The 103,171-nt window shown below is 44.3% G+C and overlaps 4 protein-coding genes and 2 long non-coding RNA genes across 16 annotated transcripts in view; 2 read left to right on the top strand and 4 right to left on the bottom strand.

Annotated features, from left to right (window-relative positions):
- Positions 1 to 1,884: 1,884 nt before the first annotated feature.
- On the top strand, positions 1,885 to 14,978 carry ZMPSTE24 (zinc metallopeptidase STE24). Of its 2 annotated transcripts, none has more exons than XM_086863605.1 (10): positions 1,885 to 2,027; positions 3,212 to 3,358; positions 4,707 to 4,793; positions 5,402 to 5,518; positions 5,833 to 5,985; positions 7,931 to 8,072; positions 10,446 to 10,606; positions 11,978 to 12,082; positions 12,779 to 12,922; positions 13,207 to 14,978. In XM_086863605.1, exons 1-10 carry the CDS (start codon positions 1,911 to 1,913, stop codon positions 13,429 to 13,431), a joined length of 1,398 nt encoding a protein of 465 aa, XP_086719731.1. In that variant the 5' UTR covers positions 1,885 to 1,910; the 3' UTR covers positions 13,432 to 14,978. The 2 variants fall into 2 exon arrangements, with proteins under 2 accessions (XP_086719731.1, XP_023796774.1); XM_023941006.2 differs by having other exon boundaries at positions 1,885 to 2,687.
- Positions 5,563 to 9,792, bottom strand: LOC111939023 (uncharacterized). Its single transcript, XR_002869151.2, has 2 exons — positions 9,715 to 9,792; positions 5,563 to 6,056 (listed from the first exon to the last, which is right to left on the bottom strand). It is a non-coding gene; the product is annotated as an uncharacterized LOC111939023 (long non-coding RNA).
- A 392-nt stretch (positions 14,979 to 15,370) lies between the features above and the next one.
- On the top strand, positions 15,371 to 43,443 carry KDM1A (lysine demethylase 1A). 6 transcript variants are annotated; one of them, XM_086863601.1, is made up of 20 exons: positions 15,371 to 15,573; positions 19,761 to 19,926; positions 24,687 to 24,746; positions 28,514 to 28,647; positions 30,353 to 30,431; positions 31,342 to 31,434; positions 32,165 to 32,271; positions 33,118 to 33,199; positions 34,410 to 34,504; positions 35,342 to 35,484; positions 35,960 to 36,050; positions 36,645 to 36,779; positions 37,019 to 37,092; positions 37,744 to 37,855; positions 38,239 to 38,371; positions 39,103 to 39,290; positions 39,705 to 39,819; positions 40,958 to 41,085; positions 41,455 to 41,601; positions 42,610 to 43,443. In XM_086863601.1, exons 2-20 carry the CDS (start codon positions 19,776 to 19,778, stop codon positions 42,793 to 42,795), a joined length of 2,253 nt encoding a protein of 750 aa, XP_086719727.1. In that variant the 5' UTR covers positions 15,371 to 15,573; positions 19,761 to 19,775; the 3' UTR covers positions 42,796 to 43,443. The 6 variants fall into 6 exon arrangements, with proteins under 6 accessions (XP_086719727.1, XP_086719729.1, XP_086719725.1 ...); XM_086863599.1 differs by lacking the exon at positions 15,371 to 15,573 and adding an exon at positions 16,856 to 17,155; XM_086863602.1 differs by lacking the exon at positions 15,371 to 15,573 and adding an exon at positions 17,236 to 17,767.
- A 2,386-nt stretch (positions 43,444 to 45,829) lies between these two features.
- On the bottom strand, positions 45,830 to 78,111 carry LUZP1 (leucine zipper protein 1). 5 transcript variants are annotated; one of them, XM_086863598.1, is made up of 5 exons: positions 77,926 to 78,066; positions 77,177 to 77,235; positions 54,366 to 57,626; positions 51,187 to 51,351; positions 45,830 to 49,762 (listed from the first exon to the last, which is right to left on the bottom strand). In XM_086863598.1, exons 3-5 carry the CDS (start codon positions 57,516 to 57,518, stop codon positions 49,727 to 49,729), a joined length of 3,354 nt encoding a protein of 1,117 aa, XP_086719724.1. In that variant the 5' UTR covers positions 57,519 to 57,626; positions 77,177 to 77,235; positions 77,926 to 78,066; the 3' UTR covers positions 45,830 to 49,726. The 5 variants fall into 5 exon arrangements, with proteins under 5 accessions (XP_086719724.1, XP_086719723.1, XP_086719722.1 ...); XM_086863597.1 differs by having other exon boundaries at positions 77,038 to 77,235; positions 77,926 to 78,049; XM_086863596.1 differs by lacking the exon at positions 77,177 to 77,235 and having other exon boundaries at positions 77,926 to 78,111.
- Positions 78,112 to 83,959: 5,848 nt separating this feature from the next.
- Positions 83,960 to 85,274, bottom strand: HTR1D (5-hydroxytryptamine receptor 1D). The gene has a single exon (XM_086863606.1). It carries the CDS (start codon positions 85,190 to 85,192, stop codon positions 84,056 to 84,058), a length of 1,137 nt encoding a protein of 378 aa, XP_086719732.1. The 5' UTR covers positions 85,193 to 85,274; the 3' UTR covers positions 83,960 to 84,055.
- An 11,654-nt stretch (positions 85,275 to 96,928) lies between these two features.
- The window catches only part of LOC111939038 (uncharacterized), a 6,479-nt gene continuing 236 nt past the window's right edge, over positions 96,929 to 103,171 (bottom strand). Inside the window, exons 1-2 of the long non-coding RNA XR_015279341.1 lie at positions 100,823 to 103,171; positions 96,929 to 99,790 (exon numbers count right to left, since the gene is read on the bottom strand). The exon at positions 100,823 to 103,171 is cut by the window's right edge and continues 236 nt beyond it. This is a non-coding gene — a long non-coding RNA (uncharacterized LOC111939038). The remainder of the gene's footprint in view (positions 99,791 to 100,822) is intronic.

Here is a 103,171-nt window from a genome sequence, read left to right as displayed (position 1 = left end):
ATGAAATAAATAGAGTGCATCAATCTTCTCACAAAGTTTTAAAAATTGAAGTTATGTCAAAAGGTTAAACATTTCAACATCATCAGACAGCGGTCAGTGTGTTCCAAAATAATTTCTCTCTCTAAAATAACAAAGTATCTCTTTTAGTAATGTGGGCTCATAGGGTGTTCATACTTCAGTCGAAAGATACCAGTACAGCACTGGTCAGCTTCTTCCTTGTTACAAGCTGTATCTTGCCAATTTCAGACTGTCAGTGTTTCAGTCTTTGAACTCCATCACCTCCAAAATGCACTACTGTCTCAATGAGGTAATAGGTGTCACACCATCAAAACTGTACAGCTTGAATCTACATCTTTATCCCATTTGGGCTTTTTTATCTGATCTAATTGCCTGGCACAGATGGGTATCAGAGAAGGAGGCCACAAAAAGGTAAAGGTTTGAAGAGTTTTTACTATCTATTTCTGTTTTCATGCCATGAGGTAGAGCATCATTTTCCCTCCCAAGTGCTACCAAAATTTGTCTTACAATGATGTAACATTTCCAGCTTCTTGCTTTCAAGCATACAGGAGAAACATTTTGTTCTGCAGTAGAGGAACACCATTGCACTGACTTTCCAAAAAAATTTATTCTGAATGTGAAGAGTAGATACTTCAGAAAACACATTTCATAGGGAATGTTGCTTCCATTTTTAAAATTGTTGTCTTCGAGTGTGTGGATTTTATAGGACAAAAACATATTTATTGGTTGTGCATGCCTAAACTCTCCAAGCCTGTGGGCTGCCCTGCCATGTTCCGTGGGTAATAAAAACCTGTAAATACCTTTACAATGACAGACCTTCCAGACTGACTTCTCTTTCCAGCAGAGCTCACAGCAGAGCCAACAGCACTTCCTCATCTACCCTGTTCTTCTGCAGGGATATATTACATTACAGAAAACGCTGAGTTTCAATATATTTGACAGGTCATTCTTCTATATATAATAGGTAACTGATAATGAGAACATTAAGTTTGCGTTATTTTATTAAAAATTAATTACTAAAAATCCACAGACACGTTCTGTTACACTTTATGCTGGTCGAAATTAGATAAGTGACTGATACTAAAATGCCACATCTAGAAGTGGCTAAACGTTAACAGGCCTCTTACTGCATCTTTGTCAGTTGGGCAGTCCCTGTGCTCTGCATGGCTTGCTTGTCCCCAGCTGCCGGGCGAGCTCTGGATTCCAGCAGCGCCGTGCTGTCCTCGCGGAGCATTACACACACCAAATCTGACGTGCGCGTTTCAGCTTTAAATAAATCAGTAAGTACTGCAGTAGTCAGTGTTAATTTCTGTACTTCTCTTAGTGTTTCTGTAAAAGGTTTTGGACAAGTACTAACGAGGCTTTATATGCATTATTGTGCGCAGTCTGAGTAATTTATACTGAAGAAAAATAATCCAAACGTCTTCCCAGATCCTCGCTATGCTGCCACACACACGTGCTTGACCGGGGTGGCCGAGCCGTGCCGGGCGGAGCCGTGCCGGGCAGAGCTGAGCCAGAGCCCGCCGCTGCCGCCGTACTTCATCATCTCACGGAGCCCACCTCCCCTCACGGAGCCCGCTGCCGCCCCTGCCCCTCAGGGCTGCTCCTCACGGAGCCCACCGCCCCTTACGGAGCACGCCGCCGCCGTCCCTCAACGGAGCCCGCCGCTGCCGCCGTCCCTCACGGAGCCGGCTGCCCCTCACGGAGCCCACCGCCCCTCACGGAGCCCACCGCCCCTCACGGAGCCCACCGCCCCTCACGGAGCCCGCCGCCGCCGCCGCCCCTCAGGGCCGCCCCTCACGGAGCCCGCCGCCGCCGCCCCTCACTGCCGCCCCGCCCTCGGTTCCTCCGGCCGCCAGGCGGCGCCGCAGCGTGCGGCGGGTGGAGCGGCTATGGCGCTGTCCGGCGACCTGTGGGCAGAGCTGCCGGCTGAGCGCCGCATCTTCTGCTCCGTCCTGCTCTTCTCGTGGGCCGTCTACCTCTGGGAGGCTTTTCTGGCGCACCGGCAGGTTGGTGAGGCTCTGGCGGGGACGGTGGCTGGCGGGAACGGTCGCTGGCGGGACGGGGCTGTGCCCGGCCCGGCCCGGCCCGGCCTCCTGTGGAGGGTGTCCGGGACCAGGTCCGGAGCTGTGGCCGGGGCTGGAGCCGAAGCCGAGCGATGGGGGGCCTATCCCCTGCCTGTGGAGGGCTCGGCCCTGTCCCGGGGCGCGGCCTCAGGATGATGGGAACGCTCCCAGTGCGGCTTGGGTGAGCGCGGTGGGGTCACCGGCGGCTCCGCACCTCAGCAGCTCGGTCCTCCTCCCCGGGACAGCTGAGAGAGAGCGGAATGAGCAAAAATGAGGAAACGCGTGAGTTGAAATAACGTCAGTTTAACCGGTGAAGGAAAGAGGAAGGAAGCGCTACAAGCGCTGCATAGGCCGTCATTCAGCACCTCCCCGAGCAGGCGATGCCTGGGCAGCCTCCGAGCGATGGCCACCCTGGAAGGCACATCCCAGCCCTCGCTTCTTATTGCAGAATACGACACAGAGGACGGAGTGTCCCTTTGGTCAGGTCCCGGCTGTCGCCTGCCAGCCGCATCTGCACACACAGCCAGGTGTTTGAGCCCTGCGATCGGGGACCGTGCAGCCTGATGCCTGATGAGGGGAGAATGTGTTTTGAAATGACAAAGGGTAGGAGCTTTTCCTCAGACAACGGATAAGTATACTGAAACAAGACAGCTGAGGAAAAAGGCTTTTAGTCTTAAAAAATTTTCAAGGGGCAAGTTCTTTACTGAAAATGAACGAACACCTCGTTTGTGCAGTCACTCTGTAGGTCTGCATTCTGGTGAAGTCACATGGTTTGCACGGGAGGATCTGGTGTTTTCATTCAAAATCAGCTTAGACGTTAACTGTGGTGCAGTAACATCCTGAGGAAAAATCAGCTTGTGTGATCTGTATTTGAACTACTCAAAATAAGTTATTAAGCCAGCAATTCAGTTCCTGGTTACATCATAATAATTATGCTGCAGTTTTATATTTAGAACTTGATAGAAAACTGGAATTTAGGAATATTTGTTCCTTTGTGTGTTGTTTTTCCTTTATTTTTTAACTTTCTGTGTTGGCCCATGGGATCATTTTATGTGTTACTCTTAAATCTTACTTATCTGCTTTAAAATATTAGGTCTAGACTTTAAGTTTTGTCTTCAATTTTTCAGAGGCGGGTATATAGAACAACAACACATGTACCACAGGAACTGGGACAGATCATGGACTCAGAAACATTTGAAAAATCTCGTCTCTATCAGCTGGACAAAAGTACTTTCAGCTTTTGGTCAGGCCTCTATTCAGAGGTTGAGGGCACTGTGAGTACCTTTCATATGATATTTTTCATGTACTCAAACTGTGAAGTGCTTTGGTTCTTAGTGATCACATGCAGCTGAACCATTGGCATTCTGGTGTCTTACAGCAAACACTGAAATTTCCATTCTGTTTTTGTTTGTAGCTGTATTTGCTATACAAAAACAAGTAATTATTCAGAAAGCATGTAATTTCTTTCAGCAGTGCTGAGTCATGCTGCACAACTACAATGTTAGCTTACATTTTAATTATATTCTATAATAGTTTCCATTGAAAAATAATTAAGCAATATGAGAGTTATTTTAAATTGTTAAAATACAGACTTTTCCCTGTGTTTGGAGGAATGCGACTACTTTAGTTTTTGGATAAAATTTAAGTAGAATGTAAAAAGAGCAGCCTGTGAGAACAGAGCGTACCAGTGGGTACTTCTGAAGTATAAGAAGAATTACACTGGGCAAGTAGCATTTACATAGATGAAGAAACAGAACTGTTAGAACAAAATATTTATGTGTGTGATTTACAGTCTTAGGAGAAGAGAAACCTCTTCTAACTCACTTCTGAAATGCATTGCTCATCAGTAGCACAAAAAGGAATCCTGAACTGCTTGGCATTGCAAAGTAAAAAAACTGATTTATACATATAGTGATGCATCAGTTGCTAAGAAAGCAAATATGAGATATTTACAAGTTGAGCTGTATGAGAAATGCCAGGCCTGGCTGTGAGCTGTCGTGAACACTTGCTTCAATAGCTCTAGCTTGGCATTTCTTTGGTGGTGGTGTACCCCAAATGTTCACTCCTTGTTCCTTGGCAGCCAGTATGGCAGGAGATGCTGGGAGCAAACACAAGGAGGAGACCATGAAGCTTTCTTCAAAATATCTGTAGCAACTCCAGTACTGAAAGTGGAACTGGGTTTTTCTCTGGGCAGGGAATGCAGGTGAACTTCTGCTCTAGGAGAGGAGGGCAGCTCCTCTGCAAGACATATGGATATATGTATATTTATATATATACACACACAACCACAGGGCACACGGGCTTTAAGGTCTTCTGAAGATACACTTTATGTCTGAGCCAATACAGCTGCAAAGTCTACAGAAAATAGGCTTGGAAATAAGCTAGTATTTCACAGGAAAAAAAAATCAATTATCTGCTCTCTACTTCTTTAAAGTAAAAATTAATTATTGCCAGATATTCCAGGCTTGTTTTATCACTGTCAAAATCAGAGGGGTGGCAGAAAGCTAATTATAAAACTTGCCTTATTCATCCTTAACAGGTTCCTATCATGCTGAAATTTTAGTAGACTAAGATGACAGTGTGTTTCATACTGCCTCTGTGGTATGTGGTTTTGTTTTTAAGATGATTCTCCTCTGTGGAGGAATTCCTTTTCTGTGGAAATTGTCTGGTCAGATCTCTGGCCGTGCTGGGTTTGGACCAGAATATGAGGTAAGTAGGCTTTAAATTTCTTTGAAAGTATTTTGTCCCTACTGCAATAATAATTTTTATTTTTAAATTGGTATTTAGTTAAAAGTTAGATTTAGCTAAGCTGTAACACAGTAAAAATAACACATAATTCCTGGTGCACACAATGACTGTGTGATTCTGAGAACTGGTAACAGTGAATTAGCTTGCTTTTAAATTAGCTTACTAATTAAAACAGCCTTATATGTTGAAAGCAAAGTCTGGTATCTGATTGAGTCAAATAAGGTGGTGGGCTGGGGTTTTGGGAGCTCTTTATTTGAGTGTTTCCTTTTTACTAATCCTAGAATTGATCTACCTGCACACTGAAAGGGTAAGAAATTTGAGTCTACTGCTTATGTTACCTTTGTGCTGTAGATGAGGCATGTATCCAGATTTGTGTTCCAAATCCTTAGTAAGCTATTATAGTGAGCAATAATTAGTCATCATGTACAAGCTAATTCTGTGAATTTATATAGCATCATAATCTTCTAACCGGTTTCAGTTAAACCACTGACCTAAAAGCCATTTTTAACACCCAGAATATTTGTTAGTATGGATCAGTAAATATCAGGTGGTTTTGTTTTGCTTTTTAGATTGTTCAGTCATTGGTATTTCTGCTGCTTGCAACACTCTTCAGTGCAGTGACTGGTCTCCCATGGAGTTTATATAATACATTTGTCATAGAAGAGAAACATGGCTTCAATCAACAGGTAATGCAGAGAGCACTTGTACTGACCAAATTGGTTCAGATTGGTTAGACAGACTGGTCCTTTAATGAATGTGCAACACAAAATAATGGTTTGGGTCAGGCTTTACTAAGGAAGAGTGCATCTGCATGGGCTTGAGTCTGTGTGGTTGTAAGGAGCTACTAGGGGAGCTCCTCTTTGAATGACTCTGATTTTCTTATGACACTGGCATTGCTGTTTTGCCATTTGTCTTAACTGAAGGGATCAGTTCACTAACCAGAGTGGCATGTAATATTTACATTGATATATCACTGATATAATTTTTCCTTTCTTTGCAGACGCTGGGTTTTTTTTTTAAGGATGCTATCAAGAAGTTTGTCGTGACTCAGTGTATTCTGTTGCCAGTGACATCCCTTCTGCTTTACATTATTAAAATAGGGGGAGACTACTTTTTTATCTATGCCTGGCTCTTCACATTAGTTGTTTCCTTGGTGAGTATGAAAGGATGTTTGGGTTTCTTCAGACTCCAGCTTCCTGGCATGGCTCAGCATGCTGAACATGGCTGAAAGGAAATGAAGAAAAATCTAAATCTCCTAGGAATTTTAATGTCTACAAACTTTAACAGAGTGTCTTGCTCTCAATGTACTTGTTCAGGAATAATAGCTCATATTAGTTGTCTATATTATTGTCATCTATATCTAATCTAGTTAGTAATGGAGTGTCTTCAGCAATTGAAAGATAAGCACTGATAAAGCTTTAGAATAGGTACTGGAAATACTGTGTGGTGATTTGTTTTCCTTTCTCATAAGTATAGAGGTGAGAACCAGAACATGTGCAGCTGAAGCCATGTTCCTCTCTCTCGCTCTCCTATCACAAACTAGTTTTTTATTTTCGCTCTGCCTGCACCTTCCTGCTGAGCTGTCCACATAGATTTTGTCCTGAGGTGCTACAGATACTTTAGAACTAGATATAACAGGGGTTGGTCTATCTTTTATACAACAAAAGCTAGAAAATAAAACATATTGGCAGAGCTGCAAACTTCTGTATTGAAAGAACACTTAGCACTCCTGGCTCACTCTTCTCCTCTGGGCCCTCTCCACCCCTGAGGGTTAAGTGCATGTTTAGACAATTGGTGTGTTGCCACCTCATTGCAATTTTATAGAATTTCAGGCCTTATTGTGTTTTAACAGCCTTTGAAATGCAGAATCATCCTATGACATATTACATTTACCCTTTAGAGCCTAGTTTAGGGAAAAATTCCAGTTCCATACCTCTGTAATCAGAGTTAGAGTTGCATCCTCCTACTAGTCTGTTATGCCTGCTGATATCAAGGCATTACACAAAGATCTGAGATAAAACCTTAAAATTAGTCCCCACATGCTATATGGTCTGAAACACTGTTATGGACTGAAAAGCTGATTTCTACTTTATGAAATACCCTCCTACACCTTCTGCAAAATATCTGCAGAGGTTTAAGCCCCTAAAAATTGCAGTAACAAAAATAACTCATTTTTAGTGGTGTTTTATATTAATGCCCTCGCTTGCTGTGAATTTGCAAAAGTCAATTTTTCTGATTTTCATTTTCACTGAACTTTTTCAACAGTGCACACACTGTCAAAACTCCACATATTTTTTTTCAGTGAAATAAAACGTATCAAGATCATTTTGAAGTTAATGTTGATGTCTATTTGCCTCTCACATCCTGTTCCTTTTTTGCTAACCAGAATTTAAACTTTTAAAATAAATAAATAAAAATAATTTTGTGGTGATCCAGAGTGTGAGGAAAGGAAGTTCAGTTTTCCTTTCCATCACTTTATTCTAGTTCTGGCTTTCTCAGCTGGGCTGCAGCTGATGCCAGTTTGAAAAGATGCAGGTGCACTGTAGTGATGGTTTTAGGTCAAGGCTGTTAGTCATTGTAGAGCCAGAGGCATCAGGCAGACAACTGCCTCAGCCCTGCAGTCAGCTGGGACATGGAAAGAAAAGAGGGGACATGAAATTTCTTGCCTCTTTTTAAACAGTTGTTTTGCAAGTTAGTAGGAATTGATCCCACTTCTTCTATCTCCTGGTTCCTTCATGTCTGCAGCTGAGTATGAAACACTTCAGAGCTTTCCAGGATTGGTGTAGTGCGTGGAAGTGACAACTTGGCAATGATGAGCTCCCAGCTGCCCAGAGGCCTTGTCCTCTGCACTGTTCACACCAGTTCTGCTCAAGGTGTTGATGTAGGCTGTGTAGGTGGTTTGTACACAGTATGCTGAACTGTGGACTGGCCACCAGACAAAGCAGCCCATAGAGAGCCTGGCTCTAGATCCCACTTCATACAGGAAGCTTTCCCAAGTGTTTTTTCTGAAATTGTGCCCTCTTTTGGAACTTTTTGTTCCACCTTTAGTAGTAAACACATTTGCATGCCCTGTTCTTAATATCTGCATGTGTTTGCAGGTGCTTGTTACAATCTATGCAGACTATATTGCACCTTTGTTTGATAAATTCATTCCGCTTCCGGAGGGAGAGCTCAAGCAGCAAATTGAAACAATGGCAAAGAGCATTGACTTCCCATTGACTAAGGTGTATGTTGTTGAAGGTGAGGTTTTGTTATTTTTTTAAATGAAAAGGCTTTGTCATTTTAAATTTGTGGGGTTTTAGCATTGATTGTGGATGCTGTAGTAGGGCAGTTGCTTGCATTACTCAGATACTGCAATACTAGCCAAGGTCTGTAGCATTTTCCTGGTCTTTTTCCTGAAGCTCAATTCACAGCCTGAACTCATCCTCTGGTTGGAAGCATTTTCCTGGGTCTATGGAGTATGGAAATACACAGCTCAGTCAGGAGTGGAAGCACAAAAGAATTCAAGATTACAGTTTTAGAACTGTGAAACAAAGGCAATAGCTTTTTAATTTTTCTAGTTTCAGTTTAGCCGTGTCTCAAAGTCCTTGGTAAAACAATTGAAAAAGTATTGAAAATTAAAAATACCTACTTCTTGAGATGTTCACAAAGATGGTTTCTTATACTGTATCTGGATGGTCTCACACCTTCTACTTGAGACTAATTTTTTTCACTTTCTGATACTGACTTTCTCATCTTTTTTTCTCAGGTCATGGAATATGACATGGAGCATGTCAGCTGCCATGTAACTTCAATTCCATGTTCATGGAGTACTTTACTGTTTGACATTTCCGCTATTACTTATTTTGCTCCTGTCTGAACTTGATTTCAGGGGCTTTCCCAAGTTTTTTTTGGTTTGTGCACCACCTGTGATGCTCAGAGGTGTTTTTATTTACTTTGTGAAAGCAGTATGAGATTGCATAAAGACCTAAAATGATAGAAGTTTGCTGTTGGAGAGGGTGGTGAAGGCTTTATCTAGCCTAGAACCTGTGACTCAAAGCTTTGGACTGGTCAAATCCTGCCAGAGTTGTCCCTCAGTGCTGCTCAGAACCACTGACACACTTGGGACACATGAAACTCTTCTCTTTTCAAGCCAAGCTAAAGCTTTTCAAGCTTGAGAGTCAGTGCAGAGGTTTGTGCTGCAGTTTCCCCAAATGCATCGCTGGCTGTGTCCCAGCTTTTAACAATGGGAAAAGTACCATGAACCAGTTGTTGGTCCTGCAGCCCCTGTGCAGTGTCCTGCACTGACCTCAGCATGTCTGCTTAAGTGGCAGGGGACTTCAGTGGAGGCTGCCAAACTTCCAAATACTGCCCCTCCTCACCCCCTCCCCACTTTAATTTTTTTTTTTTTTTTTTGTAGAATTCTTAAGAATATTAAGCCAGCACCATTCCCTTTTGACACAGGTGATTGACTGTGGGAACATCTTTTTACTGGTGTTTTTCTGCATTCTCTTTTGGCTCTTCCCACTCTAGAACTAACTTCTTAGTAAAATGTGCCACCAAGTCCTTTGCCTTCAAAGTTCATTCTGCAAGAGGCAGATTACAAAGGTTTTTTCTACACCAACATTTAGTGAAGGATGAAGGTTTTTATTGCATACAGATGAAAGGAAACCTTACTATCCTGTTGCTATTCAGATTTCTTCACTGGGAAGGGACCAGATGCTGAGACGTCATACTCTGACCAGTGTTTTCCTCTGTTAATCTGTTGTGGTTTGATGCTGAAGGTCACAATGACCATCTACAGGTTGACTTCCAGTGGAGCACTGGATATTTGTGTCCTAAGAGGTTTATGCAGTTCATACATTTATACTGAGTGTTTTAGGGCAGGTGCCTTCCAACTTACCCTTTGCTGCAAAAAACCCAGGGGATTCCTCTTCTGCTCTCATAGAGACAGCTTTCAATCCTGATGTTGCAACAGCTTCTGTCCATAAGAAAAAATAAGCTTTTTAATCTTATTTAAATTATTATTAATAATCTTATTATTAACTGAAATTCTCCACATTTCATGGAAAGAGATGAGTTTCTTGGGCCTAGGTTTATTGACAGCAGAAACAATCCATGACTGACCTGATCTAGATAAAGGTAGCTGTACAAAATGGCCTATTGCAAACAAAAATAGTATTGAGGAACTATGTTATCTGTAATTTAACTCTTCTTATCTGTTTCTAAAGTCTTCATATTTATCTGTTTCTGTTCATTTTTGCTGGCACATTTGAAAGAATTCTACATAACTTGGCACAGGTTCTTTGCCTGGAGCAGTGTCAGTGTAGAATGCTCTTTCCACTCTAAATCTGAAATTGCAATAGAATTTGATTTTCTTCTTGGACATTAGATGTTTACAACTACTCTTATGGTTTTAGTGCTTTTAGTGATTACATGCTACATTTCTCTATGGGAGTCATCATTGCTTAGATTTTAGAATATGCCTCAGCTTCCAAACAGATCTGCTTGAGTTTGGCTACTGTTCATTTGGGGACTCTGAGAATTCCTCTGTAAGAATCTGGTCTGTGTTTGTGGGTGCATGGGATTATTCAGATTTAAATTATTATTCAGTCTTTAAATTTTCCCCATCAGGTTCTAAGCGTTCCTCCCATAGCAATGCTTATTTCTATGGATTCTTCAAGAATAAGCGGATAGTACTCTTCGACACACTCCTGGAAGACTATTCTGCTTTGAACAAAGAACCAGCAGAAGGAGAAGATGGTGAGAATGAAGAAACAAAGTCTAAAACCAAAGTGAGTTTTTCCTTCATTGTGTTGTTTATATTAATTTCTTGGTGAGATATTCCCTTGTGTTTTCTAATGTATTTTAAAGGTCCTGAGTAAGTTGCTAAAACCCAAACCCTAATGATTTCAACACCAAAGTATGCCTGGTTTGCTAATTGGAATTTCTGGGGCTGTGTGAGTTGTGCAGATAGCACCACAGACTGTAAAAACCCACAGGGCATTTAGCAAAACATTAGTTCCCTGCATGTAAAAACTAGATCTTCCCTATAATTCTTTGAATAAGGGACCTGTTCAGGATTTTAGCTCATCAACTTTTGGGACTGCCATAACAATGCTTCCCTTTGAAGGAAATACTTTTAATTCTCAGTGTGTCATTTGCATGCCTTTTACTGCATGCAGTTTTTGGTGTGGGAGGCACAGATAGAGTGCACATGTGCATCCTCCCATGCCCTGGTCAAGAACAGGATGGTGGCCTGGCACTGGCCTCTCCTTTGAAGTGCAGCTGCATATCATGAGTCTGCTGGAACAGCTGTTGTGGCCTCAGAAGAGTATGACAATGACTAAAGCTAATAGAATACTTTCTGAATAACCTGAAGGAGTTATTCTGAGAAAAAAAAATGGCCTTGTGCAGCCTATAAGGTTAGGCCAATGTCTAGATTGTTGTTCAGTCCAGCTTCTGTTCCTTGACACCACAGTAGTGGTGCCCAGGGTTTTGTTTGGAAAATATAACAAGTGGGTGGTGAGAGGAGAGGATGTTGAGCTCACCTGATCTAGTCATAATGAGAGTCTGTATTCCATTTCAACAGGTTCTTCAGCCTTTGTGTTTGCTTCTGACTTGCTAATGGATCTTTGAAGGTGCAGATGTCCTTCCTAATTATAGCTTTAAGGCTATATAGGGCTTTTTGAAGAGGACAGTTCTTTTTAAAAGGAGCAGTACTGCCTTGGGAGGAAGGCTATATGTTAAGTGTTGAAGGAAAGTAGAAACAGGGCTTTGCTTTGAATTCTCCTCTGAAAGTCTGCAGCTCTGAATACCTGTTTCCAGTGTAATGCTTTCCTTGAGTAAAGAAACAGGATGAGAAGGGATAGGAGAGTGTTTGGAAGGCAAATCTTCCAGAGTCCTTTCAGGTTTGCATCAGTCTGCATACACAGAAATAAGAGAACACCACCTTATAGTAGAAATCTTAACCTTGAAAGATTATATTCCTGTAAGTATCTTTGTGAAAAAAGCTCAGCAAGAAGTTATATGTGTGTGTTTCTGGTATTAGAGGGAATGGCCTGATCTAGGGACACTTAAGTGATCAAGGAAAAAGCAAATGAGTAAAATTTATTTGGTTCTGTTCAGACATACCTGACAATATTTCTGCTTTGTTGTTCCCTCAGAATAAGAAACAAGGATGTAAAAATGAAGAAGTTCTGGCTGTACTTGGTCATGAATTGGGTCACTGGAAACTAGGTCATACTGTCAAAAATATAATCATCAGCCAGGTAAGTTATTTTAAACTGGTTTTTTTCCCTGGAGCATCTGTAATTACAGCTGTTTCCAAATGCCCTCTTCCAGATTTGTTAGTGTACATTCACCTGATACACTGTGTGACAGAGAGTTGGTCTGGATCACAGCCATCCTTCTTTTCTGTTGCTCCTGTTTCAATAACAAACAATATTCTGGAACCTTCCATTTTACTCTAAAAAGACCAAACAACCACTTGGATAGCTAATCACCCTCTCTAGAAAACTTGCTATGGCATGGTCCTGCCTCTTGGCTCTGAAAAGCCAGGCAGGCACAATGCTTGTACACAACCCTGCACAGCTTAGATGGAAGCATGGATTGTTTCCAGGAACAGAAGCACAACACAGCACAGACACATTTTGTTTAGCTTTAAACTTTTCATAACCTATGCTTAATTCCAAGGAGATGGGTTCTATCCCATACTCTCTCCTCACTTCTTGCCTTTTCATCTCCCTTCATTACTTGTTTTTTGCTCACTGACAGAAAATAATTGTTCTTCTACTGTTGCATTTTCAGAAAGTGGGTAAAGACCGACTGTTTGTTCCTCTCTGTATATTAGTTCAAAAGTAATCTATTTGTTTTTTTTTTACAGTGGCATCCATGTGCAAATTTATAATGTGATGTTATGTAATGACTTACCCTAATCAAGAATGGTTTTTTTTTCTTTTCTCCAGATGAATTCCTTCCTTTGCTTCTTCTTGTTTGCTGTGCTAATTGGTCAAAAAGAACTCTTTGCTGCATTTGGTTTCTATGACACCCAGCCTACCCTGATAGGCTTGATGATTATTTTCCAGTTCATTTTTTCACCTTACAATGAGGTAAATTGTTTTCAAGACATAGACACTGAAGTATCATCCTATTTAAATAATAATTCTGTTTTGTCAGGGGAAGTTTGAAGGGGCTGTATTGATAATCAGGCTTAGTGCTGCATGTTGGGTAGCACTCCCAGTTTCTGGTGTGGCTTGGATAAAGCTTAGTGAGATCAGTCTGCAGCCACAGTGATGTGTGGGATGTGGGAAGCTAGATGTGGTATTTACTGGCACTGAAGGAATCTGCAGAGAGCTGAATTTTAAAATAATTTTTAATGCATTTCTCTCCACAGGTTCTCTCATTTTGTTTGACCGTATTAAGCCGACGATTTGAGTTTCAAGCAGATGCATTTGCCAAGGAACTTGGGAAGGCTAAAGACCTATATTCTGCTTTGATCAAGCTAAACAAAGATAATTTAGGATTCCCTGTTTCTGACTGGATCTTTTCAATGTGGCATTACTCCCACCCACCCCTTTTAGAAAGACTTCAGGCCTTGAAAGATGCAAAGCAAGAGTGACAGCAGTGATTGCTGGTTCAGAGACCGTGCTTCCATCTCAGAAGCAAAGTTCAGAGCTGCTTTTTAATTTTTTTTAAATGGATAATGCAAATTAAGTGCGCTGTTAACAGCACCACAGATCTGAGTATCCTGAAACAGGTATTAAATTATAAATGACTTATTTTTAACAAAAACAAAACTGTGGAACATAATTTAGAACAAGTACTGGGTGAAGACCTTCCCCCACACCCGCCACACTGACTTTTATTTCCATATCATAGTATAGACTTTTAAAGGGAGGAAAACAAGTGTAGACTTCAAAGCACCTTTTTCTTCAGTTTGTGTATGCCTTGAACATTGCTTTTGATCCTTTTTCTATTCTCAGCACTCTGTGAACCTTCCCAGTCTCACCCTCTTCACAGTGAAGAGGCTTTGGGTGACTTGATTTCCTGTATAATGATACTTGTGCTTGCCAGTGTGTTTTAAAAAGCTGAATGCAGCTGTAGGCTTTTCTCCTGCATTGTCTGTCATAATGATAAATGCTACTTAATAAAACCTTCTTTCTCTGAAGTGTGGGAAGAAGGATGAATTATAGCTGAGGAAATTTACCACGTCTTCCTTGAAAATGAGCACTAGGTGGTGTTTAGTAGCATCGTAGTGGGATTAGGCTGCTCCTATTGCCCACAGTGCTGCTGGGGTATGGAAGGATGTTACAGAGAATCAGAACAGGACCCACACGTTTGAGAAAATTGCTAATTGTCTCTTGTTCTCTCTTTTTCCACATCTTAGTTCCTCCATTTCTGTTGTACTTTGCCTAGATTTTGTGTGTATATGGAAGTGTCCAGTTGCTCAGCTAGTGTATCAGAGCCACACTTTGATTCTGAGGGGGCTTATCCTCCATTCCATTGAGGGTTTTTCATTAATTTGATTCCAGCTGAAATAGTAGTGTTGGCATATTTATTCTTCATCATTGTTCTTATATATAAAAATTCTTAGATATTAAAAGCCCAGGAAACAGTTTGCCCATATCAGTTATTGAAGAACAAAGTGGGTAAACATGGAAGTGGCTTCAGCATTATCTCAGACTTTTCTGATGAAAAATAGGATTCTATTTACTTTTGTTGAAGTAAAAATAAAAGTAAAATATAAGTTTGCATGTGCATACAAATGTTTTAACCAGCCTGAATATACATCCTCCATATATGAATCAGATTTTCTGTCTGCAGTAAATTAAAAAGTTCTGCTCAGCTCTGTACAAAGAGAGAAGTCATCAAACCAAATTGTCATTGTTTCACATGCTGGAATACTCTCATATATTTTATTGTTGGCTTACATTTGTTTTTCTGATCATAGGGGAAAAATGCCTTATAAGATGATGGGCACAATGATGTCTTGGGTGAAACAAGATGTTGCTGAAAGCCCTTTGTATGCCTTATTCTAATTGTGTTTATACCCCAACAAATATGAAGCTAAACTACAGATACGGATTTAGGAGACAGTTTTACAGATCTGGAGAGCCTATATTTGTCATGTTAACTGTATTTAATAAAAGGCCCTCAAAAATAAAAGCATTAACTTGAATCTATCAATTCAGAAGAATAAATGTGTAAAGTTTTGAATGAGATGTTGGCTTGTGTAAAGCTATGGAAAACATGTTAAGTGTGCTTTGAGAAAATAATTTGTTTCATCCATTAGGTAAAACTTGTATGCAAAAATGAATTTTCTGGCTATTTCAGGAGTTTGGGTAAATGCAAACAAAAGGAGATTAAAGTGTGAAGATGAAGGAAATGCCAGTTCCTATGGAAGCATGAAATATTTAAAATACCTGGCTCACAGGTGAAGGTAGTGTTTTTATAGCAATTGCCTCTTACACCCTTTTCTCCCCCATCGGTGCTTAGTCATCTCTGCAGTTCTTCTAGCTGGATGTCACAATATAACTACCGAACAAGGTTTCAGAGTTGGTTCCATTCTGCTCCAGTTGCTTCTCAGTACTGCAATTGTCAGTGTGTGCTGCTCAGCTTCTACCTGCCCACATTTCTACTGGCCAGCTGGAGTGCATCAGCTACATCTTGCAGAGCTTCTATAGCCTCAAAATGCTTCCTGTCTCCCTGAGAATGGTCAAAATTACACCAAAATCTTCCTGTGCAACTTCTGCCTTCCCAGGTACCTGAATACTCCCACAGTGTCTATACAGCCATGTGGCCAGCACCTGTTTCATGACAAAGCCACCATCCCTTCCAGGAAATGACCAGTTTTAAGGAAAGAAGCAAGAAAATTAGTGAGCATGCATTTAGTTGTCTGTTACCTTTCGCAAATACTCTTCAGGTACTCAAGGGACCCTAGAGCAGAACATCTCTGGCATCTGTGGGACTGCTGGACATTCACCAGCAGAGTCCTGTGCAAAGGCTGGAGCTTTGCCTTCCTGTTTCCTGCCTTAGCAGCTTTTTCTGCTGGTCTAAGTAGAAACCTTAGAGAAGATATGCTGAGGAAAAGTGCCAGATCTTGAAAGGTGACAGAAGGACTAAAACTGAATCCTTTGTGAACATGAAGCTTGATGTGTCTTGGTAACGTGTGCTGGCAGCCCAGTAACACAAGTGCCCGGGGCTGATCCTCCAGCTCTGGTATCCCCAATACAAGAAAGGCCTGTTGGAATTAGTCCAAAGGAGGCCACAGAGATGCTGGAGCCCCTCTGCTCTGGAGACAGGCTGGAAGAGCTGAGGGTGGTCACCTGGAGAAGGCTCCAGGGAGACCTTAGAGCCCCTTCCAGGACCTAAAGGAGCTCCAAGAGAGCTGAGAGGGACTTTGGACAATAGCCCTGAGTAACAGACAGGACAGGGAGGGATGGCTTTAAGCAGAAGAAAGGTAGATTTAGGTCAGATATTATGAAGAAATTCTTTACTGAAGAACAATTGGCACAGGTTGCCCAGAGAAGCTGTGGCTGCCCATCCCTGAAAGTGTCCGGGTTGGACAGGGCTTGAAGCAACCTGGTATAGTGGAAGGTATCCTTGCCCATGTTTTAGGATGGGCTTTAAGGTCCCTTGCAATCCAAACCATTCCGTGATGAAACAGGCATAAACGTCTCCCATTCAAAGCGTTCCAAGGGCCTCCATTTCTTCACACAGGGCTGTTGGAGCCGCAGGGCTCCTTACTGCTGCCAGCAGGTCCTGCTGCTGTGCACGTGGCTCAGGTGTGCAGGCTGGGGAGCGGTGGGATCGCTGTGTGTGCGGGCGGGTTTGCGATGGCCGGGAGCGCCGTGCGAGGCCGGGGCCTGCCCGGGGCCCGCCCGGGGAGCGGCGGCGGCGGCTCCGCGGGCCGGGCGCGGGTGCGAGGAGAGCCGCGAGCTGCAGGGGGCGCTGCGGCGCAGGACCGGCCCCGGGGCCGCCAGGGTGCGCGCGCGGCGGCCCGGATGTGACGTGCGCTGGGGCCGCAGCCCCGGCGGCTCCTTTGTGCGGCGGGGGCGATGCTGGCGGGCGGCAAGAAGGGCGCGGAGGCGGCGGCGGGCGGCGAGGCCGGGCCAGAGGCGCCGGTGCCCCCGCCCGCCGCCGCCGGGGCCCTGGGCTCCTCTTCGGATAGCGGCGGGGCTTCGGAACGCACGCCCCGCAAGAAGGAGCCGCCGCGGGCCTCGCCTCCGGGCGGTGTGTCCGAGCCTTCGGCCGTCGGGGCCGCCCCTGCGCCCGGCGCCGAAACCACCGGCATCGCCGAGACCCCCGAGGGCCGCAGGACCAGCCGCCGCAAGCGAGCCAAAGTAGGTGTGGGGCGGTCCGGTTGTGGGCCCCGATGGCGCCTCGTGCGTGACGCGCTAGCGCCGGCAGGCCCCGCTCGGCCGGCCCTCCCTCAGGGCGTCCCGGCCCCGGCCCCGCTCGGCCGGCCCTCCCTCAGGGCGTCCCGGCCCCGCTCGGCCGGCCCTTCCTCCCGAAGGGGGTGGGTATCCCGGGACAGAGTGCTCCGGTGTCGCGAGTGCAGAGGACAAACGCGGGCGCGCAGGAGGCCCCGTTGGTTTAAGATTAAGATCTAGATCCCCTGTTGTTCTAGCTCACCTTCGTGGGCTCTCGGAGGACTCGTGCCCTGTCACAAAGGAGAGCTTTCTGCAGCTATTTAGGGACTTCGTTTGCGGTTCCTGACCGGATACTGAGCATTAAAAACACCCCAAATCCATGGCAGTGCATTGGAGCGCTCGTGAGCTTGCAATTTATCAGCAAATCCTTCTGTTACTCTGGTATATGGATGCAGCCTCTCGAGGCTCATTTACATGGGATGATGCTGGTTTTGCAGGGTTGTGAAGGTGATCACACTCAGTCCACTGTTCCTCACCTTCCCTCCATTGGTATTGGGAGAGTTCAGTCAAGGCTGCGGAAGGGTGAGATTTGGCAATGAAACCTAACTGTAAAATAATTTGTGTCTCTAGTATGTAAATTTTGTCTGTTTTTCTGAATATACGAGAACATTGTGATTTTTTTTGTTCTGAAGATATTGAAGATCTTGAGTGTGCTTGGGATTGGGGTGTTTGACATGGAAGCTGAAATTACTTCTTGGAACTGTTTTATCCTGTTGCATTGAATGGGGCTCTTCAGAGCCATTGTGTGATCTGATAGCTGGACTGGTCCTTTGCACATAGGAGCTGTTAGGTAGATCAGTCCAGTGCATCTTTTAAATCAAAATAAGGGAGGTGTAGACTGGACATAAGGAAGGCATATTTTACAGTGAGGATGTTGAGGCCCTGGCACGTGTTGCTCAGAGAAGCTGTGGCTGCTTTATCACTGGAAGTGTTTATGAGCACGCTGGACAGGGCTTGGAGCACCCTGGTCTAGTGAAAGGTGTCCCTTCTAGTCCAAACCATTCTGTGATCTTCAGAGGCAGCATTCCTTCTTTATAATGGTCTGTTAACTAGTTTGAATTAGTGCTCTATGTGGGTTGTGTATTGGTGGTGTTTCTTTGCATTGACAATACCCATCTGTTAAAAGCTGTTTGTCTCTTGCTGCATCATCTGTCCCCTTGAGCACTCAGGCCAGCATGAGGCCACCTTCCCATGAACGTCTGTGGTGTGAGCTTAGTTTGGGAGGGTATCTAGGTTAAAAATAAATCTAGGGAAAAGCTTAGGGTTTTTTATTGAACTTGATCTTCAAAAGTTGTGGAAGCTCAACGGGAATGGGAGACTTCAAAGGGCCTTTGGACAGAAATTAAATTTTGTGTGGCTTCAAATACCCGTGGTAATGCATGGATGTGCTGAGTGGTCACTGTTACTTGCTTCAGAGTGGGAGCTCACAGGAGGTCCTGGAGGTGCAACAGTGTGTAAAACTAAATATGCTGGACATTGTGGAATGTAAATATTTAAAAGATAGCAGATCATGGAATATGTTAGTATCTTAAAGAATCCGGGGTTTCCTGTACACACACTTCCCAAAGCTACTTTTAATTGTACCCATTATTGCTCTTTTTTGGACTGAACTTGTACTATGAAAGATTTTTTTCTTCTGGTGAGAAATCCAGAATTGTTTTTGTCATTTCCTGATGGAAGCTGACCTGTTGAATGTTGGAGGATCACTAGTTGCTTTCTTTTTATTTTTCACATGGCTGCATATTGAGAGATGCTTTTTCCTTTCCAATCAGTAGGGAAATTTAATAGCAGCATACAGAACTTTTTTCCTTTGTATTAAAACTTAGTTGACTAAGCAGTATGAGGTGCAGCCCTTCCAGGCTAGTTCTTGGGATTCCCATTTTCCTTCAAGTTGGAGTGAGTCTTTTTGGCTGATAATTTTATTTATTTTTACTGGAGAACAGTAACAGAACAAGACATACATAGCAATACAGACTGGGGGGATGAGGGGAAAGGATGTTTCTTGTGTTGAGCCACTAGTGTGACCATTCTAGAAAGGAAGCAGCTGTGAGCCTCTGTACCAGGACAAGATTCCCAGTAAGCAGGAGACCAGGTGGGGAGGGCACAGGTGGGATTTCTGCAGGAAATCTTGTGTTCACTTCTGGTCATCTGTGCTTAGAAGATGAAATTCAAGTTCAAACACATGGAGTGGTCACAGGGGCTGCTTTTTATCCCTTCGCAGAGCTGTGAAGGAAGGGCAAGGAAACCAGAGAGGTTAAATGATAATATAACACATATAAACTGAGTAGAAAGCTCCTACTATAGAAAGACTTTTTTTTTAGGAGGAGGCAGAAACATTTGGAACTTGTTGAGCTTTGTTGCATTTTATAACATGGTATCTGCAATAAGAATCTGCATAAAGTAACTCAAGCCTTTTCTTTCAACTGTAAGCAATTTTGTTACTTGGAACATTAATGTTAGTAGCCTGACTTACAGGCATCTTCAGTGTGTTTATGTTCTGTTATGCTTTTCACAGGTCGAGTATAGAGAGATGGACGAGAGTCTTGCAAACCTGTCAGAAGATGAGTATTACTCTGAAGAAGAGAGAAATGCTAAAGCTGAGAAAGAGAAAAAACTACCCCCACCACCTCCACCAGCTCCTGCAGAAGAAGAGAATGAAAGTGAGCCAGAGGAGCCGTCTGGTGAGTAGAGAGAGACCTTCTCTGAAACTGTTTACCTGATTTGTTAACAGAAATTAGCTAGGGCCGGGTGTGGCATCATGAATCCCATGTCTGGTTTCAATCTGGTTTTGAATAATTGTTCTACAGTGTTTTTATTTGCTGGCCCCATATGTGGAAGGAGGGGAGAAATGCAGAACAGCCTGATAAAGATAGGAATATACATTAATGTAATTTCAAATGAAGCCAAACCTCTTGTGCTAGATTCTCATGATTCTTACTGAGTTGTCTTTGAAAGCTTATTGACCAGAACAGCCTCTCTGGCTCTCCGCTGCCACACCTGCTCGCGTTCCAACACTCGCTTATTCCTCAGAGAGAAAAGAGGTTGGGTTTATGGGGGGTTTGTTATGCAGAGCAGATTTAAACTACTGTGATTCCTGTGGCTTTAAACTATGACTCTAATCTTAAGTTCTGGTTGGATACTGTTTGCTTAAATTTCAGTGCTTTCCTAATTAGCTTACAGCTTCACTTTACACTGAGAAGTTTTTTGGTCAGTCTTGTTCAGGAGGCAGCTTTTGAAATTTGTGGTATTAGCAGTACCATTGTGTTTACAGCTGCCAGCATTAGTCAGGTCTGCTGGTGAGGTATCACTCAGCTGCCTGGAGGGTCATGCTTTTGCAAAGTTCAGAGTCAAGAAATTTCATGAGATAATGTGTATATTAGTTGGTGTTAGACAGGAGCTGAAATCTGGTAGTTAAGTGTTTGCAGGTTCATCACTGATGTCACTGTTAGTCCTCAATTGTCTTAATTTTCTTTTTGTCTGACAGATTTGAGAACATAGGACTGATGTTAGCTTGGGGATACCTACCCTGAGTTGCAGAAAAAATATGAAAAGCTCTGGGTGTGTTTTATCCCTTGCAGTTTGCCACTGTAGCCTCTCCTTGTTGCAGCTATTTGCTCCTGCCTCGATTCAGGAATACTATAACTCATATGCTTGACTGAAATACTTGCAGTGATAAAAATCCTGCCACCCCAGTTGTAGCTGATGTAGCAAAAATGGGATTTTAATAGGTGTAGTTACATAAGTATTTTAAGCTTACTGTTTCATTTAGCTTAGATGACATGTTTAGTCATTGAGACCTAATATTAATACACATTTTTATTTCTCTCAGATTCCATTTTGTGCCTCTAAGAATGATTATTGAAATCAGTTTGAGGCATAAACAGTGAAGTACTGTGGAACAGTTTTTGTCCCATGAAAGAAGAAACATTGAAGATCAGCAGTGATAAGTCATGCTGTTCTATACACACAACACCCTGTTAGGCAGTTGTTTTGCAAGGACTGTATTTAGCTGTCTAAATACAATCAATTTTCAAACAGGCTGTATTTAGCTGCCTAGAAATGAGTAGATTTCAGGTCATCATATAATTTCTCTGTTCCTAGAAATTCTGTGAATATGCATGAAGGAATGAAGTAGTAAAAAGACAGATTTCCATAGCTACTCTTGCTGTAATTTTAAAGGTTTCTGACACTATATATGTTTGTGGATCTCTCTATTTTTGTCTTTATTAATATAGGTGTCAAGAACATCAGGTCATCTTATGCTGGCTGTTAAAAGTGCATTGAAACTTCTAATTCAGCCACCCTTTAGAAGGAGGAGGCGGCGTGGAGTCTGCTATATATAAAAGCAGTGTTTATAATTGAGATTTTCACTGTCTGTCACTTTGAAGGAAAAATTGAAGTGTTCAATAAGAAATACTAAATTGGAAAGTAATACTAGAGTAGGATTACATACTGAAAATCTAAAATTTTAGTTAGCCTGGGTATTACTGTTAATTTTTTTTCATTACAGACCTTAAAAAACTAATTTCTGTGTTTAAAGCCTGTAAAAATGCAGGTAATGCAGTAGAGACATAAAGTTGTCACATTACAGCTTTTGAGCTGAAAAGCCTGATTGTGCAACTTAAAAATGTCCTGGTGCTAGTGTCTGGTATTTTATTAGCCTGTCCCCACAGACAGCTTATGGTGAAGGGGATGATTGTCACACTACAGGTGACAGCACAATGTTGGTCATCCTTGAGTAGTTTCCATTCATGTGTTCAGCTGTGGGGAATTCCAGGTGTTTTGGCTATTACAGTCTGGATTGCAAGCTATACTGCATGCTATTGCAGAGCAGTTTTAAAAGGTGTGTGACAGTATTTCATGGTTAAGATAACTTCCTTAGAGTATCTCTTCTCTATTTGCTTGAGGAATACTGTCTAATAGCAAAAACCTTCCAAACTCCCTTTCAATGCTGACTGATGACATTTGTATTCTTGTTTGCCAGTATCCCTTTTGGAATCAAGGAACTTGCTTATTTTATTGTTTTTTGGGGTTTTTTCGTCTAAGAATCTTTGTTTTATTTTTCCTCACCAAATTGGATTTTTATTTTTAGAACTACAGAGGATTTTCTTGCTTGCTCCTGGCCTGTTAGTGTTGTCCATATCCCTACTTTGTGGTAATCCTATATTTTTAGGTGCTGTTTTCCAAGGAACTGAATATGATCAAGATTAAGATCAAGGAAATGGTCAAACTTAGTGGTGCATTGTCTCTTTATTTTATCTGACTGGTCTGTTTTCCTAAATAAATTCATTACTCTGTGATACTTATGTGGAGCTACTCTTAACTTTGAGACAGTGGATAATTATATGAAGTAGATTCCTTTGTGGACCTTCTTCCTCATTGCCCTTCAGCTCATGGTCTCTTGTTCTGTTGCCTCGAGACTTTGAGCAGATTCTGCTCATGTTCTGTTGAGCTGCAGTAGTTTGCTGTTAACAGGAATCAGTGGTTTGCTTGCTGCTAGTTCCTTTACAGCCAGAACCTTTCTTCCAGTGAAGGAGAGGCAATCTTCTCTATCAGACCTTGTTTCCATACTTCTCTGCTCAGACTGAGTAGCATTTAGAATTGTGTCCAAACAATAAGTAACAGTGATGAGAAGAGGAAGATTCTGATTTCTTTTTGTAAGTAAGCTGAGAGCAATTTTTTCCCCTCTGCTCATTGTCAGTGTTAATTCAGGGATTATGAATGCTGTAGACTTAAGTCAGAATCTGTTTAATTTCTTAATTTATGGAAGGCACAGGTGAAACTCTTATTGCAAATTAATGGCCTATGCTTGACCGTAAATATTCATATTTCAATTGTGTTAGTCTCTCCCAGAATGGAAGCAAGTCTTGAAAATGTTCCCTGCAAAATAAAGTTCTTGCAATGTAGATCAAGTGAAAAATTATATCTTGCTGTTGCAGATATGTGTATTCACAGAATCCTAACTTGGGTCTTGTAAGGCCTGTCAAAATACAGTTATTTGTCACAGTCTGTCTGTGAGTTTTATTTCCCTGCTGGCAGACTGACTTTATACAAGTACTAACTATGGCTTCTCTTCTGTACTGAAAGAAAATGTCTGTCTTGTTTCAGTTCCTATTTTGGTTTATCTGTAGATGTTTAATGTTGTGACATTCTAGATTTACCCAGTTTAGCACAGTATGGAAACTTTTGTTTAACTTTCTGTGTCTTGCTTTAGGGGTTAAATCTGTTATTCAGATGAAATTCTTCTCAGTTAGTGTGTCCCCTAAGAGCCTTAAATTGGCAAAATTGTTCAGCCAGATTCTCAAGGGTATTAACAATTGTGAGTTTAGCCTCAGGTTACACCTTGCTCTTAACTGTCTGGAGATTACAGCTGAACAGTTATGCTCTAGGAAGCGGCTGTTCCATTCCAGTGACCATTGCAGTGTGTTTCATTGTGTGTTGGTTTGGACTTGCTGATTGTTGAAGCATGTGGTTTGAAGGAGCCTTGGTACAGCAGGAGCCAGCTGTACAGCACTGGGCCATCTGGAGTGTGCTGTGGCTTCCTGAGCTCTGCAGGTGAAGGGATTTCAGGCAACCGTCTGATGGTGGAAGAATATTGCTCATGAGCTCAACTCAGAACTGTCTCCTGTGAAGTGAGCAGTGTGTGAGGTGTGTAATGGCTTTGTTCCTGCAGACACTGCAGCTGTACTCATCTCTCTTCTCAACGTGCTCTGTTCCTGCTTGTGTTGCAGTCTTGTTTAGGACTTAGTTACAGGCTAAGGTAATTCTGAGACTTCTTCAGGTCTTTCAGATGAGTGCTTAGCCTTTCCTCACGTTTCCACCACTGGGAATGTTGAAAGACTGATGTCTTTCAGTGCTGGGTATTGATCACATCATTGATCAGTGGTATGTTGGCTTCAAAGACAATCTTAGTGTGCTAGAACACTGAGGGTGTATCAAGGGTACTGAAACCAAAATAAGTGGTCTGAGCCTTTCAAGCATTGTTTTAGCATCAAGCTTAAAGGAAGCGTTTATGGGGGAAAAAAATAGGGTCTCCTGAACATAAGAGGGTTTTCAAAATGCTTTAAACTATGTCCTTGAGATATGGGGAGACTTGGGAGCATCAAAGGCAAGATTATCAAATTCTTAGGGTTTGAGATCCATAGAACCTTTGGTATCCATCTGCAAAATTAAAAATATTTAGCCACCAGGAATGCTGTGTATGGTGTACTTCTTTATTTCCCATAAAATCTGATGTAAAGCATTCCAGTAACCTGGATAACACTTTAGAACATAATTTTTTGATGCCCTGAACCTAGGTTCCAGAAGATGGGATTCTCAGAAAATGGGTTTAGTTAGTTGGTGAAATTTAATACCTAAAACGCCAACTGCCGGGCCTTTATGTCCAGTATGGTTTAACTTATGGAGTAAGGTCCCTGAGTTCTCCTCTTTCCTTCCACAGGGCAAGCAGGAGGACTTCAAGACGACAGTTCTGGAGGGTATGGAGACGGCCAAGCATCAGGTGAGGGTGGCGTTTGATGCTTGCCACTGAGTAGCAAGAGCCGCCAGGTTAGGGATTGATGCTTGCAAGTGCGCATGGGTGTGGTTGTCCCAAATTTAGCAAGAGATGCAGGAGTTGTGTACCCACCTGTTTAAAAAGTGTGGGGCATTGAGATTTCAGTTGAGGTCTATCACAACTGTGGAAAAGGGCGCTAGCTAACCTGTGTTGAAATGCCTCAGGCCGATCTCTCATCCCTCCACTCCTCTTCATGTTCAGAGGAGTCTAAATGTACAGAAATCTTCTTACCTAGCCAGTTTGTACCACCTAGAGTGACACAGAGAGCTTTAGAACAGTGTACCCTTTTTTCTAATCTGCTGAAGAAAACATAGCATGGAGTACTTTTTTGCTCCTATCTTTTTGTCTTTTGAAAGGGTTTGTGTTTGTCCTGTGTGCCAGCACTTAGCCCAGGAGATTGTGTGCTGGGCAGATTCATAGTCTGCTGCTCACTGGACTGGATTGTGAATTTCATTTGCCATTTGGCCTTGGTACTGCTGCTGGCAGTACTCACTGCTTCATTCACAGGATTGGTGTCTTTACTCTTAAGTACTTGGAGTGCTACTTAAAATCTTCCTCCAACTCTGCTGCTTTTGCTCTCACTTCAGGATTAGGGTTTTAAACAAGAGTCAAAGGCTCCAGAACCTATTCTGAACCTCCAAGTTGCTCTTTTTGACGCAAATAGAAATTCAAGATACTCATCTAAGAGTGCATCCTTTGCTGTTGTAAGTAAGGGAGCCAAATACTGTTATGGATGTTACCACTTGCATGGAAGTGCTGGCTGTTATGGCTCATGGGCCTAAGGATGCATTGCCTGTTTCATTATTAGGTAGGCATTGGCTGATTGGAAATTCTGCATATTTTGCATTTTGTGTTATATGCTGAGAGTATGCTCTAACAACCAGTTTGACAGCAAAATCCTTTCATTCAGTGTGTTCATCTGCAGATGTTTTAGTAAGTCTTCAAATGAGCTGCATCCCTCAGGATTTCTTCTGTGGGGAAGAAACTCAATGCTCAAAATTTCAGCCAATTAGTTGCTAGTGCTGAATGTCAGGAAATGGGCAAGTGTGTGTGCACAAGTGTGTGTGAAGAGGAGCTGATAATCCAGTCTAGGCAGAACCTTCCCAAGGAGAAACATGTAGTTTTGAACTGGTAATCCCTGTAAAGTGTGGCTTTCATGAAATACAAGCAGTAAGGGTGTGAAATGGGATTTAGTCAGCCTGAAATCCAAATCCATTTAGATTTGAGCTTTGTGGTTGCAGAAGTAAATTCAAGGACATTTAGTTCTTATAAGATCTTCCAGTGGTTGGCCAAATAAAAATGCTATCTTTGCTATTAATAGCTATGCATTTCTAAATTCTTGTATGGAACACTCTTGTGAGTTGTTTTATTAGCTTTTTTTGTTTCTTCTTTATTTTTTTTTTCCTTTACTTTTTTTTTTCCTGAGTACCTGTGCTCATCTGGAGCTACTCTGTTATTCTAGTTTTAAAGTTTGGGTATTGCCATGAAAGGTATATGGCCTTAAAAGCCCCACCAACTCAACCCACCTTGGGAGTTCTTTTCAAAGCTGTTAGCAGCACCATGTTCTATGGCTGCTCAGTTTGAAGAAATAAATCCCAAAGCTTTTCAAGAAACTGCTGAGTTGCCTTAAATCCACACATCTGAGAGTTTGCTGGTGTTTGATGAGTACGTGACTTTTTAGCAGGTACCTGCAGAAGCACACTTCTTCTTTGAGCCCAAACCCATAAGAGAGAGCCGGCTTCAGCATTTCAGGTCTTTAACTGGCCATTCTCTGAAAATTGTGCTGCTGAGCTTTTTGCCAGCACTTGAGGATCTAGAACCTTAATTAAGATCATTAGCATTAATAAAGTATCAGAGAATTGGTAACTGGTTTGATTTCCCTGCCCAGTTTTACAGAATTCATCGTTGAGCATGTGCATTCCTGTGCAGATTTTGGCACACTTGGGCCAGGTTAGCTGGAAGGAGAGCAGAGGGGCTGGGGAATGGCTGTTACTGGAGAATCTGAAGTTGTAGTAGAGCTGTGGGTTTCTATTCCATAGGTGAATATTAGTGCAGGAAACATTGTAGGTGTGTCAACTTCTCCTATGGTTAATTTTATTTTACTTGCAGTACTCTCTAGCTTGTGTTACTAATTTCTTCTTGTAAAATTTGTGTAAATGATTGCAGACAGTTTTCTTTACCTTGAGCCATCACACAGATCTTTTGATCTTTACTTGTGAATGAGTTTTTGGTTGCTGGGTTGTTTTTTTTTTGGTTGGTTGGTTTTTTGTTTGGTTTGGGGTTTTTTCCTTCTTATTGTGGTTTTTTTTTGTTTAGTTAGGTTTTTTGTGTGTTTTTTTTTGGTTGGTTTGTTTTGGGGGTTTTTGTTATAGTTGTACTTTGGGTTTTTTTTTTAATTTCACAACCATCTCCTTCCTTAATTTTTTTTTTTCAGCACCTTTGGGAAGTAAAAATGCTTGGAAATTAAAGAGGTGTGTGGTGGCACCAGAATTAAAAGCAGGGAATTCCTCTCTCTGGCACATTTACATGTACTGCTGTACATGAACTTCAAACTCTTAAACGGTTGTCTTGGTTAGTGTAACACACTGCAAGCTTGTATTTATTTTGCTATTTATTGTAGTCTTTTGAGCAGTTCCAGTTTCAGCAAGTGATCTTAATCATACTGTATTATTTGTGGGGGGTTTTGCCCCTGGGATGTATTGGCTTCTATCTTTCTAGATTGAATGCCTTGTCCTCTGTCCTGATCAAAATCACTTCTAGGACATGGGAGATTGATGTTTTTCTTGCTGTATTTCACATCTCAGTACTTTGTTTTGCTCTCTGTGCCTGCAGGATTTGCTTTCTGCACTCGTGCTGTAGCACTTGTTGCAGCTGTGTCTTAGTTTGTCACTTTTTCTATAGTACAACATCAGAGACTGAGGAAAGCAGGGTACAGAAATGTAGTTACATCACTGCCAGCATGGGAATTGGTAGAAGTGCTGGTTCCTGTATGAATGTTTTCCATAGAGAAAACCTCTCCTGGATGGGTTCAACATCCAGTCTTTTACATGTGGAATGTTTAAAAAGAAAAGTAGGAAATCTGTTGTAGGCAGCACTTGGAGAGGGAGCACAGGAAATGCATAAATGTGATTGTGTTTCATTGCACTGCCTGCTGTAAATATATCAGATATGCAAAATTAGAGTTTAAGGTGGGTTCCTCTAGCTGGAGGAAGTCAGTGGAAGTTAATCTTTGAGAAGCAGGTGAGAGGGGATGGCAGACACTGTGCTTGTATATTACAGATATTTTGGCTTTGAACAGGTTCTAAAATGGTTTTCTGGTTCTGTTAGAAACTGGAAACCACACAAATTAAGGACAGCATCTAAAATAGTTATGTTTTATTGTTAATACATATATATGTGTGTGTGTGTGTGTGTGTGCTATATATAATGTATTGATATGTGCCCCCGTCCCACTGAATTTTCAGGCTTTGTTTTTTGGGGGGTTTTGTTTGATTGCTTATCTCCCCTGTAGTGTAGCTTTTTCATTTTCTCTAGATACCTGTAATTAAAAGAACTGTTAACTTGGACACTGTATGTCTTGCAGATGTAAATAAAAGTACTAAAGAAAGCATCTCATGGAATTGGCTACCATATCACCTCATGGCTGAAAGCACTGGCTAGGAAGGGTAGTGTTCCTTTGCAGTGCCTGTAGACTACTTGTCTTTTTATTGTAGGTGTGGAGGGTGCAGCTTTCCAGAGTAGACTTCCACATGACCGTATGACATCTCAAGAAGCTGCCTGCTTCCCTGATATAATCAGTGGGCCACAGCAGACTCAGAAGGTGTTTCTGTACATCAGGAACCGCACCGTAAGTTTGTTGTAAAAGTATTGGTGAAAAAAGGGTAGGAAATTTGTGTACCTTGCTAAGACTTTATGGCAGTTACCATGTCTAGCAGTTGATTGAATTTTTGGTTTTGAGACAGTGGGGTTGAATTTCTGGCGTCCTGTCATGCTCTCAAGTTGTTAAGATATGTGCTATCCAGTTCTTGATTAAAGCAGTGCTGTGAGCAGCATAAAGAAACTCTGGGGTACTTACAACATCCAAAACAGGGATCGAGGCTTTCCTCCTGTATTTTGAAAAGAATATTTTAGAAAATTGAAGTCATGTTAGGAAAATTTCAGTAGGAAAGCAAGAAATACTTCACAAATTGCTGTGTTACTGTAGTTAAGAGACAAAACACCTTATGCACCGCTCAGTTTTTTCACAGACTGAAGATGACCAAGAAACATCATTGGGTATTGACCATATTAAGCATTGGGTAGCACCCAGTGCTTAATAAGTTAGTTAAAATTTATGTGTGGTGGACATCTTCAGTCTAAGAGCATGACTTCTGCTGTTCCTGTAAATTATTCCTCTAACTCAAGTTGTAACTTCTGAGAAGTCATGAGATGTGTAAAAACAGGCCAGAGCGTGCCAAAGAGTTTGGAAAACAATTTGCAGAAAATAAATAGTGAGTAATCCCTTAACAAATATGTTGAAAGCAGAAAAACCTTCCACTGAAACTAAGAAATTACTGGAGAGAGGTATTTGCAGGAAAAAGCAGCACTGCTGGTCTGTGGGCCTTATTCACTACAGAGGAACTTGGAGAAGTTCCTGAACAGGAATCCTGTTTGAGGAAGGCTTGTGAGAGGAACTCTTCCAGTGAGAATAGCAGAGACTGTGGAACTGCTGATATGAACCCAGTGCTCAGCAGAGCTGCAAACTGCAGTGAGCAGCCTCTTAATTAGCCATTCACCTCAAAAAGCCTCCCAAATTATAAAGAAATTATTTCTTGATCATTCCTATTCATTATGGTTGTAGGATTTCCATTTTAATTTGGACTCTGTGGGGAACTGTGAAGCTCAGTAATACAACTCTAGAGAAATACCCAAATAAAGGACTAATTATAGAATACATAATGGAGTGGAAGTGCTATGTATGACCTAGATCTAGGCATGCAACTGTAAAATTATTTATTAACTCCTGCCTCTCTGCTACAAAGTAGGAGTTCTGTGGGAAAAACAGTTCTTTTTTTTTTCTATATGAAAATATATGTGATAAATGTGACATGATACAATCATATCATAGACAATTCTTCCTGCTTGATTTTTGAACTGTAAATGTCTTGTAAATATGCTTTTTTTGTGTATATGTGGCCAGTGTAGTCCATGGTCGTGTTCTATATTGGTGAAGATGGATTGGATCATTAAATGTCAGAGATCAATAAACCTTATAACATGATAAGTGCAGCTTTATGAAAATATGAAATCTGGTGCCAAAAAGACACTGCTGGCTGCACACATCTTTGTGCTACCTTGGTTCTTCTTGTTTGAAATGATGTGAAATTTTCAGACTGTGTTGCACCTTAAGGAACACTGGAAGGTGAAGTTCAGTGTGACTTGTGTAGTCCTGCCAAAGTTAAATTCATTAGAGGGCTTCATCTCCTGACAGTATTTGGTAGCACACACATGCCTGGAAAACACCTCTTTTGTATTGCTTAGTATGACATGTTGTATTGTTTGTTTAAATACAGCTGCAGCTCTGGTTGGATAACCCAAAGATTCAGCTGACATTTGAAGCAACTATCCAACAGTTAGAAGCACCTTATAATAGTAAGTCAAGTTTTTCGTTTCCAAAATCATACTGTATATATCAGTGCTGGTTTTTTTCACTTTTGTTCGTGTAAAAGCTGCTTCAGATGCTTCAGTCCTCAGTGGAGCTCCGTGAGTGGTTGTGTATAGACTGGGATATTGCATTTTATACTCATGGTTCACATTTGGTGGAGTTCATTGTCTGGTAAAGAAATACCACTACCAGGATTCATAAAAAGATGGATTGTTACAGTAGTGTTAATTCATGTGCAGCTTTTAAGGTTTGCTATGGCTTCTTGGTGGTTCTCAGCTGTAAAATGTTATTAATCATAAGGTTTTTTGAGAGGTTTTTTTTTTAAGACTTAAACAGACTGTGATGCAAAAAGGCAGTAGAAGAGTGAGGAGTTACTGCTTGCAAATGGAGACCATTCCACACTTCTCAGAAAAGATCCCAATAAACTGGGAAAAGGTGGAGGGTAGCCATAAAAAAATAATTGAAGAAGAAAATAGTGCCGAAAAGAATGCAAATATACTGTCAAGGATCGCAAAATAGTGAACTACTGTGCTTTTAAAAATAAAAATGAGAATTCAATGCTGCAGTAAATATTGGCATAATACCAATAATAACAATTCTGTGTCGTTATCTTGGGATTTTGCAGTTTCAGAAAAGGTGTTCTTCTTCACTAGAGTAGAAGAAGTGCCTAATGTCCTGTACAGCTTTTCAGTCAGGATTCAAAACTGCAGTACAGCATGGGTATTTTTCAGAAAAGCAGCCTCAGGCCTCCTCAGAAGGATGAGTGGGTCAGTAGCAGAGCTGTAGGGCAGGATGTGTTTAGTGGGGCTCGACCAGATTGCTGCTGTGAGTATGTCCTCAGTACATATGTGCAGCTGAACATGCAGAATAATATGGAAACTTTATACATTCTTTTAGGTGACACAGTGCTCGTTCACAGGGTTCACAGCTACCTGGAGCGTCATGGGCTGATTAACTTTGGGATCTACAAAAGAGTGAAGCCCCTTCCAAGTAGGAAACTTGTGCATTGTTTCTAATTGAAGTTTTGTTTTATTGTTCCATGATTTCTTAGGACAGTTTTTTGATTGCTTTTTAGAATTGGAGTGCTAAGAAAAGAAAAAAAAGGCTGGAAAGCCATCTGACTGTTGATGTTAATGTGTTATATTTTGGCATAGAGAAGCCATGTATTTATGTAAATCACTTTGAGAGGAAAAAAATCTTGGCAAATCTTCTGTAGATAATTCGGTGACTGTCACTTTTTAATGAGTTATCTTGGTTCTCATTTAAAGTCAGAAACACAATATTGTACTTAGGTCTGTTACATGCTTATCTGATTCTTGAATTTTGCAAGTGAACTTCTCTGCCCTTTTTAAGTTTTATTCTTCTGGGGCAGAAATAAATAAAACTATGGTACTTTGTCCCCAGTAATTAATATGAATTGCATTCTTCTTCAGACAGTTGTCTGGAAGCATTTTTTCTCCTGTTTTCTTCCTTGTCCCAGATGTACTGCTAGTGTATTTTCCTTGTACCTGTCTCAGTGTTACATTCAGAATTACTTTTTCATCATTATATCAAATTACAGTTCTCTTTTTGTTAAAGAGTTTGTTTTGTCAGAACTAGTCATGAAAAGAAAGCTGCTTTTTGTTCTTAGTATCTCTTAAATGCAACTCTTACATGACTGTTTGCCATTTAGTACTGCACATATGAAGGACTACTGTAGCTGATTTTTCTCTATCTTTAGCCAAGAAGACAGGAAAGGTGATCATTATTGGTTCTGGAGTCTCTGGGTTGGCAGCAGCTCGCCAGTTGCAGAGTTTTGGAATGGATGTCACAGTTCTGGAAGCCAGAGTATGAATTTTTGTGCTATTTTACTTCTGTGTGGCAACTTAACCAGTAAACCTATTCAGTACTAGGACAGGGCTGTGTCAGTCAGGATGAATTGCTGATACTGAACCAGCCTCACAAGGAACTGAGCAGATCTGTTCTTGATGGGAGCTGTCTGATGCTTTCTCAGCTGGGCTGGATACTCAGGTGCTAGTGTTGTGTGCTTACACCAGGAACAACCTTTAAGGTGTGCTTACACCTTAAAATGACCTTCTTTCATGATTAGAAATTGGTTTTTCATCAGCAGAATGCAAGTCCAGAATGCTAAACTAAAGGGAAGACTAAACAGAATTTCAAGAGTGTATTATTAAGAGTTTGTTAAACTGTGGGAGAGGGTAAGAAAAGCACTGGAAGTTATAGCTGTGTATTGACAGTCTACAAAGTTACAGATATTAAAAAAAATACATATAAAGCTAAAAATCTTTAGGAATCAGGGGGAGGAGGAAATCTAGTGTATAACTAAATTTGTGTGTGGGCAGTTGAAGGGATTGGCTTTGGAATCACAGTGGATCCTGCTGTAAAAATAGTGAAATCTGCCCAAATATGATTAGGCATCTTTTTTTCTATTTCTTTCCTTTTTTTCTTCTCCTTTTTAAAATGCTAGTTAAACATTTTATTCCTTAACTTAGGCAAATTAATTGTGATTGAATTTTTTTTTTTTGAAAAGTGTACATTCTGTTTATTAACCCGTCAGTTAAGAGAATACTTGCACCATGTTTTGTAGATGTTTCAGTGATTATATTTCAGTATATTTCAGTGAGATGTCTTACTGAATGTAACTAGAGTTTTAATATCTTATGCTTTTGACAGGACCGAGTAGGAGGAAGAGTTGCCACCTTTCGCAAAGGGAATTATGTTGCTGATCTGGGAGCAATGGTGGTAACAGGACTGGGTGAGTTTTTCAAAATCAAAAAGACCAGGGAGGAAAACTGAGGGGCAAAATGCTGTAAATGTGAAACCTTAATGCTGTTTTCTTTCATGGCCAAAATAATGGGGTACTTTTAACTCTTAAAAAAGTGTGTGTTCTTATTCAGCCTTTTTGGCAGTTAGTAGTTTTCATAAATAACAAAGTTATATATGATGGGTGAGACCTTAAAGAGACAGAATGTATTATTTCAGTTTACATGGAAAAACAAGGGAGGAGGGGAAGTGCAGAGCCATTCTAAAGAGAAAGCCCTTCTTCAGAGTTTAAACCCCAAAAGTACTTTCTTCACTGATTTCAAAAATAGTTGTAAAAATAATGGAAAACAAGCAAAATTTCTTCCTATTTATTACTGTTTTATGGGATGGCAGTTATTGACATGGTTACTCTGCTAAGAAGATGGGCAAGTGTTTAGTGTGGAATATCCTTCAGCAATGTAGTGAAATGATAAAATACTGTAAAACCTATAATGAACCCCCATTTTTACTGACAGCCTTAATTTGGCATCTGTCTCATGATTAGTCTTATTAAATTGCATACAGAAACTGGTTCCAGACAAAGTACTGAACGTGCACAGTCATGGAAAAACAGATTTCAGTTTGCCTATTGAAAGACTGTAATATTTTTATGTTTAATTCATAGAACCATGGAATCTTAAGGGTTGGAAGGGACATTAAAGATCATCTAGTCCAAATCACCCTTGCCATGGACAGGGACACCTCCCCCTAGATCAGGTTGCTCAAGGCCTTGTTCAGCTTGGCCTTGAGCACTGCCAGGGTTGGGGCATCCACAACCTCCTCAAGCAAGTTGTTCCAGTATCTCACCATCCACACAGGAAAGTACTTCTTCCTAATAATCCAGCCTAAATTTCCCCTCATTCAGTTTATACCCATTACCCCTTGTTATATCAATACTGTTTCTGATGAGAAGGCCCTCTCTGGCTTCCCTGTAGAACCCCTTCAGATACTGGAAGTAGGTATTTGGTGGGTGGGTTTTTTCCATGTCCTCATTGCAGGAATCACAGAAGTGCAGACCTTTGGCAGTGTTACACCAGGTCACTGGAATGCATACACTGGGGTTAGTGTTTTAGTCTCTGAAATTGCTTTAACTGTGGAGTTTTTGTTTAATTGCAGACAAATTTTACAGAATTCTCTGTTAAACTATATAAAATCTTTTCCAGGAGGAAATCCCATGGCTGTGGTCAGCAAGCAAGTAAATATGGAACTGGCAAAGATCAAACAAAAATGTCCACTTTATGAAGCGAATGGACAAGCTGTAAGTCTGATCCTGTTTCCATGAACCTTCTAAAAAAGAAGTAATATCTCAAGTGTGTTTGTTACCAGGCTACTGGCCTAGCCTAAGATGGCTTCCAGAGAGAGGGAAGAAGGAAGGTGTGTGTCCCTTTTTAGGCAATTTACTAATTTTGTAGCATACCTGCACATACACTTCTCTTTCCAAATGAGTTTTTACCTTTGCATTTCAGAGGTTTTGTGGAAGCCAAGTTTCTCTCTCCTTTGTTTAAGCCATGCGCGGTTTAACAGATGTGAGGTTTGCTCTTTGCATCACTTGAGCTCTCATCATGTAACAGGTATTTTCACACTGGCAGCACTCACTGTTTAACTGAGTATCATCAGTACAGTTAAATACCACCATTCCATACATGTCCTGCAGTGTTTCCATCATCCTAGAAAAGCTGCATTGGTAGTTCTTACTCACAGTGACCATTCCAGAGGATAAATTACTGTCTGTCCACTTCACTGGGCTATGCCAAGCCTTCTAAAGCCTTGTGATTGTGTAGAGCCATCCTACTGTCAGTCTTTTGGCAAGCTTCTGTAGCTTTGATGAACACACCTTATTTTCCAGTAAGGAAATCTTATGAGCCCATAAGGCAGTTTAGTTTTCTCTTGCAAGAGAGATCTGTTGTCATCGTGGTTTGACAGTTCTTCTTGTGCCCATCCTGGCAAAGTGTGACATTGTGTTGTACAGACCTTGGTGTCTGACCATTTGAGAGAGCTAAGGATATGAATTATTTTTTTTTTCCCAAGGGCTATTCTCAGCAGCTGTATTATTTATGAATGGGTTAAGAACAGTTCTTGTTCTTTTGCCTCCTAGGTTCCCAAAGAGAAAGATGAAATGGTGGAGCAAGAATTTAATCGTCTGCTGGAAGCCACATCCTATCTCAGTCATCAGCTGGATTTTAATGTTCTCAATAATAAGCCTGTCTCCCTAGGCCAGGCTCTGGAGGTTGTCATACAGTAAGTACTTCTCTCCTTTTGGTAGACTTTCCTATTTTTTGGATAAATTTCCAAAAGATACCTGAACCAACTAGGGTGCTCCTAGAGGTAAGATTTACCCTCTTAATATAGCTGCTTGATCTCATAGATGGTTAAAGGAGCAAACCTCTCTTGCTGAAAGTTTCCTGAAAAATCATTCCTACAGTGACTCAGTGTGATTGGTGTCCACCCACACAGAGCACTGACACTACTTGAAAGCTAGTGGCAATTGTAATGGCCTTTCATAGCAGAAGGTAACTTCACACTATTTTAGCTAGTCATGTATCCCTTATTTACAGAAATTTGCTTTAATTTTCCAATTGCCATACAAGTATTTACTAAAATATCCCATGACATGTGGTTTTATTACATTCCACTAACTAGATTGTGATAATAAATTTTCTCATTAACACAAGGATTTTATGTTGAGCTGACTCTCACTTTTCAACTTTTCCAGATTGCAGGAGAAGCATGTGAAGGATGAGCAGATTGAGCACTGGAAAAAAATTGTGAAAACACAGGAGGAATTGAAAGATCTTCTTAACAAGGTCAGATGATGACATCTAGAACAAGGTGATAAGCATTATGTTCCTCAGAAAATGGCAAAACATACAAAAACGTCCAAAGAAAAATAACAGAAAGTTGCTATTAATGCTGTTCTTCAAATATCTTTTGGCTTAAGACCTACTTAGAAGCCTTGTTAGGACAAAGGTGTCTCCTGCTTGAGGAGGAGAAAAATTGATTAGGCAGAAAACCATAAAACATAATATGGGAAAAGAAAGGAAGGGGACAGGCATGATAAAGAGTAATGTTTCATAGCCTTCTTTAGAGATGCTGGTACTGGCTGAGGTTTTTGGGGACTATTTAGAAATGTTGACTGTCTTCATTACATGTCTGATTTGTAGTACAGACACAGTGGTTTAGGACTACTTCCATTATTTTTGCATGTGGTAAATGGACATTTTTTCTATGGAAATTTCTCAAATTAAAAACACCTGTGGACTGCTCTCAAATTACTTGCAACATAGTAAGAAATCAATGATGTTTGAGGTGAATATCTAGTTTACACAGTAACTTGTTGAAATCTGCCTTTCATAGTTTTTTTTTTAACCTTTCTTCCTTTTTCTGCTCTATCTTTAAAGATGGTGAATTTAAAAGAGAAGATTAAAGAACTTCATCAGCAGTATAAGGAAGCATCAGAAGTGAAGCCACCTCGGGATATTACAGCAGAGTTCCTTGTGAAAAGCAAGCACAGAGATCTGACTGCACTTTGCAAGGTAAAGGATCACATACATACAGTATGTCAGTCTTTGCTCAGGACTTCTGTAGCCAAAAATTAGCCAATTAACCAAATTTTTTTTTAAAGAAAAAACAAATTTGATTTAGCTTCCACTAAATCCATTAAGTGATTTTTTCCTAGTGATTTCTCGAGGCTAGGTGCAGTCTGATCCTACATGATGTCTTCAAGTTCTTTTAGATGTAAACTGGTTTTAATGTTAGCTTTTAATCTTAATAGGAGTATGATGAATTGGCAGAAACACAAGGGAAGCTGGAAGAGAAATTACAAGAACTTGAAGCCAATCCACCAAGGTAAAAATACAAACTAAAAGAATAAATACTTAGGAAAGCAGTTTTTACTACCTTTTCCATGAGTTTCAAAAATGCTATGGTATGATTTTATTATGGGAACTCAAGAGTACAAAGGTACAGACACAGAATTTGAGTTCTCTCAGCTTTAGAACTCACCTTCCTCATTTTTAAGAGGTGACCCAAACAGAAAAGGTGGTTCTGAGCTTGGGTGATTCTGTAGGAATCCTGGCAGTAACCTGATCTCAAAAGGCATTTGAGGTTTTAAATACCTTTTTGAGGTTTTAAATATCAGTAATGATAGTATACAATCCTACTTATATTGGTAGAATATGAATATTCTTTGCAGTTTTATTAGGTTTTTTGTTGTTGTCCTTATGCATGCTACTTAAGCCATTATTCATGTAACCTTTTTATTTCTGAAGTTTTTAGCTTCCCTTTGAGTATTTTACATGAACTCTGCTTTAAAAACCTGAATTTGCTGTGTTTTGTTACTCAGCTTATATGAGAGAGGTCTGGATGTTTTTAATGTTGTTATTTCTGGACTAAGGAGAGACTCAAAAATGACTTGTGAAGAAATTTTCAGAAGCAATGCATTTACAATATCCTGTTCTAAGAAACTAAATGTCTTTGTGTTAAATTTGTGTTTTCTAGTGATGTTTATTTGTCATCCAGAGACAGGCAAATACTTGACTGGCATTTTGCAAATCTGGAATTTGCTAATGCTACTCCTCTTTCTACACTTTCACTGAAGCACTGGGACCAGGTAGGTAGTCAGTACTCAACAATTCACTAAAAACTTGAACTGTGTTTATTTCCTTCTCATGAAAGTTTGCCATTGTTAAGAGTTTCTAACTGTTCAGTGTGTCTGCTTTTGTGCAGGTACTGAATTCTTACGCAATTATTATTTGATGATGAAATTCCAGACAGCTTTTCATTAGTGGCAAAACAATCTCTGACAGTACTGTCAGCTGAAAGTTTCCGTACTTATTACTTAATGAATAATCAGAAAGAACTCCACATTTATTTGATTCTGTTAAAAAAAGTTTTTGAAATATTTTTTACCATTGTGTAGAGTTGTTGATTATTTTCTCTTGACTTAGGGGACTTCATTATGAAAGCATGCTTTTTTGTGCCTCTTCATTTTAGGATGATGACTTTGAATTCACAGGCAGTCACTTGACTGTGAGGAATGGATATTCCTGTGTGCCAGTGGCCTTAGCAGAAGGGTTGGATATTAAATTAAACACAGCAGTTCGACAGGTTCGCTACACAGCATCAGGTACATGGAACCCCCAGGAAACTGCTTTGAGGGAGTATGAGCACAGAAAGTAGATTTCAGTGCTTCTGGAAGTAGATGTGAGGACTGATATTGTAAAACCCCTCCCTTTACATGTTTGGAGTTAGATAAACAGCCACATTTCTTACTGGGATTGTGTAAGTAGTTGCTAGAGATTTACTAATCTTGAATGGTTTTTTTATTATTTCTGTGACTCATTTGACAGAGTCTTTTTCAGTTGTATTTACTGATTGTTCACATTTATTCTCTTATTTATTTACTTCATTCAAGCATTTGGAGTAAGGGGTCTGGGACTGCTTTAAGGCTTGGTGCCACAGGATGTGCTATTTGAAGGATAAATGAATGTAATGGAAGGAATGTATCTTTTTGTTGTTCTTCAAAACATTGGGCTTGGGAAAGTGTCAGCTGGGAGAGCAACATAATGAGAGGCTAACTTTCTACTTACTGTTTATTTATAGATATATTTAAATAATATTTATTGACCTGGATGGACCTTTATGCTTATTCCAGTAAGGCCATTTTCAGGTGCTGCCTTATTTGTGTTTTCTGGAATAGAGCTAAATGGCCAGTAACAACTTGGCTACAAGTTAAGTACTGTTAGCTGTCTCTATAAACAAATTACTTTCTGATGTGATTATAAGTAATTTCTTTAATTTTTAATCCAATGCTCTTACCTCATGGCCTATTAAACTGTTTTTCTTTCCCCTTTCCAGGCTGTGAAGTGATAGCTGTAAATACCCGATCTACCAGCCAGACCTTCATTTATAAGTGTGATGCTGTGCTGTGCACTCTGCCCTTGGGAGTGCTGAAACAGCAGCCTCCAGCAGTTCAGTTTGTGCCACCTCTTCCTGAATGGAAAACTTCTGCAGTGCAGAGGATGGGATTTGGCAACCTGAACAAGGTACCACTGTCACTGGGGGAACTGCAGCAGGCCAGAGGTTGTCCTTGAGATAATCAGAAATGTGGGTGGAACGTGTCTGGTGGGGCAGAGGAAGAATGCCTTTTCCACAGCTGTTTTGTTAGGGTTTGATGATGAACATTGTCTGAGGAACTGTAAGGGTCTCTTGTTGATTTCCCACACAGGCTTAAAAGAATTAAATTGCAGAAGTAAATATGTTAGAACTTGTTAACTGAGAGCACACTAACCTGTGAAAGGCAGTTGTAGGCATATGCCTCTATGCATTATGTATATGCATTATATATTCACCAGATTTCCCTTTCATGATCTGTGCAGCAATAAACATCAATGAGTGTAATTGTCTTTATTTTCCTTTTTCCCTGGTGCTCTCCCTAACTTTTGATTCTTTCTTTCTAGGTTGTGTTGTGTTTTGATCGTGTCTTCTGGGATCCAAGTGTCAATTTGTTTGGCCATGTTGGGAGCACTACTGCAAGCAGAGGAGAACTTTTCCTCTTTTGGAACCTGTACAAAGGTAGCTGTGGTGCATGTCTGCTTTTGCCAGTGTCTTACTTGTATCATTTCAGATCTAGAAAAAACCAGTTAATAAAATGCTGTTAGTGTTCACAGTATGGGTATCATAAAAAGATAGTATTTTTAGGAAGACAAATGGAAGCAGAGAACAGCACTGATTGCAGACAGTTCTGTAGTAGGTTAGGGCAGCACATAGATAAGTGTGAGTTTACTAATGCTGAGTTCCAGGCTGTGCCTGTTAAATTCCATTACTACTACAGCAGCACTTTGCCATTAGTAGTTTTGGTTTATCTGTCGCTGGTGCTGCCACAATAGATTGTCTGGAGATCCCTGCAGCAAGGGTGCTGGTTTTGTTACTGCCATTCACCAGACTAAAAGTAAAGATGTATATATAAGGAGCATTATTAAATGAGTTACTTGTTTTGCAGATAACCAGTGGGTTTTCTTCCATTCTGTCATAAGCAGGCCAGGTTTCTTTGTTAACTGGACAAAACTGCTGTACAAGGGAAGTGCCTTTCTAGGCTATTGAATTATTAAAATGGTAAGGTTTTACTGGAGGATACAAGTAATGAGCCTTGGATAGCAAGGCTGTTCATGTGGCTTTATGATGGCTCTATTATATAGTTAACAATAGGGTCATGGTTATGGTTTAGATGGAAAGATCATGCCATGTACAAATTAGCTTTACATGCTGAATCCTAAGCCTGCCTTCTCATGAAGATAGGCAGAGCAGGTGGAAATGAAACAGAAATGCAGTAAAACCTCATGTTGAAGCACAAGTCAGATGGCTGAAATCAAAAACAACAATTACAATTTCTCAAAGACAGTTGGGTAGCAGTTAATGTGGTTAGACTGTGAAACATTGAAACATCATTCCTGATGTTTTTATTTACTTTTTAATACATCAGTTCTCTTGATAATTCTAAACAGTACCATGGCACATATAAATTCATTTTCTTCTTGCTATATTGACATGATGGTGGAAAATTCAGGACTACTTTTGTTGGATTTGTTTAATCTAAATCTTAACCTCATGGCTTAACTGCAGATCCATGTTTATCCAAGTTCAACTTGTCTGATCAAAATGTTCAATTTTAATAATTCAATTTATTTTTTTTTTCTCTCCTGCATCCCCACAGCACCGATTTTGTTGGCCTTGGTAGCAGGAGAAGCAGCAGGGATCATGGAGAATATCAGTGATGATGTCATTGTTGGTCGGTGCCTTGCCATTCTCAAAGGCATCTTTGGCAGCAGCGCTGTGCCCCAGGTCAGTACAGCTCGGGCTGAAGGAGAGGGAATTATCAATATTATCAACCTTATCAACATGTGTTGTCATCATGTTGATAATGGGAGAATAAACAGAGGAAACAGTACACACACAGCAGGTGTGTGCAGCTGGAAATGAGTTCCAACTGAGGATCTACAAGCAGTAGAGTCTGGTAATATACTGAAAAGATTTAAGGAATTGCCATCAAAGATTAATTTGTGTTATCACAGAATATAAATGTGGAGTTCCACCACTGACATCAGCCCAAGGACTTTGTCCCTTATATTGTTGCAATTTGCATTGTTTGTATTTGTCACAAGCTGTAGAATTTGCACTTTCTCAACACCTGAAGCTCCTGTCTTGTCTCAGCCTAAAGAGACGGTGGTGTCCCGCTGGCGTGCTGACCCGTGGGCCCGGGGGTCCTACTCCTACGTAGCTGCTGGATCCTCTGGAAATGACTATGATTTGATGGCTCAGCCAATTACTCCAGGGCCAGCCATTCCAGGTGCTCCACAGGTGAGAAATGTCCTAGTTATTTTTAGAAAAACCTCAAAACAGAATTATTCTTCTGAGTAATTTGCGTACATACCTAAACACAAGTTTAGATAACTTGTATTTTATGATGGATGATTAAGACCTGTAAAATAGTTAATGTTTTCATTCATGAATTCTGTCATCACCGGTTTGGTGCCATTTGTTTGCTAAAAAAAAAGAGCATTTTTATTCAGAAAGCTCATCTTTTATTCAGCAAATTAATATTATATTCATTTTTATTCATATTTGGTTATGTCTGAACAGAGTAGTTAATATTATACCTGTATTTCATACTCCATATTTTTGTTGTCCATCACCACATTTAAGTGAGTTGTAGTGATTTGAAAGAGGGTGAAGGCCAGAGTGAGAAAAACAGGAATAAAATGTCTCTTCCAAATGTGGGGGCCAACACAGGGAAGGCAGGAGTCATCTCCAGATCATGTTGAGGGAATTAGGTTTGAAAGCACTGCTGGGAAAAGCTGTGTGGCTTTGGCTTTATTTGAGTTCTTGTTCTAATGATAAAAGCGATTAATACACACAGCTATGAAAAATTATTCCCTGCAGAATGTAATACACAACAGTTATTTTTCTCCCACTTGTTATAGTTCTGTGGGTAGTTTAAGGTCTCAGTTTAAAGAGAAACTGCTGATTTAAGTGAGATGTTGAAGCTTGTGTTTGCTTACTGTGCTATGAGTTCATGTTCCAGGATTAGAAAGTATTCTTCCTAAGCATGTTTGATAGTAGAGTTACAGTGAGAGCTGGGACATGACCCTCCTCTGCCTCTCTGGCTCTGCAAACATTGCTTATCAAATAGAGCTTTATTTTCTTGGTAATTTGTACACAGCTTAAAATGGGTTCAGTTTGGCCTTTTATGCACCACCTTGACATTCATGGAGATTGTGCTCAGAGGACTTTTAACATTCTTAAAGTATTGTTTGCTGCAAAATCTGAAAACACCCGAGCAAAACCCCTGCTGTCGTTTCCCCACAGCCCATCCCTCGCCTGTTCTTCGCGGGTGAACACACCATCCGCAACTACCCCGCCACGGTGCACGGCGCGCTGCTCAGCGGGCTGCGGGAGGCCGGCCGCATCGCCGACCAGTTCCTGGGGGCCATGTACACCCTGCCCCGGCAGCCCACGCCCGGTGTGCCCCCCCAGCAGGCTGCCAGCCTGTGAGGGAACAGGGAGGCGGCAGAAGAGGAGCGCAGAGGCCACGGTGCTGCCGCTGTGGAGCCCAGGATGGAGATCCTCATAGTTTGTAGCAGCGTCTGCTGAGAGCAGCCCGGGTTACTGTGCAAGCCTTGTCTGAGAACGGCCTTACAGAAGCTCGCTGGACCTTTGGCTTGGCAGCCTTTTACAAAATCTTTGAGCTATTTGATGGGTCAGTGTAAACAGAACCCTTTACTGCAAAGCTGGTCAGGGACTTTGACTCTGCAGATACTTCTTGGAAGTCAAAATAGCTGGAGGGTTTTCTAGGGTGTTTGGGGTTTTTTTCTACCTATGTGTGTATTTACAGTTTGGTAATTGCACAAGGGCCTCTAGAAGCTGGTTGCTATGAATACTAGCTTAGTGTAGAATGTATGTAAATTTCTTTCTGGGTTTTTTTTAATGACTTTGTTTTGAAGAGTACTATTTTTGACCAATTCTATTCCTGTCTGGCATTCAAGAATTTGGGGCAACTGTTTGCCTACCAGTAACAGCAAATCACATCTCTCTAAAATGGTTCATTGGCTGCTACACCATCTGCATCCTGCTGTAGAGTAACCTGGTAGCACTGAGTATGCTAAGCATACTGTTTTATTAAATACTTCCAACAAAAGAAAAGGTACTGAACTGTGTTCCAATGTCCTGAGGTGAACTCTGTGTGACGTGCCTGGTGCTATACTGCTGACCACCTGTTGCAGTACATGAAACCACTGAATGCTTCCTGGTGTGTTAAACATCCCAAAGGAGACAGAAACAATCATCCCAGGGCACAGAACTGGAATGCCAATGCTTGTCCTTTAACAGGGACCAGAACAGGCAATGCTGGTTGGGATGGGGTGAATGATAGGACATCCCCAGCCTGGAAATCCCTGCTTTGGAGCTGCTGTTTGATGTAGGACCATGGGTAAAATGCCTTTGTCTGGCACAGGGCTGACTGCTGCTACAGTATCACTGTCTGGCCGTGACCCCCTGCCTTTACCTGCAGCGGAACTGGTGACACTCTTTGTCCAGCTGGTATCTGTGACACCAGGCTCATGAACATGTAGTGCTCCTAGAACCCCTCATGTAGCATAGGCCTGCCCTGACAGACACCTGTATTCTTCGTTATATCCACCTATTTTGGGATTAGCCTGTAATTTGTCTCTGCCCTCTCTATGGCCTGTCTTTGAGAAAGGGTCCATGTCCCACAGGTGGTGGAAATATATTCCAAGAAACCAGCAAAGGGGGTGGCAGGAAGCTTCAGCACGAGTAGGATGGTGGCTAGAATCAATATTTGTACTGGAAATCATTTGGATTTATTGTCTCAAGCCTCTGCTACAAAACCGTGGAAACAATTGTGTATGTTCATCTGTGCAACTGCTGACAGCAAGGAAGTGAGTCTGTGTTGCAGACCCTTGGATTGAAAAGCAAGTTAGTGAAGATAACAAGGATAAGAACACTAGGAAGCTGCCAGAAGGAAGGCTGCTGGGAACAAGTGTCTGGATCCAGGCAGGCAGAGTGCCCTGTGCCAGTGAGCAGCAGTGCTGCACACTGAAAGCAGCCCAAGGTCAGCAGGACTGGCTCCAGAGCTGCTGGGTGCTCCCGGCCTCTCTGCAGGGCTCTGAGCATCAGGCTTGGGGTGTGGCAATGGTGTTGAGCAGCTGTTTACAAGGTCAGGAATCAGAGTGAAGGGGAGCTGTCAGCTGCAGCTCTGCATGTGATTCTGGAGGTAAATGTGCAACACTGCTTGACCTTCTGTGAGCAGTTTATCAGGAGCTCGGAGCAGGAGGCACTGACTGCCTGGGCATGGGGCAGGGCAGCACACAGGGTCTGGCTCAACATCTCACCAACAAAGGTGATTTACAGTAGCAAACTTCTCACGGCTGCAGCTGAGGCAAAGAGGTTTGCAGCTCGAGTAGTCAGTACACCTGCTTGTAGGCAACAGGAGGACCGCCTTAACACATTGAAGCAAGCATACGTGGCTGATCAAAAAGATCACAGTTGAAAAAAGCATTGAATAAAAGTTGGAAAAAGCGAGGTTTTCTGGCTATTGAGCAGCAATGCCATGGTGGGTGGCCACTGGTCCAGTACACATCCTCAGTGGTGAGAAAGAATCCCCCTCTGCTCTGTGCTAGAGCTGGAGCCACAGAACTGACTGAGAGCAGACGTGGCAGCTTTGGAGAATAACACCACTGGCACATCTACAGCTCTCTGCTGCTCTTAGTAGGCCCCACACAGCAGTGTTTTTGTAGCCACAGGTAAACAACCACCTCTTTAATGAAGTTCAGTAGCTGCCTGTGTGAACTGGGACAGAAAGGGCTCAGCCAAGCCAAATTCAGTTTTCTACGACAAATATTTAACAGCCGTTATCTCTGTAGGACTTCACCTTGCATTAATGAGCTCTACCCAGGGAGCAGCAGCTGAAGTGACAGCTATGGATGACTCCAAAAGTGCCCATCCATAATAACCCAATTTATAAAGCTTCTGAAAACATGTCCAGTCTTGCAACCAGAATAAACCAAATACAAGGGAAAGATTTTTTTTTCCTGTAAAGTATGGTGCACCCCTTGCAAATCAATGTATTTCGAGTTGTACATGGGCTCATCCTGTATGTGACAGCTCTTAATTCTACTTCTATCTGTGCTAACTCTGCCTGCACAATCAATACTGGCAAAATGTGAAAGAACTCCAACCAAGTGATTTATTTTACTCTGTAGTAATGCCCTTCCTCCCCCCTTCCTCAGCAATGCCATGTCCAGCTCAGGGAGCATCAGTGCAGAGTGGCTGTGTACAACTGGATGTGCCTGAAATGCAGCCTGGAATGGCTGTGTGAGATCTGCCTCAACCAAGGCACAAAACAAAGTGCAAGGTCCTCAGCTCCAACACTGAACCACCCCACAGCACACAGAGCCAGACACACACACAGACACACACAGACACACACACTCTGCAGCCTCAGTGCCTCTCCCAGGGGCTGCAGCACCCCTAGCAATGGGCACTGCTGTAAACACCACATCACACCATGTAAAAAGAGAAGTGTTTATTGGTTATATACTGTATACTGACAGTGTTTGAGTCAGGAGAGACATGCAGTAAGTGTGTGTTTACATTTGGCATGCAGACTAAGAGCACTGTGTCACTGGAAGGAGGTGAGCACCATCTGTATCCACTGCGTGGGCAGCCTGGGGAGGAAAGCACTGGCTTTCCTCTACTCAGCATGCTGAGACAGGACAAGTTCTAAGAGGGTGGAACACTGCTCATAGCTCTATTGGACACAAAGTTTATTTTAGGGGAAAAGGCAATACTGCAACCCTGGAAAATCTGCTTAACTTGGATAAACCTGTGATTATGAAAAGATTTCTTGCATTATTTGTCTTCTAACTAAGCTGCCCCACCCAAATATATGTTCACAAATACAAAAAAATAGATTTATTCTCTTAAAAATACATTCCATGCAGCCTGGAGTGCTGCTTCCCCAAAGCAGGAGCCGGCACTGCACGTGGGGCAGCCCAGGAGGATCCTTTGGGCCCTGGTTCTGACCATTGGAGGCATCTGCAAACAATGGCTTTGTGTTCTGTGGCACAGCCTGCGGGAGGCTGGCCTGGAGCAGTGCCCTGATTGCTTCAGCAGTGTGCAAGGGTGGCAGAGATGAGGTCTACTACGTTAGAGACGACACCAATGTGACTATTGCTTCGATCTGTAGCTAGGAAATTGCTTGTGTCAAGTGTCTCTTGAAGCACCAAGGCCCGTGGCTCTGCCCTGTGCTTCCTGCCCTTGCCCTTGCTGCGGTCCTGTCCCCGGGAGGCTGCAGGGCCAAGCTGTCACCCCACACCCTGCCAGGAGTTGGACAGGCAGCTCTGTGGGCTGCAGAGGTGTTCTGGACATGAAGGAAGCCGTTCCATGAAGCAGGGAGCTGCTGGGCCCTCAGACTGGAGCCAGCCCTTGTGGGGAAAGCACTGGCTCTCCAAAAGGGACCAGCAGCTGAGGTTCCTTGGGAGCAGCAAGAACTGACACACTTCCTCTGTACAGCAAATACATTTACAACTTTGGAATTACCCGAGGGCTCGATGCATGGCCTTGTGCATCATCAAGCCTACTGAAAAGCCTGTTATATTTATATGCTAAAATTACAAATACTTCTTCAGTGATGGCAATATTTACACATATACTCTATTTTACAGCTGTTAAAAAAAGTGTGCAATTCGAGTAAACACATTGTGTTTCCTGAAGTCATTGCTATAAGATTAATAATACAATCAGCTCCTATTGCACTCATTGACTAGAGGGCATGGCCCCTTTCCATACTAGGTAGGGTTTTCTTTCTCAGGTTTAATCTCAGCTGTGGTAAAAACAACCCATGTGCAGTTACCAAGTGACATCTGTGTCCAGTATTTACAAGCAGTGAAACTGAATCTAGAGCAGGAGTTCAAGGTATCTGCTGTAAAATATTGAACAGATAACTGAGGCAGCTGGAGAAAGGAGAGACATCATCTGTGAGAAGCACCTGAAGACAGTGCCAGCAGCGCTGTGTTGCTGGGGCAGTAGCTGGGGCTAAGCCAGCTGAGCAGCAGGGTAAAGCCCTCCCGTTCCTCGGGCAAAGCCTGGTCCTGGCTGACAGGAGGAGAAAACCCAACAGCTATTGCTGCTGGTGGTTCTTCCCTTGCACTTGAGACATGGGGCTGTGTTCCTGGGATGAGCAGTGGGGTTGAAAAGCTGATGGTAAGCCCATGTTTGGTGGGTAGGCACAGGGAAACCTGTTCACATGTTGAATCACAGGGATGCAGAGATTTCCTCACCACAACTGAAGCCGCTTCCCTTGGAAGGCTCTTTGGGAGCACCGTGCTAAGCCACATCCGTGCCAGCAAGGCGAGGAGGAGGAAGCTGGTGGATGTGTGGGGAGCTCCTGTGGAACGTGGAGCCGTGGCCTGCAGCAGGATGGGACTGAGGAAAGCCGTTCAGTCACTGCCCAAGGCGATCCTTGTCCTTCTCTGTGTGCAGGTGCTGTCCTGCAGTTTGTACAAGCTGCAAGTCCTGGGCAGCAGTGACTGAGGGCAGGGGAGCCCACACCACACTGGGTTTCTGGAGCTGGAACAGCAGTGGCTCTTCCACAACCGCTGGGACAGGTGACACAGCTGGAGAGCTGCTCAGCAGCAGGTTTGGGAATGTGCAGAAAGGGAATCCCTGTGACATCTGAAGAGGCAGGTACGTGCCAAGATGCCTCCCAGCTGCTCCCAGGGTAAGCAAGCAGGTACTGAGGCATTTGGCAGATTTCTTTAGGAGGGGCAGAGGCAGCAGCCTGTGGGTGCAGAGCAGAGCAGAGCTGAGCACACAGGACAGGAGAAGCTGCTGCTGCTCAGGCAGTGCAGCCTGACCTGACAGCCCTGAGTGCTGAGCAGAGCAGGGGGCTCAGGAAGGATACAGCCATAGCACAAGACTGTTCCATCCATTGTGGTTTCAGACTGCACAATCCATAAGAATTTCCAGTCCTTCCTGATAAGCAGGGGGAGGCAATTCAGAAGTCTGAATTTAGCTTCAGAATTTCACTTTCTTTCATTTTTAGTTTGGAGTTTAAATTTTTTTCCCATTATCTCATTCTACTAGCACTACCATGTCAATGGTAAGAGAGCAGTTGATACATTTGAATATAAAGATTATTAGAGCTGCCACTCAATACTAATTTAAAAGCATTATCTTTTTGTCTTCTTAGGCAAATTGACACATATGTCATGACATGTAACAGAATAAAATGAAGGGTTAAAAATATACACTTAGGAAAACATCTTTAAAATTCCAAAAAGAAACATTTTTTTTCAAAAATAATTCTTCCCTTCCTCCAAACAACCTTTATAAAAAAAATAATCATGTCACTAAAACACATCCCTTTTATAGAAATGTTTTCATAGATATTTTGCAACCAGCTCTATTTTTTTTATTTTATTTTTTCTTAATTAATTTTTCTTCTCAGAATTGAGGTGTGTATTTCCCAGGCCAGGGAGGAGCTGTGGCACAAGGAGGTGCAGCACAGGCACTCAGCTGTCTCCACCCTGTTTTGGGAAGGAACAAGGACATTCTGCTTGTCTATGAAGAAAAGCACTTGTTTCTTTTTCTCTTAGGGCTCAACTGCCTTGCACAAGCCACAGAGTTGTTGCTTGCAGTGTAACACATAAAAGCTTCAGATAAATGGTACCCTGGTCCCAGGCAGGAGGAGGTGTTGCTGCTGTGTTGTTTGGCTCAGTGGATGACTTCTTGGTGCAGGATCTCAACTGGTGATGAGTAGATCATGCAAAGCTTGTTGCAGAGACTGACAGTGATAGGGAACCAACTCCTAAACATTTCCTGCTCTCCTTCCCTCTCAATTTGTAAAGTAACCAGTGGGGAATGGTCTCCTCTTGCCTAGAGACAAAGGGTGCTGGAAACACAGGTACTGAGGTGACCACTACCCCAGGCAGCAAGTTGATACGAATTATTTTAATATTAGGAGAATGCAAACTCCATATGAACTGAAAGCTTTCAGTTGTGGTGGATGTCACGGGCTGGTGGATGTGATCACACCTCTGGGATCTTGTGTGAACACAAGTGAATAAAAAGTTCTCTGTTGTGCAAGGAGTACCATTGTTCAGAGAGGGTAGGTAGTCAGAGTTTCCATATGGAGACAGACCTATCATCCTACAGGGAAGATGAAGTTTGCAGGTACAGAGATGAGAAGTGGGAGTCCCCTGAGCAAAGTCTCTGCAGCTGCCTCTTCAGCAATGAAGAAAAAGAATTCACTGGTAAAGCTCCTGTACCTTTCAAATCGCTTTACAAAACTGGTTTCAGGCTAGTTGAAGCCTCTGGAGAGGTTACAAACAGGTGTGATGCCTGTGAGCTTGGTACTGCCCTGCCCCTTGCTTCACCGTGGTCACTGAGAGGAAGGGAATGCTGCTCATCTCCGAGACGTCCGGGAAGCCCGGGCAGTGCCCTGGAAGAGACAAACCCACGAGGTCACACACTGCCCTCAAGCCACAGCTGCCCCTGGAGCATTTCTGCTCTGCAGACAAGATTGCAACTGCCCTTGGCAGCCATCCCAAATCCCACCAGGATCACAGTGCCAAGGTGCTGTGGGGAAGAGCAGTGACAGGAAGAGTTTGGAAGACAGGCTCTGTCAGCTGGGAGTAAGCCCAAAGCAGAGGGACCCTGCCCTGCCTGCTGCAGGCTGAGGTTCTGAGCTCTTCCCGTGCTGTCATTTACCCATTTCCACACCCAGCATGTGGGTCCTGAAGTGAAATGCAGAACATCTGGCAACAGGAGCTGGAGCACACCTCGTGTCGGGCTCCTACAGTCAGTGGAGGTCTGGGCAAGACAGGAGACCCAAATGATGGTGTGCCTGTTACAAGGATGACTTTACCAAAGTTTTTATTTGCTGTTGATCCAGTCTGTGCAAAGGAAGCGCAGCATAGCCTCAGATAGAGGAGTCTGCACATGGCCAGATGAATGGCACCATGGGTTAGACCTTTTGATGACCACACAGAATATTGCTGGGTTGCCTCTTTCCTCAGCTACCAACAAGGACAGTGTCACTTCACTGCTCTCTGCTGCAAACACTTCCTTTCTTTAAATGTCAGTCTGAAGAGCTCAGCCCTCTGGATCTTAATTCTGTGCCACTCAGAGTGAAGTATGACTCTGCAGGGTACCCAGCTGCCTCTCTGCAGTCCTGCTGCTCTCATAGCAAGATTCAACTATGTCCAGTGAAATAACTGGCAACAGGTTGGGGGTCTTAGACATTTCCTGCTATGGATGATCTATAAATGGAAAGATGCACTTTGCTTTGGGCAGCTGAAAGGGCCAAGAGAGAATTCCAGGAGAAAAAAGAAGTATTTTGTACAGATTTAAGCATGACTGTACACCTGAGAAATCTGCCTGGATCCCTGTATTGTCAGAAGGAAGCCCCTGTGAAGAGGCTGAAATACAATTTTTTTTTTTAATTTTTCAAGCAATAAGTCATCATGATGTAGGCCATTTTTTACTCCTTTGTGTGTCCAGAAAGATGTGTTTTAGGTGGCAGAGCAGCAGGGGTGTAGCAGCAGAGAAACACTCCAGTAGTACAGCTGCCAGCTGAGGCAGGGACTCTGCTTTTGTCTCTCCAAATGTTTTTTTCCATCCCTGATTGATTCATGACTAGAGGATGACTACATGCAGTGCCACTTAGTCCTCAGAGAATATTCTTAGCCATAAAGCTTGCTGAAACAAGTTTATAACAGAAAATACGGCAGCCACTCCACCCCTGGGAGTGCTAACTTCAGACTTGATTTCTCCTACAAGAGTGGAGACTTTTTGGACAATTTCTCTGAGTTAGATTACTGGCAGGTCAGTTCAGATTAATTATTGACTTCTTGCCTCACATACCTGCTCCTCTCCTTGGAGCCCTGGTGGTGCAGGGGAGCTGGATTCAGGGTCCTGCAGCTCCACCCTGGTGGCTATCCTTTTCCCCAGAGTGTCAGCCTGCAGGAGGTACTCAGAAGAGCCATACTGCTTCCTTCTGGAACTGGACACAAAATCCTTGCTTTCATCCTGTACAAAGGAAAATAAAAAGGGTTGGAACCCAGGGTGTATGAAGGGTCTGGAATAGCATGAGAGTCCTATTCCCAGGTTTGCAGTGTAAGGTGTGGGCTTGAGTCCCTTTAGCAAGGAGGGACTTAAATCACGAGGCCAGCTCTGGCATGGCCTCATTTATGTGCTATTTCATAAAGATTTTTTTCTCAAGAACCATCCAGTAATTTTAACCCAAATTATGGGTGCAGTCACAAAACAGAACAGATCCCTTGGACAAAACTACTGAGGTTCAAGGAAAGATGAAACCACTGATGTGGTGTGGCTGGCTGCTTAAGAGCCTGTGTGGAGTCAGGGGCAGTGAATGGTGATAGATCCTGTAACTGGGTTTGCATGGCAAGGTTTTGGTAGGGGATGGGAAGAGCTACCACGGTGGCTTCTGTGAGAAGCTTCTAGAAACTTCCTCCATGTCCCTCAATGTCCCCAATGCCAGCTGGCTCTGGGATGGACCTGCCACTGGCCAAGGCTGAGACCATCAGAGAAAGTAGCAGCATCTCTGGGATAACATAAGAAAGAAGGAAAAAAAGTTATTGCACAGAAGTGATTGTGGCCAGGGAGGAGAGAAAAGAGAACATGAGAAAGGAACAGCTCTGCAGATGCCAAGGTGAGGCAAGAGTTCCAGGAGCCACAGATGGTAATAAATTAAATTAATTTCACCAGGTCAAGTCCATCTTGCAACAGTGATCTGTGGGTGATCTCTCCGTGCCTCTATCTCACTCATGAACCTTTCATTCTGTTTTCTCTCTCCTGTCCAGTTATGGAGGGGAGTGATAGAGAGGGGCTTTGGTGAGAGCCTGGCATCCAGCCAGGATCCACCCACTACAGATGTGGTGTACACCTGTGCACCTACACCTGCCCTGTACATTAGTCCCTAAAGCAGAGGAGAGAAAGGGCAAGAGGCAGCACATCCCTGGGCACTGCCTGTGAGACTTTTCCAGCAGATGCACTTCTACCATCAGAAGTGGTGGTGACGGCTTCTCTTGAAGCCTACCTTCAGAATTTTGGCAAATTTATGTAGCAGACAGCCCCCAGCTCTGGTCATATTAATGTCAGAGGCACAAGAAAACCATGCATTCATCTGACATTGCTGCTGCTCATCTGCTCCCTGCCTGCCAGCACATTTGCACTAATTTTCATCCAACATCACACCAGATGAATACAGACTTGACTCTGTGAAACACGAACCCTGACTACTCGAGGTCTTGCATTGCCTCAGGTCCTTAGGCAGCCGCAGAAGGCTGGCTGCCAGCAGCAGAGGGAGCTGGTCCCCAGGCTGCAGCACCCACTCATCCATCAGCAGCTCCTGCTCCCTGCAGCTCCCAAAGCAGCATTTACAAAGATGTCCCAAAGCTGCATTACAGAGTTGATGCCTACTGTAGCTTCATAGGAGACATTTGCCCACATCAGCAATAAACAAAGGGAAGTTGCAGTGGAAGAGAGGAAGATTTTGGCAAAAACAGCACAGATCCCACATTTCCCATATAAGATTCTCAAGGCAATGTCAGACTGTAGAAAGTGGAGCTGGAAAGAGTGACAGCAATACCTTCATAGGACAGCTCAGTACCCAGCCTTCTGCCAGAGAAAATAGCTACATCTTTAACTGAAACACAGATCCCAGCAGAAAGAAGCTGCTTTGATATGAGGCACATTATAAGCCTGAAGATACTCCTCAAAGGGTTTTTTTTCAAGGGCATATGCAACAATTTAAGTTGCATACAATTTGATATATCTAGTATAATTGAGTATCTGCAGTCTTTCAGGTTAATTTCATACTCCTCATTTACAAACTAAAAGTACACAATCTATGACCAAGAAGACAGGTTTGTGACTATGTGGTGCCAGGGGTGATTTTATTGCAAAGAATGATGCAGAGAGATCCTGAGCTCAGTTCTGTGTGAACTAACCATGTGGCAAGGTTGGAAGCCAGCTAATCCTGGATATATTTGGGTTGACCAGGCAGAGATCATCTGAGCATCTTTGTCAATGCTGAAATCATTCAGTTATGAACCTATCCCCTCTGCCCCCAGCCCTGTCAGATTATCCAGCTTGCTTCCTCCTGCAGACTGGCAATAGCAGCACCTGCTCAGAGTAGTGCTAAATGAACAGCAGAGGCAGGAGCTGCAGCACAAACCAGTGTGGGCTTTAATGGCCAGAAGGGTACGTGCTACCAGGGAGTTCACCTGAAATCTGCCAGAGCCTGCAGCTCCAGCGGCAAGCACATCTCACCAGAACAGCTCCCTGCATGTGTCACTGCTTCCAGGGACTCTCCTCACTGGTACCAGTCAAAGGAACAGGGAAAGAGCACAGCTATCCTTGTGGCTCTCGCTCCTTTTCAGGTAGAATATGGATACAGAACAGGGAAGGAGCAGCCTTGTGTTACCAACCACCATCCATCTGTTTAGGAGATGCCCAGGAAGCATTTCCAGACCAGAGTCTGGTTTTACATGGGAAAACCACGAAGCTCTTAACAGAAAGAGCTCTATCTATCTATCTATCTATCTATCTATCTATCTATCTATCTATCTATCTATCTATCTATCCATCCATCCATCTCTACAGCTGCCATTAGAGCTACAACTCTGCCTCGGACACAACTCCACTCAAATCTGCTCATTTCCACCATTTTTTCATTGCTACTCCAAATTTAAAATGCCACACAAAGTCACTCTGAAAAGCACACCACATCCTACTTAAGCTGTGACTATGTCTTCCCTGATGCTACTATGTAGTTATTCATATGGCATTACAAGACCCAAGCAGATGGATCTCATTTCAATAAGGCTAAATCTGGTAACTCACATATGAGAAGGCTGTGGGCGCTGTGAATTGTGAATTCACTGAAGGAAGACAGCAGGAGCTGGGAGAGGCAGCACTTAGGAAATAAGCTGTAAGAATTTCAAGTCACGCATCCTACAACTAACAGGCAACTTGGAAAACCTCATCAACTGAAAGAGAGTTGAATGCAGGACACTTACAGGTAGTGTGGTCCGCTGCCAAGCAGCAGCTGCTGCAGGATCATTTGCACAGCTCCTGCGTGTCAGCAGCTCAGATGCACTTAAGTTACTTTTGGTCCTTCGGGACCCCAGTTCAGGGGCACTCCAGGAATTAGCTGTAGCACTCGTCCTTGATGAAGTCTGCTCCATGAAGTCTGTTTTTGAACTATTCCCCTCCTCTTCTAAAAGGTCCACTGAGGACCTACACAAGTTTGTGGCACTGAAAGTTGCACTTTTCTCCGCTTTGGTTTGAGAGTCCTCCAGGGAATGAAGGCCTTGTCTTGTTCTCCAGGAACTTCTCACAGTGACATGCTTTGTTTCGGATGAGCCTGCCTCTGACGAGCCATGGCTCTTCCAGCTGATTGTCTCCAAAGGTGTCTCACTGTTCTTCTCCACCAGCTCAGAAGTCTTCAGCATAATGCTGCTTCTTGAGACCACTGTTTCAGCTTTACTTCTCGGCGCTGCCTCTCCACTTCTGTCTGTCTCAGATGACTTCACAGCACTTCTGTTAACTGAGACCTCAAAGGGTGAAGGGACATTGTTTGTTATTGATGGTGAAGGCTCATTTGAAGCAACTCTGATGTTGCTGGTGGTAACATGCCTTTCCTTTGCTGCTATATCTGCAGTGGTCCTTGGAGCTGTTGGCTCAGAAGGAAAGATTGTGATGCTGCTTGTCATTTTATTTGTTACCGTTTTAAAAGTAGACTTCTGTTTTTCTGATTCTGCCTCTGAAACAGTCCCTCCCATGATTGCTTTCATATCCTTCTCAACAATTGCTGGTTTAATGATGGCTTTTGATCTCAGAGCTTCTCTAGGGCTGAAGGATCTTCTGGATTTCAATCCTGCAGTGCTGGCATCTGATGGTTTTATGCACTTGGTAGAGTCTTCATCATTCACAGTTTTTTGGTCATTTTCAAAAAATGATGCTCTAAAAACTCCCCTAGAATTGGAGAACTGCTTGGAACTGACTTTCTTTCTTGTCTCAAAATCTGACTGAGTGGTTGGTTTTTTACTTCTCCCTGATTCTTCATCTGAATTAAGTTTTTCCTGGTTACTCTGGATGGTTTTAGAGTCACTTTTTAAACCCATATTTACATGATCAGTTGCTGAACTTGAAGACTGCTCCGTGGTTTCTTTATCAAGACCTGTGGCCATCTGCAGAAGGTCTTCCTGACTCCTGGAGTGATGGGAACGCTTTGTGAGCATCGAAAGCTTCACACTTTCAAGTGATGTGTCTGCAGCTTCTTTTTCCTGGGAGATTGCCACCCTTTTAGCCCTCCCCTCTGAGGGTTGTCTGTGTGATGCAGCAAAAGATGCTGCTTCCACTTTAGAGCCAGCAGAGTCTGACACACTGGAGGACACGTGGTACCTGTGTGCTGAGGCTGTGCCATTGGAAGAGGTGTGGTTACCCCTTGTGAGCTGCGTGTCCCCCAAGCACTCACTGACTTCAGCCTGACTCGTTTTCAGCTTCTCAGCCAAAGAACCCATTGATTCTCCTTTGCTTGACCTTTCATCCCGTGTGTCAGCACCATTTTGGCAGCTGCCACGGAGCACCGGAGATGGCTTTTCAGCCTTGGATCTCAGGCTAGTATCACCAACAGGTTTGGAAGGTGCTTTCCAAGCCTTCTGCTCCTGTGCAGCAGGAGGATATCGGCTGAGGACAGATGGCTGCTCTTTGGATCTCTTCCCCTCATTCTGCATGATGGAGCTTTCTTTCTGACCAGAAGAAATAGTGGAAACTAAAGATTTCTCTTCCAATCTTCTTGTATCTGTGACAGCAGTGTCTGAAAAGGCAGATGCACCAGAAGCTCTCCCTGCTTTTCTGTTCATTAAGCTTGGACTGGGCACCTGCTTACCACTATGGCTGTAGCTGTCATTACTGATGGAGAAGTCTCTGTTTCGTGCTCTTTCCCGGCGCTGCTGCGGTGAGAGCTCCCTTGGCTTGTGCTTAGCAGCTGTCAAATCAGTCATGACACCTCTGTATTTAGGTCGGTCATGCTTTCCCCTGCTAGAAAAGCTTGTATCTTCATTTTCAACTTCTCCATTCTCCAGATCTTTCTGTTTCTTTATCTGCATTTTTATTTCCTCTAGCTGACCTGTTAAGAGTTTGTTTTTATTCTGCTCACTTAAGTAACTGTCTTGCAGATCATTATTTTTGGCTCTCATTTTTTTAAGTTCTTCTTCTAAAGATTCAAAATGTTTGATCTGAATTTTAAGTTTCTCAATTTCTTGGGTGAGATCTTTCACTTTGTTGTCTTCCTGATTTTTATTCTTTTGGTTTTCTGATTTATTCCTGGTTTCATTTTCTACATGTTTCAGGTAATCCACACTTCCCTTCCTCCTGGTCTCCTTAGAGGGCAGTGCAGAAGTCAAGTCATCTTCAATTCTCATATCATTTCTTTCCAGGAGATTGTTGGATGACCTTTCTAGCAAGTTGGATGCATTTCTAGTTTGATCTGCCCTATTTAGTTTATTGTTTTGTTCTAGTTTCTGTGTTAGCTCCTGGATTATTTTTTCATTTTGCTTTTCTCTTTCATTAAAATGTTTTCTTTCTGTGATAAAGCTCAGAGCTAAGGACTTCAGCTTTTCTAACTCAGCTGTTAAGGTCTGCTCAGTTTTATCCAGCCTGTCCTCAGATGATTCCAGTTCTTTCACTTTCACTCTAAGTATTTCTAATTCTGTAGATATCTTTTTGGTCAAGTTCTTTTCTTCATTGAGGCTAAGACACAGCTGTGTACAGTCATTCTTGCTCCTGCTGAAAGCCTCCTCCAGCTTCTCCAGCTCTGCCATTCTCCTCTGAAGAAGCTCAATTTCTGACTTCAGATCTCGAGTGAGGCTCTCCTCCTCTTCAAGTTTTTCTTTCATTAATCTGCAAAGCTCTTCAGCCTTCCTAATTTCTTCATCCTTGCCTTCAATCTTCAGCACTCTTTTCCTCAGGGCTTCAATGTCAGCCAGCATGCTGGAATTGCTGCCTTCTGCCTGGATAACTTTGTCCTGGAGGTCAAGCAATTCATCCTCTGCTTTCTGCAGATTTTTAGTTGCTTCCTCCAGTTCATCAAGGCGGCGACTAAGGCTCTGCAATTTGAAGCGTAGGTGCCGGTTTGAGGTCTCCTTGTAACCTGTACATTCTGCCATGATTATTTTATTCCTTTTAGAGTAAAGCTTTTCTTAGTCTGGGTGAATGGTATACACCTTGTGTATTTCCAGTATGTTACTGTTCCTTTGAGCAGAGGCAATCTCACCCTGAAAGAAAAAAATGCTCAATATCAATATAAGAGCTCTGTTTAAGACTGTTTAAGTTAGGCTATAAATGCTTATATAAGTAAGTTTTTAATTAAACACAATTCTGAGTACTAGATTAGGTGAAATGAAATTGCAGAGAAGAGCCAGAGTCTGTTTACTTTGGTTAGACAGGGTTTCCAAAAACAGCCTGTTCCCATAGCCAAGGGCAGGAAGGGTCCTCCTCTGCTGGTCTGCACAGGTGGTTTGTGCATCACCAGTGGATCCTCACCCCCTGCTCACAGTCAGTGCAGCTGCTCACGGGTGACATCCCAGGCTGCAGAGGGTCACACCCGTGCAGGACTCAGGTGCTGCACATGCAGCAGACACCTCTCTTTCCAGCACCTCTCCCGAAGATTCAGTGATGAAGATTCAAGAACCATAAACAGAATTAGAGAAAGGCAAACCCCAGCCATATGGTAACCACTGAGGATGAGGATGTGTCCCCCCCACAGGGGGACAGAAGGGATTGGGAGCTGCTGCCATTTGACACTGCCAGTATTTCTCTGGCATCTCAGGCTGCTCAGCAGAAATCCTCACCTGGGCTGTTGTTGCATCCCAAGGACACTCTACCAGCAGAGTTTCAAGTTTCTCCCTCCCATTTCAAAAGCTGTTGTTGCCCTCAGCTGCCACCCACTCACCCACCCAGGAGATGAGCAGTTGCTTATGCCTCTCCTTGCTGCTGCTGAGCATGAGCAGCAATTAGAACACTAATTGTGCACACTCTGGCACACTCAATGTGAACTCTTCCCAGCTCAGAGCTGGCAGGGTGTTTTTTAAGCAGCCCCTCTGTGCTTTGAGGGAGGAGCAGGAAGGGGCCCCTGGGCAGACCAGAATGGCTGCTGGGAGGATCTGAAGTCCCCCTCTGGCACTCGGCATTAGCACCGTGCTGTCCTGGGCCTGAGGCACGGCCCAAAGCATGCGAGGGCTGCTGCAAACCTGAGTGGAGATATGGTGACTGCAGCTCTCTGACCTGCACCTGAAGCTCAGGCAGTCTGCCTTGGAACAGGACTTGACCTCCAGAATTTTTGTGGACCTCTGCAGAGGAAAGACGCAGGAGTTTCCTATTGCATAGTGTCAAGAAGTGATGAGCAGGGTGTGGGGAGGAGACAGTGCCAGCCAGGGAGGCAGCAGCACCTCACACACTCCCTTGGGCTGGAAGTGATCCATTTCCAGGCAGGCAGGGGCCCGGGGCTGTGGACAGACACCTTCCACACCCACCACAGGGACCCTCCTGGTGCACACTGGGCACCCTGTGACCCTCTCCTGAAGGACCTCTCTCCCTGTGGGGGAATCACCATCCCACGTGCTTGTTCTCAGGCTCTTCCCTGAAAGGAGCACAGCAAACAGTACCTGGAGAGGAACCCTGGCATCCAGTGCACCCAGCCTTGCTCACATGCCTGTCCCCTCCCGTACCACCACGGCCGTGTCCTGCTCCTGGACCACCTTCCCTCACGCTGTCCACGCCCCGAGCCCACTGCAGCTGCCTGTTCAGACCCCAGCAGAAGCCCAGGAGAAACGTCACGGGACCAGCACAGGAAAGGCCACAGCCAGCAGATTGGCAGTGCTCTGAAAACAAAAGCCTGTCCCTACCAGGCCCTGGAGCTGGGAGTTAATGTTTAACCCAGCACCAGCTACCGGCCGGGAAGGGAGAGCTGTCTCCTCCCCAGAGCAGGACGGAGGCAGAGCTGCACAGGGCTGGTGCTGGATGTGGCATTGCTCTAACACTGCCACAGAGTCCAGACAGGCTGTGGGACCTCTACTCATGGAGGTAATTCAGAGTTGTACCAGGGATGACTCTGGAACTTGCCAGCACCTCCCCAGCTGACATGATTTACTGCCAGAGAGAAAAGAGGTTCAATCTAATTAGTTTAATAAAGAGAAGAAGATGCAAAGCAACATCTTCTACAAGCAGTAACAGAAAGGATCTTTAGTCTCCTAGCTGGAGGCCCTTTAACTTCCTGGGACAGCCAGAAGTAACCCCAGTGCTTGGAGACAGAACCAGACCAAATGAGTATTACAAATAAAGTGCACATTTACAAGATTGAGGGGATTTGGCCAACATAAAATATTATCTTAGGTAGTGACTGCTTTGAAGTCATGATTTGAGTTAGGCTTGGATCAGAGAACTCAAGGGGACTTCCAACCTAAACTCCTCTGGCAGTTTGTGACTGTTCTTCTCCAGTCTGTCAATGATATCAAAGTATCAGAAGGAATGGTACAGGATTCAAACACTGGGCCTGTTATTAATGCTAATTAATATTGTTGGTGGATATTTAAACAGAAGCAGTTAAATAAATCTGATAAAGTTTGTAAATGTACTGAACAATCTGATATGGACATATGGACTTCATATTTTTCTCTCTCTCTTTTGGAAAAGTGAGCAGTTCTCAGCCTACCTCTATCTTAAAATTTTTGGAAAAAAAACCCATCAAATACCCAAACCAACAAAAAGCCAAACCAAACCCCCCCGCCCCAGAAAAAACCCACTAAAACAAAACAAACAAAAAAACCACCACTTAAACCACCAAAAAAACACCACAACAACAAAAAAACCCACCCAAAACCAAACAAAAAGCCAAACTGAAACAAAAAACACCACAGGAAGAAAAGAGGATGATAGCAGCTGATGTACTCCTGCAGCTCAGGGACAGCTCCTTTTGGCTGTACCAGAGGAAATACTGAATAGAAATACAACAGTAGGAATGACATTATTTTGTATGTGTATATTTACACACCCAAGACTGATGCATCTCACTTTGCTTAGCTCTAGAGTTTTCTAGAGTCAAAGAGAAAAAGATGCTCAGCTGTCTTCACCTGACCTTGCCAGGGAAACAGGATTGCCACAGGAGGAGAACTCTTCCCCCACTGACAACAAAGGGAGCTGGATGGCAGCTGTCTCCCCCAGGAATGATGCCACTCTTTCTCCATGCATCAAGAACATGAACTAAAAGCTGAGGAAAGTTTTGGAAAAAGCTAAGAAAAACAGTCAGGTGTGCTTCTTTGCTCTTTAAAATACCTGATTTCACCTCAACAACAAGGGCAGTCCTGCATTAAGCTAAGAGGAGCAATAGCATCCCTTTGGATTTGAGTTCTTGAAAGAATGTTCTTTAAATGAGACATGTAGGAAGCCTGGAGTCTCCAGCTACCTGTTACTCAAGTAAAATATCAAAACAAAATATGTGACCAGTAACTACCTACAGGGAATAAATGTTTTATCTGATCTAAAATGTTCTTTATCAGAGCACACAGAGTCAAACCCCAATTTCACAAATTTTAACCAATTCAAAGCAGTAACATAGTACCAAACTGCAGGAAATTAACAGGATTCACAATTTAAATTACTCATTCTGATTCTACTTTTGCCCACAGTTTGATCATTGGGTTTTCTGATCTTCCTCAACAAGTGTGCATATTGCCTAACTGCATTTATATTTAGCATTATCAACTGCCACTGTTTAAGACAGACTGCCTTAGAGGGCTCTTCTGACTCTGCATGGCTTTAGGTGGCTACAGCATCCTGTTAAACAGCTGTGAGAATTCAGTGTTCAAGACATTTACTAAAGTCATAACTCTCAATTACCCTCCATGTTTTTAAATTTAATTTGTTCTGCACACTTACTTTTGCTCATTATCTACAATTTTATGAAAACATTTCTTTAGCAGAATCATTGGATTTAACTTCCCCTGGAACTACTTTATCTTGCCTGCACAAAACACATACAGTCAGTTCAGAGCTGTGAACAGAGGGGGAAAAAAACCTCCAGCTAGCAACATTTGCATTAGCTAAACACTTGAATTGGGAGATAGGAATCACCTGTTTTAGCAATTCAATGACTACTACCTGAAACCTACTCACATCATCTCTGCCAGAGTTCCTCAGGCTGGTGATGCTGTTCCTCTCCAGATGCACAGAAGCACCTCACCCTACACATCACTTTCCTGATTTTTTTTTATTTTTCCTGATTTTTTTTTTTATTTGGTTGTTGGGTTGAATCCCACAAGCACCCACTGCTCTTGATTTCAGGATGTCCCCAAAACACTCGTGTGGGGAAATAACTGTTGGAACCGACTCCTACTGTGCCCTCTCTTATGCCAAAATAAAAATGCAGCCAGCTGCCACACGCGTCTGTTGAGTACTAGGAGACACCGATATTTCTCACAAACATATTTTGCATTTAATCTCTGGGTTTTTAAACCTTTTTGGTTGCACTTTTATACTGATAATGCAATGTCCCTCACTGTGGTTGGGTGAGCCTAAGCTCCCAGTGATGGCACTGCTGTCTGCCACACACCCATCATCACAGCATATATGATATATTTGGCTTTATCTAATCCTAAAGACAAATGAGAATTATTAATGGCTCAGTCTGCAATCTCTTTTCACTAATTTATTTGTTTGCTCTTGAAGCTGCCAGGGTTTCCCATAGACTCTGGAGAGCAGCACTCATCAAAGGCAATAGAAAATCAATAGATTCAAGCACAGCTATAATCAGAGAATAAAAAAACAAATTTGCCTCATTTGAGTTTGAGTCCTTGGGATCCTCTGTGTTGTGAAACCACACAGGCTGAGGTTTGCATTCCTTAGCTGACAGGTGGCCCAGTTTCAGGTGAGGAGCAGAGCAGGGCTATTCTCCATGCTTTTATGGATGGAGCATATATCTGATACTACTCCCTCCACTTCCCCAAACGCTGGGGTGAACTTAGATTCCCCCCCGTTCTATTTTCTGCTAAACTATTACTCAGAATATCCCAGGGAACTGTATTTTTGATTGAACACAATGCTAGGAGAAGCTGATGAAACTATCCTCCTGAAGTATAGGTTAGATGTGTTGGTTGGATTCTGCCCCATGTGCACATACACCTGCAGTTTTAATTAAAAGGTTTCTGGTGTTGCATACGCATGCAAAGGAGTGTGAACATGTCACGCTCACATACTGTAATGCTGCTGATGAATCATGCTGTGTCACAGTTCAGTGTGGTGAGAGCATCCAGTGGGACTCTTCTTCCCTGCCCCAAGGTGAAATAGGCTGGGAGGAGTCCAGCATGTCATTCTTCATTTGTAAAGTAAAATTTCTCTACCATCTATTCAGAAAAAGGACACAGGTGTCACAAATTGCAGCAAATGGCAATAATGTGGCCAGAGCCTTCAATCAGTTAAAAGGAGAAGGAAGGAGAGTTGTTCTTAATATGATTTTTGCCTTTTGCAAGCTCTTTCCAGCACCTGGTTCTTGACACAATGACACACAGTCATGAGAAAAACACTCAAGAAAAGAAAAAGGGTATAAAACAAGATAGACTGAACAAGAGCTCAAGTCCCCCATGTGACATCAACCCTGCATGCCACTTGCAGGTTTCTAACAACCTCCTGGGACAGCTGAGGAGGCAGATGATGTATTTGCTTACACAGGAAGACAACAGGGACTCCCTGGCCCCACTGAACACAAAGGCAAAATGCCAAGTGACTTTTGGGGATGCACATATTTTGAGGGATGAATTGTCTCAGAAATGGCTGTATCTAGTGGGAGAGGAAATTCTAAAAGTCAGAAAAAGGCTCAGTAATCTGGAAGTGGATTGACTATTGACTAATATGAGACTAGAGATGTGAAATAACGAGAACCACAATGACCACAACCTTCAAGTTTACTCAAATTATGACACCAAATAACATCACAGCAGTGTGAGACACTGCAGCAGGCTCTGCAGATGCCAGAGAGGATCTGGCACATCACTGAGTCACACTGACCCTACGTCAACACTCCAATCACCCACTGAACTCAGCTCTGCTCTTCTCTTCTCCTTGCAACATAAAATAAGTTTCCCTACATGGAGCTGGCAGGGCCAATGCAAAAGCAGCAGAGCATAAAGCCACCCACAGCTGCTCACAGCAGATGCTCACTGGGGTTTGAGCAGTTGTGCTTTATGTGCACAGCAGAGATTTTGCTTTCCTCTACAAAGCCACTCTCCTTTGGCTCCCCTTTGAAATCACTGCTTGACTCACACTGGAAGGGCTCACTGAAAGCAGGTCTGAGCATTTGCTGACCAGGTGCAGCACCCTCCTTGCAGCAATACAGAACAGTGTTAACCTGCACCAGTGCCAAAGAGAGGGCTGCTAGTGGCATCCTTGCCTGGGAGCCCCATGGCAAGGAAGATGTTACCCACACTCTGAAGCTCTTGATCAGAAATGGACTGATACTTCAAGAGCCCCTCAGCATGCTACTCCTATGTGCCATCCTGCACTGGAATCAAAGCTGAGAAAGATGTTTTATTTCTTCCCATGCTGCCACTTGTACTGTCCTCAGAAGCAGATTTTACTGTCACATTTGATTTCACAAACACTATACAGGCATCTCTTCAGCGAGTCACAAACTTGGCAGCATCCTGCAGATGGCATGGGAAAAGCAGCCCCAGCTCAGTGGTGCTTTTGTAATAATTACTGGACACAGAGGTCTCCCATCTCCTTCACCCTCAATCCCTCCCTCCCATCTCCATCAAGCTCAGCTTTGAAAGGACTTCAGGAGCCATGGTTCTCACCATCGCTTCAGTCCCAAAATATGTGCTAGCATGAAGGTAGCTAAGCCACCCCGGGGCTAGCTGAAAGCCCCAGACTAACTGAAAAGATTCAGGGGAGATTCAGAGCAAGCAAGATTCAGAAAGTTGTTAGAAAAATGAATTAAATAGTATGTCAAAGATTACTGAACATGAAAAACCCAAAGCTCTATGTCTCAGGACGTCCCTGGAAGCAGCCAATAGAGAAACACAGATTCATTATTTTCATGTTCTTCCCCAACATCTGGTTTGGGCTACTGGTACAGCTGGACCTACAGTGCCTTCTCCTCTGTTCCTTTTCTTCTCTCCTGCATCTTTTGTACTTCTCAAATTTACATTATTCCCAGATACTTAGAATACAGTAAAAGCCCTTCTCAGACTTATCTCCCACACTGTTACTTCAACAAGCTTGACTCCTGTACTTGCTCTTCTAACCTCTTCATCTGGCCACCATAAATCTTACCTTTCAAGCACAACGCTATTCCTTCCACCTTCTTCTGTCATGCTTGTGCTGAAGGCTGGGTCAGTAACATCAATCTCAGTTCCTGCTGGTATTTTCACTCCCTTGCCCCAGATGTTACCTTCTTCTCATCTCTGGCTGGGCTCACCCTGTTCAGTGCCCTACTTCTGCTTGTATGTAGTGGTACACTAGGGAACTTCTTGCTATCCAATGTTATGGAAGCTTGAAGCCCTCATGGGTTCATAAAGCAGCAATTAGATACATTTGGGAAGAAAAATCCCTCAAGGTCATTCCTACAGGGACCCACTCTAGTTCAGCAAGGCCACTTGAGACAAAACTTGCAGGTTGGGGAAATCCTTTGACCTGCATGGTTGCACACTTCTCCTATTGCTCTTCCTCCTTCCTAGACACCCATTTCCAGCCATTGCTCTCATCCAGCAGAGCTCTTGTTATCTTCTTGGGCTCCTTCATTGTCCTGTCACAAACACTTGTCCAGGTGAAACAGGACTAACACTGCACATCTGACAAGTACCACACTGCAAATTGGCTACACACCCAAAAGCACAAACCCACATAACTTCTCATCCAGCAGTATCTACAGAGCTGGGAAAGGCCTGCCTAGTACAATACACTTAATAAGATTAACTTCAAGTACTCATAACCATCTCTGAATCTTTTTTTTTTTTCAAATCAATTTTGCTCATTAGGCGTAGGCAGCTCTAACCTTCACATTCTTCCTAACACTATACCCAAGAGCCGCATGGCTACAAACATATCCCTGCTGGCATGAAAATTACAGAGTATTGTGTGTTTCTCTGCATCCTGTTTGATAGAGGGCACATTCCATTCTCCTAGCAGAGTAGAAGGACATCTGAGTCAGCTTTGCAGGAACACTCCTTGGATTGCTGTGAGTTTTTCTGGCTAAAAGATTGGCTACACAGAGGTTTCCATGCAGATCCCTACAAATCCTGCAAAAAAGTGGGATTGTCACAAAGGTCCTCCCAAAAAAACAAGCTCATGAACTCTGTAGCACAGACAACTGGCTACTCTTGTGACTTTCTCCTTGGAAGAATTCATTCAATTAAGTTTGTAAGTGCTAAAAGGAAAGCTTTTCAGCTTCCTTACAGCTGCCACAGGAGCAGCTTGAGGAGCTGCCATAGCTACTGCCTCTCCTGGACTGCTGCAACTCCCAATCCATCCACATCCAGTCTGTCCATTTCTTGGACAGCAATGAAAGGACAGGAAGGCAACCAGCCTGTGTGTGGTACCTGTGGACCCAAAATGTAGGCTACTAGAGCTGTGCATTCAACATAAAAATATTCAGGCATTCCCCACAGACAAAAAAAAAGTCAGCAGCACTATCAGATAATCGCTCACCTGATCCCAGTGTGTTAAGGCCAGGTGGATGAATGGCCTCTTGGAGACTGCACTGTCATCAGTGACACAAAGAGCTTTAGGGTACACCTGTATCAGTATGTGAGCCTGACAGATGTGAGGTCTGTCCTCTGTGCCAAGGCCACCTGGCACAGAACAACCCCTGCCCTTTTAAATCTGCCTGCCTCCAAACACAACAGACCTTGCTAACTTCTGAGCCATCCCCAGAAGATGCCTGGGAAGATCCAGGCCAAGCCATGCCAAGAACTGTACAAACATAAGGCAGCACTGATGTGATCACTGATCCATGAATCTGCATTGTCCCCACTTCTTAGTACTAGCAGGGAAATCCTTTTAGGAACAGCTTAGACAGTCAATTTCAGCTCCATTTCAGGAAAGGTGCCTTGTCATTTTTGCACACCTTGCCCTGCACTTCCCTTCTGCTCCATGCACACAGGATTTTGTTCTGAGCAGGTCCAGCAGGAACTGCACAGACCCCCCCAGACTGATGGCATGGCAGCACAAGGAAATAAAATGTGACGTGAAATAAAAATGATCATTCATATTTCAGTAAGTGTCTAAATTTTAATTTTCCGTTAATCTTTACTAACGGCCCTTTAACTCAAAAAGTCTAAGCAGACATCTAGGACTAATTACTCTGATAAAATTCAATATTTAAGCATAAGCTCAGATTTAACTTCTGTCTTGTAGGTCAGCTTTAGAAATCATTAGCATTGCTAATGGTCCCATTAAACAGAACATCCCAACCACTAGAAAGAAACATGACCATCAGAAATCTCCCAAAGCAGTAGAAGTTTCACCCCAAGTCTCTGCAGAGTTGCTCTTGCTGGGGGGATCCCTCTTCAGGGCACATTGGGGTTCCCCCTGATTTGTCTGTGAGAAGCTTGGCCTGGCTCACAACTGGCACAGCCTCACCCATGCTAATCCACCACTTGCCCTGCTCAGTGCAGATGCAGATAAAATTGCTGGCACGTTTTTAGGCCCATACCCTGGGATAGATGGGCAGCAGTACCTCTGCAGGCATGCTCAGCAGTCTGGCCTGCCCTGTGCTTGCAGCCTAAATGCAAAGGGCTGAACAAAGCCTGCAATTAGTACCAATTCAGACTTGTGGAAGGGCCCCTGAGGAAGCTAGGGAATCTGATTGAGGTTACAGGTGCCACTGCTGCTGCTCTTGGAGCAAACCAGGGTTTAGACTTGAACTGTAAACTCCTGGTGAGAGGGCTGTGTGTTAGGGGAGCTGCAGTGCCTGATGCAGGCACACTGGCAGGGACAGCACTGCAGCAGCTCAAGCGCATGCTGGAGCTCACTGCCACTCTGCAGCTTTTGGACAAACATTTTTTAGAGATGTGGGAGAGACTAGCAGCATACCTCAGCTCAGCTGCCTGGGGAACAGCAGGGTTAACATCCCTATCATGCAAAGTCCAGGAGGAACCTGTCAGCCATTAGAAATGCCCCTGGCATAAAGGCTGACCAGCTTGGGTTACACCAGCAGCATCACTTCCAGCTTGAGCCAAACCTTTTGGCTGCAATTCACAAAATCTACACACTCTGAAGCAAGGCACTGAGTGCTGTCACCAAACCAAGGTGCCATCACCAGCTCAGGGTCTCTTCCAGAGCCGCTTGGCTGCCCTGTGGGAGCAGCAGCTGAAGCGAGCAAGCGTCCAGGACAGTAAGCAGGCAGGCAAGACGAGGCACGACGCCGCAGTGGGACGCCCTTCCATTAGCAAGGTACCCACGCACCGCAGGCACTGACTCACAGGCAGTGCAGCCAAAGCCTGCCTGATTTCTCCCCAGTCATGTGCACTGGGTGGACCGCGGGCCCAGCGTCTCACAACCACTTGCGCAGGTAAACGAAGGCTGGCTGGCAAACCAACACACCGTGAGTAATCTCTAGATCCTTCAAGGCCTCCCAATACAAATAGTTGGTAACTCTGTCCCCTGGCTGTACCACAAATACTAATTGTGATCTTGGACTCCCTTATAACAACCAGCTTTTTTTCTCCCCTCTGAACTCCCAACCTGCAGCTTTTTTGTTCACTGCCAAGCATGAAGTCAAATGAAAGGAGGCATTCAGGAACTTATAAATCGCTCTTAAATATGATTTGCTCAATGAGGACAGCTGGCTGGATTGGAAGATCCTAACAGTAGTCTTTGTGTTCAATTTATTGCTGAAAATACCCTCAGGTAACAAAAAAGGTAAATAAAATAACATTTACAAACAGGAACATGCTGAAGCGTTCATGTAGCTTTGGGAACTTTAACCTCCAAACTAACACTCCATGGACAATGGGGAGACTCCAAGACAAGATGCCAAGATGGTGTTATGACACTGGGCAGCTGTGCCACTGAAAACTGCCCTCTTGAAAGCCTTCATTAATTTATGGATGGAATACATTCACTTGTAGGCTGGGCCTCTCGAAATGACTACAGGCACTTTACACACAGACATACAGCATTGTGCCAGGACCAGGGCAAGCAGGACATAAAGGTGAGGGCAGCTCGTTGCCCTAGCAGGCAGAAACCAGCTGCATGCCCTGCACTGCATGCTGTGCTCTGGGAAGAGCTGCAAGGGCACCTGATATTCTCCATAAACCAGAGGTCCAAGGTCTGGTAATTGGCTGGGGCACTCAGCAGTCAGTGTTGGGATTCTCCTTAATGCAGAATGGGATAGCAAAGGGATACCTGGCCTGGCTTCTGCTCTTTCTTTCCAAAAATGGGCCACAGTAATTCCCCATTTGCCTGAGGAAAAACTCTTCAGCGCTTGGGGATAAAGTGTCTCCTTTGACTAGGGAGTGCACTGAAACAGCAGAACAGCTGTAACTTCCCAGAGAGATCATCCTCAGCAGCCAGCTGCCACCTCCACTCAGTAGGAGTCTGGAGTCAGAAGCGTGGGACAAGATTTCCATTAGGAAAGTCCTGAGCCATACCTCTTCCACAGACAAGGCTCAATAACATCAACTTCAAAGTTCTTCCATCTCCCACCAGCCTCTTGCCCATGGGACATGAAAGGGTTAAAGATACCACTCAACTCATTACTATCATGGGAAAACTTTGTTCCAAATTCTCCATTTCATGCTCCTAGAAAACCAACAATCTTGAAATTACCTTGTATTAACAAGGCAGTTCTACAGGGCAGCTTGCATTTGCTTTTAAGTCCACCGGCTACCCAAGGTATCCAATGGACAACAGCCAGACAAATTCTACTGCTCTTGAAGCACAGGTATTCCTGCAAGCATTACACAAGATGCTAATGACAAAATCTGCAGGCTTAATGCCAAGCATTCATTTATCTGAATCCTATCCTAAATGAAGATCAGAGCCAGGAGGGCACACGCTTTTCTTGCAGCATGTTTAAGAAATGGAGAGTGAGAAATAGAGCATAAGGCAGAAATGGCAGCAGAGGATCCCCTCCAGGACTTTTCAGGGCATGGCTAACTGTGCTCACTTGCATTGTTGTTTACGTGTCCTTTTTCCCCTTGTACTCCCTGGACTGAAGGAAGGAAGGATGTTTCATAGGAAGGAAGCACTGGCGTGGCTGTACTGAGACAGGACCCCACCAGGCTGCTCCTTTCTACACAGGAGGGAAAGAAAAGGGAATTCACATTTTCTCTCTCATCTTAGTTAGCAGTAAGGGGATGAAGCTAACTTCAGTGCAGCTCCAATTTCAAACAGGGTTAGTGTCCAAAGCTGGAGCAGGCTGCTCAGAACTGCATTAAGTTGTGAAAATCTCCAGGGTCAGAAATGCCTCAACCCCTCAGGCACTGTTTCCTGACAGAACAATCTCAGGGAGAAAATTATTTTCCTTTATGTTCAGTCAGAATTTACCATGCTGCAACTTTCTGCACCTGGAGTGGGGCAATAACCAACATCAGTTCAGATTGATGGATGAATGGATTGAGAGCAGCCCTGCAGAGACAGACTTGGAGGTACTGGTGGACAAAGAGTTGGACATGACCCAGCAATGTGTGCTTGCAGCGCAGAAAGCCAACAGTGGGCTTTGGCTGCATCAAAAAAATTATGGCCAGTAGGTCAAGGGAAGTGATTCTCCCACTGCTCTCATGAAACCTCACCTGGGGCACTACATCTGGCATTCTGGAGTCCTCAGAAAAACTGCAGCAGGTTCACAAGAAGCCACAAAAAAAGATCCAAGGGCTGTAATACTTTTGTGAAGAAGGGCTGAGAGAGTTGAGGTTATCCAGTTGAGAAAGAGAAGACTCTGGGGAGACCTTATAGTGGCCTTTCAATATATAAAGAAGGTTTATAAGAAAGACACAGACAGACTTTTTACCACACACTGTAGTGACAGGATGTGGGCACTGGTTTCAAACTAAGAGAGTAGGTTAAGACTGGATATTAAGAAGAAATTCTTCCCTGTGAAGGTGGTGAGTCACTGGCACAAGTTGCACAAAGAAGCTGTGGATGCCCCATCCCTGGAAGTACCCAAGGTCAAGTTGGAGGGGGCTTTAGGCAACCTGGTCTAGTGAAATAAACACCTAAATCTCGTAACACTTCAGACACCATCTCATCAGTACTGAGCAGAAAAGAACAGCCTTCTCTTGATCTGCCTCCCATGCAGTCACTGCCATATTGCCAACGCTTTGCTGAGCCTGTCCAGCTTGCTGCTGCCATTCTTGTTTTTGCAGAGAGAGATGCTCTGTGTGCCCCATCAGCTCACACACAGCTGGGCTCCAAAGCAAGGACTGTGCTGAACTCCCAGCCACATGCCCCAGCAGTTGCAGCAGTCACTAGAGGCACACAAGGCAGAGATTGCTAAAAAAAGAAAGAAAAAAAAAAAAAAAAAAGAAAACCCACCCTGCTCTGCAAATCAGCTCAAAGCGTAGGCAGCAGAGGAAAAGTGAATGGAGATGATCTGTGTGTAAGGACTTGGGAGCATATTTCTGTTGTAAGACAGCCAGAGAAAGCAAGCTAGAGAATGGGGCTTACCACTCCTTGCTGCTGGAGGGGGAAAATGAGGGGCAGGTGACCCAGAGGCAAGGTCTCTACCAGCAGCCTGTTTGTGGTCTATGCTCTGCAGAGACTACACCCCAGAGAGCCTCCCCATCTTCCCATCACGGCTGGGAAAGAGTTCCCCACCTCCACAGCTGCTAGTGCTCCACTGCAGCATTGTTCCTGCAGTCCCCTTCAAACACACGATTTCACAGCTTTCCCAAAGCACTGCTGATACTCACTATCCCTGTCACACCTCTGAAGGTGGTTACAGACAAAAGGAAAAGACCTATTCCAAACTGTGCTTCTTGTTCCCAATGCAAAAAAGGTAACATCCAGAGAATTTTACAGCATATGCAGGCAGTTTACTATATGCTAACAACAAAATCTCACACAAAAACAGCAACACCCACGTTACACAGGATACCTTTATGCAAAGACATTAGTCACACTCAGCAACATTAAAAACAATTCTGAAGAACAGCTATACAGAATGGGATGCAGACAGAGTGAGAGACTTCATTAGGATTTCTCAATTGCTTCAAGTTCAAATTCTCACCACAAAGCAGTACTAGTAGTTATTTATTATCATCCAGGAATTATTGTTTTCCAGTAAATAGACATATTTCCAAATGATTCACACTACCTGAGAAATTAATGCTTTTGCAGCTCTGTTCCAGATCCTAGGTCAGGAATCTCCATTCTGTTCCGGTAAATTCCACTAAGATATCACATGTAACAACAAGTTCTTAAAGAAGTTTCATCAGATTTTCCCTTTAAGGTAACCCACTGCACTCCCACGTGAGGCACAGGCACCTCAAAGACACAAGCAGCTGAAAGTGCTGCAGTGGAATCAGATGATCAGAACAACCTTGGAGCCTCTGCAGCCTCGGAAACATATCCTGTGATTTTCAAATCAATCCAGTGGGGAAGACACAAGCCAGTGCTGAACCTTAAAAGCCAGATAATGCATATAAAAGCAATTTTAATTAAAGCAATTTGGAGAATGAATGCAAAAACAAAGTCTGACAGATTTTGCTGCAACACGTACCAAGGGTGCAGCACTGCAGCAAAAGCTGTCACTCCCATCTGTGCAGAGCTGTGCGGCATGCAGCATGGGTGGCAGGGCTGACGACACCAGGCAGCAGAACCACTCTGCCACGAGTCCTTGCTGCACAACCCAGAGCTACCTTTCTGCAAGCACTGCATAGCATGCAGCAACAGAGGAAAAGGTGAAAAGTAAGCATTCAAGGTAAAGAGAAATATTCTTGAGCTAATTAAAGAGTTGCTTGAGCTTATGTTCATCTTGATCAGTCATGTAGAAAGACATTTTCAGCTTAGGATGAAGCTACTGTTTCTAGGGGTCAATTACAACACTGCAACACACGAGAAGTAGGAACATGGACCTTATGCTCTCTCCTTCCCCCCCACACCACCTTTACCTACCCTGGCACTTGCGCTTCCAGTGCAGTGTACTTGCTGTCACCTGCTCCAGGACCCTCGGGGAGATGGGAGCAGTCAGTGGGAGAGCTGCTGTCTTGGAGCAGAAGTGATGTGTGTCACCAAAAACCACCTTCCTCAGCTGCCCCACAGGACTGCTGTGCCATGACACAGGTCAGGCAGCCCTCTCACATCACCTGCCTACGGCCACAGAAGCTTTCCTCTCCTCCTGCATAGCCTGACACATGAGCCCCAAGCTCCAGTGGTTTTGTAATATTAACCACCAAAGCCGAACCCTACCAGGGCTAAGAAAGCCTCGGTTCTCATCTCCTGCTGCTCTGCTTTCTCAGAGGCATGCAGTGCACAATCAAGGACAGCCACAACACTATTTGCAAGGGCTCTGAATGAAATCAGTTCTGCTACTTCTGAGCCAAACGATCACAAATCCAAGCATGGAACACGGGGTTTTTGTGGCAAAAAAATCTTATTTAGATCAACGCCCCCTCCCCCCCTCCAGGCATCAAGTTTGCAAGTTGAAATCACAAACCTCAAAACCGGCTGAGTTAATGAGTTAATTCAATACTAAGTAAGGTTTGATACTATGGCCTGGGCAGTACAGCAGGTCAAACTATGACTTAATCTATGACTTAAAAAACAATTAGCTAAGTAAATTCAGAACTATAAATGTTTACATGCAGGGGCTTGTCCACCCAGTACTGATTAAAAATTGTTAAAGCCTACACTTTCCCCTTTGTGACTGGAAGCAGCAAAACCACCACATTCCTCACAAACCAGGGCAGACAGCAAGGAGGAGTGATGAGGAAGTATCCACACTTGACAGTGCACATCTCCCATTACTTCATCCTAGAGCACCCAGAGCCCACCTGTCAGAAGCAGGATCTGCCCCTGGAACCAGGCCAGTGTGCCTGCAGCCAAGGGAGGATGGTGAGCATGGCTGGGTTGTGGACAGCTGGTCCCCTGACAGGCAGGGCAGGGCAGGATGACAGCTATTATGCTGCAGCAGGCCAAGGAGCAGCCATACGGAAGTTTCCAGCTCACACAAAGTATTTACACACGTGAGAGCGGTGCACTTTGCTGGCACAAGTTCAATACAGCTGCTAGAGGCCAGATGACAGGACTCTGAAGTTACTCTGTGAGAAGGATGTTTGAGGCTTGCTCAATTCAATGAAGCTTTGACAAAGAGGGACAAAAATTTTGTGACTTAATAAATGTAGAAAACTTCCTACCGAAGTCCTCTAAACATGATTTCTCTACTCCTCTGCCCAAACCTGGGCAGCACCTTGCATGAGCAGGAGCTTTGCAAAGGTAGCACATCCAAACTCACTGTGAAAGCGTGGTGGTGACAGAGATCTCAACACAGACAGCAATGCTTAGATGTTCAAGGGATGCTATCACTGCACAAGTGACCTCACAGATTTTGGACCAGATCCTCAAACTTAAGTTTTATAGTCATTTTCAGGTAGCCCTGCACTGCACCTGCCTCCTTCTAGCCTCATGCTCCCCTTCCTTGGCCAGAGTAAAGCAGCCCTGCATCCAGGCAGGGAATCAGGCAGGGCTAAAGGGCGTGGGAGGAAGGCTAATGGTTAATTTTCACCCAGACCAACTCTCTGAACAAGGCTACAGGGAGTTTTTATCATCTGGGGTAGGGCTAGAAAGGGCATTCAGAAGAGAAAGTGGTTAGGACAAGGGGAGAGGTAAACCCACCTCCTCCAGGCACAGTGCCCACCTGCACTGATGTAGCACTTCCCAGATCCATGACTGGAGAGGATGTGAAAACCCATCTCACCTCCAACCTGACAAGATTGACGAGCAAGCAGTCACTCTCATCCACTCACCATCACACAGAAACAAACTTACCAGCTCATGTGTCTTATATCTCATACCTTACCAGTTTATGTGCTCTTATACCTTACCTGTGTATTGGCAACTTTGTTCCTAAGCAAAGAAATGATACATTTCATTCCTGGGGTTATTGGTGTGGATCCTAAGCAGCTTTATTATGAGAAGACACAAGGCTGCAGAGTAGGCTGAGTGCTAAGTATAACATAAAACCTCATTTTTTTTCTAAACACCCCCTCTCCTTTCAGCCCATCACTCACAGGGTACATTCACCTTTCTGGACTGTGTTTCTATGAGAAATTTAAATGTTCAGGAATACAAATGTTTCATTCGCTGCACAACTACCGCAAGAAAGCACCAAAATATTCTCAGCTTTCTTTTACAGAGAAGGAAACAGAAACTGCCTGTGCACAGCTTTCATGCTTCTGTGCATGCTGCTGTCACGCTTAGGTAAAGCTGTGTGTTGCACCTGCATATCTTACTCCACCCTGGTGAGGGTTAAAGCACACAGGGCTGAGGCATCCTTACAACCCCTTATCTGCCAAGATTAGGGCCTCAGCAGGGGAACATCGCTGCCAAAACCTCTGACACCACCAGAGACACAAAAACATTAAGGCCTAAATTGCCACACTCTGATGGCTGACATCCAATGCCACGCTTTATATTTGATCATTTCAAAAACACTGGTTTTCAGGCTGCTGAATCAACCCAAACCCCACCGACTTAACGGGAATGGCATGCTTGGCATGCCCTCTCAGTCAGGGTGGTTATGAAGGCTCCTAAATCTGGACAGTTAAGGGCAAATGGTTTGTGGGTTTTCCACCAAACTGATTCTGTCACCAGCTCTAAACCCTCAAATCCAGAGAGAGGTGATTGTTCCCAGTGTGTGAAGTGAGTGGCTGCAGTCACCACCAGAAGGCTGCCAGCCCCTGCTACCCTGGCAAAGAGCTGAGCTTGGACAGGAAGGTTAATCACACCTTTGGTGGCTACAGATGGAAGAGGAGATCAAGTTAAAAGACTAAAGCCCTCCAAAGATTCAGCCCATTGAAAGCAGAGAGAATAAAGATATGGAAGGACAAAACCAACCACCAGCTTTGGGAATGCAGGAAATGCTGGCAAGCAACACCTGCTCATCAGCTGTCACCAAGCATTTAAAAACATTCATGCTTTCTACTTCATATGTGTGAATACAACCATCACCCAAGGCAAAAAGTCTGTGCAGCAGGCCTTAGATGTGTGAAGATGTATGTAACCATGCCATAACCATCATAACAAAGGTTCTCCATTCCAATGTGTTTTAAGGGCTCCCATGATCTGCAGAACGCTAGTTAGTGTAAAACATATTACTGCTACGAATCATCACCCTCGTGGGAATCTTCCAATCAAAACGACCTCCTGAAGAGATTATATGCTTCATTTTAGTGTAACAATTGTATCAAAATTGTCCTTTTTTGTCATTCTGCTCAGTAATGCAAACCATATTTTCTGAAAAGCCTCCGTGAGGAAAGAGGCCTCTGGTTCCTCACCAACTGCAGCCCACAGTGGGAAGAAAAGGTTTCATGGAGGACACACACAGCCTCAGAGTCCCTGGGTACAATACTCTGGTAAGGTCATGCTCAAAGATGTAATCATCCATTTGATCATACAAAATAATGTGGTCTAGATTGCAAGGCACACTAGGCTTTTAAATATTACCATTTCTTGTAATAGACACATTTGAGAGCTCTCTTTTCTAACACGAGTTATTTTTGCCTACAATTCCTAGCCTCATAGTAGCTTACTCTCAGTTGGGCAATTTCCAAGGCAGAGACAGCCAGAAGGCTAGTGAAAAGTCTATGTTCTTGTAACTTATTTCTACTGCTTAGGAAGTCAACATTGGTCAGACTGGCCTGTACTGGAGTTTCATACATTTCATAGTATTATAAGGAAGCTGGGGTTGAACCACTTAGATCAGGAGATGCAGAGCTTAGTTAACAGAGACCTGACTACTCTTGAATTGTGCTGTTCTCCCACACTCCCTTTGCCCCAGCTCATTCCTTCCCCCAGGAACTTTCAGACACATATCCAAAAGAAACACAGCAATCAGCTCTCCATGTCCTCCTCCTCCTTGCAGTGTTACAGAGAGCTGCAGCCCCAGGCATCCATGCCGGTGAGGGGATCCCATGCCCAGGAGAGGTCTTGCACACCAGGCCCCTGCACAAGAATCGCTCCCTCGGGGCTCCTGGAGCCCCAGGGTGGGGGTGTCAGCCCGGCAGGCGCTGCCGATGCAGTCCTTAGTGCTGCAGAGCCGATACAATGGAGGAATTACACTTCTGCAAGTACCGCAGATGCAAACCAGCCACAGAGCACTCTGTCCCTGCAGAAATATGCCAGCTGGCTACTGGCTGCAGGAGCTGAGCAGAGCACAGAGCTGCTGGTTCCGTACTCGCACAGACTGTAACACTGGGGAACCACCCCCCCATGTCCTGCAGCTCAGCAGATGCATACCTCTGCCATGAGGCTGTAGGCATGTGGCTACTGCATTTTTTCCCCTTAAACACGGAATGCCACAGACGAATCCAGGTTGTAAAAAATCCCCCTTCCCACTGTCATCAGTGTGGCGCTGGTTTAGAGAGGCGTTCACCCACCCAGAGGCTCTCGATAAGCACCAACCCCAACACACGCGGCAGCGAGGAGCACTCCTTCCCCCCATTTTTGTGGAATATTTCAACAGAATTTACGCACCAATTAAAATCCAACCCCACTGCACCTAACTCAGACGTGCTGATTAGTTGGGATCATCACTTTAACTTGCGTTTAAAGGCTTCAGATGTAGCATTACAAGGGGGAAAAAACCGCAGATTTGCAATGAAAGCTCAATCACCAAGGACAACCAGCAAAGGTCTGCTGTGCCACCGGCTTCACACGCCACACATGGGACACCTGACAAAGCCAAACGGGATAAGTTTCAGAAATTTTCGAAAAAGGCATAGAAAAGTTTCACAATGCTCCATCAATTAATTCCCTCACGACGGGGGAGCAAAGAAGACTGAAGTGATTAATTCCTGAGCATCATAAAAGCACATATATAAAAGAACGTTATTAATTATATTATAAACGTGGGCGGGCTGGGAAAGAAGGGGGAATTCAGGAAAAATAAGCAATAGGAAAGGGAGTATGTGGCTGCAGCAAGGGGGAAAAAAAATGCGTTAAGCGCCTGGAAACCTCCAAAATCTCAACCAAGCCCCAGCCAACGGGTTTAGGAACTTCCTTGCGGGCAGTTCGCGACAGCGAGGACCGGTGCGACCGTGCCCTTCCCGGGCGGGGACGGGGCCGATCTCCGCTCAGGAAAGCGGCTGTTCCGGTCCCGTCGGAAGGAGCCCGACGGCGGCTCCATTTCCGAGCGGGAGCCGAGGCCCCGGCGGCGCCTCAGGGCCGGGTCTCCCGCGGGGGGTCCCCGCCGCCGCCGCCACCCGCGGGCAGCCCGGCCTTGAGGCACCCGCTCGCCCGCACGGGAAGGGACGGGAAAGGCGGCGGCGGTCAAAGACAAAGCGGATGCCTCAAATTCCTCCCCGCCCCGCCGGTCTGCGGCACCCCCCGCCCTCCGCCCCTTCATCGCCCACCTCTGCCTACCTGGGCAGCAGGAGCGGCCAGGCTTCCCTCGCTCCCAGCCCGGGCTTGGGCAGCCGCAGCCCGCGAGGGGCTCCGGGGCTCGGGCGGCGGGTGCGGGCGCTGACAATGAGGGGAGGGACGCGGTACCGGGCGGTGCTTGACGTCAGCGGGAGCGGGCGGGGGCTGGCGGCCCGGCCCGGCCGCCCTGCAGCTCCTCCGCTCCCGCCCCCGCCTGGAGGGGGCGGGGAGGGCCCGGCCGCCATTTTGGGGGGGTCGGCGGGCACTTGGGGCAGGGAAGGGAAACTTTCCGAAAGGCCGCGGGGAGGAGCGGGTGTCGCGGACCCAGCCTTTCCCAGGCTGCCTTCACGGGGGATTCGTGCTCCAGGGCCTGCCGGACAGCCCCTTCTCCGGCCCGGGGCTGCCACTGCCTCGGGGCTTCGGTGTCGGGGCAGGCAAAAGCAGGGCAGAGCCCCGCGCCAGGTGGCACAGCGAGGTCTTGTCCTCTTCCCCCGTCGCATCCCCCCTTTAGTGCCATCTCTTGGAGAGTTTGGGGCTTGGTGGTCAATCCAGCTGTGCTTGGTTCCACCTCTAGTATCCAGAAAATGGATATGCAGCAGCTGGGCAGAGTTGCTCCGGGTGTACCTGAGCGGTGAGCAGAGCCCCGGCCCCGCTGAGCGGGCGGGTGGCACGCTGAGGGACACCGGGGAGTGTGGCCCGAGGCTCTGGGCATCATCGCCGTGCCCTGCCCAGCTGAGTCCGCAGCAGACGTGGTCAGAGGCCGCTGGGCAATTCCAGCCTCCGTGACAGGCTCGGAACCTATTGGCCATTGTAGGGACATCTGGAGAAGTGGAGCTGCCTCCTCACCTTGTAACATCCCTCACTCCGCTTGTTCCTCTCTGTATTTTGTCTGCAGCTTCCACTGACTGCACTAAGTCCCCACCAATAAAAATATTAAAGAGAAAAAAATATGCTTTATCTTAGAGCAGCCAGAGCTTCCTTAGTTTTCCTCTACATCATTTCCTTTCCCCGGACAGAAATGTCTAAGTCTCTAACCTCACACCACGCAGCTTTTCTCTTCGAAATACCAGCCTGGGCAGTGGCAGTCGTGTTGCCACGGGCACTGTACCACCAGCTGCAGCCATGCTGCTTCTGCATGACACAGAGCAGGCAGCTTGTCTCTCACTTGGATCCAGAGATTTGACATTTATCATTCTCTGGGTGTCCATTCACTCTCTTCCTCACACTGCAAATCCCAACTGCTTCGGTTGCCACCTTGGTGTGGGGCTACTTTTTCCTCCTTTACCAGCTCCATTCGTTTCCCCTCGCCTCCCTCCATCGCTCATGCTGGGTGGGTCAGGACTTTACCTCACACACTTTCCCTCCAGCAGCAGTTCACTGTGCCAATGCTGCTGGCATCTGGTGGCACAGGAGGCTGAGGAGTGTCTCTCACAGTCCCTAGTGAGCACTTGCTCTTGTTTGCACTGTTGCATGATGAGGACTTGCCAAAGCCTGAGGCATGATTGCAATGCTTATCTCTTGGATTGGAAGGATAGGGTTTCCAAAACCCAAAGCAGGGTGCCAGCACCACTGGTAGAAAACTTTTTCTCAGATGTCCCCACAATGCTTGATAGAAAGGCTGTACCATTCCAGGGGAGTGGGGTGTAAATAATGTGGGCAGGTGTGACCAGAGATGATGGACAAGGGGAGATGACAAATACAATAAAATCACAAATGATATGGGGAAGCAGCAGAAGCTGTCAGTGTGTCTTACAACAGAGGATCCATATGGGTGTAGTAGGTTTAAACAAACAAAAGTAACTCATGCATCTTATGCACAGCTTGAAAAAGTGAGAAGTGGATGGCTCTAGGATGCCATGAACACCAGAGGCATGAGATTCAAAAGGGATTAGCTAAATTTACAAAGAGCAGATTCTCGGTGGTTATTAAAAATGTCTATCTGAGTCATCTTCCAGTTCATGAAATCTCTGAACTGACTCTTCAGGTATTCTTGCTATTCTGCACTCCCTCTGTTTGTATGATGAGTTTAAGTGAGGTGTCTGAGTTGATCTTGTTGCTGCTGATACATGCAGTTGTATGTCCCTCCCAAAATTACTCAAGTGTATGTGCTGCTTCTTCTGCACCAGTTCTGGGATTTGTTCAGTTTATCAAACTGGCAGACAACTACCTCAGAGTGAGCACTCAGAGTGAGCACTTCTCTGCCTCTAGTGAGCTGAATTAGCCCACTGTTTTCTAAGCCAGTGGTTCTTGCTTCTCTCTGCAAACTAGAAGTGGAGATTCTCCTGTTATTACCTGATTCCAGGTGTTCAAGTTTTAAGTATTTAGAGGATCAGCGTCATGATAAGATCTTGGTACTTGTTGAATTAATTTCTAACAGCTCCCAACAGAGCTGGAGCCTTGGTTGTGCTAGGTGCCACCCAGAGTTTAGGAACAGTATTAAACACAGCAAGCAGGGAAAAAGAAACAGAATCATGCTAGTGTGGACAGAACTGCTGCATGGCTTGCTAGGCTCACATCATTACTAGCAGCCTATATGGCAATCTGGGTTTTGTTGGGTTTGGGGTTTTGTGTGTATAACTGTTTCTTGTTCCTAGAATCAGCAAGGTGCCACCATGAGCCCCCACAGAAGCCCGCAGCCATGTCAAGGTGTGACAACAAAGGCACTGAGAAGCCTGCAGCACATAAGAAACAGGTTGATGTCTTGTTAGTTTGTACTTCTTCCTCTCAGCCAAAGCGCATGCTGTGGCAGTACAGTGAGATCTCCATCTCCTCAAACCAAGGGGTTTCATATCAGTCTTCACCAGCTGCATAAGGAGCCAGAACCTGACACACCTGGAGAGCACCAGGATGGGGAGTGGCAATTCCTGGAAATAATAAACAGGATGTACACACACTATGGGTAGAGTTTGTCTGAATACATCAGATATCTCCACTACTGATTCTTCTACACAAGTCTCATTTCAATCTTGGAACCTAGGCAATGTAAATAATGTCATTAAAGTCAGTTGGTTTGAGGGGATGTTTCACCTGTTGCTGGAGCAGACATGTTAAAAATGTCAGCTGAATTAGGTCTACACATGGGGCCAGAAGGGGTGCATTTAAGGATGCCAAGGGTGCTTGCCAATATAATTTCAAGATTGGCATCATTGAAAGATGATGGTGATTGAAAAGCATTCCTGGTGATTGAAAAAAACCAAATGTCATCATACCTGTCATCAAGAATGGCAAGAAGGAGAATTCAGGCAATACTCAGCTGGTTGGTCAACCTCAACTCAACCACTTACTGCAGAGGGAGTTGTGAACTCAAAAAAGAAAAGCAGGGTACCGAGTAGTTTCCATGGTAGTTCAAAATTTGAAATTGTCTATCCATCATTAACTGCTACAGAATAGACAGGAAAATACAAACCATCATATCTTCACTGTACCAAAATACCTTTTGCATTAGAATATCAGAGTGGTAAAAAATCATAATTATCAATGAAAGCATTCTGATACTGTGTTATAAAGTGTATTCTGCAAAAACATTTCCATCATGTCATAGACTGGTCACATATACAAAACAGAAGAGGACTTTGGGGCACATTTGTTTGTGAGGATGTGATCTGTTCATCAATAGGGTTTCATATACTTAAGTAGTCTTGCATATACAGCATTTGTTCCTTTGTTCTCCCCTGACAAGGAGCTGTTTTCACATTGGTGAGCATGGTGGGATTGCTTCAACCCACAGGCTTTCAATGAGCATCTTTCTTTTATGTAGCAAGGTTCAGGTTTGTCCTAGGAGGAGGGATCATGTTCCACTTTCATTGTCCTGGCAGTCTTCAGTCATGGTGACTCCTCATTGCTGACACTTATCCTCTTCCCTGGTTGTAGGGATAACCTGCAAATAACCTGGAATTTAATTGCAGGGTGCTGCAGTGAACACACATGCTTTGACATATATTTAGCTATTTCTTCTGTATTCAATACATTTTACATGATCATTGAAATAACTATCTTCTTGGACATATCTATATGTACTTCTATACAAATATAACATGTTTTAACTTACCTTTGTGCTCAGTATTGTAAGAACTTCACTGGAGAGGCACTGAGATACCACTCAACCCTCATGTACCTTCTGTGAAATGCATTTGTGTGCTCTGGACAGCAATTCACAGAGAATTGTAAAACATGGTAAATATGGACATTGACCTCTGTGACATGAGAGCCTCCTCCTTTCAACTCAGAGGCTGTGGCTGTCATTTATCTTTAATTTATGATCATCCCTAGCAAGTGTTTTCATCTGCCAGTTCCATATCACTGTTTTTTCCAATATAAATTAGTGAGGCACACTATCAAATATTTACTAACAATAAGAATGGTGTAATATTAGACCATGTGCCTTTTAAAACTAACCTATAATCTAATCAAAGAAAGGGCCTACTTTGTTTATTCTTGAATTAAACAGTGTCAAAGAAGAGTGGTGGATAATCTTCCTATGTTGTATTTTGCCATTCTGTTCATCATTGGAAGTCTTCAAGAGTAGGAAATACAGGAAGAGAACAAAAGCATAGTTGTTTCAGGCAGGGAATGCACTAGCCAGTCTCTCAAGGGCCCTTCCAGGACCATGATCTGTAATTTTGGGAGAATAGAAGAGCCATGTCCCAAACAGAGGAGCCTTAAATGCCTTCAGTGAGAGAGAGGACTGCTGTTCTATGAGCACACAACTGCTCTGACTCTGCTGCATGTGGGTGGTCCTGGGGCATCACTTTATGCTTCATCCTCTGCAGAGGCACCAGCAACTGGGAGAAGCTGCAATGCTGAGCTACAAATGCAAAGGAGAGGCTGAAAGCTGTAGTGGGACATGCCCTGTGGTGGAGTGTGCTGGGATGGCCACAGCAGTGGATGGTGGGGATGAACTGGGGCAGGCTGAGAGGTGGAAGGGCAGTCAGAAGGATGATGGGGTGATTTTCACAGCAGTGCATGGCTCTCATACTCACTATACACTTCTGACATAAAATGCCCAGAGACTAAAACGTTGCATGAAATTTGGGCTGCACCACTTGTCTGAGACTTCATCCAAGACCTCCATGTGCCAGCTTCCCACCTGCCAAATCAGGGAAGTGTGTGTTAGAAGGGACCTGCTCTGTGACCCCAGCAGAGGGTCCTGACAGTGATTTCTGGCCAGTTTGTTTGACCAGTACTCAAAGAATACCAAAGACAGGGATGCCACATCTACCCCAACAATCTTAATTACTAAGGAAGATTTTCCTGGTGTGTCACTTTGTTCTCCCCTCTCTAACTTCCCATATCTTGTCACCAAGGAGTGAGTCTTCTGGCTATTTTATGAGGTCCTAGTCATTCCACACTGGCACTAACCATATTCTCCTGTTTCAGTTTATGCACGCAAAAACATTAAATGACAGAAATATAAGATCAATCATTTTCATGCTATTTATTTTGTAGCATTTCTGCAGTGGCTGTTCATGACAAAATGTGTAATAATTAATTCAAATAAATTGTCTCCTTTCTACACTTCACCAAAAGCACAGCTCCCAGTGCAGCATTTGTGAAATATCCAAATAATTTACATCTGTGCTATGCTGCTCTGCCCTGCTGCTGATTATAGTCAGGCTGTGTCACACATCTCCTGAAAAAGTTACAGGTTTTATCAGCTTCACATGGGTAAGATACGTGCCACAGAAAATGTAAGTATCAGATCCTGCTCTCCAGAAACTTTCTCAGCCGAAATAAATGGTTAATAATATACAGCAGAAATACTCAGGTCTTGTAAATACAACACACAATTTCCTCCCATTAGGTTAGAAAGTGTGGTAGAACTGGATAACAAGTCACCTCATCACACAAGACAAGCTCCCTGGTTGTTCACACACCTTGCCTCGTTGAAAAGTTTATTTCACGTGTCATTGATCTTATATACAGACATGATCACTGCAGAGACCATGGACAAGTTCATGCCAATGTACAATCCCAGACAGAAAGTATCAAATTGGCAAGAAATTCCCAGTTACATGCACAGAACAGGGTAGCAGCAGAGATGGCAATTACCACTCCTTTCCTTAGGAATAAAAGCGTGGAAAGTTGCAGGTAGGCTGTGAGATTGCACAAAGGTTGGTTACACAAGAGGAGAGTCTCAAGAGGAACACTTTTTGAAAAGTATTAGTTTTTGGAAAGCCTGTTTAAATTCTTCATTAAAAGCTGTATAAATGACTGGATTGATTAATGAGTTTAGGTAACCCAACCAGGTAAAAAAGTCCAGTAGGATGGGATGAAACCAACAGGCATCTTGGCAGATTGGTAGGACTAGGGATGTGACAAAAAAAGGCAGCCAGCAGAAAATGAAAGCTCCCAGAATAATGCCTAAAGTTTTGGTAGCTTTCCTTTCTCTTGCAGCAGAAATTCTTTTCCTTTCCAGCGCACTATCTGCAAGTTTTATTTTAACATGACCGATAAATATTGGGGATCTACCTGAATGGGAATGCCCTTCATGGAGGCTAGCATTAATGGAGCAGAGGGAAGAGCCTGCAGAACCAGTAATCAGGTGTGCAGTAGTAAAACGTTTCCCATACAATGAGGGTGGCTTCAGAATCCTGGATCGAGCTGCTACATAAATTCTGCCATACAATATCAGGAGGAGCACGGTTGGGATGTAGAAAGCTCCACAAGTAGAATAAATCGTGTAGGAAATTTGATCTGTGTTTACAGCACACTTGGCAATTTCTTCATGAGCTTTCACTTGCCTCCAGAAAAAGGGTGGCACCGAGATACTGATGGATATCATCCAGACCACGGCAATCATGAGGGCTGCTCGGCCAGCAGTGCGGCGTTTGGTGTATTCCAAAGCGTCTGTGATAGCCCAGTATCTGTCCAGTGCAATGACACAGAGGTGGAGGATGGAGGCTGTGCAGCACGTGATGTCTGATGACAACCAGATGTCACACAGCAGCTGGCCAAAGGCCCACGAGTGGGTGACAGTGTAGGCAATGCTGACTGGCATCACGAGGACAGACACTAAAAGATCGGTCACTGCCAAGGAGCCAATGAGGTAATTTGCAGGTGTGTGGAGCTTTCTAGTCAGAAAAATTGTGATAACGACAAAAACATTTGCAAGGATTGTTGCCAGAGTTATAACAGACAGAAAGATTGACAGTGAAATCTTCAGCCCTAGGAGTGTCCTTTCATCCCAAGACAGCGGTGTTTCAGTGAGATTTAATGATTTATTTGCTGAGCTCTGGAGAGAGAACTGTGCTGAATGGTTGTACTCGGTCATCCTCTGCTCCGATTTCACCTTCCAGTGTAATCTTTCTGAGATGATGAAGAAAGATACTCACTTTCTTTTGATAAAATCGGATTTTTCATACTTTGGTCCAACACTGAAAAATTATTAACTTGTTGAAAACTTCATCTGACACAGTAGATGAGGTACCCTCCTATGCAAGATTTTTCATCACATCATTACATCATTGTTAAAGCAAAATGTCATCCAGACATGAGTCTGGTGTATGGCAATGAAAACAGTACTATAAGTGTTGGGAATTTAGGTGATTTTCATCTTGAAGAAAGCAAAATAATTCTTTATTATCTTATTTTCACACCTCCTTCCTGACCAACTCTTCTGCAAAGTTGTATATATCAATACTGAAAGGTCAGAGATGGAAAAGAAACATCTGAGCATGCAGTTATGCCCCTTTGCTTGAGACAAATCTACCTTCAAAAGTATTTTCCTTTTCCCTCTAATAGTTTAGTGTCATGGTTTTGGTATTTACAAGGGACACTTTATTAGTATTTATTTATTAGCAGAGTACCTAACATATAAAACAATACTTCTGGATTCCGTCTGTAAACGTAATTTCTGCCAGATTTGCAAATCAAGACTTCTTCAAGTACAGCTCTCCACATTCATTTATTTCTCCAGATTATTCAGGTTTTCCCTTCAACAATTAGTCTTCAAAAGCTGGAATCAGGTGTTGGGTACCAGACCCAAAGCACTGGCACACATTACAGCACACTATGCAAGCTACAGGCTTTGCATGGTTTTCCTTGTATTCCCCAGGACTGGATTTCCTCAAGTTCTTCACAAACCTGAAGGAAACATCCTGAGGCAGATTTCCATCAGGCCTCACTTCCACCCATGACCACCAGAATGTCACCTACATTATGCCAGCCCAACCCTGCTTGGAAGATCCTGAATGTTGTGAGTGGCTTTGAAGTGTGCTATGAGGGCTACAAGGAGGAACACCGAGCTTCTCCAGGGAGATAATCACCAGGCCAGCCTTCTCCCAGCCATCAGGGTCCCTCTCTCAGTCATTGCTGGTCCTGGTTCATGCCATCCAACACAGAACAGGGAGTCACTCAGCTGGGAATCTGTGGAGCAAGAGGAGCACAATATTCTACATGAAACATTAGCACTTTGAACTCAAACAGCCTCTGTTAAGCTCCTAAATTCTAATGTAAGAAGCAACAATTTTCACATTTCCTTTAAGTTCGCACTGAAGTTAGAGGAATTAGGGAATTCATTTTCTTCTCTTGAAGCTGGAGGATTGCAAAGGGATGGCTGAGAACAGAGCTAAATTTCAGCAAACTACTGAGAATTCATTTTGTGACTGATTCTCACTTTTCATTTAAATGTAGCATCTACTAATTAGACCAGATCTATTCTGTCATGCTGAAAGTGTGATCAACAGTGAAGCTGCTTCCAGTGAGAGCCAACAGCAGGTGCCAAGAAGGCAGGACAGGAGGTGGCACTCTGGCCAAGAGGAACCCCTCTGAAGATCCACTTCAGAGCAGAACCTTAAAAGAGGGAGCAATTTTGAACAAGTTCTTGTATATTTGGTGCAATTAACTCAAGCATACATCACAGAGTAAGTATAAAGCCCAACCTGAAGACAAAAGCACTGTTCAAACAACATGAAATAACATTTAGAATTAGCTCAAGAAATCTGCCCATCCAGAGATCAAAACCAAACCTGGATGCAGCTCCTGGGAGAAAACCAGGCAATGCTATAGTGTATTGCACTGAAAAATCAAAAATCAAAGGTGCAGTCTATGGAAATTCTGTTTGCATGAGAATTTCTGGTCAAGCCCAGCAGTAGCTGGGTGCTTTAGGGCTGAACATCTCTCTTCACTACCAGTGAGGGGAGCTGGTAGAGAAGAGTTGGTGTTTCTGGAAGAGTATACCTGACTGTGAGTGTTCACTCCAGCACGGCTCATGCAGCATGGCAAGATGTCTCATCTGCCAGGATCATTGTGACTATTCCCAAGTAAGTCAGGCATTCCTATTTTGTTCTTTTGATATACAGAACAGCATTCTAGATGAGAAACTATGTGCAAAGCATTTCTCATTTTAAATAAGCAATTATAATAATTGGCAAGCAAATATAAGCAATGTTCAGCACCTTCACTCTCTTCTCCCCACCTTCTATTTTCACTCAGATTTTAAGAAATTATTGGTATTTTTCCTCTCTTACCTTTATTTACACACCACCAATATGTATTTAGGTATCCAACCCATTGTTAATTACCAAGTTACAATTGCTGGTACAACTTATAACTAAATATTACTTATCAAAGAGAAAGTCTGGGATTTAATGGGCAGTGATTCTGGTAAATATTGCATTGCAAGAACAGACTCTACAATATGTTACCTATAAGTTCTTTGGAGGGAGCAGGGGCTGGAGCACTTGGTTCTCAGCCATAAAGTCTCTGATGACAAACATCCACCGGGCAAAATCTCCAATAAACTTTTTCGTTCTCACATTTTGTCTCCCATTATTATTCAGTGTCATACAATCAGCAGAATTTTAAGGGCCAAAGAAATACAGTGGGGTGTGAGATTGTAAAGCCAGCTGTGTCCAAGAGCCTGAAATGTCACTTACTCTGATCTGGCTGAGCTAAGTGACATAGAAACTTTGATCTGACACATCTGAGTGGTTCTTCATCTCAGACTCCATCTATGAAAATTTCTTTCCTCTCCTGTTCTAGAAGCTGTTTGTGGTGCCCATTTATTTCCAGTTTCTGAAAAGGACACCTGGAGACACCAGCATGTAAAAGTCCAACTTGAGCCTTTCAGCCTTGCCTGAAGTCTGGAAGCAATGGTTGATGGCAGGAGAGCTGGAGCAGGGACAGGAGATCAGCTTGGCTCTCCCAGCCCTGAAGTACTAGAAAGAATGGGGAATTGCTGCTACAAATTCCTACAGAGTGCCTCTAGACTGTTTTCAGGCTTGGGGACTTTTCCAAGCGTTTAATGATGTTTAAATACCTTTATTCTTAAGTGAACAAAATGTTAGCACTCATCCATTGGAGCAACAGGAGTAAGGCTCATACTGAGTGCTCTGGAAAAGGCCATTGCATTCAGAGTCCTCTGTGCTCAAATCTTCAAATCTTTAAAATCAGCTGGAATCTATAATGATAAATGCTACAGACCTGAAAAGAGCAAAAAGTTCTTGCAAGTCTCATCCACATCATCCTTGTTTGTTTCAGCACTTCCCTGTGCTCTGTGGCTCTTCTATTGAAGCTTTACTGAATTCAGTTTCAGTGTGCACAGCCACCCCATGAGACTTTATCCATGAGCACGGTGGTCCCTCAAGATTTTTCAGGGCTATCCATATGCACCAAGTTTCACTTTTATGCTTTGGCCATTATTCTTTGCCTGACCTTTTTCTCCAGTGCAGAAGTCAGGAATTATATTTTTTCCAGAGAGGATCTTACAGGTTTGCCTGCAAAGGCATTTGAAAGGCATTGGTTGATGCGCTAATAGTTGCACTTACATAAACAGGTATGCCTTAAAAATACAAGCTATGATGATAGATCATAATTGGTCTGCCTAACTATAGACACTGAATTAGAATGTACCCCTGATTGCCAACAATGAGGATGAGAGAGCTTCAGAAGCTCTCTTCCTCCTGAAGCACTTCCTCACCCAGTAAATAAATGAACTTTTGCAGAAATGTAATTTACACTTCTTGGAAGCAGCACCCTGCATCCTCTTACCCTCTGTCCTAAAGGCAATTCAGGAAAAAACTGGGAACAACTTCTGCCTGAATGACCTCCACACACAGGAGGTGTGTGAAGGAACATACAGGGATTTTACCTAGACACAAGCAGGATGAAACATATTCTAACATGCAATTCCACAATTCTACTGGAAATTTTACTGTGACAGGAAAGAGGAGACCCAGTAGTTGGTGTTCTCAGGAGTGGTTTGGGTGATGCAGTAGATGGTGTGTCTCATCCAGTGGAATGAGCACTGGGGAAGAGGATTAAAGTTGAGTTTAAAGGACAAGTGCAAGGTCTGTGGTTGGGGTAGAAGTGAGCAGTTCCTTGTTGTGTGAGGAGAGTAACCAGCTCAGCAAATGCTCTGCACAGTGTGGGATCAATGTGCACATTCTTCCTGGGGCAAAATAGCAAACACCTTGGCAAGTGTGTAACTGGGAATAAGGCCCCAAATAGATCTCGTGCTGCTCATTTTGGACAAGGCCAAATGGCAGCCTGGCATTCAGCTTTGGGCGTTGTTCCCAAGAAGATACAGAGCACACAGCAAGAAATCAGAAGAAAGCAGCAGGAATCATCAGAAAAGAAAATGTGTGGGAATAAACTGCATGGGAACAGGGATGTTGGGGTTGGAAGAGCACAGCTGAGGGAGATGTTCAACAGTCTTTCTATGCATGAATGCCTGCAGAACAGGAAGGAATAGTCTGTTCCCTGTGGCTGTGACTAATATCACTGAAAGGAGAGGGGCTTAACTACAGCAAGGAAAACTGAGCCATTAGGAAAACTTTGGAGATAGTAAGAGCAGTGAAACAAAGTATTGCTAAGGGACTGTGACATCTCCATCACAGATAGTCACAAGGACAGGTCAAATAATCTTTTTGGAGTGTGATTTCCTACAATCACACAGGAAATTTACAGGAAAGTAAAGTGAATTAGTCTACCCCATGTAAAATGGTGAAAACCAGACATTTTTGACTGCAATAGAGTGTAAACTTAGCCAATTCAAAATGAACAAAAACCCAAGGAAGTGAAAGTTTTGCAGAACATCACAGTTCAGGTCTGGAACTAGCTCAGGACTCAACATTGTAGTGCTGTGGTGTTCCACATGGGCAGAGGAACACAGAATTTTTATGGCTTTCAAGAAGGGACTGGTGAGGAATGACAGAGCTGCTTATAACAACTGCCAGACGATGTCATTGAGACACCAGAGCCCCCAGGCTCCAACACTTCAGAGCATGAACACAAGGAATAAACGCCCCATGCCTGTAGCAGGTAAGAGCACAGAATATTCTCTTGACAGAGAAATCAGCCCCATGAGCATTTTCCATCTGCCTCTGGCTTTCTAAGCACTGCTCCCTAACAGCTCTCTACCCTCCTCTCTTGCTGCACTCTGATCTTTGGTGTCCTCCGCTGCCTTCAGCTTCATTTTCTGGGATGCAGACACAGGGTTCCCTGACATACAATGCTTGTTCCTTTGGTCCCTGGATGTTAGAAAGGCACAATGAAGTAGCCCTCCCCTATATGATCAGTTCTAGCAGCCCTGGCCAAGAAGCTGAACAGCTGTTGCTCTGACCCCAGTCCTTATGGCCATGATGCTGGTTATTTTTTCCTGTGGTTTAGAACTGATTCCCCCAGCCATCCCAATTTCATGGAGCTCAGAGATGGGAAAATATCTAAATTTCTTCTGCACAATGTATGTGCTCATATAGGGTCAGGAATGAGCAGGCTAGGAGCAGGCAGGAAGGAACATCTTGGCTGAGTTCTGCACTGCACCTGTGGGGATCACAGAGGGTGGATTATGGCTTGTGTGCCCACTGAGGGATATCATCACCAAGGGACAGAAAGGAATCTTTGCTCAAAAGACAAAAAAATCCAGCCAATTTTTATGCTAACTTTAGATGTCTGGATGGTTTCCTTCAGAGCTCTGTGTAGGACAGTTCTATCCAGCTCTAAATCCAGCAAGACAACTGTATTGCCCTGCTGTGTATACGCCACAAGTGAGTGATGCTTGTCACTAAGTTTTGTTCTGCATTTAGGTGAGGACACTGCCATCATTCTCACTCTGTGTTAAGACCAAAAGCAGCCAGGCCCCTCACATCTTCCTGCATTTTGACACATCTCAACTCAAGAAATACATTTCCCAGATTTCTAAGTAAGCTGCAAACCAGCAGTGTTCACACCATGGGTTTGATTTTTTTTTAAAATTTCCTTATTCTCTGCCATTTGCTTACACATGCTTGCATTGCTTGTACTTGATTCCCACCCCATCAGAAGTGTGATACCTCAGAAGAAAATGAATGAGTGATAACTGGTGAGAATGCTCCTCTGAGATCATCCAGATCTGGGGGTAAATGTGAAAACCAGAAAACTTTACAAGCAATATGGAAAACAACAAATTGACTATTTGATATTTTAGTGTTTGAGAAGCACGCATGATGTACATCCTAAATCCTTTGTTATGATGCTGCTTTAACTTTAAAGACAATATGAAAAGGAAAAGCAAATTTGCCTTGAGAAACCTCACAGATCCCAGCCATTTCTTTCTGGAATAATCTGTTTAACACTCTATTGGCAGCAGTTCCTGGAAGGAGGAAGTTACAATTACAGGCAAAGTAATCCCACCTCTCTAAAGTCAGTTTCCCTCTCAATTTTGCAAAGAAATTTCTTTTCCTGGGGTTCACCTCAGGCTCACAACTGGGAAAGGGACTGTCTCTCTGGGGAAGCATTATTCTCCTTGAAGTCCACGTTCCAGTTTCATGCATCGCTGCCTGCAGCACGCTGGAAATACCAGACTGCAACGTTGGCAGTCCTTGCTCTTGGCTGGTTCCTGCTCTTTGTTGCAGGACTAAAGCTCATCCCAAAAGTGGCTGTCATTCATCACTGATGCAACAGGTGACAGGTGGTCTGTTGGCTCCATGTGAGAAAACAGAGCCTTTTGTCCTGAAAAGCCTGGCTTGCATCCAAGCAGGTACACACAGGTAGGGATAGCTGAGGATTCCAAGGGTTCAGTATTACAGTGGCAGCTCCTGGCTTTGTGCTAGCACCGAATTGGAGGTGACCTTTGGCCATCATCGAACCCAAAGCAGAAGTGAAGAAGAAGCCAGGTAGCTGTGTCACTCATGTGGTGTGGGAGAATAACGGGACAACCCTTCAGGTAACCCAGAGCTTTCCACAAGGACAATCTACTTAAAATTACAGTTCTAAAGCGGTCACTTCATTTATATAGTATTACCCCTTATATAGTACCTGGGGGAAGGGACCTGCAATAAGCATTTAAAGCTCTAAATTGCCTGTGGGCTTCCCTCCCGGATACACGGCATGAAGGGTCACTGCAGGCTGCCAGGAGAGAGGCTGTGCCTCGAAACATTCAAGGTCAGGTTGGACGGGGCTCTGAGCAACCTGATGTGGTTGAAGATTCATCTCGTGGCTGGGGGGATGGACTAGATGACCTCTAAAAGTCCCTTCCCACCCAAACCATCGGTGATTCCGTGATGCCCGTGCCCGGCGCTGCGGGGTCCCCGCTCTCCGCAGGGCGATGCCGGCGGGGAGCTCTGCCCGCCCCATCCAGCGGGGCCCGCGGGGCCGGGGCGATGCGGGCTGAGCCCGGGGAGATGCGGGCTGGTCCCGGGGAGATGCGGGCTGACCCCGGGGCGATGCGGGCTAACCCCGGGGAGATGCGGGCTGAGCCCGGGGAGATGCGGGCTGAGCCCGGGGAGATGCGGGCTGAGCCCGGGGAGATGCGGGCTGAGCCCGGGGAGATGCGGGCTGGTCCCGGGGAGATGCGGGCTGAGCCCGGGGAGATGCGGGCTGAGCCCGGGGAGATGCGGGCTGAGCCCGGGGAGATGCGGGCTGAGCCCGGGGAGATGCGGGCTGAGCCCGGGGAGATGCGGGCTGACCCCGGGGCGATGCGGGCTGACCCCGGGGAGATGCGGGCTGGTCCCGGGGAGATGCGGGCTGAGCCCGGGGCGATGCGGGCTGGTCCCGGGGAGATGCGGGCTGGTCCCGGGGAGATGCGGGCTGGTCCCGGGGCCATGCCTGCTGACTCCAGGGCGATGCGGGCCGGTCCCGGGGCGACGCGGGCAGTCCCCGGGGTGATGCCGGCTGACCCCGGGGAGATGCGGGCAGACCCCGGGGTGATGCGGGCTGATCCCGGGGTGATGCCGGCTGACCCCGGGGCCATGCCGCCGCAGGCCCCGGCCTCCAGCACCCGACCCCCGCCTCCCTCTCGCCCTCCTCCGCCGGCGGCTCCCCGGGGTTTTCCGGGGCCGCCGTGGCGAAGCCCCCCCAGCCCTTTGTCCTCGGGTACCAACTTCAGCCGTGGCCAGGCGCCCGCCCCGCCGGCAGCGCCCCGGCCGAGCACTCACCCTCTGTCCCCTCCGTGCCGCTCCCGCCCGGCCCCGGCAGCGCCCGCCCGGAGCAGCGCCGGGCTCGGCTCGGCCGCGCTGCGCGTCCCGCTCCGCTCCGCTCCTCCGCTCTCCTCCTCTCCTTCGCTCTCCGCTCCGCTCTCCGCTCTCCTCTCCGCTCTCCTCCTCTCCGCTCCGCTCCGCTCCTCCGCTCTCCTCTCCTCCTCTCCGCTCTCCTCTCCGCTCCTCCTCTCTCTTCTCCTCTCCTTCGCTCTCCTCTCCGCTCCTTCGCTCTCCTCTCCGCTCTCCTCTCCTCCTGTCCGCTCCTCCGCTCTCCTCCGCTTCGCTCCGCTCCCCGGCTCTGGCCGGGCTGCTCTCGGGGCTCGGGGCTCGGGGGCTGTGCCCGAGGGGCGCCGGGGGCGGCTGCAGCCCCGTCCCGGAGCCCGCTGCTGCCGGCTGTGGGGGCTGCGGGCTCCGGGAGCTGTTCCGGCCGCTTCGAGGATCGATAACTCCCAGGGGAGCGGGGATGAGCAGAGCCGCTGATGGCCAAGGGAGGTTCGGAGCTCCCCCGGATGCGCCTGACCCAGCTGCTGCTTCAGCTTGGCTCCGACCTGGGGCTTGCACATCCTCTCAGCACAGCCCTCCTGCGTTCTGAAAGACTCACTGTGAATTCCAGCATTTTTAAGCTAGGCAGTTAGTAGATTTTACCAGTTTTAGTTGCTAATGAGAAATTTATATTATTTTTTCCCCCTAAAGAAGCAGTAACTATATTCACACTTGACAAAACTTTGACATAAGGTCAAATTCAGATTCCGAGGTCTTGAAACAGAAATGCTTAAGCCACAGCCCCTTTGAAGCATCATTTGGCCTTAAATAGATTCTAAATTAGCCATTGCCAGCTGGCTCCATTTTCCTCTGGCAGCTAATTTACATATTGGATTACTTTCAAAACACAGATAATCTCATGATTTTTGCACCTTAATACTGTCGATAGCCAGGCTCTGCCCTCTCCACCATGGTGTCTCAGTAAATGATTTTTAACCCTAAGCCCAAGCCTGCTGTAGCTGCCCTCAATTCAGTCTCAAAAAAGTCACTCTCTCTCCAAATATCTTAGAGAGTTTTGTCCCAACTTCAACATCTAAAATAGCTGGCTGCTCCCAGAACAGCAGCGCTTCACCTGTTCTCCACTGCAATGGAGAGTGGTTTTGAACCTGGGATGGATGAGTATGGTGTACATCAGAAAGCCAAAACTTCACCTGGGACTGAGAGGAAAATACAAGCTTTTTAAACTGCAGCCACATGGTGTGAATCTTATACAAAAAATAATAATTCCTTGCAGCATCACTTCACTCCCAGGCTGGGAGAGTGAATCTTTTGAGCCTCCAGAATTTCCCACCGAGACAAGAGTAACTAAAATATGTTTTCTCTGAAAGTCTGAAGATGCCTCTCCATTTATTTTCCTCCCGAACAATGTGGGTGCTGTTTTGTGGGTGGGAATGTGTTTGATGTGATACAATGTGAAAGGAAAGAGGTTGGCTCTTTTATATCTCCAACTGAGGAATAAATTCTGCCCTTGGGGTGGAGATACTCCATGGAACCTTGCAGAACTTTGCAGCAGAGTGCAAGCTGGTCTGGGGTCTGTGGCCACCCCAAGACAGCTGCTGCTGCCCTGCAGTCCCCTGTCAGGAGAAGAGAGCTTGAGTGCCATGGGTAGAAGATAGATTCCTCCTAGAATAGAAAAAAAGGAGTAAAGTTGCTGTAAAGTTGTTGCCAGGACTTCAGAGATGTCAGTTATTTTCCAGAAACAGTAATTCCATGCAGGAAAAGGAAATGTCTGGTGGCTTTCCCTAGGCTGACTGGGAAAATCAGAGACAATTTTGGGGTGCAGACTGGTCTTCAGATATGAGGAAAAAAAATTCTTCTCCCTCTGACTTTGCTCTTCCATATCCTCTCTAATAAGAGCTATAGCACATTTCTCTCATGCTTTACAAGGTCAAAATCAGCATTGTATTTAATATCCTGTGTTGAATGCCTTGCTTAGAGAAACAATGCCACTACTCCTTTTTTGAGATATATTATCTTCATTTTAGATGGAGCAGGTGCACAGAGAGAATTTGTGCACAGGTCCAGAGCCGGTGCAAATGTGCTCCAGTAAGGCAGACAGATCTACAGATACAGTCTTTGAAACAAGTCTGCTCTTTGGCCTAACACTAGGGGAAAAAAAATCCACAGCTGCATTGGCTGCCAGAGTCACAGCAATTTGTTGGTGATGCTCAGTCTGCAGATCCCTGTGTTGGAGATGTTGGTGCTGTACACCAGTGGAGCTCAGGCACCTTTGCATCCACTTGGTGCTGTCTGAGGCAGGGTCTTGGGTGAAGATCAGGATTTCATACACAGGTTTTACTAAGTTTCTTCCTTTAATCCACTTACTAAATTTTCACAAGGCTGATTTAATTTTTCCTCTTTAAACTGAGCTCATCTAAGCAGTCCTACCTCTAATTTTGTTTCCTATCATGTTTGACTCCCAGAATTTCTCACTGCTGCTGCTCACAGTTTAAACATTTCCCCAGCAGCCTGAGCCAAAGTTATGATGCAGCTGAGCCTTGGGAGTGGTGGAGTAAGGGTTACAGGCATGTCCAAGGAGAATTAAACCTCATTCAATCCTCCTTCCTCAGAATGCTGAGTGAATGCCTCACCGTATCGACCATGCTGTTGATTGCTCTTAGGTGGTGAAGAGCATCTCCTGGGTGTCTGATTTCACAGGGCTCAGGTCTTTATTCCCTTGCTGCAGAAGGAAGACTGAAAAGTTGATATTTTCACAGTGTGGGAAACAGTTTCCTTCCTTGGAAGGCCATCAAAGACAGAGATGATGCTTTCCTCCTCAGGAGTATTGGCTGTCCAGACTGTCCCAGAGCAAGCCCGCAGTCTGAGCCCTCCTCTGGTCTGAGCTAGCTCAAGACCAAACACATCTGGGTGATGTTGCTTCCCCTACTGTGACTCCCCAGAGAAGTAGGATGATGATTTAACTTTCCCAGAAACTCTGGAGGAGTGTTTTCACTTGTTTGAGCTGGCAGGAGGGGTGGCAGACAGTAATGAAAGCCTCTGCAGAACTGTGCATAGGCAGGGACTGGTCTGGGTCTGGTAAAAGATTGCTGTGTAACACTGACAAACAGCCAAGTAAACACAAAACCTCTGAGACCAGAATGATTTTGCTGCCCTGGTTGTAGCTTTTTCAAGAGCTGGAAAGTATCCCAGTCTCCTTGTCCAGCATATGGGAGGGACAGTGGACTGAGCAACTCCAGTGAACTTGCATGAAAACCATCACCTGAGCACGTCCTCCTCAGAAGGTGGGAAATGACATTAAAATGGCATTTTCGTGCAAAAACACCTCCTTCCTCAGCAGCAGCATGGCTCCCTGTGAATGCAGCACACTCAGATCCATTGCTTATGTGAGCAGAGATGCTGCTTTTACTCTCTGTAGATCTTGCCAAGCCCAGACTAGAGAAGGAGAGAAGGCTGATGTCATCCTGAGTCCTACAGTCAAAACTGCTTTTGCTCACCATTAAACTGTGGTGAGAACATTAATACAAAAGACCCTCCTGGTTTGCAGTCTAATGTTGCCCACTGCTAATTTACATCTGTTTCTCCTGCATCCAGCAGGACCTTCCTTGAGGTTTACCCTCATGATTTACCAACCAACTCTTTTTTGGGGCAATAAAATGTCCTGGCTTCTTGTCACAGAAATTTACTTTGGCTGAGGAAGACAGATGCATCACGTGAGGTCCCTCCTTTTGGTTCAGGAATTCTATTTACTTATTGATATTTGATGTCACCTTACTTTATCATTGAAAACTTAATTAAAGACCCAGACATTCCAAAAAAGGAAGCTCACAGTACTTTCTTTCCTACATGAGCCATTTTCCTCTGAGTTCCACGTTTTTGTCACATTCCAAACCTCACACTTAAACGCTGACATATGGAGAATTCTTCAGGCACTGCTTCTCTACAGAAGGTGTATTTTGGCTTTAAAGCTTTATTCTCAGTCTTACAAAGGAGCAGAACCAAGAGCCTAGCCAATATTCCTTCTTCTGAGGCTCCTCTCTTTCTCTCTAGCAAGTAGAAAAATGCTCAGAAATCTGTACATAATCAAAATACAAAACTTCTGCTGATTTATGCAAAATATAGCTGAGAAAGGCAGTCAGCTCCTAGGAAATGGTGTGTGCTCACTGAACTCCATGAGGTCTTATTTACACATCAAACAAAACAATATTGTTGTACATAGACATTCATTTTCTTCCACAGAAGAGAGGAATTCTCTATCAGTGCTCTCCCACTGACTTGGTGAAGCATTCTGGAGAGAGTGAATGGTCCTGCCTATCAGACATTGAGGAAAGACTGCAGGACCTGGCACATTTATTTTGGAAAAGACAAGACATTATTTTGCGAAAGACAAGAGGGATCTAACTGCCATCTTCAGTTAATAACAGGGTTATGGAAGGTGCCAGAATCCGTGTGACATCTCAGTGTGGGCATTTTGCTGTGTCCACCTCTGGCTGGGTCTCAGAAAGCAACCATCAGCCACAGCTGAGGTAAGGAGAGGGCTGTGAACAGGCTGAGTCAACATTTATTTCTTCTGACAGTGATCCCTGCATGCAACCACCGAGAACCTTGGATTTTAGGCTGACATTCAGCTCTGATGCTGTGGCAAATGTGGAGGAAATGTCTGTCTGCCCCAGGTGCTCGTTAATGGGAAGGCTACTGAATAAATATTCATATTCTTGAATAAAAGTGATGGATCTGGATCTGTTCTTTGCCATCCTTCCCTTGCTTTACAGGCTGTTATGAAGTTAATGTGTGTGAAGAGAAGAATAAGGGAAAATACTGAAGCACAATACACTTTGATTTTATTTTAAAAACCCACTTGTCCCTGTCAGCTCCCATGATTTTCCTAACAACATAATTTGCTAAGAGGAGTTGAAACACCCAAAGCAGTGAGAGAAGCAGTCCATGTTCCCCTGCTCTCCAGTGAAGAGCTGCAGCGTGCGGGATGGTGCCAGCAATGCGACAAGGCACCCGGGCAAACAGCAGCGAGATGTCCTCTGTGCCAGTGCCGTTATTTTCATAAATGTCAGGGACTGAAATAGTCTCTGTGCAAGGAAACACAAGTCAAATCACAGGATAACTGGAAGGGATCCCTGGAGGTCTGTAGTCCAATCTTCTGCTGAAAGCTGGGAAGCCTAGAACCTCTAGACCGGATTATGCAAAGCCCCACCCAGCTGAGACCTGAAAATTGGTGGAGGTGGAGGATCATAAAGAGTTCCAGATATGTGATATGAAAAAAATGTGAAATATTTTCATATCCAGATATGAAAAAAAATTACCAGGGTGTGAAAAAAGGAAATGTGCTCCTGTGAAGGCAAACCCAGGGCCCATGGACACATCCCAGAGAAGCAGCCAGCAAGGTGTTATAGACTATAGCAGAGGAAGGAGATAAAGCAGATAAAAAATCAGAGCAAATGGAATGTTCACGTCTTTAATGCAAGTTTCAAAATGATACTTTGATTTTTCTCAGCGGCAAAAAAAAAAATTGGAGTAGAAAAAGAGAAGGGTCAGCCTGGGAATGGAAGATCTTCTATTCATGATTCACCTAGAAGAGCTAGTCCTGGTTATAGTCTAGGAGAAAAAAAGAATGTACAGACATAATAAATAATTCCTTGTATTTTGTGAATTTAAAGGTAATTACACATTAGAAACCATATGGAGAAAATAACACTGAGGGGAAAAAATCTCAAAACAATTTCCATTTTGTACACTTGGAAAAAAAAATTTACATTTTTGTCCAAAATCTCACTAAATTTTTGACACTTTGTGTTTCTAAACTTTTTATTGGTTAATTTTTGTTTTCTGTCTTCTTTTTTCCCTTTGGTCTAAAAATTTGAGTGGATTTTTTGTTATTTTTGTTCCATCTTCTTTTCCTTGCATTTGGAATTGTCTTGCATTTGGTTTTTTGTGGGCAAACTGAACAGTGAAGTAAAGAAACTACTTGTGCTTATCCAAATCCTGTCTGAAACTACACTGGAAAAAGAAAATTAAAGAAGGGAAAGGATTAAACCCATCTGATCAGATGAAATAAGAACAACATATTGACCTTGTGTATATTTGTATCAAATCTCAGCATCAGAGTCTGAGTTCTATTGTTCATGATGTTAGTGAGAGGCTCTTACCATTATTATCTCCCTTTTTATAACAATGGAGCTACTTTCACTTTAATATCATATTTAGATTCCATGCTTTCAAAATAATTGCTTCAGTATCTGTCATTGTCATTAAAGGAAGGTATTTTGGATGTTTCCCCTGGGTCTGATCCAATTTTTTTCCTGAGAATTGTAGCAAGCACCCCCATCCCTCACAATGGAACTTTAGTGCCTAAGGAATTTAGTAATTTACCTTTTAAAATTTTAGCAGACTGCTGGAGTAGATAAAGACATTGTTCATTTTCATAGCACTGGATAAAAATACCTCAGGAACTTTAAAGCCTGGCAGGAAAGAAAGATCCAAGCACTAAAATAACACTTAAACAGCAAATAAAGAAGCAGATACCGTGCAGTTTGCCTTTGGAATAGAACCTCTTGGCCCACTGCTCCTCAGACAGGGATGGGATGGGCAGCTGGCTCTGCACAACCCTTGAGCAGCAGCACCCAGCAGAGGAAAGGGCTGCTCCTTTGGGACACTCCAAAGAGCCTGGAGACAAAGAAGCACATCCAAACCCAGACAAATTCCAGACTCAGAATACTCCATCTGTGCTTCCTATTTCCCAGCTGGGAGATGAACTGCAGCTTGGCCCAGCCCCTGGAAGATGAATTTCTCCTCTGCACAAACACACCCATGAAGGTAAGCACTGCATTGTATCACACAGTTTAAGGATTAAGCGCCAGGGGACCATGATCCAGAGCAAGGTCTGCAGATGTTACTCTCAGACAATTGTGATTGCTGAGCTCAGCCTGGCCCAGCAGTTCTGTGATCACTTACAGAAGAGCTTATTTCAGCTGAATATTGCCCAGAAGCAAGGAGAAATACACAAAGCAAAGCAGAGCTGGTGGACCATCACCAGGTAAATGTCTAAAGGATGTTTTCTAATTATTTTGCTTCCTTCTATTTGCTACGCCTGCCCCAACCCTTGCATACACAGCAGTCACCTTGACAGCAAAATCTTCTGAGAAATGGGTGAGCTGGAGTGGCATTGCAGTTCCCTGGGGGCTTAGATGCCAAGCATCCCTCCCTCCCTGTGGGAATACTGAGGCTGCAGCCATACATATCCAATGTCCATGGGCTATATGCTACATTACTAGAAAATGTTCACTTTGAAAACTTTTTGGATCTTTCATGCTGTCAGAAATCTCCTCAGTGGCTACCCAGCTGTCTGGAGATACTGCTGCTCTCACAAGGATCCTCTAGAAGTGATTTCTTCCACAGAGAGTTTCCTTACAAGTTGCACAAAGTAGAGAAAATTGGAATGATGCTTCACTCCTCTCTTTTGATTTCTGCTTCTAGCTAGGAACAGGGCTTACCAGTAATCTTTCCTTTAAAATGAGCACTGGCATGTTGTGAGTTACTGCTCTGTACAGAGCACCTTTTCCTGCTGAGATTGTAATTCATGGTCCTTGCTGTGGGTGAAGTCACACCCTCCTTGCTTCCTTTTTTTGTCTTGTTCTGCTCTCTTTCTTTTTTCAACTTTTTTTAGCTTTCCTCATGAAGCAGAATTTACATCACTTGCTTTAAGCCTCCACATTGCAGCTGTCTGAATGAGTCACCCTGGAAAGCCAGAAAAAAGTAGAGTTTCCCAGGAAGTGACTGATCTGATCCACCTTGGGCTTGGCTAACTGCACCCTCCAGTCAGTTTGCTGCTAAAGGGAGATGGACAAAACCCACCAGTTTCATCCAGCACTTCCCCAGGGCAGCTGGGGCATCCTCCAAAACACCTCTAACCCCAGCACCTCCCCTGCAGGACAGGAAAACCAAGAGCTACCTTCCTTTGGAACTCTGCCTTTGTTCCACCACTTCAATGTGTCCTCTGGGGATTGTGCATCCCCCAGACATCCCCCAGAGCCCACCAAGCACCCTTTGCATCGCAGCAGAGAGGATCCAGCTGGGACTGGCACCTCAAACAGGAGGGTCATTCTGATCCAGGGCTACCAGCAAGGTCTGGCCACAGGAAAACACTGCAGGGCAGAGAGTGAGGCTCCACTGTGGAGCTCTGGCCACAGGGTGCCAAATGCCTGGGGCATTGGTGGGCTGGGCCTTCATCCTGCTCCTCCTCCTCCTTCACCAGACTCTTTATTACGTGGTACAAAGAGCCAAGCCCATTTCTCTTTCCTGCTCACAGTTTTCTCAGGTATAACCACTCCACTCTGTTTCCATGGGAGGCAGAAGATTCCTGGTGGAAGCTTCCCCTGGGTCAAGCTGGCAAAGCAAAGGGGACTTTGGCATGGAGAAAGCTGCTCCACAGCTCTGAGTTAGAAACTCTGTGATGCCCGTGGGCATGAGCTGTTTCCTGATGTCACAGTAACACCAGTTCCACACAGATGTGACACAAACACCGCTGTTTGATTGCTGATAATGCTGTTGTAGGACCTGCCATACCAGTTGTCTTCTCAGATGGGTGACCCTGTGGTGCTGGCTGTGCCCTCTTCCTGGGCAGGGACAGCGAGTGCTGCCACTCTGTGCCTCAGCTGACGTTGGGTCTGGGGCATACTGGGCTTTCCCTCACCTCCTCTGCTGTCCCAAAGTGAAAATGCTTCTTCCAGTCTTCAGAAGAGTGCATGAGAAGAGGAGAGAAGAGTATGGAGCAGGAGGGCAAGGCTCAGTGCTGCAGGTTTTGCTTGCACAGAGCAGGAAGGTTAAAGCTGCCTTCGCTCCAAAGTGGAATTTAGGGAGCAGTCCCATAACAAGAAGAATTCATTTGAGTAGAGAGAGATCAGAGGAAAGATAGAACACACCCACCAGTGGCACTGGGACATGTCATATCACTGCTTTCTGCTTGCTTCTTCTCACTGTGGATGTGGTGGATGAGGTGAAATTGTCCTGTCTGCTCCCACAGCTGTCTGGAGTGTAAGAAGCTTTATTAAATGTTCAGTGGCAATTCTTCAGTTTGAGGAATCATCTGAACCCTCTCATTAACATCTCTCTCACTGAAACTTGCTGGATCACTGGCTTCTATACACAATTACTGTATTTCATACTCTACATCCTGAAGTGTATCACACTGCTATTATTCAGGGAATTAAAGATACACTGGCTTATACTTTGCATGCTTTCCATTTCTCCCTCAAAATCTGCAGCACACAGATTTCTTGCTCTTGAGTTAAATACACACCACAAGGCTGGTTTCTTGCTTTCTGCTGAACAGTTACTCTGCTTTTCTTGTTCTACACACACAGAAAAGAGCAATATTCCAGGCAAGATGAGGTGTCAGATATGATGCCTTCCAATTACACTGCTCCTCTGAAGGTAGTACCTGACCAAACCTTTCTTGCTTGTCAACCACAGTGGAGAAGTCTGCATAATTTTCTATTATCACTCCCTGCTCTGTTGGGTGTGCTCTTTCTTGGGCTTTAACTTTTCATTGGTGTCTTGATTTGACTTTGCAGTTTGCAGGACTGGGAGAGCTTTGCAGTGAAGAGTGAAAAGGCACTGATGGGAATTACTACCAGACACAGCCAGAACAACTCATTTCCAGTTTGAAGAATGTCTTACAAGAATCACTTTCACAGGGCAATCCTTCATTTTTCTTTTTGGCAGATGGGCTCAAAAATGCTTCAGAGATAGTGGAGAGAGCTGAGTCCTTTCTGGGCTGCTGCTACCACAGCACCAGCAGCCATGGCAGCACAGCTGCCTGCCTGGGAGGGTGGGTGGGAGAG

Source organism: Cyanistes caeruleus, chromosome 26 (genome assembly GCF_971803275.1).
Source record: "Cyanistes caeruleus chromosome 26, bCyaCae1.hap1.1, whole genome shotgun sequence".
Classification (NCBI taxonomy): Eukaryota; Metazoa; Chordata; class Aves; order Passeriformes; family Paridae; genus Cyanistes; species Cyanistes caeruleus.
Note: the sequence above shows the minus strand (reverse complement) of the source record. Positions and strands in the feature narration are given on the sequence as shown.

What these genes read in the sequence shown, in the direction of transcription:
- LUZP1 (XM_086863596.1), bottom strand. Translation starts at nt 57,518, where the DNA reads ATGGCAGAATGTACAGGTTACAAGGAGACCTCAAACCGGCACCTACGC. An exon ending in GGCAGCGGACCACACTACCT is followed by an intron (nt 51,352 to 54,365) that starts GTAAGTGTCCTG and finishes TCCTTTGTACAG; the next exon opens with GATGAAAGCAAGGATTTTGT. An exon ending in GGCTCCAAGGAGAGGAGCAG is followed by an intron (nt 49,763 to 51,186) that starts GTATGTGAGGCA and finishes TGTCTCTTCCAG; the next exon opens with GGCACTGCCCGGGCTTCCCG.
- HTR1D (XM_086863606.1), bottom strand. Translation starts at nt 85,192, where the DNA reads ATGACCGAGTACAACCATTCAGCACAGTTCTCTCTCCAGAGCTCAGCA.
- ZMPSTE24 (XM_086863605.1), top strand. Translation starts at nt 1,911, where the DNA reads ATGGCGCTGTCCGGCGACCTGTGGGCAGAGCTGCCGGCTGAGCGCCGC. An exon ending in TCACATTAGTTGTTTCCTTG is followed by an intron (nt 5,986 to 7,930) that starts GTGAGTATGAAA and finishes ATGTGTTTGCAG; the next exon opens with GTGCTTGTTACAATCTATGC. An exon ending in AAAATATAATCATCAGCCAG is followed by an intron (nt 12,083 to 12,778) that starts GTAAGTTATTTT and finishes TCTTTTCTCCAG; the next exon opens with ATGAATTCCTTCCTTTGCTT.
- KDM1A (XM_086863599.1), top strand. Translation starts at nt 16,871, where the DNA reads ATGCTGGCGGGCGGCAAGAAGGGCGCGGAGGCGGCGGCGGGCGGCGAG. An exon ending in TCACAGTTCTGGAAGCCAGA is followed by an intron (nt 32,272 to 33,117) that starts GTATGAATTTTT and finishes TGCTTTTGACAG; the next exon opens with GACCGAGTAGGAGGAAGAGT. An exon ending in GCAGCAGCGCTGTGCCCCAG is followed by an intron (nt 41,086 to 41,454) that starts GTCAGTACAGCT and finishes GTCTTGTCTCAG; the next exon opens with CCTAAAGAGACGGTGGTGTC.